Raw genomic sequence first — 118,979 nt, 5'->3', positions numbered from 1 at the left:
TAACTGCCAAGCAGTTGAGCCACATTCTAAACTGTGCTGGTGATTTTCAAACAAGCAATAAACTGGACTATACCAAGAACATCATCAAGTTTTCAAAGGATATAAACTCTTGATCAGACTCAAAATTAAATCAATTCAAAAGTAAAGCCCACTATTATCAGAAGCCGAATAAGGAAACTAAAATATCGGGTTAAGGTGAGCACAGTTCTATTTTAAACATTTCTTCTGAGTTTAAGCCTTTTAGCAATTGTGATGTTCACACAACACACATCGTTTTGAAGAGTCAGTAATGGCAGCATTTCAAATATCTACTTCAAAGAAGTATAAAAATCTTGAAGAATTTGGTAGCAAAGTAAGCCATCAAATGGAAAAGTTAATATTCAAGCAAAGCTTAATAACCAAAGTATAGAGGAAACCACATTAAACACCATTTATATTCCTTATCATAAAATACCAATATATTCCAAGTAAATGCGAGAGATGTTAAGGGTGGATGTTTCTTTGTTCCCTTTATGAGAATAGTCTTAGGGTAATATTAAATAAAAGACAAAAATAATTTAAACGCATAACACTCTATAGGAAAACAAGGACCGTGGCTCTACATGGCCAATACAAAAGTTAAAATGAAAATTAACAATAAAGTTTCACCTTCCAAGAGTATTAATTTTAGAATATCACTGGTGCTGCATGGATATGTGCAATGTGATAAAAGATGATGGAAATTTAAAATTAAAAAACCAAAAGGTTGGAACAAATAAAAGAGAATAAAATCAATGATTAAACTACTATTAGCTTTCCAAAAATCAAACTGTCCAATGTGTAACTCAAGCCATCATTCTTCAGAAATGTATATGTACATGTATATATAAAGCACTATTTATTGTACCATGCTGTATTAAGACAAAGTATCAAAAAAAACATTCGTGGTCTAAGGATAAAGTCTGTAGTTTATTTAGATTTTGAAATGCAACAAAAAAATTTCCGATCACTCATCTAGCTGAAAAAGAAATTGTAGTTACTAGAATTAGTAAACACTTTTGGTTTGTAAAATTGCATGAGCGGTGTTCATTAAAAAGTAACGCAAGATAAAATAAGCAATTAAAATGCCCGGTTCTTTAGTTTCTCTGGAGACTGTTTAATTATCCAATCTATCAATCATCTAAAAAGAGTATTAACCAAGTTTTACAGTTCCAAAGATATCCAATTTCCTTTTATTGCCAAAAATTAAATTTGTCAATTATGAGATGATTATGATACAACCATATCGAACCTAAAAAATCTAATTTTTTTTTATTTTGAGAAATCAAAAATACCAAACAGATTCTAAGTGCTCTATGTTAAACTGAAGTGTATATGTAAAGTAAAATACAATTAAGCTTTAAAATGTGGAATATACATTTGTGTAAGCATTATGTTCTTGGGAATGTAATCTACAGAATATTTCTTTTTACTAAAACTTCAAAACCTTGATACCGGCACATGAAAAAAAATCATAAAAAATATCTAGGTACAACTGTACAAAGAAACTGACACCAATATGCATCCTTTCATAGATAAAGAAGTGAATGTTTTAACAATTATTATTTTGGTAAAAGTTTTGAAAGTATGCATATTTTAAAAGTAATTAGGCTTTTAAATAGTGGAGTCTTAGACTATCAGATTTTTATTTTTTTCTCAAAAAAACATGTCAATATAACGCAAAATTAAAATCAAGGGTCTATGGCATATCATTATTTTTAAAGGTGGTTTCTTTTTCCCCCCTATAGGACATACTAAATTAGTTAAGCCATAATCTCTTGACATTTAAACTTTTAAGTTCACTCTGTAGACTGAGATTCCCTGCTTGAAGTGCAATGACTATGCTGAAAAACTTAGAAACAGTATGAGTAATTTTCACACAATTACTAATCTCCTAAGAATGTACAATGTTATCAAGTTAGGAAACAATTGTGCGAGTCTCTTTTCTCTCTCTACCTCTCTCTCCTTTTCAACTTGGTGTAGGTGGAATAGCAAGTTTCGGATCTAAAACAAGTGATGCATTGCTTCTAGAAAGTTGACAACATGTAAGGCAGTTCAAAGAATGCTGACTAACCAAACAAAATGCAGTTATTGGATTATCTTGCTATTCGTATCCGCTTAACTTGTGATAGATAACACATTGCTCTTTCTCTGTACAGCACTCCATTTTACACAGAGTAACCCCACTCTTGATTAATCTGTTCTAAAGTGCCAATATTATTTACACATTTTCGTTTTTAGCCAAATGTCTGGCCAGTTGTGGCATCGGGTGAAGATGTCATCCCAGCTCTATTATCGTTTACATTCACCAAGGGAAATTCGGGAAATTCAGCACTTGTCCCTGGTCCCCGAAGGTTCACCTGTCCATTGGCAGTGCTAAATTGGGTGGCTATTCCAGCTCTGGATCCGTGATACGGGGCACGGAAGGGCTGTTCAAAGGAGCTCATTTGGTAAGCTTGGTGGACAGGCTGAGCCTCAGCTTTCTTCTGAGAAGTCACTTGATCCAAAAAGTCCTGTGTGGATGTGGCAGAAGCATGGTTTGTCTCATCACCTGAAAAGGGAAACGAGTGCTGTGAATCACCAACTATTAGTCCAAAGTGGGACTTATCTGGAGTTGTTCTTAGTGGAGAATTCATTCCTGATCGAAAGCTATTGATGGGCAGGGCTGCATAGACTTGCTTGTCTATGGAAGAGAATGCTGGCTGATTTGGAAGGGTCTGGTTATCAGTCACAAAGTTAAGGCTCGGGCTATTCAAATAGGCATCATTTTGGCTAGTTCTGTCCAAAGCCTGCTGCAGAAATTTGGAGTATTCCTGCAACATGTTGGCTTTATCTGATGAGGATGCTTGAGAGCTTGATCCGACATTCTCTGACTGGGTAACCTCAGGTACTTCTGAAGAATTTATTGAGATGCTGGAAGTCACCTCAGTGTCCGCAACACTGAATGATATCTCGTGCTGTCCATTCGCTTTATGAGAATAATGATCCAACAGAGTCTGCAGTACCTCATCCGGGATAACGTTTTTGTCATGATTACTCTTACTAATCTCCACATTCAAAGCCTGTGAATCTAATATGGAGGCCGTGGTGCTTTCATCAATAACACTCGCCACAGCTGCTTGTGTTACAGAAGGCTGAGAAGCGATTGTACCCACATTGAGTGCATACTCCCTACTGTTATTACTTGCCGCTTGGAGGTAACGCTTCTTCTTCAAAAACTGCATGGCATCGTCATAATTAGTGCTGCTGTGCACAGGTTTACTGGGCCCCTCTTGCAAATTATCAACAGGATCGATATCAGCATTGCCTTCTGAGTCCAGTAAAGACTGTTTATCCACAAGTTCAAAAGCATACTTGGAAACTTTGCTCTCTTCATATGTGGATAAAGGTGAAATGGTTTGATTTTGCTCCAGTGGTTGTTTCAGACTTCTCTTACTATTTATTTTTTTGAGAACCAGCTTAGGTGGGTGTATTTCTCCCGACGCATCTTCTAAATGTGATCCCCCAACAGAAGAATGTGGCATCTCAACAGCATATTCTGCTACCATATACTCATCCTTGACTTTAGTACTTGAAGAATAAAGGGGCAAGTAATCGTTTTTGTCCTTCTTCAAGTCAGATTTGTCCAAAGCACTCTCTTTGTCCAACCCAGATAATTTTTTCTCCGTTTTCTGCCTTTTCTTTTTTGGCAGTGAGTTGTCTTTTGGTGAGGTGGAAAAGCCGGAATCTTCTTCAGATGTCAAAAGGCCACCTTTGATGGCACATCTGTTTAGTTTTTTGTCATGGTTTTCATGGCACATACGCTTATGTTTCAATACACGATCAGTTCTGGAAAAATACTACAAGGTTCAGAGTTCAGTAGCGTGTGTTTTTGTTTTAGTTTGTATTTTGGTCAACCAAGAAAAAGAAAAAAAAAAAAAGAGAAAAGAGCAATTAATATAAAGATAGATGTAAGCTTAATAATATAAGCAATTCCAAATGATAAATTTATGAGCCAGCTGCTCATAAATCTAAGTTATTCTACTAATAAGCAAAAAACATTTATTAAATTTTATATTTCAACGATAAATATGCTTTACTCAACTGGTTAAAATAAAAAATATATATATAAAAAAGAACCTCCTACCTGTAAACAGTATTCACACTGGTAAGGTTTTTCTCCACTGTGAGTTCTCTTATGCCTTTCCATATGATATTTTTGTATGAATCTCATACCACACTCATCACAGCGAAATGGTTTTTCACCTAGAGTATTATACAGAAAGTTTAAGAGAAAATAAATAATGTAAGACAATGAGTTATTTTACACCAATAATCCTAAAATAAATGCTTTAAAAGTTGCCAAACTTTATTCATATTAAATAACAATTCTCACCTGTATTAACTATATGTTTCAGTTTGATTCATCAAAAATATTTGGCAGAGGGACAGAGGTAAGTATAGCAGGTAGGATGTTTGCCTTGCATATGGCCAACCCTGGGTTTGATTCCCAGCATCCCATATGGTTCCCTGAGCCAGCCAGAGTAATTTTTTTTTTTGTTTGTTTTTTTTGTTTTTGGGTCACACCCGACAGCGCTCAGGGGTTACTCCTGGGAGATCATATAGGATGTTGGGGATCGAACTGCGTCCATCCAGGTTCACCCACATGCAAGGTGAGCACCCTACCACTGTGCTACCATTTCGGCCCCAACCACAGCCAGAAGTTGGGTATGGGAAAAATCAAAAATGAAAAAAACTGTTAGAAGAGGCTTCCAAGCAAAGGTCAGGTTAATTCAGATACTCAGCTTAATAGGCAAAGCAATACTGCTCAGACCCAGTGGTGCTATGGGATACTAGAGCTACACCCAGTGATCAAACCAGAGTCTCAGATGTTAAAAAGCATCTTCCCTATCTTTCTACTGTTTATACAAAACAAACTGTTTCCTAGGAGATGTAATTCCAGAAATTTAGACTACTAGAACATTATTTCTGTAGAGCAGCTAACATTTAAAAATATTTTGTCAATAATGCAAAATAACACTTTAGAGAACCTTTTGAAATAAGAAAAAGCTATCTTTATTCATTGTCATTTTTAGGTATCCTTTTTAAAAACTTTGTTGTTTTTGGTCAAATGCAGCAATATTTGGAACTTTCTCCTGGCTCTGCACTCAGGGGACCCATATGGGATGACAGGGATTAAACCTAGGTTGGTAGTGTGCAAGTTAAGCGACCTATCTACTGTATTTCACTCCAGTCCTTTAATTCATTTCTTTTTTTTAATTAAAGTTAAATGAAACCTTTTAGAAGAACATATACATAACATTATTCATTGCAGCACCTAATACAATAGTAAATAAATGGAATCAACCTAGGTATCCAAGGACAGAGAAATGGATTCTGAAGATGTGGTACATATATAAAATGGAATTCTATGCAGCTTTAAGGAATGATGAAATCATGTGATTTGCTGCAATCTGGATTGGACAGGAAGATAGCATGATAAATGAAGTAAGCCAGAGGAAGGATGAACACAGGATGATCTCACTTATCCATGTTTGCAGAATTGGATGAGGAAATGGATAAGGGGGGATATCTAGATCAACCTTGAACCCAAAGTACAGGGAGGAAAAGGACAAAGGAAAAAAGAAATCTAGGGGAATATAAGGTGAAAAAAGGAAGTAATGGGGGAACAGGGGTCAGTGTATTGGAAATGTAATAGAGTGCTATAGCTATATCCAAAGCAGACTCAATAACACTAGAAATGAGATATAAACTATAACTGCCAAACTTTAAAATATTTTTGTTGAGATGGTAGGCTGGGAAGGCAGTGGAAGTGAGAGGAAACATGGGGACATGGAGGAGGAAAGTGGACACTGATGGTGGGATAGGTGCTAGAACATTCTATCTCTAAAATTTAACTACCAATAACTTTGTAAATCAGTTTTTATATTAAAAAATTCTTTGTCAAAGATAAAAGTTAAATGAAATCTGAACCCAGGAAAGTATTTTAATATAAAATAAAATCCCTTAACATAGAGATTATCTCAAAAATAAACTTTTTATACTGAACCTCTTTTTCTCAATTCAAACCTAGAGAACCACTAGAGAACCCCAAACTCCTAGCCTCCCAATATTTTGTTTGTAATCCCTTTAGGACTTCTGGGCTACATAGGGAACCATTCCTTTAGAGACCTAAGAGGTTTTACAAATAAAACCATAGTCAAGGTTAACAGAAGGGTATGACATGAAGTTATCTAGAAAGCAACTGGTTAGTTCTACCTTATACTATATCTTTCCCCTTTATCCTCAGCCCTGCAGGGTAAAGTGGTTATAAGTATGACACACTACTCATAATAAAGTTATATATTGTCTCCAAAGAGTTTATAGTATAACTGGGAAAATAAGATACACACATTTTAAAAAGACAAATGAAATAATAATAATAATAATAATAATAATAATAATAATAATAATAATAATAAAAAAAAACCCCACAAAAACAGAAAGCCAGAGTGATAGCACAGCAGGCAGGGCATTAGCTTGCATGCAGTTGACCTGGGTTAGATCCATGATATCCCTTATGGTCCCCTGAGCCTGCCAGAAGTGATTTATGTGCCAGGAATAACCTGAGAGCTACCAGGTACGGCCCCAAAACAAAACAAACAAGCAAACCAAAACCAAATATGTCCATCCGTTTTATCCTTGCCATTTTATTATTTGTCAACACTTTACATCCTTTTATTTCCCTTGCTTTCACTTGCAATTTCCTGTGTGGGCCTCTTTAGTGGAACTCGGAACATGAAGGGTTTAGGATACCACTTGGTACCAAGGACTGAAGCATGTACATGCTCCAGCCCTTGGAGTATCTCCTGGACTCCCTCCTTCTCTTTTTAAAATTTTCCTCCACTTAAAATAAAAATATCTACCATGCTGTAGTTTTTTTACCTCTTGGTTCAAATTTCCTTTCAGTTTAAGATAGCTACCCACTGTGTTCAGGCATTAAGCACATTCCCTTCAAGGGCCTCTGACTTCCTCTCTAAGGGAAAATGTACTTTATCTTCTTTAAATTCCCACAGAACTTCATCTGTGCCTGTCCTGTAGCACTCACTATCTTCAAAACAATTAGTTGTTCTGTATATCTTTATAGATGAGCTATATTCCTAGTCCCTCTAGATTATTTATATCTAGTTTAAAATGTTTTACGTAATTAAAAATGTCAAATGGTTGGCTATGAGTAGAAATGACATATTACAAATGACGAATAATGGAAAGAATGTTACTGGGAGATTTTATGCTTTGGAAAATCTTGAAGGGGAGAGGAAGAGACTAAAGTCAAGGAAAGAAAATTTGAGATATAATAGCAATGAAGAGTTTTTATAAGATGAAATGCCCACAAGAAACAGTGCCTAAGATAAGAGTCTAATCTGCAACTAATATATTTGAAGCTTTTTGTGCATGCAACTTCTTTCAGTGCTAGTGAGTACCACATTTCAGGGACTTTGCAGTCACTTCCGACCAGTGCTCTGGAAGATTCAACAGAGAGCTCAAAGGCTGCTGGGGTGGCAAATGGCTCTAATCTAGTCAACCAAATTTAAGTCAGAAGAGCTCCAGTTCTTTATAGGAACAGGGGGTAAAGGATTCTGAAACTTCAGAGACTTGAATGAAAGCTTAGCATTTATTCATGGGTGTGGGTAGCTGGCACCCCCAGTGTTGTTCAGGGACTATTCCTGACACTGCTCAAATGAACATAAACAATGTTGGACTCAGCAACAGGTAGGGCAAACAATGTATCTCTACACTGTCTCTTCTAACTCCAAATCACTATGACTGACACAAATGATTATTAGTCGTTAAACTGTTACTGTGAACTGCTATGCTTTGAAAAATCACTAATTTTACACAAAAAAATATTGAAGTTTAGGGGCCGGAGAGATAGCATGGAGGTAGGCATTTGCCTTGCATGCAGAAGGATGATGGTTCGAATCCTGGCATCCCATATGATCCTTGAGCCTGCCAGAGGCGATTTCTGAATGTAGAGACAGGACTAACTCCTGAGTGTTTCCAGGTGTGACCCCCCCCCCAAAAAAAAAAGAACCAAAAAAAAAAAAATATTGAAGTTTGGACATTTGGCCAATGGTCCACAAATGACTTAGGAAGCAACAGAAATTGAGAAGAAAAAAATAGTTACTAAGGAAGTCTGAGACTAAAAAAAATAAGAAAAAAGGAGAAAAGAAGAGGTAATTCATTAGAGAACACTGTTAAGGACAGAAAGGAAGGCAGAGAACAAAGACCAAGTCAAAAAAATAAATAAATAAATGGGACATTTTGGTGCAGAGCCAAAAGAATGCTATTTGTAGAGGATCTTTGATAAAAAAAAAAAGGGGGGGGAAGGTGAGTATATTGGGTAAGAAGTAAAAGTACAGGCAAACTTTGACATGCAGATAATAGAGATTACTAAGGTCAAAAGTTAGTCATTTCTCAAAAGTGAGAAGTGATAAACGAGAAAATAAATTAACTGGCTAGAATTCAATTAATCTGCATGATATCCATGGATGAAAATATATTATTATTAAGATGGGAATATTTCCCCCAAACTATCTACAGATTCAATACCAAAATTGATCACCTTATCCTAAAGGTCATATGGAAATACAAGGGACTAAAGTAGCCAAAATACTTCTGAAAAAGAAAATTTAAGTACAAAGACATACATATCACAAATTATTACCAAGTTGGGGTGGGAGTGATAGCACAGTTGTAGAGCATTTTGCCTTGCATGTAACCGACCTAGGACAGACCTGGGTTCAATTCCTCTCATCCCATATGGTCCCCCGAGCCTGCCAGGAGAGATTTCTGAGCTCGGAGCCAGGAGTAACCCGAGTGCCACTGGGAGTGACCCACAAACCAAAAAAACAAAAACAAAAACAGAAACTAATTACTACAAACTTATAGTAGAAAGACAGTGTGACAGAGGCATAAAACTAGACCTATTTATCAAGAAATATATATATTGGTTTTTGGGTCACACCCAACAGTACTCAGGAGTTATTCCTGGCTCTACACTCAGAAATGGCTCCTGGCAGGCTCGGGGGACCATATGGGATGCCGGGATTCGAACCACCATCCTTCTGCATGCAAGGCAAACACCCTACCCCCATGCTATCTCTCCAGCCCCAAGAAATAAATCTTTACATTTAATGGACAGCTGATTTTTCTTGAAGAGTATGGAGAGGACAGTAGAGGTTTAAGCAATACCTAGCCATTTGTGTTCAGGGCTGACCCCTGGTTCTGGGCTCAGGGATCAGTCCTGGTAGTGCTCAGGGGACAATATGTGGTGCCAGGAACTGACTGGGGGTAGGGTGTCACTGGCGTCTTTTATTTCTAAACTTTTCTCTAGCCTCTTGGTCAATATAAATATGATTTCTCAACATACAAGGAAAAATTCACTCAACAGAGTAAGTCTTGTCAGCAGTAGTACTAGGACAATTCGATACCTATATGCTAAAAGATAAGATCTAAGAACACCCCACTTACATTAAAGATTTTTTTTAAATAAATCAGACTATGTGAGGAATGAAACATGAAACTCTTAGAATAAAAATATAAGAATAAATATTAATATATTCAGGAAGTGATTTATTTGATATGGCAGCAAAAGTACAAACATTCAACAAAAAATAGACCACCAAAATTTAAAATGTCAGTTCCTCGTCATAAAAGAGGACACAATGTTCTGTAGCTCCGTTCTTCAAAATATTAAACATAGGGGCCAGAGATAGCACAATGGTAGGGCATTTGCCTTGTATGCAGCCAACCCACAACAAAACCAGTTTGATTCCTGGCATCCCAGATGATCCGATCTCAAGCCTGCCAGAAAGGATTTCTGAGCACAGAGCCAGAATAATCTGAGCATCGCTGGGTATGGCCCCAAAACCAATTAATTAATTAATTAATTAATTAATTAATTAATTAATACACTGCTTAAAATGACAAACAAAATACTAAACATATAAGTGCAATGCTCTGAATTCAATTCTGTATGGCATTACTCTATATCCCCAGGTAGCAGGAGAGACACAGCCTGAGAGAAGTGTTGAGTGGCCACTACAGAAAAGTAATATAAATGAAATTCTCATTCAAGCTACAAAAATAGATGGTGAAATTATACTAAATGAAAAACGGCAGATACAAATACCAAGTGATTCTATTTATATGACATATAGAACACAGATTACCAGGATTTGAAAATGGAGAAAAGGTAAGGTAACCAACCTTCCTTCCTTCCTTCCTTCCTTCCTTCCTTCCTTCCTTCCTTCCTTCCTTCCTTCCTTCCTTCCTTCCTTCCTTCCTTCCTTCCTCCCTCCCTCCCTCCCTCCCTCCCTCCCTCCCTCCCATCCCTTTTCTCTTTCATTCCTTTCTTCCTTCCTTCTCCCCTTCCCCTTTTTTTGTTTGTCACTATAAACAAATGACCACCTTGCTACTAATCTTTGTCTACATTCTTAGAAAATTACATTCAAGAAAGCATCCTTACGATTTACAGCAGATCTGCCACAAGAAACCCTCAAGGCCAGAAGGCAGTGGTAAGATACATTGACAAAATTCAATGAAATGAATGCTTTGCCTAGAATACTGCACCCAGCCAGATTCACTTTCAGGTTTGAAGGAAGTATACATAGCTTCACAGATAAACAGCAGCTCAGAAACTTCACAGACTCAAAGCCAGCCTTAAAAGATAAACTGAAAGGTTTACTTTAAGACAAGGCAAACCAAAAGACACACCAAACTCCTATACAAAGATGACATTAGGGGCTGGAGAGATAGCATGGAGGTAAGGCGTTTGCCCTTCATGCAGAAGGTCATTGGTTCAAATCCTGGCATCCCATATGGTCCCCTGTGCCTGCCAGGAGCGATTTCTGAGCTTGGAGTCTAGAGTAACCCCTGAGCACTGCCAGGTGTGACCCAAAAATCAAAAAACAAAACAAACAAACAAAAAAGATGACATTAAATCCCATGACAATTATCTCTCTCAACATCAATGGACTAAATACACCAGTTAAGAAACACAGTGTGGCAAAATGGATCAAAAAGCTGAATCCACCATTCTGCTACCTTCAAGGAACACATCTGAATAGTTAGAACAAACATAGACTCAAAACCGAAGGTTGAAGGACAATCATCCAATCAAACAACTTGCCTAAAAAAGCTGGAGTGGCTCTATTATTATCAGATGACACAAACTTTACACTTAGAAAAGTTATAAGGAACAAAGATGGACATTTCGTAATAATCAAGAAATATGTACAACAGGAAGAAATCTCATTCCTAAACAACCAGCAAAATATTTAATACAGTTGTTGACAGACCTAAAAGAAGACATCAATACCAACACATAATAGTGGGAAACCTCAACACCACCCCTTTAAACCCTTGATAAGTCAACCAGACAGAAACCTAAGAAAAATAGACTAAATCTGAAAGGAGAAATAAAAAAAAAAAAAAGTGAACTACTAGATTTATTTAGGGCACTCCATCCCCAGAAAACCAGATACACATTCTTCTCCAATGCATATGGGTCATTCTCCAGGACAGACCACATGCTGGCCAATAAAACAAACCTCCATAAAAATAAGAGTATAGAAAATGTACAGACTTCCTTCTCAGATCACAATGCATTGAAATTAGAAGTCAACTACAAAGGGACACAGAAGGAAAAAAATCAAAAAGCTTACTACTGAACAACCAGTGGGTCAGAGATGAAATCAAAAAGGAAATAAAAAAATTCCATGAAGACACAAAATTCAGAATTTGTGGAACACAGCAAAAGTGGTACTGAGAGAAAAATTTATAGCCATGCAAGCACACATCAAGAAGGAACTAACTTAATGACACCACTTACAAAATTAGAAAAATCAAAAATGAACCCAAAATAGAAAGGCAGAGGAAATAACAAAGCTTAGAGCAGAAATCAATGAAGTGAAAATCCAGAAAATAATTCGAAAGATCAACAAAAGTAAAAGTTGGTTCTTTGAAAAAATAAATAAGATTGATAAACCACAAGCAAAACTCACAAAGGGAGAGAGAGAACTTAACAAACCAGATTATAAATGAAGGGGAAGATCACTAGAGATAATACAGAGATACAAAGGGTAACCAGAGACTACTTTGAAAAACTCTTGGACTTTTATAATCTACCATGATTGAACCAGGATGATCTAGCTGCACAGTGATGGCTAACCTTTTTGACCCCAAATGCCAAACTGCCACACAAAAGAATTTCCTCCAAAGAATTTCCTCAAAAGTGCCAGCACGTCAATTAAGCCTTAATAGCAAGATTTTAGTATCTAAGAATTGCAGCACGCACCGCATATCTTAATTGCCAACCTTCCCGAGTGCCAGCTGCAAGGCCTTCGAGTGTCATCGCTGGCACGCATGCCATGGGTTCGCCATTGCAGATCTAGCATATCTAAACAGACCCATCACTATTGAGGAAATTAAAATGGTAATCAAAAATCTTCCCAAAAACAAAAGCTTAGGCCCAGATGGATTCAAGATCAAATTCTTTCAAACCTTTCATGAAGAACTACTACCAATCCTTTTCAGGCTCTTCCAGGAAATTGAAGAAACAGAAACACTCCCAAATAGCTTTTCTAACATCACCCTGATACCAAAACCAGACAGAGATGCTGCAAAAACAGAAAATTACAGACCAATATCCCTGATGAACACAGATGCAAAGATCATCAAAAAAATCCTAGCAAATAGAATCCAACGCCTCATCAAGAAGATCATACACTATGAACAGAAGTAGGTTTCATTCCAGGAATGCAAGGATGGTTTCATATATGTAAATCAATCAACATAATATACCATATCAACAAAAGAAAAAAACAAAACATATGATCAAACCAAAAAAACATATAATCATATCAGATGCAGAGAAAGCAGTCGATAAGGTCCAACACCAGTGCATCAGAGCTCAGAGGACCCCTTTTTGTCCTTTACTACTTTCCCTGGGTTTTTCTTCATACCCATGTCTTCAGTGCTGGGAACATAGTTCAGGGTTCTTCCTAAGCTTTTTACTTTTCTCACTCATCTTCCAACGACTCAACATTCTCTACTTACACAACAATTAGGAATCCCAAATATATCCTGTCCCTCTCCAAAATGGACACCTCCAACTCACAGTTCAGTCCTTTCTCCATCACTCTAACTTTGTAAGACATTTCTTTATTCACCCTCAATTAACAGGATCTGCTCTTAACGAGCAACTCATTCAAAGCTGCTTGTTTCCATTCCCTGCTGTTATGAACCAAATCCATGAAGCTATTAGTTTCCTAGTGTGAGTTATAGTAGTAGCCTCTTTGGGATCCACTTTCACCTTCTTTCAAGTCCACACTACAGTCAGATTTTTTAATGTAAGTAAATCTGATTATGCTTAAAGAATCAAGGACCTTCTGCTATTCTTGGAAGAAATAAAAATGGAGTCCTGCCTTTATATCATGTTTGATGATTGCTCTACTTATTTTCTGAGCTCTATTCAAAGGACCTTTGGGGCTGGGGTGCCACATTTGGTGATGCTTAGGAGTTACTCTTGGATCATCACTTAAGAAGAGATAGCACAGCGGCGTTTGCCTTGCAAGCAGCCGATCCAGGACCTAAGGTGGTTGGTTCGAATCCCGGCGTCCCATATGGTCCCCCCATGCCTGCCAGGAGCTATTTCTGAGCAGACAGCCAGGAGTAATCCTGGCCCAAACACACACACACACACACACAAAGAATTACTCCTATTGGTGCTCAGGGTACCATATGGGATACTGAGGATCAAATCCTTATCTCTCAGATCCCCCTTTAAAGTGGCCTTCTTTCCCCCTCTTGTAGAAAAACTGTCTCTTAAGAACGATCATGCTTCTTCTCTCTTCTAGCCTGTCTCCTAAAATTCTTCTTTTAAACTAGTAACTTATTTAAGTTATATTATAATAAATTATATAAATACAAGATATAATAGAGCACTATTGCAAAGTACACTATAGTCTTTAAAATGGTAGCTGGAACTGCAGAGATGACTGGGACAGTGGGGTACAAGTGTTAGGGCACTTGCAGTACTCCCATTTTGATCTCCAGCTCCACATGGTCCCTGAGTACAGCCAGAAATGGCCCTCAGTACTGCTGGTATTTCTCCCATGAAGGAAAGAATGGTATCAACTGTTCTCATTAATTAGAGCGAACTAAACTTTTGTAATGACAAAGTATTCATTGTAAGCTCACTGTGACACCAGACAGAATCATTCATCTTTGGTAAGTAATAAAGAGGAGCAAATAAAACAAGTGGTCAGGGAAATGGCCAGATACTTTAATGGCAGAAACTCCAAGTCTAATCCCCAGCACCTACTCTACCCTACCACCTCCACGCACCACTGGGTGTGATCTCCAAATATGGAACTAGGAGTAGCTTTGAGCACCACTAGATGTGACATAAAACAAAGAATAGTTAGATGCTGGAGTCGAAGTGATCCCTGCATGCAAAACCCTAACTACAGCGGAGCGGAGCCCTCAAAACCAAACAAAAAGGTAGATGTAATAAAATTTAAAATAGTACATTAATTAAAAGATAGTACACTATTATGAGAAATTATTTAGGAATATAGCTCCTAAAGCTAGATTAACTGGAATTTAATGTTGGCCTCATCATTTCTTACTAGAAGAAATCAAGTATGCTATTAAAACTCCTAAAACTTGATATTATCTGTAAAATAGAAATAATAATAGAACTTATCTCTAAACCAATGTTAATCCACTCAAAGAACAAAGCCTAGCATGCTTTACCAACTCAATAAATTCTAACTAATTAAAATACAAATGAAGAGGCTGATGATTATCATTATATTTACATAATGATTATAGTTATGACTGGCCTATAATAGTTTTTCCAAATGAAAATACCCTGAAGCTAGGCACTACATCTGGGAAAAGGTAAATAAAAGAATTATTGAAACGCATACACTGAGTAGTAATCATACACCTAGCAATTTTAGCACTTTGAGGGAAAAATATGACAAAGTATCTGGCATAAAGTTCTTCTAGGAGGTTAGAAAAATCATTTATGAGGCTAGGAATTCAGAACTATCTTCTTTAGGAAATCATCTGAGACTAAAACATAAGCAGTGGAGTAAAAATTAGATTATTAAGTAAAAACTATGAAACTGCCACAGTAACATGTCAGTTAAACCAAACAGGCAAATAAAACTCATTAAAACCTGTGTTAATGAAAAAGTAACATAATTGGGTATTATTATTTTTAAATAAATAATGTGGTATTTCTTTGCTGTTACTGTAGTTTGGGGGTCATATCCAGCAGAGCGTGGGGACTGCTCCCTAATCTGTGTGGGGATGGGGGGGGGGTCTGGGAAGTGAACCACCTCCTACTGTAGAGCAAGCACTCCAGCATAATGATCTCCCCACCCTTGGATAGTGAATTTGTAGAAGCCCTCCTCTCTTCGTATAGAATGCTGCTCTTGCCCTCTCATGAAGACAAAAAGAATAATCCATATGCTCATCAAGCTCTGCATTTTAAATATTAGAAAGATTGGGAATGCTTGCCATTTATTTATTTATTTAGGTTTGGAAGTCCTACCTGGCAGTGCTCAGGAGTCACTCCCTGAGTTCTTTGCTCAGAAATCATTCCTAACACACTTGGGGACTACATGGGATGCCAGAGACAGAACTCAGGTGGGCTGTGTGCAAGGCAAATGCTCTAACCTCTGTGCTATGCCTCAGGCACCCATTTGCCATTTTAAAACAGTAGGAGTTACTTAAAGAAGCTGGGATTACCACAAAAGAAAATAGAGTTCTTCCTTTTTTCTGGTTTTTGGGTCACACCCAGTAGTACTAAGGAGTTACTCCTGGCTCTGCACTTAAGGGACATTCTTGTTGGTGCTTAGAGACTGTATGGGATACTAGGGATCAAACCTGGGTCAGCTGCATACAAGACAAATGTTCTACCATCATGCTATCACTCTGGTCCCAGTTTTTCCATTTCCTAATAGACTTCTCTTATTCATAAAGATGTGAAATTACAGCTGTCATTATAATTTTTTTTTTGAAGGGGAGAAGGAATGGATATCCAAAGCAGAGAGGCTAATGATTCACTTTGAGGGTTCAAGAATGCCATACTGGGGACCACCAGGCTGCACCAGACAATCTTGAAAGACCAAGTTGTGTGAGAGATTGAACCTAGGTAGGTCACATGGAAGGTACTACCCCTGTTATTTCCTTGTTAATATAATTTATTTGGGGGGGGGAGTGGGTTTTGATTCATACCTGCCTATGTTCCGGGCTTACTCTTAGCTCCGTGCCATACCCAGTGACACTAGGAGTTACTCCTGGCTACTTGCTCAGAAACTGCCCCTGGCTTTGGGGGACCATGTGAGATGCCGGAGATCAAAGAGAGGTCTATTCTAGGTCAGCTGTATGTGAGGCAAATGCCCTATCAACTAGGCTATCACTCTGGTCCCACCAAGGATAATTTCTGAGTGCAGAACAGGAGTAACCCAGGAGCTTCTGGGTATGGCCCCAAAAATATGAAAAAAAAAAAAAATGTAGTTAGGGCTACAGCACTGTGAGACAGTGAACAGGGCCTTTGTCTTGAATGCTGCATTCTGGGTCGATTCCCAGAATCCCCAATGTTCATCAAGACCCACCAGAAGTGATCCCTAAACATAGAGGCAGGAGTAAGCCCTGAACAACACATTAAAAAAAAAAAAAAAAAAGAAGAATGTGCACCAATATCAAAAATATTGAAAACAATCTGTGATGGCAGAGATGTAGTTTAAAAAAAAAAAAGAACTTTCATCCACTGCTGGTGGGAATGTTGAATAGTCCAGCTTTAGAAAAAAAAATATGGAAACTCCTCAAAAAACTACAAAGTGAACTTCCATTTAATCCTGCAATACTGCTCCTGGGAATATACCCTAGGGACTCAATGTATAAAACAATGCACAAAAGCCTCTCCACTCCTTTGTTCATTGGAGCACTTTTCATAAGAGCCACAGGTAATTAGATAAAGTAACTATGACACAATAAAATACTATGCAGCTGTTAGGAAAAATGAAGTCGAGAAATCTGCTTATACATGGATAGACATGGAGAGTATCATGCTGAATGAAATTAGTCAGAGGAAAAGGGAGTAAAGTGATATGAACAATAGCACAGTATTGCAAACTACAGGGAAAAAAGGGAGGGAGAAGAAGGAGCTGTAGGAAGAGAGGGGAAAGGAAAAGTGTTTGCTATAGAGGCAGGCTACATGAGGGACAGGGATGGGAAGGTAAGTAGGGAAATTGGTGGTGGGAAATGAACACTGTGAAGGGATGGGTGTTAAAATACTGTATAACAAACTCAACTATTAGCAACTCTGCATCTCATAGTGATTACAATGAAATAAAACGACTATCCTACCTAAGCTATTATAGAGATTCAATGCATTTCCCCATCTACATTCAGATGATATTGTTCAAGGACCTAGAAAAGTCAATAATAAAATCTGTTTGGAATCAGGAGCTATCATGAATAGCCAGAGATATATTGAAAAATAAGAAATGCAAAGGTGTCTTACTACCTAATTTGGAACTGTATTATAAAGGTCTGTGATTAAACCTGCCTGGTACTGGAATAAAGATAGACTCTGATCACTGGGTCAGAATCAAATATCCAATGAAAAACCCCAAGTATATGGACAAGTTATGGTTTTTGGTTTTTGGGCCACACCCAGTGACACTCAGGGGTCACTCCTGACTATGTGCTCAGAAATTGCTCCTGGCTTGGAGGACCATATGGGACGACAGGGGATCAAACCAAGGTCTGTCCAGTGTCAGCCATGTGCAAGGCAAGCACCCTATTGCTGCGCTACTGCTTGGGTCCCTGGACAGTTATTTTTTGATAAAGGAGATGAGAACATAAAATGGAGTACAGATAGCTTCTTCAGCAAGTGGTACTGGAAAAACTGGATAACTACATGTAAAAAATTAAGATTCAATTTATATCTCAAATCTTACACAAAAGTCAATGCAAAGTGGATTCAAAGAACAACAGATCCAACCAGAAACTATAAAGTACACAGAGGAAAACATAGAATGTTCCAAGACTTGGACCTCAAAAGTATCTTCAATTATTTGATATCACCAGCAAACGTAACAAAATAAAAAAAGATGCAAATGGAACTACATCAAATTAAAGAGTTTTCTGCATGGCAAAAGGAATATTGCTAAAACTAAAAGACTAAACTAAATAGGAAAAATAACTGCAATCCACAGTTCAGATAAGGGCTTACTGCACAGGATATATAAATACTAACAAGTTAAAAATCTTATTAAATAGTAGACAGAGAAAATGAACAGTACTTTTCAGAGGAAGACAGGTAAATCATGACTAGGCACATGAAAAAGTTCTCTGCATTACCATCACTAGGGTAAACAAAATCAAAACAATAATGAGAATGGTACATATTAAAAATAGTAGGAATAATCTGTGCTGTTGGGGATGTGGTGAAAAAAAAAATTCTCATTCACTGCTGGTGGGAATATTGGTTCAACCCCTGTGTGAAACAGTACAGAGTCCTCAGTAAACTTTGAATTGAGCTGCCATATGACCCAGCAATTCCACTTTCAGAAATCTATCTCCAGGACTTAAAAACATTCATTCAAAAGGATATGTGTACACGATTACTCATTGCTGCAATGAATACAATAACTAAGATACAGAATCAACCTACATGTCCAAGAAAGATAAATGGATTATGAAGATGTGGTACATAAACATAATGGAATATTATGCAGCTTCAAGGAATGAATGAAAGCATGCAATTTGCTGCGACCTGGGTAGAACTGAAAGATAGCATCTTGAGTGAAGTAATCCAGAAGAAAGTCAAAGGAAATAATCTCACTTATCTACGTTACGTAATATAATTGTATTAGGAAATGTAATGTAGTAGAGATGGGACTGCCCTTGACCCCAGAGCCTAGGGAAGAAAAGGACAGAAAAGAAATCAAGGTGGGAAGGAAGAAAAAACTTTAAGACCAGATCCGCAAGCACTTTTGCTCTTATCTAAATAAACAAAAAAACTCACTGTTTAATACCAAAAATTTCTGCCAGCTCCAATTCTGCTTGGTGCTTGATCTACCTTTTCCATATTGAAGTGGCTAAAGGTATGAAAGGTATGAAAGACCTAGACTAACAGCCAACTAGTCAAGTATAATAGGAGCAAGTTACTTCATTGTTTCTACCATGTTCTGTAACTTTGGAACAGGAGTAAGAGCATCCTCCTCACAGGAGTACTGTGTGATAGTTGGATGATTTATATGCTGAGTTCAATACAGTGCTTGGTGGGAAGTAAGTTATTATACATTACATAAATTATTACTGTTATAAGGTACATTCAATAGTTAGGTTTGTGACGACAATTTCCCAGGAATTTTTGTTACCCCTCCCAACTCCAGGGACCATCTGGGATGGCGGGGATTGAACATGGATGGCCACGTGCAAGGCAAATGCCCTACTGCTGTCCTATCCCTCCACCTGGCCCCAGGCTCTTTCTTTTTCTGGGGGTCCAATTCAGGGGCTCACATATACTAGGCATGTGCTCTGCTGCTGAACTGCATCTACTCCTTGGAATTTCTAGCTTTTTAAATTATCTTAACAAAACCTCCTTTCTTTTAAAATCAGCATATTTGGCATTTTTCTTCTCCCTCCCGTGTGAACTTTTTGTTTATTTGTTTGTTTTTAGATCACATCCAGCAATGCTTGGTGCCTGACTCTATCTCAGGAATTACTCCTGGTGGTATCCAGGGAATTTATCAAATGGGATGCTGGGGTTTGAACCACCAGCTGGCTGCATACAAGGCAAGCACCCTGGTTATTGTTCCAGACCACACCCTCAGTGTGAAGTTTTTAATTTGCTACCTTCGTATCTTTCTGAACAGATTACCTGTCTATCAGTTTACATAGAAAAAGTACCAACTTCAATAAATCTTGTCTTTTCTCTAGGTGTTAGCTTCCACCAATGCTTCTCCTCTGCCACCTACTGCCTCTGTGAGATGACTCACTCTCATAAGCACACAAAGTCTAAACAGAACTCACAGGTCCACTGAAGTCCTGCCTCTTTCACAAAGCCACCAAGCTGAATCCTCACTGATCTCTCTTACCTGATTTTCCAAAGCACAGTCATTGAGATTTATTAAACAGTGAACCGCATGATTCATTTGTTATTCCACCCAATGATTAGACATAAATAACAATGAGACTGCTTGAAGATACAATGTTACATCACTGACTTAGGTACTTTCTCTTCTTAGTCAAAGAACATGTTCAATGAATTTGAGGATAAACACACACAGCATCACTCTATATATACAAACACATATAACAGGAAACTGTCATGATAAGGCCCCTTGATTCCACTGTAAAGCATATACTAAAATAAGCCAGCTTTCTGAAAGAAGCCCTATACCAGTGCTTCTCAATTATTTTCTGTCATGCCCCCTAGGAAGAAAACATTTTTCGCGCCCCCCCCACACGACTGTAAATAGTATCTTTATTAAAAAAAAAACACATTAACCTGCAAAACAAAAATATATAAAATAATTTGAGCTGATTTTTTAATGAGGTGATGTCTGGATTCATGGCTCCAATGAGCGCGTTTTGCAATGCATAGCTTTTCAAAGTGGGGTTTGAAGCAGGACACAGCAACTCTCAGCTCCAGAAACATTCAGAGGCTTGGCTTGTTATGACAGTGTTTGCTGAGGTCAAACGCGGCCCCCTTTATGAAGCCTCACGCCCCCCTCTGGGGGGCGAGCTCCACTATTTGAGAACCACTCCTTACACTAGGATACCCTTCAAAAGCATGGCATAGGGCCAAAGGAAGCACTTGATGGACAGAGAATAGGTACTCAGGAAGCCTGGGCTCCATCTCCAGCACCACATTTCCCTAAGAATGAAGGGAATCAGTCTAAGCAGACTCAAATATGAAGCCAACCCTAAATAAAAATGGGGTGAGAGGAAAAGCATAGTTTAGTTTATACGTGTGTATATGTTTGATTTCCTTTCTATCCCACTCTGCTGTATACTACTAATTTAAATGTTGTGTGTGTGTGAGTGTGTGAGTGTGTGAGTGTGTGTGTGTGTGTGTGTGTGTGTGTGTGTGTGTGTGTGTGTGTGTGTGTGTGTAATTAAATCCTTTAGTGTGAATTTACAATTTTGCAGAGGAAAAGAAACCAGTTTGTGAAAGCTTTGCTAAACATCAGTTGAGCAAAGAATACCAGTCAGCGATCTGCATGCCCTGCTTCTCTTTCTGTCTGGTTCCAGCATCCACAATGCCAGGAGCACAGAGCAAAGGGAAGATTCTTAGTAGCACAGTAACAGTTCCTAAATCTTCATAAACAGGAGCTAAGTCCTGCCTGTCATATTTTTTTGGTTTTGTTTGTTTTTGGGGTCACACCCGGCATTGCTCAGGGGTTACTCCTGGCTGTCTGCTCAGAAATAGCTCCTGGCAGGCATGGGGGACCATATGGGACACTGGAGGACCATATGGGACACCAGGATTAGAACCACCTTTGGTCCTGGATCGGCTGCTTGCAAGGCAAACACTGCTGTGCTATCTCTCCGGGCCCGCCTGCCATATTTTCTTTTAATAAAATTATATCTTATAGCTAATAAAATGTAAAATAGGGATTAAAATGAAAAAACTGTGATGTTATTAATAACTATGCTAAAAAATTAAAAGTGTTGAAATTTTTTTTAAGTTTTGAAATTCTTTAGTCAAAGGTGAATCAACCTTCTCTGACTCCACCTCATTAGCACAACAGGTTTTTGTTTTGTTTTTTAAAAGGATAATGTTATTATTCAGCCATTTAACATGATCAGGAATAAAAGTCAGTCAAGTGAAAAAGAAGATCCAACCTACATTTTCAAGCATGAAGAATGCTCTCTTATAAATTGGGTTTCAGTGTTTCTCTTTACATTAACATCTGTAGAAAAGTATTTCAAGAACTGAAGTCTTAAATGGAAATTTAAGAAATAATTCTAATAAAAGTATAATTTGGAATGTTTGCTTTATTTCCCCAAAATTTATCAACAGGAAGTCTCATAAATTTTTTTACAAAAGAAATAAAAACTGTCACAACTATTTAAAAATATTGCTGTAACATTCAGAATATTAGGACTAATTTAGAAAATGATCATGCTTAAATTCTTTTCTTTCTTTCTTTTCTTTTTTTGGGGGGGCCACACCCGTTTGATACTCAGGGATTACTCCTGGCAAAGCGCTCAGAAATCGCACCTGGCTTGGGGGGATCATATGGGATGCTGGGGGATCGAACCACGGTCCTTCCTTGGCCAATGTTTGCAAGGCAGACACCTTACCTCTAGTGCCACCTCTCTGGCCCCTTAAATTCTTTTCTCATACATATCCTATCCTGCTCTGACCAGGCCCCTACCCCTACGGCAATAGGACAGGCATTTTCTTAGAGTTCAATGACCACAAAGTAATGACAAAAGAACACAACTGGGGGCTGGAGAGATAGCACAGTGGGTAAGGTGCTTGCCTTGCACTCAGTCAACCTGGGTTCGACCCCCGACATTTCATATGGTTTCCCCTGAGCCTGCCAGGAGTAACTTCTGAGTGCATAGCCAGGAGTAACCCCTAAGCACCACTGGGTATAGCCCCCAAACCAGGAAAAACAAAAACACCACCACCACCACCAACAACAACAACAAGCACCACCACCACCAAACAACAGAAAACACAAAATTGGACGTGTCATTTTATATTTATTCCACATATACATCACAAAATTAAAAAAAAAATAACCTGATTCGTAAAAAGTACTTGATTCAAACTAAATCTGACAGAAACAATGTCTTGGCTAAAGTATATACCCAAGAAATAATTCCGACCCTGAGCAAAATGATAAGGATTATGACCTTCAAATCCTTACCTTTTCTCCCATGACCCAAATCTTACCTTAAGAATTTGTCACACACTAACACACACACACACACACACACAAATGAATTTCCCACAACTGCCAAAAGCAGCAATCCCAAGGACTTTCATTCTGATATTCTTCGGGGCCTTTGGACAAAGGAATAAAGCTTTAGCCAAAATCCCCAGTTTCAAACCCTGGATGAAAAACGTATTTTCCCCTAAAACTGTATTTCACAGTCTAATCCAATTTACGAAAAAAAAAGAAAAAAGGAAAAAAGCCAAGTTTTAATTATTCCGTTTAGAAACCCGATCACCTAAGTTTTTACCTTTTAAAAGCAAAGAAATAGGGGTATGCATGTGTAGAAACGTGGGTGCCTAACATGTGCTATCACCACAGGTGCACAAGCACCACTACTGAACAGTGCACCCCATATGTGCCTTTTGGTGGCAAGTGTGTGTGCATGTACCATTACCAAAGCCGTGACCCCATCAAAGATTACAACCAAGTGTGAGCACAAGCCTGCTGTAGCAGTGACAGCAACAAGATGTAATGGAAGGCTTTTTTTTTTTTTTTTTTTTAAACACCATGGAAATTCCCTTATTGGAAACTTTAAACAGGCAGATATTTTAAACCATGTTGCAAATATTTCAGAAAATGGGCTTCAGTTGCAGGGATTTGGAAACTAGGAAGGGCAGTACAATGAAACCAAAGGTATGTGGGGGAGGAGGGACTCTCCCCAGTCTGTAAGAACTGGCATTCTTCTCACCCACAACCTGAGGTACAGTGATAGGTGACTCATTATCTTTTTGACAGCTTAAAAACGGATAGGCAGGTGTAAATTTTTAATCCTGTCATAATTCCTTCACTGCATACTTCTAAGAGGCCTACACAGAGAGAAAGCACAACAGGGCAGAATTGAAGACATATGGGGACCAGAGTGATAGCATAGCAGTAGGTCATTTGCCTCGCACGTGGCTGACCCAGGATGGATGCAGGTTCCATTCCCGGCTTCTCATATGGCCCACATGCCAGGAGCCATTTCTGATTGCAGAACAAGGAGTAACCCGAGTGCCACCAGATATTAACCCCCAAAACAAACAAACAAAAAAACCAAATTTAGGACATATGAACACCCTCCCCCCCCCCAAAAGGCTATTAAAATATGACAGATAAGACCAAATAGCAAATGATGAGTAACATATATGTGGTGCTTACATATTCTCAAGTGAATTTAACTTAAATGACTTTGATTACAACATATAAATATTCTACTATCCTCAGGTAAGTATAAACAGAATCAAGGAATTGATGCAAAGAAGGAAAATCTATTCACATCATACAAGTTCCATGTGAAAGGTAACAGGAGAGCACAAAGGGACAAATTGAGATTCACTTGAAAAAGTTAATACTTTTCTGCTTAGTGAATCATTTTCATCTAGTCTGTGCTAGTGTATCTCAGCCAGGGTCCATGGTCCAGGTGAAAAACATATAGGGGATGAGAGAAGGAAGAGAAGTAGCATGTTTGCACACAGCTTCAGACTAAGGGCTCAAGTGGTAAAAGGGGGAGTAGAGAAAGAAAACAGGTGATAAGAGAAAGATTGAGAAGCACAGGTCTAGTCAACCTGAGAACTGCAACAAACAGCACAGGAAGGCTGTGCTGAAGAGCAAGAAACCCTCAAAAAAGCCAAAAGAAGAAGGCACTTCAAGTTCCAGTATGCAGTGTTAGTGCTTCACAGGTGAACTCTAAGTCCAAATTGTTGACACTTGGACTTCAATTGTAGTCCCCCATCAGCCCCTCGTGTATCTGAAAGTTGCTTAAGCTCCTATGTCCTTCCTGCTACTCTACTACCTAAAAAAATAGGGAAAGTAATAAGAGCTTTTTTCTCTTTCAAAATCGAGAGGACAAAAATTACAAACAAACAAATAGAGTATCCAAGCCTTGGTTCGCAATAATTTAACTATCTATTAGATGCCCCAGACATACGTGTACTTATTTTTCCAATAGCTGGTTGGTGACTAGCATTTAGGGAGTGAGATCTCCTGGCTCAGGGATGGAAGGCTGCACCCTGAAGTGCTCAGGAGACCATAGAAGGTGTCAGAGATTAAATTAGGGTCAGTAGCATGCAAAGCAAGTGCCTTAATCCTTGCACTATGTCTCTGGCCCTATAATGGAAACCTTTTTAATTAAAGAAAAAAATTTTACGAAGGCTTTTAGAGTTAAGGAGCTTGCCTCGCACATAGCCAATCCTGGTTCAATCCTTGAAACTACATGTGGCCGCCCAACAGTAATAATGATAATAACAACAATAACACTGTTACCTATCACCTGGGACATAGCTTAAGTGATAAGAGCATAAACCTAACATGTTCAAGGCCTTCTGTTTAATCCCTGGGACTGTCCGGTATGGCCCTATTGGCCCCAGAGCACCCCAGGTACCACTGGGGCTAGTCCTTATGAAAGAAATAAAATGGAGTCAAAGAAGATAGACCAGAGGGGTATAAAATCATACCTATGCACCCAGCAATGCTCTATATGTGCTGAATTTCATCCTAGCAGTACTTTCACTGGGGATCCCAAAATCTTCCATGTATTATAACAAAGAATGTGCAAGAACTACAATTAAAAGTGTACTACCCCAGGTAAGCAAAGCAACTAAAAAGAGCTAGCACAGCAACTCCAATTGTGTGAGCTCTAGTCCACAACAAAGAAAAGGGGAATTACATATACATATGTAAAATAAAGAATTTGTAAAACAGTCTAGAAAAGAAAGTGCAACTGGGATCAGAGAGATAGCACAGCACAGCAGGGAGGGCATTTGCCTTGCATACAGCCAACCTGGGTTTGATCCCTGGCATCCCCCAAAAAACAAACAAACAAAAAGAATATATTTTGGGGGCCGGAGTGGTGACACAGTGGTAGGGCGTTTGCCTGAACACACTGGGCATGACCCAAAAAACAAACACCCACCCTCCCCCAAAAAGTGTGATAAAGTAAGAATTGTTTCTAAAGATTTTTTTTTCCGGATATACAAGATATCTTGGGCAAAGCACATTACATCTGGTGGTGGTCAACTTCTGAAGCAGTGCACTGAAGATCATGGCTTTTTGGGGTCACACCCAGCAGCGCTCAAGGGTTACCCCTGGTATATTCTTAAGCAAACTTTTTTTTTTTAATTTTTTTTTTATTTAAACACCTTGATTACATACATGATTGTGTTTGGGTTTCAGTCATAAAAGGAACACCACCCATCACCAGTGCAACATTCCCATCACCCCAGTCCCAAATCTCCCTCCTCCCCCCCCCCAACCCCCGCCTGTACCCTAAACAGGCTCTACATTTCCCTCATACATTCTCAATATTAGGACAGTTCAAAATGTAGTTATTTCTCTAACTAAACTCATCACTCTTTGTGGTGAGCTTCCTGAGGTGAGCTGGAACTTCCAGCTCTTTTCTCTTTTGTGTCTGAAAATTATTATTACAAGGGTGTCTTTCATTTTTCTTAAAACCCATAGATGAGTGAGACCATTCTGCGTTTTTCTCTCTCTCTCTGACTTATTTCACTCAGCATAATAGATTCCATGTACATCCATGTATAGGAAAATTTCATGACTTCATCTCTCCTGACAGCTGCATAATATTCCATTGTGTATATGTACCACAGTTTCTTTAGCCATTCGTCTGTTGAAGGGCATCTTGGTTGTTTCCAGAGTCTTGCTATGGTAAATAGAAACCATAAGATATATAGAACAGCACATAGGCAAAACACTCCAGGACATTACAGGCATCTTCAAGGAGGAAACTGCACTCTCCAAGCAAGTGAAAACAGAGATTAACAGATGGGAATATATTAAGTTGAGAAGCTTCTGCACCTCAAAGGAAATAGTGCCCAGGATACAAGAGCCACCCACTGAGTGGGAGAAACTATTCACCCAATACCCATCAGATAAGGGCTAATCTCCAAAATATACAAGGCACTGACAGAACTTTACAAGAAAAAAAACATCTAACCCCATCAAAAAATGGGGAGAAGAAATGAACAGACACTTTGACAAAGAAGAAATACGCATGGCCAAAAGACACAGGAAAAAATGTTCCACATCACTAATCATCAGGGAGATGCAAATCAAAACAACGATGAGATACCACCTCACACCCCAGAGAATGGCACACATCACAAAGAATGAGAATAAACAGTGTTGGCGGGGATGTGGAGAGAAAGGAACTCTTATCCACTGCTGGTGGGAATGCTGTCTAGTTCAACCTTTATGGAAAGCGATATGGAGATTCCTCCAAAAACTGGAAATCGAGCTCCCATACGATCCAGCTATACCACTCCTAGGAATATACCCTAGGAACACAAAAATACAATACAAAAACCCCTTCCTTACACCTATATTCATTCTTAAGCAAACTTACTGCAGTTTTTCTGTGCTTCCCTCCCCTTATAACCTTTAGCAGACAGCATAGCTGCCTCTTGTCTATCAGCACTTTTATACAACACTTATTATATTGGGCTGGTCTTTCCCACAAGAATATAAATTATAAGAAAACTGCCTTATAGTACCTCTGTTGTTTCTCTTGCATGAAGAACACTGAAAGGTCATTAACCTTTTGCTGAATGAGTAAGTCATAAAAGTTTAATAAAATTAGAAATAAAAATTTTTTTAACTATTTTCATCTTTCATGACATGACCTGTTAAGCATATTATTAAAATGAAATTTAAATTTAGCTATAAGTTGAAAAAATATCAAAGAAATGCTGAAGTTCTTCCATCTGAGGGTGACAAATGTCTGCTTTAATAACTGAAATTAGTAGAAAACAAATGATCTCTAAAAACTAGAACATAATACACAGGATATGATATAAAGGTATATTGCAGTCTTTTGTTGTTTGGGGTTTGGGGCCCACACCCAACAGTACTCAGGATTTATTCCTAGCTCTGGCTCAGGAATCACTCCTGACGGGATGTGGGAATTACATGAGGTTCTGGGAAGTGAACCCAGGTCAGCCACATGTGCTGCAGTCTTGCCGAAGACTTAGTCAATCAGGACACCAATGCTTCTTTTACTTGTTTGTTTATTTTAGGTGCAAAGAAAATGATTAAGATGAAAAGGTAATAAATGCACAGGCACTGGTGGTACATGAGAATACATCTACATAATACTGCTTGAGTATTATGTATTACCTGCTTGAGTTCTTCCACAGAAAAATAAGAAAAACTATAGCATGTCCAATATTCATTTATATCACCATCAGTCTTACTTCAATTGAAATATAAAATCAAAACTATACATATTCATCAACTGAGCTTATATTCTACCAAAAAGACAAAATATGGGAAATAAGTTCTAAAGAAGCTCTTTTCAAAATGTGTGCAGACATTAGAGGTCAAGTGCTAACAAAATGACTAAATCAAAGACACACAGAAGTTTTTATTTTATGTTTATACAAAAAAAAGATTAATAAATGTAAAAAAAAGTTTGCTCTAAAATGAGACTGTGTTTAAAGGTACGAATTCTTTATACTGATCTTCTGCAATATGTGTTTAAATCATAACAGAAAACTAGAAGTTTCCAACTTTTAAAAGTCACATCTCTCTTGAGACAGTAAGTCTCATGAAACTAGAAAGGGAAAATCATATCACTGTCTTAACAACTCAGGGCACTGTACTTCCTTCCTCAAGTCAGTCACTGTGAATGAAAACTTCATCTACACTAAATATCTACATAGTTAAAGAGTTATATCAAAAAATCTCCTTCCTTTTCTCACTTAAGTAATTGAAGGAAAATCTACTTCAAAGTAACTTATTGGGTTTGAACATTAAAGCTAGTCTTTTGAATTGACAATGACTTACAGAAGGGAAAAATAGCTTGGAGTTATAAAGAAATGAGACTAGTGAAAGTTCTTCAAGTTCTTGCAACAAGCCCTTGCTACTTAATCAAAACCTCTCAGTCAGGAAGTCAGGAAGCCCTCCACTTACCAGTGTGGATCTTCTCGTGCCTCTGGAGCAGGTACTTCTGTATGAAACGCATGTCACATTGACTACATTGAAATGGTTTTTCACCTTAAAATAATTTCACATTCATAAATTAGTTACTGGGTAAAACAAAGTACATAGATATTATTTCTGAGGAGAGAAATCTTAGAAAACCAAGTTAGAGAAAATGACAAATTACCCACATTTTTGTAGCTTATTAGCGTAACTGTTTCCTTTCATTTCTCACAAAACTTTAAAATTCATTTTCACAATCCCACCACAAAAATAAGATTAAATCTGATCTATATCCTTAAATGGGAAGAAAAATCAGTAAAGCAATGTAAAACTATAACAGAAAAAATTATACAGGTATAGGTTTCAAGCATGTCTTTTTATCTAGAAGAAGGTCCACTCACCTTGGCCTCCATAACTTAACAATTACTTTAGTTTCTTTTATTCCTTACTTCAAAACCATAGACTTTCTAAATATGCTACCACCCACCCAACAACAATAACAACAACAAAATAAACGAGTCTCTTGAAACAGTCCCTCTCTGCTGTGGTCTTTACATTTAAGGAAAGTATTGTTTTCTGAAAATTCTGACATATTCCTGTACCTCAGTATTCATGTCTCCCTCTTTGTACCACAGCAATAAGTGTACTCTATCTCTAAGTCTTAAATTCTGCAAATCTCAACTTTTGCTTTAATCCTTCTTTTCAATTTTCTTAAAAGCAACTTGTAATATCATCCTCTACATTCCACTGTTTTTTCGTCTTCTCAATTTTCTTTCCTTTTCTATTTTCTCTGAATATTTTTATTCTGCTGATGATATCTCCTTGGAATTCTCTCTTCTTCTGGGTTAAAGGACCATTTTCCTCATCAAACTCAAATTATTCTGTACCACCCTTAATTCAGTCTATAAATTACTCTTCAGTTCTGTTACCTCTCAGTCATTAAAAAAATATCATTATACTTGATTTCTAAATTCATAAATTCTACCTGCACATCTTACAAAGAAAAATTAATACTACAATCTTAACTACTCCTCTAGGATAAAAAAAACAATTACTCCAAATAAGTGTATTATTAATACGAATTAATTTTTGCACATCTATGATAATTGTTTTCTCATGTAAATATTTTCCTGATTTCCTCCCGATTTTCGGCCCTATAAAATTTGGCCTATACAATGCCAAGTTAGTAATGGTCTTAGATAGGAATAAATAACATTTATACAAAAATAGCAAATATATTTTTAGTGGCGATAAACCCTGTTTCAATTTAAAAATACCTGTATGAATGAAGACATGTCTCTGTAAGTGATAGTTCGTTCTAAAGGCAGCATTGCAGTGCTCACAAACATGAGATTTAGGGGTTTTCAAACCAAGTGATCCATCCTCATTTATTGTAAGAATCTAGTTTTAAAAAGCAAAAACAAAAGAAGTAAATTTAAAAAAATGAAGTATTAATTTACAAAAAATGATAATGCCTTTAATGCAAACAATGGTCACTGAAAATTATTCCCCCCTAAGTATTCTTGACAAGACTACTCGAATTTATTATTAATTATAAAAAATGAGCAGAATAAATCTCTAATAAAACCTTGGAAAATGATTAAATAAGACATCAGTACATTTGACTAATATGCTTACTTAGGGAAAGTATCCATAGCTTTATTTACTTTATTTTCAGTTCTCACATGTCCAAGATAAAAGTGGTTTGCTTTAGATATGATTTAAATCAATCAATAGACTTGGTTAAGAGTATCATTTAATATTTCTTGTTACAAAATAAAAAGAAAATTTATCTCTCTTTTTGGTGGTGCTCTGGGTGGGACTCACAACTTCACAAGGCAAGTGCTATACAAGAGAGAGACAATGTTGGTAGAAAGCCATCATTTTTATATGGGAAGAGATTCAGGATTATGAAAGACATGGTGTAGAGAGAAAGGGAAAAAAAGAAATTTAGAATTTAGTATATAATTTACTAAGTGTACAAAAAGCCTATAAGACTATATATTTGTTTATGACGACAAATAATATGAGAAGGATCTTTATAAATGTAAACGATGACTAGTGAATTTAACAGATGAGCAGAAAATAAGGCAGGAGCGACATTACATTGAACATACCTAAAACATGTTCTGAGACCACATTAATGACTACTTATCACACACATACAAACACCATATCCTTATTGTTTTTTTACAGAAGAGAAAATTAAGTTTTCAAGTCATCTTAGAATAGAACCCAGAGTCCAGATTAGTTTAGGATTCCTAAGGTTATCCAGGAGTACCAAGTATTATTAAAAATATTACTAAAATTACGGGGCCCGATCAGTGATGCAGGGCGTAAGGCATCTTGCCTTGCTGGCACTAGCCTAGGATGGACCGCAGTTAGATCCCCAGGTGCCCCATATGGTCTCCCCCAAGCCAGGAGTGATTTCTGAGCACACAGCCAGGAGTAACTCCTGAGCGTCAAAGGGTGTGGTCCGAAAAACAAAAGAAAAGAAAAAAACTAAAATTAGAGAAAGTTAAAAAAAATTATTACTGATTGTATAAAATAAGATAAAATTAGAGAAAGTATCAGGAAAGAAGATGGCTGACAAAAGAATCAACCTTATTTTGGGGGATTTCTTAAGGATTACTTTTACCACTATCCAGGAAAGAACGATGGTAGAAAATAATGAAGATAAGAAAAATAAGTAGGCGATAAGATCAAGAAGTACCTCATGTGAGAAATAAGCATTATTGGATGGTGGAGTATGAAGAATGCAAGCCAATAATCTATGAAACAGCTTAAGATATAAAAAATCCCATGTAAACTGATAAGAACCTGTGTAGATACATCTATCCAAGACAAAAGAAGGGGGAGAAAGAGGAAAGGGGGGGAAGAGAGAGAGAGAGAGAGCACATGCACATGAGAGAATAAATTTGTGTGTGAGCGCACGTGCGCGTTCACATGTGTGTTTTCTCAGCTTTGGAATTATAACCAGTAGCATTTTGAGGGTGCTCAGGAAACCACACAAGGTCAGGGATGGAACCCTAGGTTCCTATATGTAAAGCATGCACATCAGCCCTTTGAGAATTTCTTCAGCCCCCAAAAGGCTTTAATTTAAATAAAAGGAAAAAAGGGGGAAAATTAACTTCAACTTAGAGAAAATAGTTCAGCCTATACAGTATATAAACCAATAATTATTATGCGAATTATAAAGGTCATTTCCCATCTGGGTACACTGCCAATGTGACCATCAATGCCTTCACGTCCCTGTACCAAAGTCCTGGAGTGAAACAACTGGCAGGGGAAAGGAAGTAGGTGTCGCAGCTTCATGAGTAGATTCCAATGGAATGGAAAAGTTTCATTTTTGGTCAGTTAAAAAAAATTTCATCCACTTAACGTCACAAAGTAATAGGTACCTTAACACTTACCACAACAAAAGACATGAAATCTTTTAAATTATTACTTAAATATTTATAACAAAAAAAACAAACAAAATGTTATGAAGGTTTTATATAAAAGAGAACAGAAATAACAGTGCCAGGCCTCTTTTTTTTTTTTTTAATTTATTAGCAAAAATATCCAATATCGGGGCCGGCGAGGTAGAGGTAAGCACTAGCCAAGGAAGGACCATGGTTCGATCCCCTGGCATCCCATATGGTCCCCCCAAGCCAGGGGCGATTTCTAAGTGCTTAGCTAGGAGTAACCCCTGAGCATCAAATGGGTGTGACCCCCCAAAAAAACAAAAAAAACAACAACAAAAAAAGAATATCCAATATCAAACACAATTTTTTGTGACAAAGCAAGCTCAAAGAAACCTAGGCATTTAATATAAACTGGATTCACATTTTGTACAGTTAATTGTACAGACCCCTTTTTATGAAAAGCTAAGTTCTGGCTATTGTCTTCTGGCACTGAAAGAATTTCACTGTGGATTTAAGTCTTCCTATAAGGTGACGTTACGAATGAAATAGTCAAAAGATTGCCTTAGAAATGGCAGGCTAAAAATTCTAGCATACTTTTAAGTTCAAAGACAAAACATCAAATTCTTGCACATTTTAATATCTGTTTTGTCTTCCCCCACCCCTCCTTAATGTAGGGCTACACCCAGCTCAAGGGACAATGCAGTGCCAGGGATCAAACAGGGCCTCATGCAAACCATAAGCCCTTGGAGCTACTGCCCAGTCCCCATCATACCAAACATCTTTATTTTAAAAAATAGAATAAGTTAGGTTCCAGTACAGTCTGTGTATGAGGCCCTGGATTTGATCAATACAAGCAAGAGAAAACAAAGGTAGCTAATTTTGCAGGGGCCCTGGGTGCAAACAGGCAAATCTGCCGCTTTCCCCACCCCAATCATCCTGTCTCAGAAAAGCACAAATGGCTCTTCCATTTCACTTGCAATGCTTTAAAATAACTACCTGATTTCATCTACTTTATCCCTACTATACTCCTAGTCTCCAAAATAGTCTAGGACATAGATTAAATGATAAAAGCTTGCTGTTATGGCTGCCTGAACTTCTTTGCAGCTTATCACACCTCATTCTTCTAAAAAAATCATAGTTAATGTTCTACAAAGTCACTAAACATTGCTATATATAGGGAAGGGTTAAGTCTTTTAGTGGAACAGAAATATCTTATTAACACAAGCAATTTTTTCTTCTTTGGTATACAAACTTGGCTCCATTTCTACATAGCCTTTCATGATCTACTAGTTAAGTGTATTTGCTTTAGGGCTAAAACTATTAGCCCCTAAAACATTTTCTCTTTTCAATATAAGAGCAATTATTTCAATAAAATCTTAAACAATTTTTTTAAGTTTAGGAAATTACAACCATATCATAGCAGGTAGGGCATTTGCCTTGCAAAACAACCGACTCAGGCTTGATCCCCAGCATACCATATGTTTCCTGGACCTGCCAGGAGTGATTTCTGAGTGCAGAACCAGGAGTAACTCCTAAACACCACTGGGTGTAGCCCCAAAACAAAAACAATCAAAACATTTTACAGACCGAAGAGATAGATAGTACAGTGGGTAGGACATCTGCCTTTCACACAGCTAAGTATCCTATATGATTCCCCCTCAAGTAATACCAGGAGTAATTTCTGAGCAAAGAGTTAGGAATAACCCCTGAACATTGCTGGGTATGCTAAAAAACCCGCAAAAAGAAGAATCTTTAAATTTAAATCCTAAAATAGTGTCTGAAAATGCTTTATCTTGCCTTTTTTTGAGAAAGTTGGATGGCACATGATCAAAATGACACCAAATAAAATGGGAGAAATTAGCCCCAAAGCAGTGTTTCTCAACCATTTTCTGACTAGTTTTTTCCTGTATATTCTCCAACCCTGATCTACTATTGGTCCCCTAGTCTCATGTCATGCTCCTTCCACTCCTCTTTACTAAATTTTCAGTTGTGGCCCCTGGGAATTCCTGAGACTTAAAAAGGGGTAATATTAGACTCTGATTAAGAAATGCTGGTCTAACAGTATTCAATGTGTTTGCTTGTTGCCTTTTTTTTTAACTAGCTATTTAATTTTTTTTCCCACCACCCCTAGCTATTTAATTTTTACTTTGCTTTCTTTATTTCTGGACTACAACCAGCAGTATTTAGAGCTTCTTCCAGCTCAAAGCTCTCTGGTCACTTTCTGCAGTCAGGACTATGAGGTACCTTGGATTTAAGTCTGGCCCATGCCCGGGGCCTCCTGCACACAAAGCATGCATTCAGCTTAACCTCTTTTTAATAACTGATAGTATTAACTTTATATATGTTAAAACAACTGAGATAAAAGATCCTAGAATAAAACTGACATCAAATGATTTTCTGAGAATGAAAATGATACAATTCAAAATAAAGAGAATAGTTTAAAGAGTCCCCTGACTTATTTAATAATGAAGAAGTTTGTAAAGACCTATAGAATATTTCCATACTGCGGTTAGGTAATATTGTCCTATTTTATTTTACACGTTCTCTCCTTGTGAGATATTTGCCTTGCATGCAGCTGCAGAAGCCACGGCCTTGGTTCAAATCCCAGGCACCAGAGGAGCACTCATGTACACCAAGGTAGTAAAGAAAAATGAGGCAGAAAACAAGACAATTAAAAGGAGGGCCAGAGAGAGAAAGAAAGTGATAAGGGCTAGACACTTGCCTTGCATCCTGCTAGCCCTAGTTCTATTCCTTGGCATCACATAAGGTCCCTTAGCACAGGAGGGGATAGCCCCCAAGTACCCCCCAAGTACCACTCAGGGTGCCTCCCCAATAAAAAAAATGAGAAGTTCTCTCCCAACATACATTAAGGAACTTATTTTTTTTGGCTTTGGGAGGGGGGGAATCATACCTGGGAATGCACAGGACTTATTCCTAGATCCGCACTCAGTGGTTGTGTGTGTGGGGGGGTAAGATAAGGTGCCAGTACAGTGGTTAGGATGGCACATACAAGGCAAGCACCCTACCCACTATACAACTGTTCTGGCCCCTCATTTAGGAAATTCTAGTACAGAGTTTTCCAAACATATCTGGGCCTACTTATTGCCCGCTTCTCTGGGGAAAAGAGAAAAATCTAATTTCTGTTACATGAACAAACAGCCCTTGACCTGTACCCTAGGCTACTACGATCTCCCTATATCATTACATTGCTGCCTGGGGGTACAATATTACGCACTTTGGGAAACATAAGATTATAATTAAAATTTAAGACACATTTAAAAAATCTGTTATAATCTCCTGGACTCATCTCCTTTAAAGTAAAAATGGAAATCCCTGGAAGAGAATCTCCAAAAACAGTCTTTGTAATTGGAAAAGCCCTGTAGGGTAGGTTTATCGGAGCCAGGAGAACGACTTCTAACATGACTGCACTGAGTTGGTCTTGGCCTCAAGTCCACCTAAGACTCTTCATGCATTTCTAGTGACTTTAGTTCCCTTGTCCTGATCTACATGTAACAAGCAATTCAAAATGCCATAAAGTGGCTATACATGAACAGCTAAGAGAAAACTAAATCATTAAGCAAGAAATGGAAAAATTATAAGCAGTCAAAAAAGTTTAATGGTCAAGGGTTTGAGGTAAAATGGAATATTTCCATTTTCACAGAGGGTTTCATTACATATGTCTGATTCTTTAAAAATGTTTTTATAGGGGCCGGAGAGATAGCATGAAGGAAGGGCATTTGCCTTGCATGCAGAAGGACGGTGGTTCAAATCCCGGCATCCCATATGGTCCCCCGAGCCTACCAGGAGCGATTTCTGAGTGTAGAGCCAGGAGGAACCCTGAGAGCTGCCGGGTGTGACCTGTGGCAGGCACAGGGACCATATGGGATGCTAGGATTCGAACCACCGTGCTTCTGCATGCAAGGCAAACACCCTACCTCCATACTATCTCTCAGGCCCCTTAAATTACATTTTATGAAAGAAAAAATATATTTAAAAATTCCCCAAATGGTAAAAAAAAGAAAAATGAACAAGCTTTTTGTTGTAGAGAAAATGTATTGTATTTCATAAAATGTCTCCTTCCTTGATAGTATTAAACAACTTGACCAAGGTAACATTCCCTAGCTCGATTACACCCATTTTTTTTTTTTTTGATGTGTGTATCCTGGGCAACTCTGTCCACTTTGACAGGTCAAAGCAGTTTTGGCCCCTGGCATATTCATTCCTGTGGCAGACGAAAAAAGCACCCATGCTTGTGGATGCAGCAGGGTGCAGAGTGAGTCTGCAAGATTACACCCATCTTTATTTATTTATTTATTTATTTATTTATTTGGTTTTTGGGTCACACCCGGCAGTGCTCAGGGGTTACTCCTGGCTCTATGCTCAGAAATCGCTCCTGGCAGGCATGGAGAACCAAATGGGATGCTGGAATTCGAACCATTGTCCTTCTGCATGCAAGGCAAATGCCTTCCCTCATGCTATCTTTCCGGCCCCATCTTTATTTTTTTGGGGTGGGGGGTCACACCCAGCAGCACTCAGGGGCTACTCCTGGCTATGCGCTCAGAAGTCACTCCTGGCTGGCTTGGGGGACCATATGGGATGCTGGAATTCTAACCACCATCCTTCTGCATGAAAGGCAAACACCTTACCTCCATGATATCTCTCTGGCCCCATTACACCCATCTTTAGACATGAAGTATGCTAAGAATATTTTGGTAAATTTCAATAATTAAATCTACCTTAACATGACTCTGCTTTGCTATATAACAAAGGATTCAAAAGAAATTACTGCTTAAAATCCATGACAGCTAAAGATGACATAACAGTATAGCATTCCTCATTAAATAAAATTGGTCTTGAAGGGAACCAACCACATTTGCACTGAGGAATAAGATGTGATTTATTGTTTTACAATAAATTGTTTTACAATAAAGTCTATCACACTAATTGTACTTCCGGTATAGGTCCCAAATCTAATAATACAAGGGGGCACATACTCAAAATACTCAGAATAGCAAAATGCAAAAACTGGGAAAAGTACGTAACTAAAAAAGTGGAATACTCTATTTCTATTATAATTTTTTTGAGAAACAAATGCTTTAAATTTTAACACAATAGCATAATGATTTATAAATTGGCGATGAGCTTTTCTTTTTCTTTATAGAAAGGTAAAATTAATCTAATAAAAAAAAGCCTCAGAGAACATGTTTTTTCTTTTATTACTTCCAAAGTTCTGACTCTTGTCTCATAAACCATCATCTCTAGATGTACAAGGGAAGAAAGAAGAACCCCTACAGTTATTCTCTGTCCTATTACATAGTAGAAACAGTGAAAATGATTTTTAAAATATTACATCCTGCCTGACATATTATTTCTAATCATTTTGCCCCCTAACCAATTCTATTGTACAGTATTTCATATATATAACATCCTTAGAAGATACCAGTTCATGCTAGCAACTCCACAGACCTGCTATTATAGAAATAATAACCTTCCGAGAGGCAGGGGATATGACTCAATAGTCGCGTGCAGGCATCTCATAAAAGAGGCCCAGAATTCTATCCCTGGTACAACAAAATAAATAAAGGAAAGTAGGGTGTGTGTGTGTGTGTGTGTGTGTGTGTGTGTGTGTGTGTGTGTGTGTGTGTATGTTGTGTGTTAAAATAATATATTTTAAGTGAATCTAAGTATTTTAAAATAAAGGGTGTATGTGTTATAAAATAATATACTATAAATGAATCTTAACCATTTTAAAGTCAGAAAACAGAAAACAAAGAAAACCTGAATAAGATCTCTATTTAGAAACCTAGAACATATCACATCAATGTGAAAAATCTCACATATGGAATGGAGCAATAGTTACTGCAGGCAGAATATTTGTCTTGCATTGCATGGCTGACCTGGGTTCAATTCCTGGTGCCCCATGTGGTTTCTTTTTTTTTCTTTTTTTTTTTTTTTTTTTGGTTTTTTGGGCCACACCTGGCGGGCCTCAGGGGTTACTCCTGGCTGTCTGCTCAGAAATAGGTCCTGGCAGGCACGGGGGACCATATGGGACACCGGGATTCGAATCAACCACCTTTGGTCCTGGATCGGCTGCTTGCAAGGCAAATGCCGCTGTGCTATCTCTCCGGGCCCCCATGTGGTTTCTTAAGTCCACCAGAAATGACCCCTAAGCACAGACACAGGTACGAGTAAGCCCTGAGCACTACTGAATGTGCCTCTCCAACCATCCCCCCACCCCCCAAAAAATAACCTGAAGAAAGAGAAAAGAAAAATCTCACATTAAAAAAATAATAAAAGGGTAATACTTTGGGTCTTAGTCAGAATAGTACCAGAAATAAATGTATTAATAGCATATGCTTTTTATTATAGCTCTTACTGTATCATTTTTAAAGACCTAAATAGATTCCCCATATGTCAGTAGTAAACCCAAAGTAACAATCACTCTTACTGTTGCAGAGTAACATTGTTCTCAAAACCAAGGTGATGAGGTCAAGGAGACAGTTCAAAAGGCCTGAATTCAGTAAGCAGTCACAGTTGTTATTCTGGTGGCCCAGAGGAGCACAAGGCCTGAGCACTGAGCCAACCTCCAGTCTGATGAGAAACACTTGGAAGCAACTCTGTTCCCTTTATGTACCACTAAGAGGCCCCAAATACTGGAATACCATCTGTACATAAAAGTTTGATTTATTTATTAATGAAAAAAAAAACCATACAACCACCCAACAACAACAAAAATACAACATAAGTCACTGAAAAAACATGATCCATCTCCAAGAAAAAGAAAGGAGGAAAGAATGGTCAAGAATAGCAAAATGAAACATAAAGTCCATAATTATAAAGGAAAAATGCTTATTATGGCAATGAACTGAAGAAATTAACATTTAAATCATAACAAAATGTTATTCTTAAGTCTAAAAAATAGTCTGACACTCATTAAAACAATGAGATTGGAGAGGCACACTGCCTTGGTCTAGTTACTGCAGGTAGCTATGTAACATTTTTGGGAGTTGTATTACCACTATGAAGGAACCACTTGAGGGTTGGTTGGATCACATGCAGTGGTGCTTTGGGAGTAAGGTGCTCAGAGAACTTTGTAATGCTAGGGACCAAACTGGGACCAGCAAAATGCAAAACCCTATACTATGTTTTTAGTCCAAGAAACCTTTCAGCCTGCTCTCTCTTCATACCCTTTGATTCTGTAGTACACAAAAAAATTAAAAGAGAAAAAAAGTGGAGATGGGAGATTTAAAAGCAAAGAGAATGAAATTTTCCAAGAAAACAGTAAACACTGATTTACCAAAAAGTAAATTAATGGACTCAATATAAGCTTTTTAAAAACAATGAAGAATTAACTTTTGGGGCTGGTGAGGTGGCGCTAGAGGTAAGGTGTCTGCCTTGCAAGCGACCGTGGTTCGATCCCCCAGCGTCCCATATGGTCCCCCCAAGCCAGGGGCAATTTCTAAGCGCTTAGCCAGGAGTAACCCCTGAGCATCAAACGGGTGTGCCCCCCCCCAAAAAAATTAACTTTTAAATTTGTTTTATATTTAGTCACATCCAGCAGTGCCCATGGACACTGATTCAAAAAGCACTCTGACAATTATAGAGAACACTTGAGCTCCTATATAAACAGCAATTGCTCTAGTCCTTTTTTTTTTTTTTTTTAATACTTATCTTCTTTTTTTAGGGGGTCACACCCGGCAGTGCTCAGGGGTTACTCCTGGCTCTACACTCAGAAATCTTCTGCTCCTGGCAGGCTCAGGGTTAGAACCACCATCCTTCTGCATACAAGGCAAATGCCTTACCTCCAGGCTATCTAACCGGCCCCATTAAATACTTATCTTTTTAAGAACCAAGATTACAAATATGTCTGTAGTTGGGTTTCAGTTATATAAATAAAACAAGAACACCCCCTTTACCAGTACAACATTCCCACATCCCTTGCCTGCAATCAAGACAGGCATTCTATTTCTCTCACTCACTTCCATTGTCAGGGTAGTTGTTAGTGTAGTCATTTCTCCAACTGAATTCACCACTATTTGTGGCAAGCTTCATTTCATGGACCAGACCTTGCTCTAGTCCTTTGAACCATTTCCTGAGTACTTTTTTGAAAAAGGGAAGGGATAAAAGCCATACTTAACCATCAAGCCATATCCCTGGCCCCTTTATATACTTTTACGTACTGAAAATGAGGAATTTAGCCAGTGATGTGGGTTCAATGACAGAACACTACTTTTATGTGAAGCAGGCCCTGCATGAAATCCCTCACACAGCAAAATAAGAAAAAGGGAGGGGGAGGTAAGAGTTAAACAAATCTACACACAAATAAGTAACGGTAGAAAAGGTACATGGGCCAGGTAGGTCACTTGCCTTGCATTCAGGTGACCTGAAGTCATCCCATATGGGTCTTCAAGGTTTGACTTGGAGTATTCCTGAGTATAGAGCCAGGAATAAGCCCTTTGCATTGCCAGGTGTGGCCCCCAACTTAAAAAGGTAATAAAAAAAGTATATGCATATATATGTATATGTATATGTAATGTATCTCAGAGCCAGAAAAATGATAGAGCAGGTAAGTCATTGCCCTGTACATGGGTAATCCAGGTTCTATGTACTACATATGGTACTCCAGGCTCAGGAAGGATACCCTGAGGGCAGAGTCAGGAGTAAACCCTAAACATCTGTGTATGGTTCTCAATCCAAATCCAAAAATACCCCAGGCAACTCTATAAAATGTAACAATGAATTAGTACAGTCTCTATTTTTTTCTATTTTTCTATTGTAAGCATACTTACATAAGCAGTGGTGTGTTGTTTGTGGGTTTTTTGTTTTTAGGGGTTACGCTCAGTGGCTCTCAGGAGTTATTCCTGGTTCTGTGCTCAGAAATCGCTTCTGGCAAGCTTGGGGGAATCAAATATGGGTCCATCCCAGGTCAGCCATGTGTAAGGCAAATGCCCTATCGCTGTGCTATTGCTCCGACCCCAGTTGTATGTTGTTAAATGCTTACAACCAGTTAAGAAGTCAGGGAGGTTGAGGAGTGCAATAGATTTCAAGGTATAAAAATTCTCAACATAGCTACTCTTAAATTATCTAAGGAGTAAACAAATAGCCTGCTGAATCCCTAAAAAAATTAGCAATCAGCAGTGACAAGTCACTATAAGCTGGCTCTAGCTGGAGTCCAAAAGCACATAAAATATATAAATAATAGTGATTAAATGATAATGATTTACTGGGGGTGTGGTACTAAGAGAATCTTGCTCCCACATGCAAAACATGCACTCCAGTTCTTTAAGCCATCTTTCGGCCCTGATGATTATGATTTAAATCACAAATACCAAAGAAAGTAGTCATCAAAATAAGAAAAGGGCATGTTTATAATGTGACCTTTTAAAAAAGAAAGGCTTCTTCACTAGAGAGGGAAGAAATCAAAGATGGAAAATAACTGTCAAAACATAGATGCATGCAGTGTTCCTCCAACTCCTGGGACACCACAAAAAAGTAAGTGAGTCTAGTAAGATTTATTTTCTCAGACGCTGATGCTATCACATACTACCAGTAGTAGCTCACATATCACTGTGGCTTAATTAACACATGTTGTAGCAGTGTCAACATGTTTAAATAGGGGCCACCCCAGTAATATGCAGGGACCCAGGAGTCACTCCTGGCCATCTTGCTCAGATCTTGGCAGGCCTTCAGGTGCCAGTGCTCAGCAGTGTGGTACTCAGGTATCACTAGTGGTGCTGTGGGGAGAACCCTAGAAAGGGGACATGTGGTGCTAGGAACATGTAGTTCTAAGTAGTAGTAAAACTGCTTCAAAATCTGACAGTATTTTTCAAATTACTTGTATGTTAACTAATCTATTCATTTACCCAAAAAGCGTTTATTAAGATACTATTACAATTATATATAATTATATTATATATTATCATGTGTAATAATATATATTATATATTTATAAATATATATTTATGGCTGGTCTGATGGCAGTGGTTTATCAGAACTTATTAACATTAGTATCACAAAAGTTGATACATAACCCCCCCGCTCAATTTGGCTGCTTTAAAAAATATATTTATTATTTATATATTTATTATGTAAATTATTGTTTATATTTAGTATATATAAATAATATATTGCATATTATTATCATCATTATAATTATATACTATTTTAATTCCTTGGAATACAGCAATGAGTAAAGTGATGCCCCTGCCCTATAGAGCTTACATTCTTTTTTTTTTTTAAGGGTAATGTTACATTTATTTTTTTTTATTTTTATTTATTTATTTTTTGTGCATCACATTATTTTTTTTTATTTGGAATGAAAGTTTTAGGTCACTAACGGCAGTGTTTAGGAGGCACTATGGTAATACCCAAGAGATCATTTAGTTCTTATTTTTTTATTCTTAAGCTTTTTTTATTAAATATAATTTTTATTTTAATTATAGTGGCTTACATATCGTTCACAGTAATATTCCAGGTACATATTTACATTGAATCAGTGGAATTCCCACCACCGAATTGTCCTCCCACAACCGCTCCCATCCTGCCTCCCATATCCTCCACTCTCCCCCACAGTGGGTGCTAGAATGTGTGATCCCTTCTGTGTCTAGTTTATTACTTAGTGGTCTTATAACTGTTTGGTATTGGTGCCTCCATTACTGCCCCCTCTAATTGGGAGGTGGGACTAGAAAGTTCAAGTTATGTGGTTTTGTTTGAGGAAGAGAAAGGTAATATAATGGGGTGAAAATCGACTACGCCGACTATGAGCAGAGTCATTCTAGAGGCTCTCATCCTTGGTTTGAGGGACAAAGGGGAAAAGAAGAAGGTGAAACACCACAACAGTTCCAAAAGAGGAATCAAATAAGATAACCAGTGAGCACTACAGCAATAAAAATATGCACCACATAGTTGCCATGGTCTTGAGATAGGAAATATGACAAGACGCAAAGAGGAAGAAGAGAAAAGAAGAAAGAAAAAGTAAATATATAATTAAAAAAATGGACAACTACTTCAATATCTACCCCAAAACAAAGAAATCGACAAAAACTAGATGAAAAATAATAAATTAAAATTAAAATTAAAAGGATTATTTAGTGTTTTTTGTCTTACATTCTAATGCTTGTATTATCTTACAATCTTTTTCTATTAAACTGACATTGAATTTTCCTGGAGTCTATTCAATTAACTATAACTATCATGGGTGAAAAGAAACAGCACTGATCTTTTCTTAGGAGTGGGACACAAACGGCAGCCTTCAGGGTTTACTCCTGGCTCTTCAAATTTGGATCACTCCTGGTGGGGCTCAAGGAACCATGAGGTGCCAGGTATCAAACAGGTATTGTGTGAAAGGCAAGCTACTTAAACCCCTATGCTACCTCTTTGAAGGACTCTGTTGTTTTGTTTTGTTTTGTTTTGTTTTGTTTTAAAGAGACAATACATGGGAAAGAAAAGTGGATTTTGAAAAGAGACATGGTGAAAGAAGTGAAAGTCATGGCCACAACCTTCCTGTGGGCATTGGTCTTTTCCTTCCTCCTGACAGGGCTGGTATAAAACTCCAACCTCATTAAGTACAGGGAATAGATGTTTGTTTATGTCTGCCTCACAGTCCAGTCAGGTTCTTATCCATAAGATTAGCTAAGAGTTTGGAATTAAGCAGTTAGGAGCCACCACCTTAATATATTCTCTTACTTTTGCAGGAGAACGTTGTTTCCGTTTCTTCTTTTTCTGTAAGTCTACTGGCTCTCTGATTTGTTTTTTGTCTCTCATCAGTTGCTCAGATACATCAGTAAAAGTAATTTCCTGCTTTACACTTATCTGTTAAAAAAAAAAGCCAATTTTAGCAATAAACAAAAAGTCCGTGGTGATAAAAAGCCATTGCATATTTACTCCTTTGCTAAACCTACACATTGATGTTCCCGATGATTATATATATATGTGTTCAACGAAATAGTGTATTGAATGATTGATTAATAGGCAACTGGAAAGTAAGAAATAGGACTATGTAAACTGAAGAATAAATTATGATTTACCAAAATCTGGAAAAAAGAGTAAAGGTGTCCCAGAAAAGGATGAGAATATGGCCTGGCAGAATAAACTGATGCTGAAGATAAAAACAATAAAATTAAGTCAAATTTCAAATAAAAAAGAAAATTCTGGGGTATATATGGAAATTAGACATCACAATGGACTATTTAATTTATAAAATATGAAGAAACACAAAATTCTAAGAAGTAATCTCAACCAAAACCAAGAGTAAGACAACAATAAAAAATTTAATTATCCAACAGTTTTGACAATGTTGTAACTAGTATATCCTGGCATTTACAGGAAATCACCACCAAATATGTCCTCAAAGAATCACAAATGTGCTATATATAAAACAAAATGCTAATTATAAAACCAAAATGCTTCAAGAAATATTGAGATGTCATAATGTTGCCTCTAGAGCTTGGTTTTCAAAGATATGAAAAGTTACTTGTTCTAAAAGAAAAAGCTGCATCAAAGTTCTAAAAATCAATATATACTTGAAACTGACCAAAAGAATCAATTCAACTAGCTATGTAATACATGGAAAATTCTTGATGCCTCTACAACGTCAGGCACAATCTGTAAAATGGTATTCATCCAACACCTTCAGACACCTGATTTCAGATTTCTGGGTCTCTATTCTGGAGAAGTTTGTTATTTATATACTTAAAAAAAACAACATGCTGACAATGATCTGGGAAATGCACTAATAGTTATACTTAAAAAAAGTACACAAGAGCCAGAGTGAAGTACAGTGGGAAGGGCATTTGTCTTGCATGCAGCCAAACTGGGTCCAATCCCCAGCTTCCCAAACAACGTTCTCTGAACACAGTCAGGAGCAAGTGCTAAGAGCAGAGTCAGGAGTAAACCCTAAATATTGCCGATAAGGCCCAAAAAACAAAAACGGGCCAGAGTGATGACGCAGTGGTAGGGCGTTTGCCTTGCATAAGGCTGATCTAGGACAGACCAAGGTTCAAAACCCTGGCATCCCATATGCCCTCCCCCCCAAGCCAGGAGCGAGTTTTGAGTACAGAGCCAGGAATAACACCTGAGCATCACCGGGTGTGGCCCAAAAAACAAAACAAAACAAAAACTAAATAAATAAATAAATAAATAAATAAATAAATAAATAAATAAATAAATAGAACACACACAAAAAATTTTCCATTTCCTATAATGTAAAGTTGGTAAAGATGGTAGATGTGGGTATATCAAATGGGTTCTATTAGGAAAATGTAATGCAAACAAGGGATTTGGGATGAACAAAGGAGTTGAAAGTCTTCATAAATTCCTGGAGCATAGGCAGTGGGAAAATTCCAAATCACGGAGAATCTTGGCAGAAAAAATATATTACCTAATAATTCTATTAGACTGAAGAACAGCTCTAGTGACTATTTTTGTGTCCATGTATATACATGAAAGGAGTGCCAGGAATTGAAGCCTGATCTCAGGCATGCAAGGCATGGGCGTTATTACTGAGCATTTGGTTCTGATATGTTTTGGACTGGTTTTTGAGTTACACCCAGCAGTACTTGGGTGCTACTCTTGACTTAATGCTTGGCGAACACTCCCACAGGGAGGACCATGAAGTGCCATAAATTGAACCTGGAACTCTCACTTGCAAAGCATGTGCTCCAACTCCTTAATCCATCTCCTGGGACCATTACTTAAGGCTTTCTTATAGCTCCATTTGGTGTCATTATTTGAAATAGAACAGAGCAGTAAAACCAGCAAAAACAAGGCTCTGAGAATGACTTGTTACCAACTCTAAGTGACATTTATTGAGCTGCAATTACTTGAGGCTGGTGTAGGAGGAAAATGGAAATAGATTAAGCAGTGGTTGAACTACTCTGTCCTATATGAAGGGGCACTAAAGACATGTCAGCTTTTACTGCAAGAAATGAACATAAATGTAGCAAATAGAAATTAAAAACAGAAGATTGCAAATGGTTTTGAAGTAGTTGCTATTTACAAACCAAGGGAGATTCTATGTGTAAGCAGTAAAGACAATATTAATACATACATTTAAACATTACAGTTATTTCTACATTTGTAAATATAATAGCCTTTTCAAATACAAGTCACACTTTAAACATTATGAAACAGGCCCAAACCTAGAAACATTAGTCAATAAAATCATAATGAATAAACAGTCCTACAGAAAATTACATTTTTAGAATGTTCCAATAGGCTGATTATTCATAATGCATTAAAGGAATTTCTTCTATATACAATGTAATGCACACAATGGTGCATGTAGTCTAGTCTACCATAGCTATAATAGATATGACTAATGCAAAAACACATAAAGATAGGCAATAATGATCAGACAGCTAAAAAAGGAGTTTGGAAGTATGGGGAAACTTCAGTTAGTTTTCTTTTGATCCAAGGAAGGCAACAGGAAACAATAAAAAAAAAAAAAAAAAACATGAAAAAGTAAGCCTGACCAAATAAGAATCTACCCCAAAGTTGTCTATCCTTTTCCTGGAAAACTGCCTTTCGGAAACAATCTTCTTCAACTGAATCCTTCCACCTGGGATTCCGCTTCAAGATGGCTAGCCTCAGATGAAATGATTCTATATATTATTCATATGATATGGACATAAAATAATCCATATCATAACTAGCATCCTTCTGTACTCCTCTAATTTCTTCCCCAGTATTTTTACATGAAATGGAGTTCTACAAGGCCATGCTTCCCCAGCCCTTGCTGATTTTTCCTTGGTAATTCTAAATGTGAGTTTAATGACTCTCATTCTTTTTCCTTCTCTCTCTCTCTCTCTCTCTCTCTCTCTCTCTCTCTCTCTCTCTCTCTCTCTCTCTCTCTCTCTCTCTCTCTCTCTCTCTCTCTCTCTCTCTCTCTCTCTCTCTCTCTCTCTCTCATAAAGAGGTTTACTATAGTGAAAAAGCCAATACCATGGTTGTTTTCTGAGTACAGTAGATAGGGTAGTTGCTTTACATGCAGCTAACCTGAGTTTGATCTACAGCATCTGTTATGGTTGACCAAGTTCCCTAGAAGTAAACCCTGAGCACAGAACCAGGAGTAAACCCTAAGAACCATCATCATGTGTAGCCCACCCCTCCCAAATAAATAATATTCTAATAATTCTAATAAAAATATTCTAATCATTAACCATTCAAATCTAGAAATGAAAATACATTATCAAAACATTCACTATCTAGCTTTTATACTATAATATGTGCCTATACCTCCTCTTTATATATGAAATCAACGAGGTGCATCTCCCATTGTATTTTTTACTCATTTCCTCATGCAGTGGCTATTAAGTCCTGCCATGTGCTAAAGTCAGTCTAAAATAATAAAACTTTTATTTTAAAAATTGCTGAGACTCTGATATATGCAAAGCATAATTCTAGATCTTGAGAATACATTCTACAGTCTCTTTATCAAAGACTTTACAATGTAAATAACATTACCAGCACAAAAAGGGTGTGATCTAGTGCAAGCTACAATCAAGTGCATGTGAATACAACTAATGTGTATGATAGTCCCTTTGTGAGCATAACAAGTGTGCAAGCAATGTAACCGTGTGTGTGTGTGTGCGCGCACGCGTGCACAAGTGCACAGGAACACATGTTTCTTGGTTGCCACAGCAAGTAGCAAAGGAATCAGGGAAGACTTAAAATAAATATACATCCATACACAACACACACCGAAGACTAGGTCGGTGGGGACACATACTTCCCTTGCAAGAATAAGGTCTCAGAGTTAGATCTCAGGACAGCCACATGTACCAAGCACAATCCTGGCAACTCTGCTGTGCTCCCTGGTGGCACCAGCAATTTCCAGCTGCACAGCAGCAAGGCTGAGTTAGCAAGACAACCAATGGTTATGACCCTAGTAATCACTGCAATTAAAATAATGCATGAAGTGATATTTACAATAGCCAGAATCTGGAACCAAGCTAGATGCATGACAACAGATGAGTGGCTAAAGAAACTGTGGTATATATGCACAATAAAATACTATGTAACTGACAGAAAAAAAAATGAAGTCATGAAATTTTCCTATATATGGATGGACATGGAAACTATCATGCTCAGTGAAATAAGTCAAAGGGAGAGAGAAAGACACAGAATAGTCTCACTTATCTTTGGGGTTTAAGAAAAATAAAAGACAGTACGTTAATAATACCCAGAAACAATAGAGATGAGGGCCGGAAGGACAGGCCCACAGGATGAAGCTTACCGCAGAGTGGTGAGTGCAGTTAGAGAAATAACTACACTGACAACTATCATGACAATGATAGTGAGTGAGAGAAATAGAATGCCTGTCTTGAAGACCTTCGGGCGTAGGGGTGGCGGGAAGGTTGTACTGGTGAAGGGGGGTAATACTTTTTATGATGGAAACCTAACTACAAACATGTTTGTAACCATGGTGCTTAAATATATTATTAGAAATAACTATTTAAATAAATATTTTAATTTAAAAAAGAAAGAACTAGGAGTTTGAGTGGTGGCGCAAGCGGTAGGGTGTTTGCCTTGCACGTGCTAACCTAGGATGGACTGTGGTTCAATCCGCTGGCATCCTGTATGGTCCCTCAAGCCAGAAGTGATTTTTGAGCGCATAGCCAGGAGTAACTCTGGGTGTCACCAGGTGTGGTCCAAACCCCCCCCAATAAATAAATATGGAAACATTTAATATAAAGTTTTTATTTAAACACCATAATTACAAGAATGTTTGCAGTTGGAATTCAGTTATAAACAGAACACCCCCATCTCCACCAGTGCAACCTTCCCACCACCAATGCCCCCATTTTCTTTGCTCCCCAACCCCTACCTGTATTCACAACAGGCATTCTACTTTTCTCATTCTTTAACACTGTCATGTTAGTTGTTAGTGTAGTTATTTCCCTAACAGAGTTCACCACTCTTTGTGGTGAGGTTCAAATTGTGAGCCAGTCCTTCCAGCCCTTAACTCTATTGTCTCTGGGCCTTATTACAGTAATGTCTTTAATTTTTCTTAAAACTAAATATGGAAACTTTTTAATAAAGATAATGCATGAGCATCATAGCCAAGAAATGTCAGCCCTGGTGAGCACTGTGAGTTCTGCAACAACTACTAGAGGCGTCACAACCAGAATACGCATGCTCACAACTAACATGCGCCTTCCACAAATCATGTGTACAAGACCACAGTTAAACAGGTGCTTAACAAGCACCACAGCCTGACAGGCAATGTTGAACAAACCCCACAACAAAAATACGTGAGTACCAAAGCCTGAAACAATATGTACAAACCCTGGTCATAACAAAACCACAAAACAACAATAGATAGGGAAGATTGGTCGGGGGTCCTTTTAAAAAGCAAGTTATTATTTTAGAAAATATAATGGGGAGTAGAGACAGAATAGTGGGCAGGGTAGTTGCACATGGCAGGCTCAGGTTCAATCTCCAGCACTTCATATGGTTCCCCCTGCCTTAGCCAAGAGTGATCCCTGAATACAGAACCAGGAGTTAAGACCCGAGTCTCCAAACCCAAAAATTAAAATATAAGAAAAACATAATAGGTATAATGTTTTAAAAAACATGAAAGAGGACTGTAGGCAGAGAAGGAAGAGGTAGACTAGAAGTACCAAAAGAACATTTGTGATGGTCTAGTAATTTTGTACATATAATGTTTCAATATCAAGAATTTGATACTTTTAATAATAATTCATAAAAATTAACTTATGTAATTCAGCCCACAGCTGAATCGTACAGGGAATAAGGGAAGGAATCAAAAGGAGAAAATTATGAAATTTAAAATAGCTACAAAGTCTCAGGACTGGAGAAACAGTATAGCAAGTACTGTGCTTGCCTTTCACCAGGCCGGCATAGGTTCAATTTCTAGAATGGTTCAATTTCATAGGTTCAATTTCTAGAATGGTCTTCTGGGTTCTACCAGAATGATCCCTGAGCACAAACAGGAGTTATGTCTGAGCACTGCCAAGTATGGCCCCAAACCAAAAACAAACCTAGAAGTACTGCAGGTTTGGGTGTGTGTGTATTTTTTAAATTTTGTTTCGTTGGGGGGGGGGGTCCACACCCAGCAGTGCTCAGGGGTTACTCCTGGCTCTGGTTACTCCTGGTTACTCTGCACTCAAATTATTCCAGGATGTTTTGGAGGACCATATGGATGCCAGGGATAGAACCCAGGTCAGCTGCATACAAGAAAAACACCCTGCCTGTTGTACTCTGGCCCTAATACTGCAAAGTTTTGTGAAATAAATTAGAGAATCAGAATTTTAAGTTTATCACAGATTTCATTTCACTTTATATTTTATGTCTTTATTTAAAACACCGTGATTACAAACATGATTGTAGTTGGGTTTCCGTCAAAAAAGAACACCCCCTTCACCCGTGTCACATTCCCACCACCAATGTCCCCTTCTTCTCCCCCCCACCCAACTCTCCTGTATTCGATACAGGCTTTCTACATCCCCCACTCATTGATATTGTCAAGATACTTCTCAGCGTAGTTATTTCTCTAACTGCACTCACCACTCTGTGGTGAGCTTCATTCATATCTTGAGCTGGTCCTTCCAGCCCTCATCTCTGGGAATTATTTCAATGTCTTTTATTTTTCTTAAAACCCATAGATGAGTGAGACTTTCACTCTCTTTTTTAAAAATCTTCCTCCCAACTCAGCATGTCTTCCAGAACTAGTAACGAATGGAAGAACACAGCATATAATAATTATTTCATCTGGTTTGCAAATTTAGGCAACCCTTTCCCTCTCAAACTCCAAATAAGGTGGTGACTATTTAGAATCATTTTGATGGTGACCAGCATCCTACCTCCGTCTTCAGCAACTTCCATTTTTCTTAACTTCCTTTTATCTTCTCCAGTTAAGAATTAACAATAGGTCTTTGTTGTCAGTAGCATCAACTATACTCTCCCCAGCTCAATGAATTAAAGATTCTCTAAGAGCAACTTTACAGTAAAGACCTCATTCTTTACCATTATTCTTGGCCATGTCTGGTGCTGTGTGCTTCTTCCTTTTAATTACTGGAATTTTCATTCATCTTCTCATCCCTATCAGAGTCAAAAGAAGTAACTTTGTACTGTACTCTATTTTCTGTGCCACTATTGATTCCCATGCCAACCAGTCTCTAAAGGCTAATTCCACTGCCTAATTCAATCTCCTTTATTCTACCAACTAGTAATATTCCACCTAAAAGCGCCCTTAAATTTCTGCCATAAAATAACTTCTTATGGACCAAAGTGTTTTCAATGTGGTTCTTCTTTCAGTCATTTTTTAAAAATGAATCATAAATAAGCACAGATAGAAACATATTTAGAGAAATGCCCCCAAATGTAGAGAAAATGGCTAGTCAAAAGCTACAGTATCTGTAATAGTGCTTGGAATTTTTAAACAGTGCAACAATTCCAATTTTTCAATAGTCTTCCCCATAGGTTCACACCAATTTAGACATCAATGCTTATCTGAAGTCACCTAATGTTCAGAAACAAAACAATAACAATGCTCAACTAGCAACAAGAGCTTACTAAACCTTCTGACAATGACTTAATGACCTCACTGTGATATAGTAATTTTCACAAATTTTCTTGCTGCTGTATTTTTTGGAAAGATTTCACTCCCACATACCTGAAAACAAATATATTATGATCCACTATCAAACTCTATAGTACATGGTCTTTAAACAAATTCATATATTTTTTTAAAAGTACCCTACCTGAAATAATACTAACCATCCTTGCCAAACACTGAAAATTCTACTATTCCAACTTTTATAACATCCTGACTTAAAATTGTCTTCTGATTCTCATGTTAATTTTTTGGTCCTATCTTATAGTAATATATACCTTTAACTTTTAATAGTTTCAGTGACACATTATCAGCATTCTCAAAGTATGACCCACAGATTCCTAAAGGTCCTTGCCACCTTTTATTTGGGTCATGTTTTGTTGAGTCACAAATATTTCAACAGTAATTAACAGTAAGTGGAATTATTTTTTACTTTGTATTTATTTTAAACCATACTTCTCAGTATAAAGTAGCATTTTCCAGAAGCTAACATATACTGTTACCACAGGATGAATGTATTAATACACATACACATATTATTTATTTAATAACTAATAACTAATTAGATTAATTAAACGATTATTGATTCAATATATTAACATCTAATTTTCACAAAAGACACAAGATTTCTACAAATTCTAAATTTTTTGTTTTGAAAAAGGGTTAATGGACATTAAAAATAATAGGTAAGGGGGCTGGAATGGTGGCACTAGGAGTAAGGCTTGTAAGCGCTAGCCTAGGACGGACCGCAGTTCAAGCCCCCGGCGTCCCATATGATCCCGCCAGGCTAGGAGCATTTCTGAGCACACAGCCAGGAGTAACCCCTGAGTGTCAAATGGGTGTGGGGCCCCCTCCCCAAAATAGGTAAGGCCAATCCAGGTTCACTGTGGCACCTCATATCCTCCCCCTGAGCACCACCAGAATGATCCCTGAGAGAGCAAAAACAGGACTTAGCCTTGAGCAAACACAGCTGGGTTTGGCCCCCGAAACAAACAAAAAGCATGTAAAAGCAGAGAGAGAGAGAATACAGGGGTTACAGTGCTTTTCTTGCATCCCACAGATCTATCTGGTATCCCCAGCACCACACATGGTCCCCTGTACTCCTGAACACAGAGCCAGGAATAGCCCCTGCGCACCATGAGGTAGGTATATATAGCCTGAATCTCCCACTCAAAAAACAGCAGTGAGCTTTGTTATTTACAGACTAATATCTGCTTTAATTTCTAAAATCATAAATACTGATACTGTATATAATAACCAACCGTATTTGTTAAGAAAATGCCACGATCAGAAATTTTAAGAATGAGCTAGATACATCTTAAATATATTGTCATTCACTTCCTCTGCTCCCTTCAATCTTTAATAAAGATGCCTAGGTACCTTGCTAGGCACTATAGCAAGATTAGTATTGATGTGTAAGCATTTGAGGGTTAGGAGACATGAATCTATTTCTCAACTCCATCTGCTCAGATCTCTAAGGAATAATGAAATCAAACAAAACAAGTACTGAAAACTTACTTCCTAAAGATCATTACTATCTACACGGAAATAGGGACCCTTGGTTAAAAAAAAAAAAAAAAAAAACCTGGAAGAACTTGTGCCAGCAAAAGGATTGAAGCATGTCAAATACACAAGCCAAGCCTGAAAGACCGCCAGGTGGACATAGCAAAATTGATTTGAGCAACAAAATACAATATTGAAGTATGAGTCATTGAATAAAATGAATATCCACATACCATGAATCCAAATAACTAAGGAAAACTTAATGAAAATGAAGAAACAGCTACAATTAACATAAAGAAGGATTTCTTTTTCTTTAATAAAGTAAATTCACAGAGCAGGAAAGGTAGTGCAGTGGGCAAGACACTTATCTTGCAAATACCCAAACTGGATTCAATCCCAGGTATCCCATATGCTTCCTCAAGCACTGCCATGAGTAATTCCTGAGCAGAGCCCAGAGTAATGCCTGAGCATTGTTGAATGTGACTCAGAAACAAACAAGCAAAAAGTAAATTCAGAATTAGGTAAACATTACAAACATTAGGCTAAGGTTATGGAGAGAGAGCACAATAGATAGGGCACTTACCTTGCATGTGTCTGACCTGGTTCAATCTCCAGCACTCTATATGGTCCCCTAAATCCCACTAGGAATAATTCCAGAGTACAGAACCAGAAGTAAGCTATGAGCACACAGTGTATAAACTCAAAATAAATCAAGGACTGAGCTGGAGAGATAACACACAGGCCTTGTATGTATCTGATCTGGTTCAATCTGTGGCACTGAACATACCCCGTCCCCCTCCCCCGGCTCTATCGGAGTGATTCCTGAGTACAGAGCCAGGAGTAAAGCCTATGTACTGCCAGGTAAAGTCCCCCATCCTCTTCAAAGAAAGAAAGAAGGGCCGGAGAGACAGCATGTAGCTAAGGCATTTGCCATGCATGCAGAAGGACGGTGGTTCAAATCCCAGCATCCCTTTTGGTTCCCCGAGCCTGCCAGGAGCGATTTCTGAACGTAGAGCCGGGAGGAACCCCTGAGTGGTGCCAGGTGTGACCCAAAAACAAGAAAGGGAGGGAGGGAGGGAGGGAGGGAAGGAGGGAGGGAGGGAGGGAGGGAGGGAGGGAGGGAGGGAGGGAGGGAGGGAGGGAGGGAGGGAGGAAGGGAGGGAAGGGAGGGAGGGAGGGAGGGAGGGAGGGAAGGAAGGGAAGGAAGGAAGGAAGGAAGGGAGGGAGGGAGGGAGGGAGGGAGGGAGGGAGGGAGGGAGGGAGGGAGGGAGGGAGGGAGGGAGGGAGGGAGGGAGGGATAAAAAATAAAGGAAGACTAGGCAAACACCAAAGGAGGGAGAAGTTGATACAGCAGACACAGCAGGCAGGGTCTATCAATGGATGTTAAAAATCAGTAAAAATTTTAAGAAACACAGAGAGGGAACAATAGTATAGCGGGTAGGGTGTTTACTTTGCACACAGCTGACCCAAGTTCAATCCCCAGCATCCCATACGGTCCCCACAGAACTGCTAAGAATTAATTCCTGAGTGCAGAGATTCAGTTTCTCCTCCAACAATCAGAGTCAAATAGTGAGATTAACAGTAGAAAGAAAGTAGGAGTTATCTTATCAAAGGATGAGAGTTGATGTCAGCAGCAATTAAACATATTCATATTTTGTACTCCCTGATATCATATACTAAGAATGTACATAACTTTGGGGGTACTGGCAAAAAACGAGCTCCACTTTAATCATGAAACATTCAACTCAAACTGAGATAGCATGCTACAAGACGCTATCCAATTGAGTCTGTATTGTGGTCCTACAGGAGAAAATGAGTTAAATCACAGGATGGAAGATATGTAAGATAGTAAATATGAGATACAGGCATAGCAAATGGACATTAGGAAGTTAACTGGCAAACTCAACTATGGCAGAATAGTTCAAATTTGAAGATACGGATACTATGGCTATACACACTGACATAATAAGGTGGTAACAGTTTATGTAAACTCTATACCATGCCTGCAATTCTTTTATTTTGGACCGGGGTGGTGGTGGTGGTGGTGGTGGTTGTGTGAGCCACACCCGGTGACACTCAAGTGTTACTCCTTGCTATGCACTCAGAAATCGCTCCTGACTTGGGAGACCATCAGGGACGCCAAGCAATCGAACCACAGTTTGTCCTAGGCTAGCGCAGGCAAGGCAAGACGCCTTACCACTTGCGCCACCACTCCAGCCCCAATTCTTAATGATTTTAAAATAATTCAAAATTAGGAGCTAAAAATTATTTTAAGCTTTCATTTTTCTAACTATAGAATACCAAATGTACTAAGTATAGGCAACAATTATACTTCAATGTACCAATTTAAAAAGTAATTTTAAGGGGGCCTTAAAGCACAACAGGTAGGGCATTTGCCTTGCACACTGCCTACCTGGGTTCAATCCCAGCATCTGATATGGCCCCCTGAGCCTACAAGGAATAATTTCTGAGTGCAGGGCAACACCTAAAAGCCACCAGATATGATCCTCCCACCCCACAAAAAAAATTTTAGGGTACAGTTAAATGAACTGTTTGCATACTGTGCATGCAAAGAGACCATGGTTTGGTCTCTGAAAACACATGGTCCCTGAAACATGCTCAGTGGTCCCAAGCACCAAGCTGGGAGTAACCCAAGCACTGTTGGGTGCGGCCTTCAAAATAAAACAATTTAGCACTTAAGGGCCCAGGGAATTAGTGCCTAAATTGCAGATAGGAGGCCAGTACTCACAGTGGCGCTGTAACAGGACAACCTTAGGGCAGCATTGCCTTTATGTGTTAATCCCCAGCATACAGCAAATATGCATGTAATACTTAAGGTGTGCACCCCTTGGTAAGTAATACAACCAAAGAGTGTTCAAACACAACTAACGCCCAGCAAGCGCCATAACGTAAGTGTGTGGCCAGGTACCAACCAAGGGCATCATATGATTCCCTGGTCATCACAGCAGCAACAGCAGCAGCAGCAACAATAGAAGGGAAAGAAGAGAGAAAATATTTAGCATCCATATAATGCCATACCTATGACCTCTGTAGAGTCAAAGAAGAGCTCTCTAATATTTCTATGTGAGGCACCATCCTCTCGGTTCAAGTATACAAGCTTTAGAAGTATCCAGTCTATAGGTAGTGTGCTATATCTAATTCTACAGTAAAACAGCATAGTATTTTAAACCATTTAAACATTCACCAAGGTCAACTTATCTGTCTAAAATCCAACTGTCTAAAATAAAATTTGAACCCAAGCCTTCCAATTCAACAACTGAGCTGTTCTGATCTGTAAACATTTCCTTTGTATACTAAACACTGAGTAATTATCTACTTCTATACAAAGCACTGATATTTGGGGGAAGTTTAAAAAAATAAGACCTAGGTCTCTGACTAAAGGATCTAACATTCTGCTTCAGGAGATAAGAAACAAATAGTTGTCTCCAAGAGACAGGAAAATAGTTCAAGGGATAGACCATATGTCTAACATGTCTGAGGACCTAAACTTAATCCCCTGCACTGCCTGGTCTCCAAATACACTGGTCCCTAAGCAATAAACAGTTAGTGACAGCACTCCCTTAGGCCAAAGCTTCTTCTAAGTAAAGCCCTAACTCTTTTCCATTCCATTGAGAGAGATCAAGACAATGCAGAAGAAAAGTCTGAAAGTAGCTGAGTCTGAAGCTTAAGATATCTCTTCCAGAGCATGAAAGCACAATTTTTAAGTTCTTTGGCAAGATCTCCTACAGAAACTATAGCAAGTTATCCAGGAGATCTAGCTAAAGCCAATAATGAAGGTGGTTATACTATTCTAAAGGTTCTCAAAGTATATCAAACACCCTTCAACTAGAAGACACCATCTAGGACTTACATTATTGAAGGGAAGTCTATGTTTGGCTTCAAAATCTTAGAGGTTTATTTAGGACTTTGCAATTAATAAATAAAGGACTGGAAATCGATATACATATGACACTCAAAAAGACCTAAAGTCTTAAAATTATGCCATCTCTATTCTGCATGTACTCTGTAAGTGGAATAAACCAGAGTATATCTGTTCTACTAATCTGGTTTACTGAGCATTTTAAACTTGAATGGAGATGTGTGGAAGTCAAATATTGTTTAAATTATTAGCACAACATCCATTATGCAGCCCATGGATAAAGAATCATTTTAAGTGTCAGGATTAAGAAACATTTCGTAAGGTTAAAGGCGCCATAAGGTTAAAGGTGTCATAAAGTTAAAGCAAGTAACTTCTAGAAAGGATTCACCATTCCAGATGGCAATTAAAAACTTCATGGTTTGTTAGATAGGATCAAAATAAGAACATTTAACAAACATTTTGAAGAAGTAGATACTAGCCCTCATTTTAAGGCACTGGAATCTTTAGTAGAGGAAGTAACTTCACATGTGGTAGAAATGGAAGAGAACTAGAATTAAAAGTGGAGCCTGACAGTGTGGCTAAATTCTTGCAATCTCACTTTGATCCAACTTTTAACAGATTAATTTCTTCTTACGAATGAGCAAAGAAAGTAGCTTCCTAAGACGGATCTGTTCCTGGTATAAATGCTGTGAACATTGCTGAAATGACAACAAATCACTAAAAACTTAACTGATAAAACAGCAGCAGAATTTGAGAGGACTAACTCATATTTTGAAAGAAGTTCTATTATTGGCAAAATATTATCAAAAAGCATTGCAAAGAAAGAAACCTCTAATACAGAAGAGCATAGACCAACATTGGAAATTTCACTTTCTCATTTTCAAAAATCACAAGAGGGCCCTGCTCCCAATCTTGAGCAACAATGCTGACCAGTCAGTTGCCATCGTATTAATGCAAATACCCATCAGCAAAAAATATGACTCTCTGAGGCTCACAGGATGCTTAGTAATCTTTGGCAAGTCTTTTAATTAATATATGAACATTTAAGACATATTGCTACATAGACTCCATAAGACATAGACTACAATTGTAAAAATAAATGTCATAAGGTTCTGAGAAATAAAAATAATTATGAATCATGACTGACTGAAATATTTGTATTTTTGCACTGGCCTGAAAGCAAATTCACAAAATCTCCAAAGATTAACTCTATCACCCACAGATATGGGCAACTACAGTATTGAAAAATAATCTCATGACAATAATGTCTACATAAATCACAACATCCTTACCTGGCACAGGCCTCAGAAGAATGGGCATTCTCCATTCACCCCTGATCTAGAGAAGACATCTACAAAACATCCAAGGTTGTATATAACCTGGAGGCATTCCTCTACCAGGGAAGACCCTACAGCTGCTCTGAAATTGATCTACTCAAAAGAGACTTCCCTTAACACTGAAAAGACTTAACAAGAACAATGAACTGCTTACTGTACAGAGCTTGCTGTATTGCCCCTTAATGGTGAGGTTTGTCTATAACATCACCTGGAAGCAATCCTCTACTACGGAAGACCCTACCACTGCTCAGACATCAACCTGCTCAAAAGAGACTTCCCTTAACACTGAGAAGACAACAAGGACCTGCTTACAGGACAGGGCTTCCTTCATTGCCCTTTAATGGTGAGGTGAAACGAGAAGTCGCTCCACATCATGACTTCAATGTAAGATATGCAGATTCCAGGATCTTTAATACAGAAACATGATACCAACAACAGAGACTGTGTGAAAAGTGTGTTGGCACTACAGACAATGTCTTGGATTGGACGATAACTTGCCTGGAGCCTAGAGTTGGTCTTATGCCAGGAAACTTCAGGGGTAGGATCTCTTTGTATTTAGGCCAAGGTTATTCCTTTCCATGCCTCTGATATTTTGGTGGGCCTATGCAAACAACAATTGCCACTCTAACACCATTTTTATTGTGCTCCTTTAACTCTAATCCTTAAAAAAAAAAACCCACTTAAAATTTGAGGTTAACTTAAGCTAATATGCATGTACATGGAAATATAAAAAATACTATGCCTCTAATGTTTAAGAAGTTATGTAAGTTTTATGGCTTTAGGTTGCCTTGTGTGCTGTTAAGAATTATAATGTGTTACAATCTGGGGACTTGAGGGACAAAGTAATTGTACATGGATTCTGTTTTATTTATCTTAACGTTCTTTGGCTGAAAGTTCAAAGTTAAGATAGCAGCAAGGGGACTTCTTCTGAGAATTATATTATGGGTGATTGTCCTTCCACTGTAACTTTACCTTGTCCTCTTTCTTTGCATCTTTTGTTCTCATAATTCAAAAAAAAATCACAACATTCTTTCTGATTATAAAAGTGTAAACATTCTAATATCCAAAAATGAGATAAATCACAATATAGTTAAATGACATTTTACAGTTATTAGAAATCAGACAAGAAGTACTTATGGTTTAATATAAAGTGATATATAAATGGGGAAAAACATTTTTGTAATTTTATATAGTATATAAGTAGATTTTATACATAGAAAACAAAAAAGTAAACATTAAAATGCTAAACACAAAATGTTAATAGTAACTATCTTAAAGTAGTAACAATATATTGATTTTCATTAGCTTAATTAAAAGAATTATCTTCTAAACAAGTATAATTTTACAAGCATAAAGATAATAAGCCCCATCTTTAGAACAAATCTCTAATGTTAATAATAGAAAAATGTGTCATTACTGAAATACACTGTTGTTTTAAAAAGAGTAAGCCAGGGGCCTGAGAGATAGCATGGAGGTAAGGCATTTGCCTTTCATGCAGGAGGTCATCGGTTTGAATCCCGGCGTCCCATATGGTCCCCAGTGCCTGCCAGGAGCAATTTCTGAGCCCGGAGCCAGGAATTACCCCTGAGCACTGCCAGGTGTGACCCAAAAAAAAAAAAAAAAAAAAAAGAGTAAGCCAATGAAGTAAAAAGTCCACTAACTCAATCTTGGTCCCTATTCACATCATCAGGGGCAGTTCCATAGAGATTGTTATTCTAAATGAGAAGAAAAAACCAAAGTACCTGTAAATTATCAGAGTGTCTTCATGACTTAAGAAAAGGAATTCTGGGGCCAGGCGGTGGCGCTAAAGGTAAGGTGCCTGCCTTGCCTGCGCTAGCCTTGGACGGACTGCAGTTCAATCCCCCGGTGTCCCATATGGTCCCCCGAGCCAGGAGCAACTTCTGAGCACATAGCCAGGAGTAACCCCTGAGCATTACCGGGTGTGGCCCAAAAACCAAAAAAAAAAAAAAAAAAAAAAAAAAAAAAAAAAGAAAGAAAAGGAATTCTAGGGGCTGGAGAGATAGCATGGAGGTAAGGTGTTTGCCTTGCATGCAGAAGGTCGGTGGTTTAAACCCCGCATCCCAAATGCACCCCCCCCCCAATCCTGCCAGGAGTGATTTCTGAGCATAGAGCCAGGAGTAACTCCTGAGCTCTGCCGGGTGTGACCCAAAAACCAAAAAAAAGAAAAGTAATTCTTAAACCTAATACACAAAACACTACCCCAAAGGAAATGATTTACAAGTTGAACCTTATTAATCTAGCTGTTTATCAAAAAATAAAAGGCTAATCAGAGAAAAATAACCAAGATATATGAATATGTATATATATGGCAAAACAGATAAAACTATTATAATATCACAAAGAAAAAAACACCATAATGATTCCGTGGGCATAAGAGAAACAGACATCATAAAAAATAATATTCAGGGGCCGGAGAAATAGCATGGAGGTAAGGCGTTTGCCTTTCATGCAGGAGGTCATCGGTTCGAATCCCGGCGTCCCATATGGTCCCCCGTGCCTGCCAGGAGCAATTTCTGAGCCTGGAGCCAGGAATAACCCCTGAGCACTGCCGGGTGTGACCCAAAAACCACAAAAAAAAAAAAAAAAAAAAAATCAACTTGTGAATAAAACATTGATAAATACTGAATTTCATTAAGTATCCGTGAAATGCAACCTAAAATCACGTTCTAATACACTACAGAACAACAAAAATGGCTAAAATTTAAAGGGTTAACAGTAACATTAAAGATATGCAACAATTGGTATAAACTGGGAAATCACCTTGGAAAAACCTTCTGATAGTACCTACTAAAGTTGCCCATATACATATATATGTATATGTATATATACATTTATCCTAAGTTCATTCTATTTAGTTCATACAACTAAATAGAAGTCTGTGCATAAACCAAAAGATACATCCAACAATATTCATAGTGCTTTGTTTTAATTATCAACATTTAGAGATAATCTAAATGCTATGAGAAAATAATTTTTATATATTCACACTAAACTAATAATTATACAGAAATGAAAAGAAACTACTGCCACCCTAATCATTTATAAATAGTAAAACAAAGAAATGAGACACAGAAATAGACTGTGGTTTCTATGTAAACTGAATTCGAAATCAAAACAAACAACACAATAAAGAACCTAGGGAAGCAGTGATCTGTAGAAAGCAGAGAAGTTTGACTAACAGGTATGGAAGCCTCTGGAAAACAGATAGTTTTCCAGATCTGTGCATGAATATAGTTATGTTCACTTTATTTTTTGTTATGCCTTTTATTGAAGGGGGTCAACACCCAGTGATACTCAGGCAGAGATTACTCCTGGGACAGTACTCAGGAGTCGCTCCAGCCCTAAATAGCCTGTAAGAGCAAATGCAATGCAAGAAAATTAGCCCTCTCTGCTCACCTTCTCAGCAAGTAGGAACCTTGGGCTCTTCATACAAAGCATTCACTTTATTCCTTTGTTTTATCTCCCCAGTCCACAATAAATTTCTTTTTTTGGTTTAGTTTTGTAGGCACACCTGGTTGTGCTCAGGACTTAACTATGCCTTCAGGAATCATTTCTGGCAGATTCTGAGGAACTTGCCATTTAAGACGAGCTTTGAGGAAACTGATGACCTCTTACAATTGTGTACTTTTCTGTATGAATGCTATATTTTGATATAAAAACATACACCCAGGGGTCAGAGCAGTGACATGGAGCAGTAAGGTACCTGCCTTGCCAGTGCTAGCCTAGGACGGACCATGGTTTGATCTCCGGTGTCCCATATGGTCCCCCAAGCCAGGAGTGATTTCTGGGCGCATAACCAGGAATAACCCCTGAGCATCACTGGGTGTGCCCCCCCCCAAAAAAAAAGATACATACCTTGGAGCCAGAGATAGTACAGGAGGAAAACATGCTTGCTTTGCAGATAGCTGACCCTGGTTTGATCACCAATACCATAGTATCCCAAGCCCTGCCAACAGTGATCACTGAGCACAGAGCCAGGAATAACTGTGCCCCAAACCCAAAACAGGAGGGAAGAAACATATATACCCAAAAAATTAGCATCCCAAATGCAGAGTCAAGGATCATGCTTGTATATGTACATATACATCTATGTATTTACAGTGATTCACCATTCACCAATGTTTTAGCCAAACAAAATAAGAAAAATTCATCAGGATGGACATGCAATAACATGGAAAGTTCTACAAAATGCTATTAAGTGAGCAATACAAACTTCAGTGTCTACATAGCATTACCTGATCTAGGTTAAGCAAAATGTGTACCTTTTCTTTTTTTTTTTTTTTTTTTTTTTTTTTTTTTTTTTGGTTTTTGGGCCACACCCGGTAACGCTCAGGGGTTACTCCTGGCTATGCGCTCAGAAGTTGCTCCTGGCTTGGGGGACCATATGGGACACCGGGGGATCGAACCACGGTCCGTCCAAGCTAGCGCAGGCAAGGCAGGCACCTTACCTTTAGCGCCACCGCCCGGCCCAAAATGTGTACCTTTTCATAAAATGCTATATTCAAAAAGCCCAACATAGAAATAAGTAGACAAAAACTTTGCAGTAATTGCTTATAAATTAAAATTTTCGTGAAATAAGTGTTTTCCTGAAATACAAGTGTTTTAAACAATCTGTAGTTTTGCTTTCTTTTCTTCTATATTATTTTGATTACTAACAATGATTATAGTCATGTTATAATAAAGTACATTATATACTCACAATGTAAGTGTAAATACCAGCTACCCTGAGAGTAATCAGATTAAGCTAAACTTAATGTTGTTTTGGCCCAAGATTTATGCACTATTGGACTAATTAAAATCTTTTCATTTTTTTGGTTTTTCGGGCCATACCCGTTTGATGCTCAGGGGTTACTCCTGGTTAAGTGCTCAGAAATCGCCCCTGGCTTGGGGGGACTATATGGGACGCCGGGGGATCGAACCGTGATCCTTCCTTGGCTAGAGCTTGCCAGGCAGACATCTTACCTCTAGTGCCACCTCGCCGGACCCATAATTTTAATTCAGTACCATAATCTCACAATTCCACAACAATCAAACATTAAAGATTAAATAAACCTTTATTGGGGCTGGACTGATAGTACAAGAGGTAGGGTCTGCTTGTCTTAAGTGGCAAGGTCCCAGAACTTGTCAGGAAAAATTCCTGAAGGCAATTAGATCCTGAGCACAGCCAGGTGTGCCCCCAAAAACTGAACAAAAAGAAAAAAAAGAAAAATTTACTAGGGGCTGGGGAGACAACAGAAAGGAATAAAGCACATGCTTTGTATGAAGGAGTCTATGGTTCAATTTTTGGTACCTCACAGTCACCCTAAATACAGCTAAGTATGACCCCCTCCCCCCCCCCCAAAAAAAAGCTAAAACAGAAAAAATTAAGTAAAATTAAGAAGACTGGGTAAATAATTAAAATCTAAATAGAAATTATTAAGAACTGGACACACAGTATAGTAGGAAGGTGTTTGTCTTACATATGGCTAACCTAGGTTCAATTCCAGGCATCCCCTGAGGCCTACCAAAAGTGATTCCTGAGTGCAGAGCCAAGAGTAACCCAAGTATCACCAGATGTGGCCCCAAAACAAACAAAGAAGAAATTTATTAATTTACTTTTATATAAGAAAATAAATGATAAACTGAATCAAACAACTTTAGGAAGCATGTACGCATAACACTAGATCACTGAAGTAATTTTCCTAAAGCCTATTTGAAGAGATAATACATTGATTCATCAGAGCTGAAATCAGTGAGAATAAAAAATGAGGGGCCAGAGAGGTGTCGCTAGAGGTAAGGTGTCTGCCTTGCAAGCTCTAGCCAAGGAAGGATCACGGTTCAATCCCCCGGCGTCCCATATGGTCCCCCCAAGCCAGGGGCAATTTCTGAGCGCTTAGCCAGGAGTAACCCCTGAGCATCAAACAGGTGTGGCCAAAAAAAAAAAAAAAAAAAAGAATAAAAAATGTTATGATTCTCATCTGCAGTTAAGAATACTTACTCATTCTTCTGCTTAAATACTGAATACTGGTTAAAAGAACACTTCCCAGGGCCGGAAAGATAGCATGGAAGTAAGGCATTGCATACAGAAGGTCAGTGGTTTGAATCCCGGCATCCCATATGGTCCTCTAAGCCTGCCAGGAGCAATTTCTGAGCATAGAGCCAGGAGTAACCCCTGAGCACTACTGGGTGTGACCCAAAAACCAAAACCAAAAAACAAAAAAGAACAAACAGAACACAAAACCAGACAGCATCTAAATAAATTCATTTAAAAAATCTCTAAGACTGATATAAGTTACCATTTGATCTTAAGATGAATTCATTTAATAAATACAGCTAAAGAACATAATAAAACTGCATATGAATCTCTGAAATAATTTATGTTATGCTTTGTTTTTGCTTTGTTTTCTGTAGGGAGTTTAGACCCAGCAGTGTCTAGGGCTTACTCCTGGCTCTGTAGCTCAATAACTCCTAGCAGTGTTCAGAAGACCCATATGGAATACCAGAGTCAGAACCTGGGTCAAATGTGTTGAAGATAAAAGCCCTACCCACTGCTCTATAGATATAGATATTATCTTCTATGGCCACTCAAATGAATTTTAAGTAAATGAAATCAGTAAGAAATGGCCCCCAACAAGTGTGTGTGTGTATATATATATATGTGTGTGTATATATATATATATATATATATATATTGGTTTTGGGCTACACCTAGCAGTGCTCAAGGGTTACTCCTGGCTCTGCACTCAGAAATTGCTCCTGGTAGGCTCAGGAAACCAAATGGATGCTGGGAGTCAAACCAGGTCCATCCCGGGTCGGCCATGTGCAAGGCAAATGCACTACAGCTGTGCTAACTCTGAGGCCCTGAAATATATTTATTATAAAAGATAGTAAGTTGGATAAAAGACGCGAAGAAACACACTAACAATAACTATTTAAGCAAATAGAGGAAATATAATACTTGTCACTTTTCAAGATGATTTTGAAAAAATATTAACTGCTACCAAATATCATCCAACTCTATAATTAAGCCAGAGTATAAAATATGTGCCAAATATAAGTAGTTTAAAAGCACTAAAGTAAAACAATTCCATTTTAAAGAAAGAGGAAAATATATTCATTGCAAGGCATATATTCAAATTCCTAGTATCAGCAAAATAAATTTTTATTAACTGGAGAAAGAGATATTTGGGAAATATCTATAGAGCATTTCTTTAAATAATGACAGGATTAAGAAAATGTAAAAACAGAAAAGTAAAAGGTCTGTGTTAATGACCAAATAAATCGTCAAGTTTCCAAGATCATTAAATTCCTAAATATGAAATGCACAAAATTATACCTTCAATTTTATGTATACTGCTTTATAGTATAGAAATTTATGACTAATATAAATGCTATCTGAATGCTGGAATTTATTTTTCAGGAGTTATAAATATAAGTACTTTATATCATTATATTATTGGAATTTGAATTCTAGCTCCAACATTGCAAAATCCTTTTGTTCCGGTGATAAAAGTTTTATAGAAGACATATAATATCACTGCAAATTCTTTTTTCTTTTTTCTTTTTTTAAAGCCTACAGCACCCAGTATTCCCAGGTGGTCTCCCATCCAAGTACTAACCAGGCCAACCCTGCTTAGCCTCAGAGATCGAGATCGGGCGCGTTCAGGGTGGTATGGCCGTAGACTCACTGCAAATTCTGATTTTCTTCGTTTCTTTAAATACAGAAATGCTTTTTCTAAATCATGTCAAAATAAAGACCACAGAAAGATTTCCTAACTTTTTTACTTTTTTGAATAATAGAAAAAGAATCAAAATACTATTTTTCGGGGCCGGGGAGATAGCATGGAGGTAAAGCATTTGCCTTTCATGCAGGAGGTCATCGGTTCGAATCCTGGCGTCCCATATGGTCCCCCGTGCCTGCCAGGAGCAATTTCTGAGCCTGGAGCCAGGAATAACCCCTGAGCACTGCCGGGTGTGACCCAAAAACCACAAAAAAAAAAAAAAATACTACTTTTCAAGCTTTGAAAATAAATCAAGTTTCTGCACTGAGAAGCTTTTTTAATGAACAGTGTGGCAAAATGACTGTGCAATGATAGAGATGTTTTTTACACTACCCAATAAAAAACTCATTAACCATTTGACTGCTGAGCTCTTGAAAAGTCATTTAATGAGAAGGAAATATGGGAGCAGGAGAGATAGCACATCTGTAGGGCATTTGCCTTGCATACAGTTGACCCAGGAAGGACCCGGTTCGATTCCTAGCATCTCATAAGGTCCCCCAGCCTGGCAGGGGTGATTTCTGACTGCAGAGCCAGGAGTGACCCTTGAGTGCTGCCAGGTGTAGCCCAGAAATCAATCAATCAATAAATAATAAAGTTTAAAAATGAGAAGAAAATAAAATAATCTTATTTTATTTATTTTGGGGGGGGTCACACCCACTAACGCTCAGGGGTTACTCCTGGTTCTACGCTCAGAAGTTGCTCCTAGCAGGCTTGGGGGACAATATGAGATGCTGGAATTCGAACCACCGTCCTTCTGCATGCAAAGCAAACACCCTTCCTCCATGTTATCTCTCCGGTCCAATGATTATATTTTTAATTCAATTTTCTAATGAGAGAAAATTCTGATCAGTTAACTATTAAGAAAATTCAAAAATTGGTCTGACAGCTTTGTTAAAAATAAAGGGTGTTCTTTACATGACTGAACCCAACTAAAATCGTATTTGTAATCAAGGTGTTTAAATAAAGAAATTAATAAAAAAAATAAAGGATCACAAATTTTAGACAAATATGGTCAAAATAAATTCTGAAAGCCAGCAGTTTTCACAAATAAAAAAAACTATTATTTTAACTGCACCAAAAGGGCTGCAAAATTTAAATTCAGATACTTTAAGAAAAGTCAACCTATTTAATTGACATTAATTAATATATCAACTTTGTGACTTCCTAGTAAATAAACAAGCACACAAATAAAGGGAGCGCATCTCCAAGTGATGCTCAGGAATAATATGGGCCCTTCCTGGTGATTCCCTACCAAAGGGTTAGATGTGGCCCAAAGATGCTTAGAGTATCAAGGTTTGAGCCTGAGTTTAGCCATATGGTATCCCAAGCCCACCATGAGTGATCTTTGAAGGCAGAGCCAGGAGTAAACCATGTTGTCACCACCCCTCTCCCTCTGCACACAACCCCAAAATAATTGAGTGAATAAGACTACTAAGTCGGTACATATACAACTAAGTAAAATCGTAGGATGAGGTATCATAATATTATAGTAACAAAACTACCAAATATCATCTTAATTAGATTATCAAAACCAATAAACAATCATCAGAATGGAACAAATTAAAATCATATACAACCTGTTGGAAAGCAATGAGGAGAGAACAGCATTCCCTTAACGAGTCCCTGAGAAAGGTATTAAAATCCACCCAAGAAGAAAAAAACAGATAAATGCCAACAGAGACATTCTACAAAATAGATGATCCACATTTAAGTAATTTGAACATAGAATTTTAAAGATGAGGGACTTATCAAGAAATAAAGAAATCCACAGGCTGTAGCAAAAGTAACATTAGTAAGCAGGGCATTTGCCTTATACGTGGATGGCCCAAGCACCAGCAAAAGTAATTCCTGAATGCAGAACCAGAAATACTCTGAATATCCCGAATGTAGTTTAAAAAACAAAAAACGAAAAACTAAAAAAATCTAAAAAGAGACGTTAATGTAAACTATAATTCTGAAGTGGATTCGTTTACTGGTGGAAAGTAAGTACAAGTAATTCCTGATCAACACTGGCTTTGAACAGTCTGCTTATACGGATCATATGAACATATCAATGCATATAATACACAAAGGGCAGTACTAGATATTTTCTCTTCCTTATAATTTTCTTGGTAAAGATTTTTTTCTCTAAAAAAATTATTCTAAGAATACAATATATAATATTATATCTAACATAATGTTTTAGTCTACTCATTATAAGAAGGCTTCTTATTAATACTAAACTATTAGTAGGTACATTTCAGAGTAGGTACACATATTCATATTTTACTTTGCTGTGGTTAGTACTCTTAACATTCCCCCTCAACTATGTTGTTCAAATGATATACAAGGCAAGAATATTAAGAGTTGAAGAGCAAAACCAGTCAACTTGACCTACTTAACATCTACAAAATAGTCCAACCAATAAATCAGTATACTTCTCAAATGAAGAGAGACTATCAATCAACTAGTTGTATGTTGGGTTCTGAAATACAACTTTCAGTACATTGAAAAAAGAGCGCTATATTACAGTATATATTCGGTTTTTTGGGTTTTTGTTTGTTTCTTTCTGGTATTTGGGTCACACTGGTAATGCTCAGGGATAACTCCTGGCTATGTGCTAAAAAATCGCCCCTGGCTCGGGAGACTACATGGGATGCCAGAGATCAAACCCAGGTCCATCCTGGGTCAGTCGCATGCAAACAAACACACTACCTCTGTGCTATCACTCCAGTACCTATATTCTTGACTATAATTACTAAATCAATTACAAAAAGATACCTGGAAATTTTCTTAGAAAATTTCATAAATTGGGAGCCATAGTGATAGCACAGCGGTAGGGCATTTGACTTGCACATGATTGCCAGCATCCCATATGGTCCCCCGAGCTTGCCAGGAGAGACTTCTGAGCACAGAACTAGGAGTAACCTGAGTGTGGCCAGGTGTGGCGGAGGGAGGGAGGGAGGGAGGGAGGGAGGGAGGGAGGGAGGGAGGGAGGGAGGAAGGAAGGAAGGAAGGAAGGAAGGAAGGAAGGAAGGAAGGAAGGAAGGAAGGAAGGAAGGAAGGAAGGAAGGAAGGAAGGAAGGAAGGAAGGAAGGAAGGAAGGAAGGAAGGAAGGAAGGAAGGAAGGAAGGAAGGAAGATTTCAGAAATTAACACATAGTGTCTTAAAACGAAATCAGAAGAAAAGTAAAGGTAAGTTTAAAACTTCATATGCTTACATCAAAAATGAGGGGCAAGATATAGCACAGAAATTACAAGTACATAAGCCAGAGACAGGGTTTTTGCCTTGCATGCAGCTGATCCAGGATGGATGTTGGTTTGAATCCCAGCATCCCATATGATTCCCCGAGCCAGGAGTAACCCCTGAGCGACGCTGGGTGTGACCCCTCCCCCCATCAAAAAAAACATGGTCAGCCCTGGTTCAATGTTTAGCACTCTGTATGGTCTGCTTAAGAAAATCAATAGTGTTCGCTGAGCAGATCCCAGAGCACCGTGAGTGGAGAGAAGAGAATAAAAGAAGTAAGATGGGAAGGAGGGAGAAAAAAAAGACTGTTTTTTAAATATGAGTAAGCTGAAATCAGAGGGACGGTACAGAAGTTAAGGCACTTGCCTTGCACATGGCCAACAAGCACTGCCCAGAGTAAAGAGGAGTAAACTGGGACAGGGAAGGTGGCGCTAGAGGTAAGGTGTCTGCCTTGCAAGCGCTAGCATAGGAAGGACTACAGTTCGATCTGACAACCCATAAGGTCCCCCCAAGCCAGGGGCGATTTCTGAGCGAATAGCCAGGAGTAACCCCTGAGCATCAAACGGGTGTGGCCCAAAAACCAAAGGGAAAAAAAAAGACGAGTAAACTAATGTGATAAATTACACAACAAAATACTACCGTTATAGAAGATGAAGAAATCTTGTGTGGAGAGAAGTACTGTGGGCAAAGTATTTACTTTGCACATGAGCAACCAGGGTTTGATCCCTGATACCCTGAGTACTACTGGAAGTAATCACTAAGCTCAGAGCCAGAAGTAAGCCCTAAGTACTGTGGTACTTGTTGTGTTAAGTGAGGTAAATCAGGATAAACATCAAATACCAGATGATTTCATTCATGTGATATTTAAAGAAACAAGGCAAAGAAATGGACAATAATTAATAACAAACCTTTTACTAATCTACAGTAATCTAACTAATCTAACCTTTTACTAGTCTACAGAATTGAGGTGACCTGAGTGTCTATGAGGGAAGGAGAGGATGGACTATGGACGATGGAGGTGGGTCTTGGGTACTTGGGGGGAGGGAGTGCTGTGACAGTCAACACCTTTAACTTTTAACACTATTGTAATCATGGTAGTGCTCACTGGATATTTAATTTGATATTTCTTTCTGTATTGTTATGGTGTTTCAATTACCTTTTTCATGTCCTCTCTCAAACTGAGGTTGAAAGCCTGAAGGTCTCCGCCCATTTTCAAAGTATTTGACTTCTTTTTTATTTTTTCTTATTTTGTACCCCATTCTATTACTTTTCTTTCCTTCAAACAAAACCACATAACTCGATTTATCTAGCTCCGCCTCTTAAATAGAAGGGGAAACAAGGGAGGGTACCAAGACCAAACAGATATATGACCACTAATAGTAAGCTAGACAAAGAGGGGTTCACCTACTCTAGCAGCCTGGGGGGTGATGGTGGGGGATATGGGTTGCAGAAAGGGAACGGGGATAGGGGAGGACAAATTTGATGATGGGTATTCCCCTGATTCAATGTTAATATGTACCTAAAATACTACTGTGAAAGACATATAAGCTATTATGATCACAATAAAAATTTAAAAAAAAATTAGCAGGCCCAGTCCAATACTGTAAAAAAGAAATGGTACATAATGGTTAAGTGTCCTTGATTCAAGAAATGCAAAGTTGGTATAACATGGGGGGGAGAATATAATTGTAAATATGATTTACTGTACTAAGAAAAGGAGCCAGGGGAATAGTTCAAAGGGCTGGAGTGCAAACTTTGAATATTAGAAGCTCAGGCACAACTTGTCAGCAGTGCATGCTCCTATGCACATAGCAAGGAGAAATCTTTGAGCACTGTGTTAGTAACCAGAAAAAAAGTAAACAGATAATAAGGAATAAAAAATATGATTTCCAGGCCCGGAGAGATAGCACAGCGGTGTTTGCCTTGCAAGCAGCCGATCCAGGACCAAAGGTGGTTGGTTCGAATCCCAGTGTCCCATATGGTCCCCCGTGCCTGCCAGGAGCTATTTCTGAGCAGACAGCCAGGAGTAACCCCTGAGCACCGCCGGGTGTGGCCCAAAAACCAAAAAAAAAAAAAAAAATAAAAAAAAAAAAAAAAAAGAAATGTAAATTTCGTATACATAATTTACAACTATATCTGAAATAGAAAATACTTAGGGCAAATGTGACAAAATAGGTACAATAATTAGACTGTGCCAAAAGCCTACTATAAAAACTAGAGAAAAAACTTTAAGGACAGGCCCAGAGAGATAGCAGAGTGGTGTTTGCCTTGCAAGCAGCCGATCCAGGACCTAAGGTGGTTGGTTCAAATCCCAGCGTCCCATATGGTACCCCCGTGCCTCCTGCCAGGAGCTATTTCTGAGCAGAAAGCCAGGAGTAACCCACCCCTGAGCACCGCTGGGTGTGGCCCAAAAACAAACAAACAAACAAAAAAACCTTTAAGGAATTGGGAGAAATCTAAATATATATACACAAATGAAGAACTCTTCAGGATTGGAAGGCACTACTAGGAAGCTGGCTTTCATCAAATCAACATATAAAATTATTGAAATTCCAATCAACTCAATTGGTTTTTTTAAGGACTTAAGTCTGATTTCATAGTTATAAAACTACAAACGATCTGAGCATAGTTTTCTTCAACTTTACCTCAAAATAGATATTTTCTTGGCAGGATAGTACAAAGGGTAGGGTATTAACTTGCCTTGTATGAAGTGGACCTGGGTTCAATCTCCAGTATCCCATATGGTTTCAAGACCCACCAAGAATGACCACTGAGCAAAGAGCCAGAGTTAAGCCTAGGGGACACCAAGTATGCTTCCCCAAAAATGTATTTTCACTCAAAATAATTTAAATTGCCTACTATAGCCCAGCTATTGTGAAAATGAAGTTAAATGTCAGGATTCATGCCCTAATGAACTGTCACTATGTACCTTAAATATAACTGTGAAAGACTTGTGATTCACATTGGCCTCAATAAAAATTTTAAAGTAAGTCAGGATTCAGAAGAGAATTTATAATCTTGCAAAACAAACATAAGAAAAATCCCAAGACTTCTACTGATAAAAAAAAAAAAGACAGTAGCCGGGGCTGGAGTGATAGTAAACAGGTAAGGCATTTGCCTTGCATGAAACAGATTCAGGTTGGATTCCTGGCATTCATTCAGTCCCCTGAGCCTGCCAGGAGAAATTTCTGAATACAGAACCAGGAGTAAGCCCTGAGCACCACCAGGTGTGGCACCCAAACAAACATTGGGGGGGGGGGGAGGGAGAACTAGTAGGAGAATTAGTAGAAAGGTTTAGGAGATTGCCTTGCATACACCAACCCTGGCTCAATCTCTGGCACCTCATATGGACTTGCGGCAGAAAGCTTCAGGAATGAACCCTTAGCGCTGTCAGGAGTAAGTCAAGGAACCATTAGATGTGATCAAAAACAAAAAGAATAAAGGAATATTCTTTGAAAAGTACTCAAACTCACAATTTTGATAATTTAGACAAAAGGAGGGCAGAGGAAGGGAGGGGAGAGGACTAAACAAAAACTATACCAGTATCTCATGAATATACAGATGCAAAATCTCCAATGAAACATTAGTCAAGACTAAAGATAGTATAGTGGGTAGGACGTTTGCCTCACACAGAGCAGACATGGGTTTGATCTCCAGCAACATAGATGGACCCACAAGCCTGCCAGAGTGATCCCTAAGCGCAAAGCCAGGAATAAGCCCTGAGCACCAGAGTGTGTGCCCCTCCTCCAGCAACAAGAAAAGATAAAATTATGAGCACAGAGCCGAAGAGATAGTACAGGAGGAGGTAAGATACTTGTTTTGCATCAGCTGCAGGCCACGACCATGTTCAAATTCCCAGCACCACACGTGGTCTCCTAAGAATTAATCGTGATCATTTCTGAGCAAAGAGCCAGGAATACCCCGAGACCGCTGGATGTGGTCCACCCATCCCCACCCCCACCTTGTCCTCCTGTAATAAAAGAACAGTAAGTACATGTGCTCCAAAACACCAATTCTTTTTTTTTTTTCTGGTTTTTCGGGCCACACCCGTTTGATGCTCAGGGGCTACTCCTGGCTAAGCGCTCAGAAATTGCCCCTGGCTTGGGGGGACCATGTGGGACGCGGGGAGATCAAACCGCCATCCTTCCTTGGCTAGCGCTTGCAAGGCAGCCACCTTACCTCTAGCGCCACCTCGCCGACCCCGAAAACAACCAATTCTAAAGTAGCTTTATTTATTCACTGTATGAGCCAACAGCTGAAATGTAATGGAAAATAATTTTTAAAAGTTTAAATTGTCTTATAGCCTAAATTCAATGGGAAAGGAGATAGACACTGTACAACTAATCGCAAATTCCCATTATAGGAATTCAACTTAGACAGGAGGGGAAGGATGGTGTTGAAGAAGCACTACCAAGGTTAACGAACAAGAAGAGTATATGTGCTTGAAGACAATATCACAAATAGGGTAAATGATGGTCTGGTCTGGAAATAAAAGCAAAGTACATATACTAGAAGGAATCCAGAATGTGGGGGGAAAGGAGGAATAAGAGGAGGGAGAGAGAGAACATGATTGTTTATCAATTATCTGGTAAAAATTAAAATCCCATATAAAAATGCTAGATAGGAGCTAAAGCAATAGTACAGTAGTTATAGTGTTTGCCTTGCATGCAGTCAAACTAGGTTCAGCCTTCCCATCAATTGGGTCCCTTGGGCAGTACCAGAAATGGCCCAAGGGAAAAACCAAGAGTAACCCCTGGAGCAGACAGGGTGTGGCTCAAAAAATAAACAAACCAAAATGCCAGACCAAAAAGTAGAGAATACTTAAATTCCCAGTGAAAAAGGAAAGACTAAGGGCTGATATATTTTAAAGAAGGCAGATAGTGGTCAGAGCAATAGTACAGCAGATATGGTGCTTGCCTTGCACGCAGACAACCATATTCAATCCCTGGCATGATGACATATGGCCCCACCAGGAGTGATCCTTGAGTGTAAAGCCAGGAGTAAACCCAGAGCAATTCTGAACTGGGGGTGAGGGGGTGTGTGGGGTGGCTGTAGGAATTATAAAATTAAAAAAATAATCTTCAAATTATGCTCAAAACCCAATATTTCTATTCTTTTCTATCTAAGTAGAAACTCAGAAGTTAATGTTGGGGTAACCATATGTGGTACTGAGGATCAAAACTGTGTTGGCTACCTGCAAGGCAAATGCCCTAACTGCTATTTCCTTTAATATATAATATAATATATATATTATATTAACAATTAATTGTCAACTAATAGTTTAAACTAATTTAGTCATTAATTTGAAATTTAATAAAGGACAATACTTATTAGAAAAACAATGTTATCCTCAAAGTTTCTACAATTTAAGTAATGTAAAAACTCTATTTTTCTTTTCCAAATTTCTGTTAATATTCATTTTTCTAGTTAAGAACAATCTTGAGGGGCCGGAGAGATAGCATGGAGGTAAGGTGCTTGCCTTTCATGCAGAAGGCCAGTGATTCGAATCCCGGCATCTCATATGGTCCCCTGTGCCTGCCAGGGGCGATTTCTGAGCGTAGAGCCAGGAGTAACCCCTGAGCACTGCCGGTATGACCCAAAAAAAAGAAAAAGAAAAAGAAAAAAAGAACAACCTTGAAGGGGGGTGGGGTGGACTAGAAGTGACCTAAGGACATTGGTAAAAGAGAAGAAGATCATGGAAACTTTGGTGGCTGTGAGATACAAAACCTTAGTAGTGAGATACAATAACTGAACGCATCAAAACCTTAAACATAAGCACTAATTTAATTTTTAAAACACCCATTTGACTTCTTTAGCCCTTATATGTTTTTTAAAATGTCCTCAAGTATAATACAAGACTAATTCCACTTCTATAATACTTTTAAAGGAGTTACTTACAGGAACATTAAGTGCATATTGTAGTCCTTGAGGAAGTCTTTCATGTGTTTCCATCTGCTCTTCATCATTTTTCACTGTCTCCTCATGGACCATGAGTTCGTCATGTGGTATCATATCTTGCTGTCTCATTTCACTTTCTTGTAACACTTCATCTGCAGCGAGAATCTCCTGGTGGGGCAGACTCCGATCTTGAAGAACTGAATCCTGTAGCTCTCCAGACACAGTAGACTGGCCAGATACTCCACCCATTACAACCATTGCCCTGGAAGACTGCATTTCGTCTATGCCGCCACATTTAAGAAACAATCCTTCCAGTTTGTCGTCAATGTTCATGCTTAAGTATAACTGCCTAGAAAGACCAAGTTTGGCAACAAAGCATAATAAATTAGTTTACACGTCTATTTGATTTTTCTTACTTCAAATAACATGTTTCCAACTTTAAAATCAATTTACAAAGCCAGTATAATAAATACAGGTTTTCAATTTTGAGATTAATTATAAAACAATATAACCCATTATGAAAGGTAAATTTAGAGTCAAAGATTGGGCAGTGGGTAGGGTGCTTGCCTAGCTCGAGGCAGCCCAGCTTCAATCATCCTCACTATGTGGAACCTTAAGTTATCCTTGAGGAGTGCAGAGGCAAGAATAAGTCATGAACACTACTGTGTATGACCCAAACCCCCCCCCCCCAAAAAAAAAAAGAGTCTGAAATAAAGCAAATTAGGGGAAAATGTATGACATACATTCCTCACAGATATTAAAAATGTCTTAAAAATAAAACAGACAGAGGAAATAGCTCAAAAGACTTATCTGTGTGACATATCACAGGCCTGGATTCAATCTACTGCACCACATGGTTCATGGAGCATAGCTAGGAGGTAGGAGCAGCTAAGTACCAACTTAGGAGTACTCTCTGAACATCACCCAGTGTGGTCCCAAAACAAAATGATATATAAGTAAATAAATAAAGATGCATGCATGAAGAAATAAACTGACAAAACATCACACAAAAGAACAACAACAAAACAGATGCTAGAAAGATAGTACAGAGGAAAGAATTCTTGTGACTGTGGCTGAGCCTAGTTCAATCCCCAGCACCCCAGGTGGTCCCCCAAACCTGACCAGAAGTAATCCCTGAGCACAGTACCAGGAGCAAGTCCTGAATACTAGTGGGTGTGGCTTCAAAACAAAACAAACAAATAAAAAACATAGTACTTTAAAAATATCAACACAGACTTAATGAAGGAAATAAACATTGGAGCAAAGATACCATAAATCACCACCAAATTGTTTAAAAAGAAACGATAAGTATATATCCAACATTAAGATGGTTAAAATACAAAACAAGGGACCACAGATAGAGCACAGTAGGTCAGACACTTGCCTTGTATGTAGCCAACTCAGGTTCAATTCCCTGCATCCCATGTAGTCCCCCAAGCACCACCAGGAGAGATTCCTGAGTGCAGAGCCATGAGTAACATCTGATCATCACCAGGTGTGGCCCAGAACAAAACAATACAAAACAAAAGGACCAGGGAAGTGCAAGGACAAGGAGCTTGTTTTCCATGCGACCAACCCCAGTTCAAGCCCTTGCACTGCAATTTGGTCAAAAATAAATAAGCAGGGGCCAGCGAGGTGACGCTAGAGGTAAGGTGTCTGCCTTGCAAGCCCTAGCCAAGGAAGGACCGCGGTTCAATCCCCCCGTGTCCTATATGTTCCCCCCAAGCCAGGGGCAATTTCTGAGCGTTTAGCCAGGAGTAACCCCTGAGCATCAAACGGGTATGTCCGAAAAACAAAAATAAATAAATAAATAATAAATAAGCAATAACAACAAGAACCACGCTCAAGTGATTCAATCACATTAACATTTTTACTGAAGTCATATAATAAAATGTCACTTTTTGAATGTTTTAAAATTTATGAGTGATATTTTTTACTAATATATTCTTAAGTAATAAATTTAATAGAGGTATGCCGCATGATCTTTCTGATTCCTCTCAATGTCTAAAGACACCCAGCTTTCCTTTGATGCAGCCACAAACTATTTCCCTCATCTTATTACTGCAATAGATCTCTCCTTAGTTGATGAGATTGTGTTTATCTCCTGGTAAACTCACCCTATCCGAAATGGTCTGTCACTGTTGGCCTTCAACTCTCCCCACCACCTCCACTTTGAATAATGATGGCGCTAAATTATTCCCAAAGCTCACCCTGCTGACTATTTCTTCAGTACCTTGCAGAAAAACACCAAACAAAAATACACTTTAAAAAGGTGCATTTTTTTTTCCGTTTAGAGTGTAGGCTCCTCAAGGGCAGGGACATTGTTTTCTATATTTTCTTTTGTGCTACTACACTGTAAATGCTCAATAAATACTGATGATGGAAAAAAATTAATAGTTAAGATATTAACTAAACACAAATAACTACAGTTTTATTTTCTCCATGATTTCAAGAAAACATTTTTCAAATCTACCCTTCCAAACTTGATTGCTGTAAATTCACGTTTTATCCTAATAACTAATAAAATATGGTATCCTTTTTTTTTTCATATTTACCTCTATGGTATAAAATATGGTATCTAAAGAAAAAATCTTAAAGAATATAAATTTTGGTACATCTTGTAAAAGGAAGTTCTAGCAGACTATGAAATTAGCAAACATACTCCGGCACCAACCTCAAGAAGTCACAATTAGTCAATATTTCAATTTAGCATCCTCTGTCCCAAAGCCTTGATAATAGTTTTCAACTATTCAAACACACAACTGAAGTCTATATATTCTTTTATTTACAACAAGTATCATCAAAAGGAACATTTACTTAAAGTCAACTAAGACTACAAAGTAAAATTAAAAAAAAAATTCATATCTGCTATTTGTCTTCCATAGTACCCAGTGTTATGTCTGTAATATATAATGAATAAAGGATCAAGAATCTGATTTCACTGGCCAGAGCTAAAGTACAGCATTTGCCTTACATGCAGCTGACCCAGGTTCATTCTCCAGCATCCCATATGGTTTCCAGAGCCTACCAGGAGTTATTTCTGAGCAAAGAACCAGAAATATCCCCTGAGCGCCACTGAGCGTGGCCCTAAACAAACAAAAATTTAACAAAAACCATCAAAAATTTCTTTTCTTCAGATATTCTATTCAATGATACTTCTGGGTTATCTTACAACTAAGTGAAATTTAATCTTTCAGGGCTAAAATCTATGTATTCTATTTTTTTGACTGTTCTTTGGACACCTTAATTATTCTTCTAAACTATTTGCTATTTTCTTTTGAAAAACAAGTCCTTGTATGCATAAGATATGGATTCTCGCCTTTCTTGATCTGGAGGCTAGCTCTAGCCCGCATGGGGTTTGGGGAAACCCCATATGAAAGGCCTTCTCCCTAACTTGGGTGTGCTGGGAGCCTTGATAGGCCCCCAGCTGTCCCCTCTTCTGCCCCCAGCCTCCAGGCCTTCCTGGGGTGGCAGCCCAGGCGGCCAGACAAGGTGGGAGTCGAGTGGTCCCTCCTGGATGGGGTCCCAAGCTTTCCCCACCCTTCCCCCAGCACTAGGGTGGGAAGGGCACAGGATGGAGGGAGGGCAGATCCTGGCTTCCAGCTCTCTATAGATCCTTTCTTGATCTGGAGGCTAGCTCTAGCCGGCATGGGGTTTGGGGAGACCCCATGTTGAAGGCCTTCTCCCTAACTTGGGTGCTCTGGGAGCCTTGATAGGCCCCCAGCCTTCCCCTCTTCTGCCCCTGGCCTCCAGGCCTTCTCTGGGTTCCAGCCCAGGTGGCCAGAAATGGTAGGTCCTAACTTGGAGTGTGCTTGGAGTGTGCTGAGATTTGCTCGGTGGCACTAAGTTTGTCACTGTCAATTTCTGACCAGTCTACATGTGGAAAACCGCACGGGAGCGCACTGCATGTATTAAGAGTATTCCCTATCCTTATGTTATGTTTTGCGTATCCAGGATGTCCATTTTGTATTCTGCCCTTTCCCACACCCCTACAAAGCTCATTTTTACTCCTTAACTCTCTCACCCCCCCACCACAAACATCACTAACCCACATTACTCTTTTTAACTCCAGTACTGCACAATCCTAATCACAGACCAAAGCCAAGCATTGGACCTAACAAACCCCAACTATTTCAAAAGATATAAAATGGATACGTATTTCTTTTGAATATTTTATGTGTGTTTTCTCTGACAGCTATAAGTCATACTAAATATCCTTTTATACAGTGTCGATTCTAACCACTTTTTATCTTCTCTTTGTGAGCTGTTCAAAAAGGAATTTTGGTGAAAGAGCCCCCCAGTTTAATGCTGTTTATTGAGCCATGTCATGAGGATTGTTGGACTTGTTCTTATGGCCTCCATATGCACCAATAACACCTCGTGGCGTTGTTCCTTTTTTGCATAGGCACATTAAAATGGGAAAATACTAAACATACAAATAAGATCTTATCTAATAGAGACTGGAACACACAAATCTTGTAGTGCAAAGGGACCGTACACCCTGAACATTGACATAATGACCTGGCACAGGCCTCAGAAGAATGGGCATTTTCCATTCGCCCCTGAACCAGGGAAGCCATCCACGAAACATCCAAGTTTTTCTATAGCATCACCTGGAAGCAATCTTTTACCATGGAAGACCCTACCACTGCTCAGACATCAACCTGCTCAAAAGAGACTTCCCTTAACACTGAGAAGACTTAACAACAACAACGACCTGCTTACAGTACAGGGCTCTCTGCACTGCCCTTTAATTGTGAGGTGAAACTAGAGGACACTCCACATCCTGACTTCAATGTAGGATATGCAGATTCCAGGATCTTTAATACAGAAACATAATACCAACAACAGAGACTATGTGAAAAATGTGTGTTGGCACTACAATGTCTTGGATTGGACAAACTAGCTTGCCTGGAGCCTAGAGTTGGTCTTATGCCAGGAAACTTCAGGGGTCGAGTCTCTTTGTATTTCAGCCAATGTTATTCCTTTCCATGCCCCTCATATTTTGGTGGGCCTATGCAAACAACAACTGCCACTCTAACACCGTTTTTACTGTGCTCCTTTGACTCTAATCCTTAAAAAAAAAACCACTTAAACTTTTGAGGTTAACTTAAACTAATGTGCATGTATATGGAAATGTAAAAAAATACTATGCCTCTAATGTTTAAGGAGTTACATAAGTTTTATGGCTTTAGATTACCTTGTCTGCTGCTAAGAAATATTATAATGTATTACAATCTGGGGACTTGAGGGACAAAGTAATTGTACATGGATTCTGTTTTATTTATCTTAAGGTTCTTTGGCTGAAAGTTCAAAGTTAAGATATCAGCAAGGGGACTTCTTCTGAGAATTATGTTACGGGTGATTGTCCTTCCACTGTAACTTTACCTTGTCCTTTTTCTTTGCATCTTTGCTCTCATAATTAAAAATAAAAAATTAAAAACAAAATATGGATTCTCTTCGTCACACCATCCACAAAGGAAAACAAAAGTTGACACTATGGGCCGGGTGGTGGCGCTAAAGGTAAGGTGCCTGCCTTGCCTGCACTAGCCTTGGACGGACCGCGGTTCGATCCCCCGGTGTCCCGTGTCCCATATGGTCCCCCGAGCCAGGAGCAACTTCTGAGCACATAGCCAGGAGTAACCCCTGAGCGTTACCGGGTGTGGCCCAAAAAAAAAAAAAAAAAAAAAAAAAGTTGACACTAAATGTCGTCTTGTCCAGTGCATGATTTACATTTTCCTCAAACAGTGCTGGTCCTGGATCCCGTATTTTTGGTCATTTACCTCACTTTAAAAATATATTTTTGTTTGTATTAATAAGGTACATAGTAAAGCAAACATAAATATATATAAACATATACATAAATGTATATATATGTGTATATATAGATATATATATATAACTTTTTTACTAACTTTATCCCTAATATGTCTAAACAGTTATGTTGAGGAAACCAAAGTACTTTTTTGGGGGGTTTTGGGGCCACACCCGTTTGATGCTCAGGAGTTACTCCTGGCTAAGCGCTCAGAAACTGCCCCTGGCTTAGGGGGACCATATGGGACGCCGGGGGATCAAACCGCGGTCATTCCTTGGCTAGCACTTGCAAGGCAGACACCTTACCTCTACGCCACCTCATCGGCCCCCAAAGTACTTTTTTTTAAAACTTGATTGGTTGACTGATTGATTGGTTTCTGGGCCACACACAGCGGTGCTCAGGGTTACTCACAGTTCTGCACTCAAAAATCACCCCTGGCAGGCTGGGGGACCGTATGGGATGCTGAGTTCCTCCTGTGTCAAACCTGATCCCTCCTGGGTCAGCCGTATGGCAAGGCAAATGCCCTACTGCTGTGCCATCTCTTTGGCCCCTTCAGGGGGAAAAGCAGAGTTGCATAAAAGGCCATAAGAGGCACAGAAAATGAAATAAGAGCACAGCCACACATAGGTAGAGAGCAGAAAATGGAAATACTATTCAAAGACAGATATATAACCTTTCCCAGATTTTCCTGAAAGCAGGCCATTTGCACAGAAAACAAAAATCTCTTTTCCTTTTTCCATATGGGTTCTTATTCCTGTAACCCTAAGTCATCATACGTTTCAAGTTAAACTGGCAAACTTAGAAACTATTTCTGAGACGGTTTCCCTGAAATAACATTAAATACTTAAAGCATCAACCCTATTTTTGTCTTGAACTAGCACTGCTCTAACAAATGTTTAAATTTAGCCCTGGAAAAAATCTATCAAAAGAAAAAGTTCATGTATCTCGGATGCAACCTTACCACTTAGATTCACAATTCTATGATGTTGGGTTAGGGAGCTAGTGTAAGAGCCTGGAGTACAGATTGGCATTCATGAGGCCAGGGCCTCTTCCTTGGCACTTACTGCAAGGCCCTCAGAGCAGCACAGCACTAGCAGAAGGCCCAAATACTGTAACTGTCAGGCTCAGGGAGCCCCTCTCTAACACCACCACTACCACTACCACCACCACCCATCCCAAATATTTTGAGTTTATTCATAATAATTAACCAGGTATATACATGTACAAAGATGCTTTGTATAACCCTTTATCCACTGGCAGCTGATGTGTTAATTATGATCCAACCTATACAGTAGAATGCACTGTTAGTCATTATAAATAAAGGAATGGGGGCAGCTATTATGTGCTGGGTAAAATGTCATCCAAAATATATTAAGTGAAAAAAATTAACCAAGGATCAAGGAGAGAAGATAAAAACCAAATTCGTTCTATAGAATTTTTTTAAAAAAGATTAATAGCTCCAATTCAGTAGTTATTCCAGATTTTTGTTGTTGTTTTTCCTACAAAAAAATTTAAACAAAATCACTTAAACTTTTGATGTTAACTTAAACTAATATGCATGTGTATGAAAATGTAAAAAAAAAAATACTATGCCTTCAATGTTTAAGGAGTCACATAAATCTCATGGCTTTAGGTTGCTTTGTGTACTGCCAAGAAATGTTATAATTACTACAATCTGGGGACTTGTGGACAAAGTAATTGTACATGGGTTGTTTTATTTTTCTTGTAAGTTCTTGTAAGTTCAAGATTAGGTGTCAGCAAGGGGATTTCCTCTGAGAACTCTGTTTATGGGTGATTGTCCTTCCACTGTAATTTTATCTTGTCCTCTTTCTTTGCATCATTGTTCTCATAATTAAAAATTAAAAATTAAAAAAATACTCAAAATAAATTTTATAAATACAGCATGGTCATTAGCACAAAATAAAAAATAGCTAAATATTCATTTAAAAATTTTTAAACATAGACAGGCCAGAGTAACAGTAAGGCATTTGCCTTGCATACAGCTGACACAGGTTTGGCCAACGGGAGTGATCCCTGAACACAAAATAAGAAGAAAGCCCTGAACACTACTGGATATTCAATGAGGAAAAAAAAAAAAGTGGGGAGAGATTAAAAACCAGAACTTTGGTTTATTTTGCAAAGTAGTACAATAACTTACAGAAAGATTGATTCTTACTTTTAATTTATATATTTTTCTCATCATGTGCCAACAATGATTGAAGTGACTCTAGTTCCCAGGCAAAATATTATTTTAAAATGTCTTTTAAAGACAAAGTAAATTAAATCTATTATCACGAAACACTTCAACTAGCCATTGGGCAGAATAAGACTGCTCAAAAAGATACAAATTTCTCAGACAAAAATATTAATTTCACCAAGCCTACAGAAGAAGGAAAAAGAACTAAGCTCTGCAAAGATAAATGCTAAAATAAGGGACACATATTTTCTACTATCATTGAAGCTCTTTTATCTGCCCTGATCATCTATCTTCACCTTTCCTGCTCCTAACTTCCACAGTCTCAATCACTTACTTAGACAATAGAAATCCTGAATTCAAAAAAAAAAAAAAAACTTATGTTCAAAAGTAAACAAACTACTTCCCCAACTTCAATATTTTCAGGGATGATTATCCAAATGTAAAGAAAGGAAACGTGATATAATCAAATCATCAGTGAGATGTAAATAATTAACTGCCTCTTCATGTCAAACCCTTATAAAGTTAGCTTGCCTTTTGGGACAATGTCTATACAAAATCAGGAGTGATGCATGCTACACAAAAAAAGACAAAAGAAAAAAATACCTCCTTTAAATTATGTCACTTACATGAAAGACCTTCTGGAAGAAATAAGCTGAGTTCACAAGAGCCTTGTTCAATGGAAGAGAAGAGCCCCAGAGAGTAATAAGCTATTTTGAACTCCTTGCAAAGACCCACTACTTTCTAAACTAAGGGCCCATGGGCAGCTGACAAGGACTATAAAAGGGCAGTGGAGCTAGCCAACAGAGGATGAACAATTATGTCCAGCTAAAGGTGAGAGGGACTGCTCCTTTTACATTTCAAGCTGCCCAGAAAAGAGACTGCTAAAAAAACGAGGATGGAGTAGGAGAGGAAAAACAAATCCAGGATAGACCAATTTCTCCTCTATATCCTTTTGCATTCTTTCTTCTTTGCCTTTTCATTTTATTCTTCTCTCATTAGACTTCTCTTAGAAGAGCAGAAAGGCACAGCAACAGTGCTATGTTAGGGGCCACAATATAGCTTCTGTTCCATTCAATTCACTCTCTCCCTATATACTCCCACTACCACCCCTTTTCAGTTAAGAATGTTTCGTTCCGCTGAGTAAAAGTAAACCAAACTACAGCTGATTAAAAAACCAGTCACTTGTTAAAGAGAATATAAATGATTGGCCATCACTTTCTGAAGAGAGCAGATCCCTATTGTCACCTTCTAATTTAATGCTCCTAATCAACTGTGTGCAAGCAATTAGAAGCAAAACTTTATAGATCTGTAAAATGAAACAGGGTAAATAAGCTTTAAAAGTTTTTAAAAAGGATTGAAACCCCTGGACTTTTTTGGTTTGTTTGTTTTGATTCGAATCCAGCAATGCTTAGGAGGCTTATTCCTAGGTCTGTACTTGGGGCCACTCCTGGTAGTGCTGGGGTTGAACCCAGGTCAACCACATGAAAAGTAAGCAAGTCCAACCGGCTGTTCTATTGCTCTGATCCCAAAGCATATGGAGTTTAAATAGAAGTCTAGTAACAATTATTTTCTAAGCTAAGAGGGCTGTTTCTGCTCGTTTTCAGAGGACAAAGTTAAGCACCATAAGAACCATGGTGGGTAAGTTTGACATTGCCATTCAATTTTAATCCACTGTGTAAGGCACTTTAAGTACTTACTAAGGTTTTTATGAGAGACCTATACAATTGATTTTCTATTTTAAGGGTCAGAGATAATCATAAACTGGAAAGGACAAATAATATATGTTAACATTCTACTAGATGTGAGACTGTGCCAGGTATATTCATATATGTTTATTCACTCAATACTTACTTACAATAATCCTCACACATTAACAGAGTTATCTCCATTTAACAGATGAAAAAAACTGGGGGCTGGAGTGATGGCGCAAGCAGTAGGGCATTTGCCTTGTGTGCGGCTAACCTAGGACGGACCACAGTTTGACCCCCTGGCGTCCCATGTGATCCCCAAGCTAGGAGCAATTTCTGACCATAACCCCTGAGCATCACCAGGTGTGGCCCCCCACCCCAAAAATAAGGCCAAAAAAAAAACCAAAAAAAAAAACAGGTAAAAAAACTAGAGTTTATTCAAAGTTACAAAACTAAGAAGTAAAGTGGGATTTTGCAACAGACCTACTCAGCTAGATGGATGTACTTTTGACCCTGTTTACCATATTCCTAACTTGAAAGGGCTCTGGACATATTCAGAACTTAGTCTATCCTTATATGTCTAATCTAGGGTCACCCTGTCACTAGAGCTTAGCAAGTAAAACAATCCAATGCCTCTTGTCTAGATCCCCTCCTCTCTGAAGTGCCATGGGAAAACTGACACAAATCCCTTTCTCCTTCAGGAATACTTCCTATTCACCTACCTGTAGCTATCTCTTATACTTTATTAGTGAATTTTTCCTCAGTCACTCTTTTCGTTCACATTTAAACACATATAAATATAATATATAAATGTATATGTGTGTGTGTGTGTGTGTGTGTGTGTGTGTGTGTGTGTGTGTGTGTGTCCAGTGGCAGCATTCAGGGATCACTCCAGGCAGGCTCAGGGAACCATATGAGATGCTGGAAATCAAACCTGGGTCCGTCTCGGATCAGTCACATGTAAGGTAAATGTCCTACAGCTGTGCTATCACTCCAGCCCCATATCTATATGAGAGATTAAGAGGATATATCTATATATCTATATATATAGATATCTATATATCCCATTTTCACTTAAAAAAAGAAATTTTAGTTTTAAATGTGATTAAGTATAGAAGCAATATAAAAGTGTTATATCAATGAAAAGAATGAGCTCTAAGGTAAATAAAACTTTGAAATCTTGTGCTCTTATCCCCAAAATTTCTTGAAAGAAGCGAGTTCCCCACTTTAGAATGTATATGAATACTCATTCAATAGTTAATTTCTTATGTTTGATTACGTCTACACTCAAGCATTAAAAGAAGTGTTCCGTAGGAGAGACAGTAGTACAACAAGCAGGACTCTTGTCTTTAAACCAACCTAGGTTCAATCCCTGGCATCACATATAATCCCCCAAGTCCCTCCAGGAGTGAGCCCTAAGTATCACCAATTTGTCTATAATGTTCATTTTCATCAACTTTAGTCAAAAAACGTAAAATCAAAGTCTAGTGGCAACTGCAAAAAAGTCAAATCAAAATGAATTAAAGATGTTGATGTTGGGGCAGAGTAGGTGGCGCTGGAGGTAAGGTGTCTGCCTTGCAAGCACTAGCCAAGGAAGGACCGCGGTTCGATTCCCCCGGCGTCCCATATGGTCCCCCCCAAGCCAGGGGCGATTTCTGAGCACATAGCCAGGAGTGACCCCTGAGCGTCAAACGGGTGTGGCCCAAAAACCAAAAAAAAAAGATGTTGATGTTAAAACCATAAGCACATAGACTCGAAAACATAAGCACATGTTGACAGAACTCTCCATATTGAAGCTAAAGGCATCTTCAAGAATGAAACACCACTGCCCAAGAAAGTGGAAGCGAAGTTAAAAAAAATAGGACTACTTTAAATTAAGAAGCTTCAGCTTCTTAAAGGAACTGGTGGGCAGGACACAAAGACTACCCATGGATTGGAAGAAATTATTTGCCCAATACTCAAATGATAAGGGCCTAATATCTAGGATATATAAGGCACTTGTAGAGCTAAACAAGAAAAAAAATATCTCACCCCATAAAAAAATGCAAAGAGATGAAAAAAAAAATTTCCTCAAAAAATACAGAAAAAAAAGACCAAAAAAATGCTCCACTTGGAGTTCCAAGTGGAAATGCTTAAGATATTCAACAAGCTTAAACAATGGGAAGTATTGCCAATAAAAAACACAGTAGGAGATAAGAGCAGAAATGAGAAAAATACAAATAGAAATGTCAAAATTGAAAAACTTGGTAAGCAAAATGAAAATTAATTGGAAGGCCTCACCAGCAAACTATCAGATGCTTAAAACCAAATCAGTGATTTTTATTTATTTTTTGTTTGTTTGTTTGTGTTTTGGGGGGGGCTTCAAAGTTACTGCTTCCTGAGCCCAAAAATGACTCCTGGCAAACTTGGAGGACCACAAAAGATGCCAGATATTGAACCTAGTTGGCTGAACACAAAGTGTGCTACTACTCCAGCCCCAAAATCAGTGAATTCTAAGATAAAGTAAAGAAAACCTACAGATAAAAAGAAGGGGAAAGGCTTCAAACTAAACAGAAGATGAAAAAAATTCCTCAAAATAAATGAACGGATAACCATAGAACTTTGGGATAAATTCAACAGAAAAAAACCATAAGGATTTTATCAAAACAAATCAAAACAACAATGAGATACTTGACTCTGTGGATCATTTCTTCGCCGTCACCCTGATACCTACAGACTCACTAGGCTAAAAGGGACTGCAGGCACTGGCCAGGCCGAGAAAGGCCACATCCATTCACCATCTTCCACCATCCATCCATCCACACCATGCACCCCAAGGACTCTATAATTAATATTTAGTAAAACAATCACTCTGGACAAGAACTAGCTGCTGAAAGGAAATAAAATAATATGTATGAGATCCCCCCCTCAATAACAGCAAATTACAGTGCCTAAAGAGACAGGGAGGGGGAGGGGAGAGGGAGGGAGGGAGAGAGAGAGAGAGAGAGAGAGAGAGAGAGAGAGAGAGAGAGAGAGAGAGAGAGAGAGAGAGAGAGAGAGAGAGAGAGAGAGAGAACTGCCATAGAGGAAGGTGGGAGTGCAGGAGGGAAACAGATGACATAGGAGACAGAAAGTATGCATTGATGAAGGGATGGGTGTGGGACATAGTCTGACTGAAACTCAATCATGAACAACTTGTAACTATCTCACAGTGATTCAATTTAAAAATTATTTTTTAAAAAAATGTATAGTGGGGGCCGGAAAGATAGCATGGTCCTCGAGCCTGCCAGGAGCAATTTCTGGTGTAGAGCCAGGAGTATCCCCCAAGCTCTGCCAGGTGTGACCCAAAATCTAAACCCCCTCTCAAAAAAAAAGTATAGTGGCAAGCTAGAGAAATTCATTCTTCTGTAAAAAGAATCATTTCCAGGCTAGAAGAACTCACAGAGCTGGAGTGCATGTTTTAGTGCACTGGTACTTATGTTCAATCCCTTGTACCCCATGGTCTCAAGCAAGTTGAAGACAACTCAAAAGCAACATTCTTGGAAAAAGACTATCAGGTGTGGCCCCAAATCCAAACTCAACCACCCCCCAAAGAGCAACTTGTGGCATTTCAAATTAATCTCCTAAAACAACAATACCACTTCTACCATGACAAAACTTTTGACCTATTCAAACAAACAAACTAACTTGTAGGCAGGTGTATACTCAGGAATCTATTCTGAAACATATCAAAAATAAAAGCTACACCACAACTCACTTCCGAACAAAAAGCTCCTTGTTGGGGCCAGAGGGCACAGTGGTAGGGCTTTTGCCTTGCATTCGGCTTACCCATGATGGACGTGGGTTCGATTCTCAGCAGCCTATATGGTCCCCTGAGCCTACCAGGAGTGATTTCTAAGCGCAGAGCCTGGAGTAACCCCTGTCAATTCTAATATTTGCCACAAGGACCAATGAGAAACTACACCTAAAAAATATCTGCATTGGAAAACAAACACCATGGCTAAAGAGAACAACATGTTAGAGTGAATGCTCTGCATGCACAAGGCCAGAACTAATTGGTTCCTGAACTCTACCCAGAACAAACCCCAAGTACCAAGTCTTAATCTGGGAACAATCCCCAAGTCTTGATAAACCCCATACACCACCAATATCACCCCATAATAAAATAAAATTAAAATTAAATAAACATTTGCCTTGGGGGTGGATAGAGCTAAATGGATAGAGTAGAATGTACACTGCATACATTAGGTCTGGAAATAATCCCAAGCAACATATATAATCACACACACAGTGTCACAGGTACAGAAACACAACCATGCGTCACACACACAAATGCTCCAATTCCCTCAAGATTAAATGGTCAAACCAAGAATAAACAAATAAACCTATGATCAGTATAGATCAAACAGTCATTGCTAAATTTTATTCTCTAAACCTTCTAAAGTGCAACTCATATTTAAGCAAAAATTGTCTCCATCTCTATTTTATAATGAAATCTAGTTCCTACATATATGCCATGATCAGAGAGAGACCTCTTCAAATACACGTGTCTTTGTAAATTTCCACTTCATATTCAAGAAGCTCTTAAATCGTAAGCATTATTTATAAAAAGAGCAACTGAACAAAATACCTTTATGATTCGTGCTAGCAACAGTAAATGATATTTATTACTAAGAAGAAATTAAAATCATTTTATATAACATGACAACTAAAAACCTGTGATCATTTTAAGCACAGAAAAAATACTCATAAATATTTAAGCTAACTTAATATTTATAAGGTAGTACAAAATACTAAAACCTAACAATTATGGCTACTCAAACTGTCAGACCCAATAATAACTTATCTCAGTATGAAAGGTGGGGTAGGGAAAAGATTTTTTAAAACTGACTCAAGCAAAACAGAATTTTATATTCTGCTGAACTTAGTTATTTAATCTATAAAATTTTATACCAATACCAACAATGTAAACATTAATATTTAAAATATCTATTCTATTAAATCATTCCCCTATAGTACTATATAGTAAAAAGTATTATGAATCATTTATGTCATGAAAACTAATCACCTAAGTAACTTTTGTTTGTTTGTTTGTGTATTTTATGCCACACACAGCAGCTCCTGGCAGGCTCACAAGACCATATGGGATGGCGGGGATTGAACGAGGGTTGGCTGCTGGCAAGGCTCTGGCCCCACGCCTAAGACATTTTTAATATGTACCACACAGAAACTACACAACATTCCAGAAAAATAAAATGTTTGCTCTCAAATCAATGCATTTTATAAACATTAACAAATACTCTCACTGAGCATATTTATATTTGTATTCAACAGATAAAGAGAAGAGGGGGCTGGAGCAGGTAGTCTATTTGCCTTGAATGTGGCCAACCCAGATTCATTCACCAGCACCGCATATGGTCCCTAAATCCTAGAGAAGAAAAGGGAGGGGAAGAAGAAAAGAAGGAAGAAAGGGAGAGAGGTAGGGAAAGAGGAAAGGAGGGACAGACGAAGGAAGGGAAGAGGTTGGGAAGGAGTGAGAGATGAGGCTCACTACCTTGAATATCTAAAATACCTATATCAAATCATTAGCTAAATACTCTCAATGAACAAGTATTTAAAAACAATTTTGTAAAGAAATTTGTTAAAATTAATTGCTATCAAAGGCTCTTTGTAAGAAAAAGGCAGCAACAATGAACTGGAGTGGTAGTTCAAAACACAAAGCACAGGTGTACAGAAAGCCTTGATTCAATCCCTGACACCACATGGTCTCCCAGGCACCACTGGGAGCGACCCTCAGCACCTCTGAGTGTAGCACAGAAACAACAATAATAAAACTCAAACAGGTACCACAAAATAAGGAGGAAAGCTGACAAATTTTCAATCTTCTAATACATCAGGAAAGATGCTTGCCCTGCACATAGGCTATCAGGGTTTGATCCTGAGCATCCTGTGTGGTCCCCAGAGCATTGCAAGGTATGGCCCAAAAGCAAACAAAATAATATTAATAGAACAAGAAAGTATCTACAAAGAACTACTTAAAATACATCTTGAGAGGGGCCGAAGCAGTGGCACAAGCGGTAGGGCATTTGCCTTGCATGTGCTAACCTAGGACAAATAGTGGTTAGATCCTCCCACATCCATATGGTCCCCCAAGTCAGGAGCAATTTCTGAGCACATAGCCAGGAGTAACCCCTGGGCATCACGGGGTGTGGCCCAAACACCAAAAAAAAAAAAAAAAAAAAAAAAAATCTTGAGAAAAATACATCTTTACTAACATATCCAAAATTTCAGAGTAATGGACTTCTTGAAAACAGTTCCAAGTACCATGAATACCTAAAAAGATCCTCCTACCCAAGATTTTCTCCTTTGCTTTAGTCTAAAATAAAGTACAAATCTAATATACTTATTCTTTGATTTTCTTTTAAAGTCAGAAATAACATTACAGCCTAATGACAGTTAAAATAATCAACTACACTTTAATGTCTAAAACTTTACTGCAGGGCCTGGAGAGATAGCACAGCGGTGTTTGCCTTGCAAGCAGCCGATCCAGGACCTAAGGTGGTTGGTTCGAATCCCGGTGTCCCATATGGTCCCCCGTGCCTGCCAGGAGCTATTTCTGAGCAGATTGCCAGGAGTAACCCCTGAGTGCCTCCGGGTGTGGCCCCCCAAAAAAAAATTTACTGCAGACTAGAGATGTACTAAGGGTATAATTAGGGTATACTAAGGGTATACTTGCTTTGAATCATAATGACCTAGTTCAACCACATGTCATCTCTCAGGCATAGCCAGGTGCTGCCAGAACCCAAAATATTAAAAATTTAAAAGATAGATAAATAAGACCTAGTTACATCTTATACTATCAAACCTAGTGGTTTTTTTTTTTTTTTTCCACAAAAAGTTCCCCACCAGCATCTTGAAGTACCTTGAGTGGAATCCTTCTCTCCTTACTAATTTGCTCCTTGGTGAAGCCGCCTTTTGGAAAACCAGGAAGTCAACAGCAGCCCCCAGAAGATACCTAATCAGCTACACCCTTGATTTTGAACTTGCTTACATGCATAAATATAGCACATATTGCTTATGCTCTGCTGAGTGGGTTTTTTTCCTTAATAAATGGTTGAGTTGGTAACAGATTTTGTGAAAAAAAAAAAAAACTTAGTGGTTTTAATTAATAAACCATGATGACTAGCCACATAAAACAGAATTGTCTCACAATTTGGAGAGGAATAATTCCTAAATTATTGTCACATTCCAACAGACATTACATACTAAACAATAAGTGCAATATAGTAACTGGTATCTTTGAGGGGGACAGGGATTTGGGTCACACCCGGTGGCGTTCAGGTGTTAACTCCTGGCTCTGTGCTCAGAAACTGCTCCTGGCAGGCACGGGGACCATATGAGATGCCAGGATTTGAACCACTGTCTGTCCTGAATCGGCTGCATGCAAGGCAAACACCCTACCATTGTGCTATCTCTCTGGCCCTCACATGTTTTTCTTATATTTTAAAAATCATGTGTCACAACAAAAAGAAGAAAAAACAACTAGGGTTAGTGTGGATGAGGAGAAAATGGAACTTCAAGTGGGAATATCAAGTGGTTCAACCTTTTTAAAATATATAAGGGGGGAGGGAATGGCATAGGATGGACCGGGAATACTGGTATATTGGTGGAGGGCAGTTGACACTGATGGTAGGACTGGTCCTGAAATATTGTATGTCTAAACCCCACCTATGAATAACTTTGTAAATCACAATGGTTTAAATAAAAAATTAGGGGAAAAAAAACAATATGGACACTCTCAAAACAATAAGAACTGACTTTTCATATGGTAATAACATTGCATTACTTGGCCCAAAGTCATCCCAAAGACCCAAAACTATATTTATAAACACATTTGCACTCCTACATTGCAGCATTATAGTAAGAGTCAAAATATGAAAATAACTCAAGTGTCCAAGAACTGGTTAAAGAAACGATGGTATGGAGAGGTGGCGCAAGCTGTAAGTAGTTTACCTTGCACATGCTAACCTAAGAAATTACTGTGGTTTGATTCCCTGGCGTCCCATATGGTCCCCTAAGCCAGGAGCGATTTCTGAGCACATAGCCAGGAGTAACCCCTGAACATCATTTGGTGGCCCAAAAAGCAAACAACAAACAAAAAAAGGGCATATACTCAACAGACTACTGGGCTATAAAAAAAACATCATTAGCAGCTACTAATATAAAATAATTAGCTGCTATATTCACATGAATGAATCAAGAGAATCACAATGAATGAGTTAATCAGGAGAAGACAGACAGATACAGAATGATCTTACTCATAAGCAGGATATACAGAAACGTAGGAGAATAACAAAGGCCAGAGACCACAAAGCTTGAGAACTGGTCCTATCATCAAGTATTATAAAAACACGGTACCAGCTCTGTAGCTGAATCTTATCTACTGCCAAATCAGCTATGTTCCAGATCTATAAACCTTAGATCTATAGGTCATATGCAGCTGTACAACACCCCAATATTTCACAGTAGTGTCAGACCAGTAGGATCACAGCCAATTAGACAGAAAAGTTACATAGAAAACCACCAAGCTCAGTGAGTCTAAACAGTAACACCGAAGACTCAACTAGCACCAACCACAGCCTAGTAAATCCTTAGACACTGAATTTAGGAACACTATGGAGAGATATAGCAATTATGTCAAATTGACCCTTACTAATCTGAATCTAAAAACTCCATTTGCCTTTGTGCTGTAACAAACAAATATGAAGTAAATTATTTTGTGTCTGCAAGGAGGCAGGCTATCTGGTCAAAGCCACTGGGAACACTAGTAGAACAAAGATCACACTAACAGTGGAATTGGTGTTTGAGTATTTAATGCCCGAAACAACTACGTTAACAACTTGATAAGTCAAAGTGTAATAATAACAAATTAAAAAAAAAAAAAAAAAAAAACACTTTGAGGGCCGGAGCAGTGGCGAAGCGGTGGGGCATTTGCCTTGCACACAGCTGACCTAGGACGGACAGTGGTTCGATCCCCTGGCATCCCATATGTTCCCCCAAGCCAGGAGCGATTTCTGAGCGAATAGCCAGGAGTAACCCTTGAGGGTCACTGGGTGTGGCCCAAAAAGAAAAACAGACAAACAAAAAAAAAAACACTTTGAGATCATCATACTTGGCAGGCATGCAAAGAACTAGGATTTGACTCTAAGCTCCTTGGCCCCCAAACACGCCATAGTAACCCTGGTGGTACTAAGCAGTACCAGGTCCAAGCAGTATCAGGGCAAGTAGACCTGCAGTCATCCCCAGGCTCTCTGAGCATTGCCTAGGAACACACACACACACACACACACACACACACACACACACACACACACACACACACACCAACACCAATAACAACACCTTACAAAAGAAATTAAATGCCAAATACCATTCAGTTTGATTACAAGTATAGAAATATTTTATATGGGTATATGATTCAGGAGGGTAGGAACACAATTCACTACTGGTAAAGAGAATTAATGAAGAAACAACTTCCCACTTAAATTTCACTTGAGATTACATAAACTACACATTTTTTGGTATACTGAGCTAAACAAAAATATATAAACCAATCTGTTATTTAGCTATTTCCTTTTAAAAACGCATCCCGAGTTTATTTCATATATTAAAATAAAACATTACGATAGTATCGCATGCATATAGTTTATATATGCATAATATCCATCTTGTATTGTGACCTTGATACTGCCCTTACAAAGCTCATTTCTAATCTTTTACTGCCTCAGTCCCAACCCTTATTTCCCCCCCCATCTTCCCATGTAGGTGCAGCTCATGACATGAAGCTCACCACATAGAGTGATGAGTGCAGTTAGAGAAGTAACTACACTGAAAACTATCATAACAATGTGAATGAATGAGGGAAATAGAAAGCCTGTCTCGAGTACAGGTGTGGGTAGGGTGGGGAGGAGGGAGATCTGGGAAATTGGTGGTGGGAATCTTGCACTGGTGAAGGGGGGTGTTCTTTACATGACTGTTATCATACAACTACAATCATATTTGTAATCACTGTGTTTAAATAAAGATAATTAAAAAATAAAACGTTACAAAAAGTTTAAACATGAAGTTCTAACAGTCAAAAGATGGTTTTAAACTTAAAAACGTTTGTTTAAATAAATTATTTAAAAAAAACGTTTATTTATGATTTTGACAAAGAATTATTAAAATTACCTCAGACTAAATCAAAACTGAAGACTTCAAGGAAGGAAAGGCTCTAGAGTTGAAAAAGAAATCATGGTTGAGTTTCTACCTCTCATAGACTTCAGAGACCCTCAATATCACATTTATCATTTATGCCATCCAACTCCTATAAAAAAGAAATATAACAAACAAAACACATTACTCGAGGTAAAACATCCTGAAAAAACACAATATGATGAAAATGGCATACTGTTGTAAGTCCTTGTAAATAATAAGCTATGCTTGAATGACCAATGCAATTACTTGTTTAAGTCTGCAACGAATAAAACGCAACTGTGCCAAGAAGTAACCATGAAATAACCATGACCTTAGAGTAATTATAGATCTGGAAGTCTACAGCTTTAGATATAAGACATTTAGGACAGTCAAAAGAATATAAAGGAGATCTACAAGGTCAGGAAATAGAAAACAGAGATTTGAAAACATTTAATATTGTTATTATTTGTTTTGAAAATTCTACAAAGCGAAAAAAGTGACCATCATACCACTTTTTTCTTTTTTTACAAATAACGGGCCAAACAAGTCATATAAAAAATAAGATGAATAGATATGAAATCATACTTAGTAACCAGACACAGAAATAGTCACCAAGGTTTTGGGGTTTTTTTGTCTGTTAGTTTTTTGTTCTCTCTGATACCAGAAATGTTATTATTATTATTACAGAAAAAGTTGTTAAGATGGAAATAATAGAAACTATGTTCCATATCCCAAAATTGAAATTAAGGATATAAGCTACACACATTAGAGTATTTCTTGACAGTATTTCTGAGCATTAAAAAAAAAAAAAAAAAAAGCAAAACTGGGAGTTCATGGTACTTCCATCCAAGCTCAGAAGATAGTATAGGGATTAGTGCACCAGCCTTCCAAGCCATCAAACCCAATGCTAAACATGGTGCTCAAAGTATTGCCAGGAGCTACACCTGAGCAATGTAAGGTCTATGAGCACCTCCAAGAATGGCCCATTTCCCCTTTCTCTCGAGAGTACTATATTCCTGGGGCCGCAGCAATAGCACACAGCCAACATGGGACGAACCTGGGTTCGATCCCCAGCATTCCATATGGTCCCCCAAGCATGTCAGGAGTGGTTTCTGAGCTCAAAGCCAGACCAAAATACTCAAAAAAATTATATATATATTTACTGTAATACTGTCTATAAGAATAGCTTGTGGAGCTGGAATGATAGCACAGGAGGTAGGGCATTTGCCTTGCACATGGCTGACTCCGGTTTGATCCCCAGAATCCCATATGGTCCCAAAGCCTTCAAGGAATAATTTCTGAGTGTAGAGCCTGAAGTAACCCGAGTGCCACCAGATGTGCCCCCCCCCCAAAGAAAAAACAAAGCAAAAAAAGAATAGCTTGTATATACTCCTCCACTGGAAATCTAGGAAAGCAGATGACATATGTAACGTCCTACAATCCTGTTACTCTACTACATCTTTAATAATACAAAGGTAAAGGGTTTTTTTTTTGCTCACCTAGAATAAATGAGTAAAATTTTCACTTTTGAACTTAAAAATGCGTAACACTAAAAAAAATGTGTAACACTAATCCATTTTTAAAATTTATTTCAACATTGGGGGGCACACTTGACTGTGTTCAGGATTTACTCCTGGCTCCAACATTTTGTTTTTTTTTTTGTTTTTTTTTGGTTTTTGGGCCACACCCGGTGACGCTCAGGGGTTACTCCTGGCTATGCGCTCAGAAGTCGCTCCTGGCTTGGGGGACCATATGGGACACCAGGGGATCGAACCACGGTCCGTCCTAGGCTAGCGCAGGCAAGGCAGGCACCTTACCTCTAGCGCCACCACCCGGCCCCTGGCTCCAACATTTTGGGATTACTCAGAATCAAGGCACTATGGAGTGCAGGGAATTAAGCCCAGGTCTTCCAGGTGCAAAGCAGGCACCCTACCTACTGTGCTATCTCTCCAGCCCTGGTATCCATTTAAGTTTAAATTCTAATGGAGCGCGTCAGCCCCCAGAAACCTTACAATTAACAAATCAAATTTTTACAATTGTAAGAACATTACAATAGAAAATTTTCACATATATCCCTTTTTCCTGGTATAAATTTCTCCAAAATAATTAAATGATTTCATCATATACAAACAGTAGTAAAATAACAATGTTATAAAAGTCAGTAACCTGAGCAAGAGGGAGTAAAGAAGTCACAATCCAGCGCTGCTCAATATGTTATCCAAAATGCCAAGTTTTCAGTTTCAACAATAAATTATAAGATGTGTCTAAAAAAATGGAAACAAGGTCCATATTGATGGCAAACTATAGTCACTGCATATCCAGATACAGATTTTAATAAACAATCTTTCAATATATTATAGGAATATTAAAAGAGCCATATTTTTATATTTTTAATTAGGGACAAATATTATTCTTAATAAAACTACAAAAATTATGCAAAAGTGTACCACTATGTGAGGGTTTCTTTACATGACTGAAACCCAACTACAATCATATTTGTAATCAAGGTGTTTAAATAAAGTTATTAATTTAAAAAATAGAAATCTAAAAGAATAAAATAATTTAAAAAAAATTTTAAGTGTACCACTAAAATTCTGAACTTGAAGTACAGTTACATAAAAATTTGATTAAAATTTAAGAAATTGACAAGAAGGGTTGAACAGAAGATTCAAGGTAGCAGAAAAAAAAATCAATGAGCTTGAAGATAGGTATGACCCAATCTGAAGGACAAAAAAGAAAAGGTTGAAGAAAATTGATCACTGCCTCAGAGGACAACTTACCAGTATCTCTGGAGTCCCAGAAGAAGTGGAGAAAACGTGCAGAGGAAAAAGAAACTTTTAATAAAATTAACCCCCTCCCAATCTAATTTTGTAAAGTAAAATCTGCAGATCTTACAAGTTCAATGAATCTGAAGCATGGAAAATACAAAGACACCAACAACTATATACATCAAAAATAAATTGTGAAAAGTAAAAGCAGAGAAAAAAATCTGGCAAGGAAAAAAAAAAACCTAACATTTACTTTGCATGCACTGACATTTAACAATTAAGTTTTAGGGGTTGGAGAGATAGCATAGCAGTAGGGCGTTTGCCTTGCACACAGCCAATCCAGGACAGATGATGGTTTGAATCTCAGCATCCCATATGGGTGTACCTATTTAAGACCCTAGACCCACCCTTTTCTGGGAGGGGTCTTGGGAACCGGATAATAGGTGTAACTTTACCTGCGAGCCCCTCCCATTCCTGGGAGGGGTCTGGGAAATGTTAGATAAGGCGGAACCAAGGGGATTCGGGCCTTGGGCTCTTGGCCCTTGCTGCGCTGCTGGGTGCTCTGAGGAAAATGGCTGAAAGGAGTTTAGATGCAGGGCCAAGAATAACTAGTGCTTAAAAGGTTATGAAATAGGCCACACACATGTGGTGAATAGGGTATGAATAAAGTTAATGCTTCCTGAAGCCTGCCTGTGAGTGAGTGATTTCGCGTTTCACCTGGGCCTGGAACTCGCCGGCTGGATGGGGATGAAGCCACGTGGCTGGGGCCTAAGCACAAAGGCCTCCATCCATCGCCATCCAGCCCCATCGCTAATTATTTAATGCAACACCCCGTGCCTGCCAGAAGCGATTCCTGAGCATAGAACCAGGAGTAAACCCTGAGTGCCACTGGGTGTGACCCAAAAACCAAAATCAAAACCAAACCAAAAAAATTAAGTTTTAATCAGAAACACAGAGGTTAGGACATAGAAAAATTCTATCTTTAATATGCTGAAAGAAGGAAAAAATAAAAAAGGCAACAAAATTACCTTTTAAAAATGAAGTTATGGGGGGGCAGAGCAATGACATAGGCAAATGTCTTGCCTTGCACAAAGACAACCCAGGTTCAATCTGTGGCATCCCATATGATGCCCTGAACCTGCCTGGAGTGATTTCTAAGCGTAGAGCCAGGAGAAACACCTGAGCACCAGTGAGTGTGCCCCCCCCCACGCCCAAAAAAAAAAAAAAAAGGGAAGAAGAAGAAGATCTAGGCAGAGCTGTGGTTCAAGAAGGTAAAGCTTCCTATGGGTAAGGTCAAGTTCAATCCATGGGACCACATGCCCTGACCAAAACCACCAAATGCAAATTTCACAAAATAACTAAATAATGAGAGCATAATATATGTAGAAAATTAAATAGGACCTGGATGCAGTTGACCAAGTTCAGTCCCCAGCACTCCAGCCCCACCAGGAATAATCTCTGAGTACTGCCGGCTGTGACCCAAAAACAAAACAAACAAAAAGGAGTACAAAGCATAATAGAAAAACAGAGACTACTTTTTGCTAGCAAAAACACCGCACAAGAAACACTAATGAGGGCCCGAAGAGATAGCACAGCCGCATTTGCCTTGCAAGCAGCCGATCCAGGACCAAAGGTGGTTGGTTTGAATTCCGGTGTCCCATATGGTCCCCCATGCCTGCCAGGAGCTATTTCTGAGCAGACAGCCAGGAGTATCCCCTGAGCACCACCGGGTGTGACCCAAAAACAAAAACAAAAACAAAAAAAAAAAAAAAAGAAAAGAAATACTAATGAAAGCCCAATGAGCTGAGAGGAAAAAAAAAAACCTAACTCCCAGGGCCAATGAGATAGCTTAAAAGGCTGAAGTAAATACATGAAGGAGTCCTAGTTCAATCTCCAGAAACACATAGTGGCCAGAGACCACAGGAGCAACTCCGAAAAATCGAGCTGAGATTATATCCCCCACCCAAAGCACTACCAATATGCTCAAAACCCAAACCAACCAAAATAACCACAAAGATCAAAAAGTCTAAAAGAAGTCTTGTAAATTTTACTTGGTTTGTTTTTGTGGATTTTAGACCATGCCCAGAGGTGTTCAAGGGTTACTTCTGGCTCTGGATTTCAGGGATCACAACTGAACTGCCGTGCTTAAGGGGCCATATGGGATGCCAGCATTGAACCCGGGTCAGCCGCATGCAAGACAAGTGCCTTACCCGCTATACTATTGCTCCAGTCCCAGAAGTCTTGTAGATTTTTTTTTAAGGCTGCGTTATATTAAGCAAATTCTCTACCATAATAAAATTAAATTATTTATCAACTATATTGGAACTGGAAAATCCTCAGAAGTGAGAAAACTAAACTTCACAGTTCTAAATAATATCTGGGGTCAGGGAAGGTAAGGAAGCTTCAAGCAAGAAACCTAAGATTGATTCCTAGCACTGTGGGCTCCACAGCATTGCTGGGTATAGCTCTAGTAAGAGCATGACCCACAAGGTATACCCCTATAAAAATATCCTTTATGGACATGGAGATTATTATGCTGAGTGAAATGAGTCAGAGGGAGAGGGATAAACATAAAATAATCTCACTCATCTGGAATATAAGAAAAATAAAAGACAGTGTGGTGATGATATATAGAGATCATAGAGATGAGGATTAGAAATTCCAGTCTATGGCTGGAAGCTTGCCACAGAATAAAAAGTACAGTTAAAGGGGCCAGAGAGATAGCACGGAGGTAGGGCATTTGCCTTCATGCAGAAGGACGGTGGTTCAAATCCCAGCATCCCATATGGTCCCCCGAGCCTACCAGGAGCAATTTCTGAGCGTAGAGTCAGGAGTGACCTCTGAGCGCTGCCGGATGTGAACCAAAAAAAAAAAAAAAAAAAGAAAAAAGACGAAAGTACAGTTCAAGAAGAGAAGGGTCTACTATGAAAGTAGCAGTTGGGGGGCTGGCGAGGTGGCGCTAGAGGCAAGATGTCTGCCTTGCAAGCGCTAGCCAAGGAAGGACCGCGGTTCGATCTCCCAGTGTCCCCTATGGTCCCCCCCAAGCCAGGGGCAATTTCTGAGCGCTTAGCCAGGAGTAACCCCTGAGCATCTAATGGGTGTGGCCGAAAAACAAACAAACAAACAAACAAAAAAAGGAAATAACAGTTGGAACCGATCTGGACAAGAACTGGGTGCTAAAAGGGAATAAAGGAACATGCATGGCACTGCGTCATTAACAATAGTGAAAACCACAGTATCAAAAGAGCAAGAGAGAGAGAAAAGAAAAGGAAATAATAAAGAATATAGCAGATAATTTCACTGATTCTGAAATACAAATAAGAAAAAATAAAGAAAAACTTGATTATTTCTGAGAAATGTAACAGTCAATAAGCATTTAGGCTGAATGGTCAAGAAAAAAAAAGGGCCAGAGAGATAGCATGGAGGTAGGGCATTTGTCTTGCATGCAGAAGGACGGTGGTGTTTGAATCCCAGCATCCCATATCATCCCCCGAGCCTGCCAGGAGTAAGCCCTGAGCGCTGCCATGTGTAACCCAAAAATCAAAAAGAAAAATATACAAGTTACTAAAATCAGAACTGATACCATAAAAATTGAAAGCAAATTCATACTATTAAATTAGACCCCTTTTATGAAATGGACAAATTCCTAGGATGATTCCAATTATAAAACTGACTACAGAGAAAATAAATATAAACAAAATAGCTGAGTTAGTATTTTAAATCTTCCAATAAAAAAAAGAAAATGGCAAAAGAAAAAAAGAAAAAGAAAAAGAAAATGGCAGAGGCCAAAGTGATAACACAACGGGGAGAGCATCTACCTAACACGGCCAATCCCGGCATCCCACAAGGTTTCTCCAAGTACCACCAGGAGTGATTCCTGAGTGTAGAGAGGAGTAACACTTGAGAAAGAGGGAGTGTGAGGGGAAGGGAGGGAGGGAGGGAGAGGAGAGGAAGGAAGGAAGGAAGGAAGGAAGGAAGGAAGGAAGGAAGGAAGGAAGGAAGGAAGGAAGGAAGGAAGGAAGGAAGGAAGGAAGGAAGGAAGGAAGGAAGGAAGGAAGGAAGGAAGGAAGGAAGGAAGGAAGGAAGGAAGGAAGGAAGGAAGGAAGGAAGGAAGGAAGGAAGGAAGGAAGGAAGGAAGGGGACTTCCTTAATTAACTCAATTTTTTTTTGTTTTTTGGGGGGTCACACCTGCTGGTGTTGAAGGCTTACTCTTGAGTTCTATGCCCAAGGATCTCTCCTAGAGGAACTTAGAAGACCTATGGAGAGTCGGAGATTAAACTAGGTTGGCTGTATATGTAATAGCATCAGCATCACGCCAGCTCCTCCATCAAATATTTAAAGAATTATCATTCATTCACAATCTAGAGAAAGGGTATACATTTTGAAATTAAATTATACACCCAGATGCAACTTGATACCAAAGTCAAAATATTATAAATACTATATGCTCATATCTCTCATATTCAAAACTCCTTAACTAGAAAAATTAGCAACGGGCCAGTGATAGAGTGCCTTCCTGGTATTCATGAAATAAGGGTCGGTGTGTGTGTTCCATGAGAATACACATGGAAAGGCCAGAGTCAGAGTACAGTGTGTAAGGTACTTGTCTTGCACATAGTTGACCAGGGTTAGAACCCCAGCACCCCATGATTCCCTGACCCCACTAGAAGTGATCCCTGAGCACCAGGAGTAAGCCTGAGCACAGTTGGGTGTGCCCCCAAAAAATATATATACACAGATGACCACATAGGATTTTTCCCATAAATGAAAAGGGAAGTTATCTAATTAACAACTGCAAGTAAATAAAATACATTAAGAGAATAAAGGACAAAAATCACAATCATCTCAAAAGACACAGAAAATAGGCAGTTTCTATAATCAATATCCATTCATGATAAAAAAGTTAATAAACTGAGCCACCAGGGAGAGAGCTTAAAGGGCTGGAATGCATATTTTGCATGCAGAAGACCCAGGTTTGATCCACAATACTGCATGGTCCCCCAAGTACTGCCAGTAGCAATCCCCAAGCAACATGCTAACCCTTGAACACTATCAGGTGTAGCAAAAGGAAAAACATAGCAGTTTAAAAGAGATAATAGCCAGCTACAAAAACGACTATCTAGATTAATGAGTTATAGTACTGACTGCTTCCCTCCTAAAATTTCAATATCTGTTTTCTGGTCAATGCTTTGAAATGAAACAGGTGAAACAGATCAGAACAGGTTAGCAAAGTAGCAGCACATTAGAGCACAAGAAACAAAACTATTTTTATTCTCTAACACAAGGATTCTCAATGAATCCATAACACAGAAGTGACATAAGCATATCACACAATATTATACTGATAAGTCAAAATCAGTTTTACTTCTAGGATAAAATGACAGCTTTATTTTATATCTTTCCAAAAATTTGGGTTGGAGTAGAAGAGATAGTATAGGGAATAAGGGACTGAATTTGCACATGCAGCAACCAGGCTCCATCCCCTGCATTGCCAGGAATAAGCCCTGGTGTGGCTCCAAAACAAAACAAAATTAAAATTTTGAACTGACTCTCACATTTTCTATCATAATCCTCAGCAGTTTCAAATTTTTCATGAAAATTTATTCCCAGGCATTTTGACTTTTTCAATGTTATAGTAAAGGTATTATCTTTTCTTCCATTATTAATAAGTCCTGGTATCAGTCATTTGTATAAATTTTATATATCAGCCAGAGGGATACTACAGGGGGTAAAGCACATGTCTTCTTTTAGTCAAGCCCAATTTAATCCACAGCATCATTGGTGCCTCAGCTCTCACCAGGTGCAGGTGTGAAGGTTGTGGAGAACTCTACACACTGGTAGGGTCATCCAGGTGATTCCCCGCCCAAGCAGCATTAAATTCTCACAATGAACCAATCACTTATTGAGCTGAGTACTGCCAGTAGTAATCACAGGCCCCATGAACACCTCAAGAGAGCCCCACTACATCAAAAAATAATTACATGTACATTAATTTCATAAGCAATTCCTTTGCTAAATTCCCTTAATATACAGAGGTAGGCAGATGAACAAAACTAAAGTCAGAGGCTGGGCCCCCAAATCACATGAATTTAGTATATAATAAACAGCATTTTGCATATGTGTCAGAAAAGAAATGCATAATTCAATAATTTGGATAGGAACAAGTAGTTAGATAAAAATCTAAATTCTATATGTACTGCTTATGCAAATACATAAAATTTAAACCAAAAAAAAATTTTTGTTTTTGTTTTTGTTTTTGGGCCACACCCGGTGATGCTCAGGGGTTACTCCTGGCTGTCTGCTCAGAAATAGCTCCTGGCAGGCACAGGGGACCATATGGGACACCGGGATTCGAACCAACCACCTCTGGTCCTGGATCGGCTGCTTGCAAGGCAAATGCTGCTGTGCTATCTCTCCGGGCCCTAAACCAAAATTTTTAAACTTTTAAAAGATAGTAAACTTTGTAATGCTTTTAAGTATAACAGTTTCATTGGATCTAAAACTATCATAGAAGATAAACAAGTTTATGTCATTAAAAATAACATCACATGCAATTCAGCAATGTTATGAGGTAGAAGGTAAAAGTGAGTCGTACTATCAATATTGAAAACTACTTTTTATGTTGAGCGGTTGTGGAATTTGGGTTATACCCCATAGTGCTGGGTAGGCAGGGAAGGGCTTCTACTGGCTCAGTGCTGAGGGGTTACTCCTAGCAAAGCTCAGGGGACCATGCAATGCCAGGGATCAAACCCAAAACTTCTGCATGCAAAGCATACACTCCAGCATGTTGAGTTATTGCCCAAGGTCTGATGAAGATCTTTAAAACCATACACAAAATCGTATCTACTCCCAGCAAGAAAGGAAAAGACTACTAAATTCAACCACAAAAATAACTTTCAATTCTATAAGGCAAAAACAAAGTTCAAAAGTAAAAACTGACGGATAATAATTTGCCTAACAAATGAACAAATGAGATTAATATGTTCAACATGTTACCAAATAGTCACATAAGGTCAACAAAGGTGGAAATGCTCAACTTCACTCATAATGAAATCCTGAACACTAAACAAAAAGTTGGCAATAAATCTGACATCAGTTAGTGGTGTTCAAGAAATAAGAAACTATCGTTTTCCTAGACTCCTGACATGGTGTAATCATTTATATAATTCATCTACCAAAATATTAAATGTACCTAACATTATCAATTTTTTCCTTAGAATTTTGTATGCAGTTTTATTTTTAAATACGTGCAAAGACAAATGAAAAAATGTCACTAAACTGCCATTTATTAACAACAACAAAACTACCACATGCTTAAAATTTACTAGTTAAAATAATTATACTACATTCAAATACTTAATGTATACAACAGTAATAGGAGAAATGCTCAAATTCACTCACTGGCTATGATATACTATAAAAATTATGAGAATCAATCAAAGACAGAGAAATGAAGCAAAAAGACAGGATACTGAATAAATTGATGTGACCTCATTTGTATAAATGAGAAGTACACATATATGCAAAATAGAGGTATTGCGTATTATATATACAAAAGCTTGCACAGCACACACACACATGTACAATGTCTGGAATAAACATTCATACACTAATGTAAACAGCAAATGAGAATGTACAGAGCTCTTTTTAAGACTGAATAAAATTTTGTACATATTAAGGGTATATTCCTACCTCATAAAAATCTGATTAAGGAGAAATGCTAATCATGACAACTACTAGCTAATATACTTAAAAAAAGAAAATAGATTCTAATATTTCACCTCTTCATTTGAGAATTCTCAAATAAAATTAATAGGAACTTGTGGATATTTATATTCATTAACAATTAACTATAGACTATGTACTATTAACAGATAGGTAAATATTCTGAAAACTTGAACATTTAATTTTCTTTTGCTTTGTCTGAAGGGTTTAAACACAGATTTAAAATATATATCAATAAAAATTAAGAAAGAAGAGATTCATCTGTTTTCCTAAAATAAGGAAACTGAACAGAGAAATGACCATTGGTAAATGTCAAATACTACCCAAGAGTACCCAATAGATCATGCAAACACATAAGCCTAGAAGAGGTAAAAATTAAAGACTAATACAATGTTGAATTACCTCTATAAAATATGTCAGGCAAACGCCCATCCCGACAGTTTACTTGACTGAATTTCAAAGTAGCTGATTTCTTCTTGCACCCTACCAAAAAAAAAAAAAAAAAAGAAATACAAATTAAACTCCAATGATTCAAGATTAGACGTAAAATCAGATAAAAATAATTTTATTTAAATGTGCTAAATTAAACAAATACATGTAAGTATTTGGGAGGTTGGATTTTTTTATTGTTTTATTTATGTTTGTTTTTGAGCCACACCCTGCCATGCTCAGGGTGTGCTCTGCGGTCAGAAATCGCTCATGGGGGCCAGAGTGGTAGCACAGCAGCAGAGCGTTTGCCTTGCACACAACTCACCCAGGACAGACATGGGTTCGATCCCTGGCACCCCATATGGTCCCCCAAGCCAGAAACAATTTCTGAGTTCAGAGCCAAGAGTAACCCCTGGGCACCACTGAGTGTGCCCCCCACCCCCAAAATATCGCTCCTGGCACTCTTAGAGGACCATATGGAATGCCTGGGATCAAAGCCGGGTTGGCAGCATGCAAGACAAATGCCCTGGCCGCTGTGCTATAGCTCCAGACACTGGTGTTGTTGAATTAAGTAAAATTAACACTTAGTACAATTGTAGTAACCTATTAGTGCTAAATGATATCACAAAATAAGAAATGACCTAGACACTAATGGTTTCTACAAAGTTAACCTCTAGATTCAAGATTTCTTTAGAATCAGGGCAAGGGCCAGGGAAAGAGTTCAAAGGACTAGAAGTCACATCTTCATGCATGAGACACTTAATTCAATACCCTGTACGGCACGGGCTTCTTCTAACCCAGAGTATGGCCCTGGAGGCCCTCTAGCACCACTGGGTTCAGCCCTGGTGGCCCCCAGAATCACTACTCCTAAGTATTGAACCTTCTGCTCCAGCTAGTCAAATGCCACCGAGGTGGAACACAAGCCCTCTGAACACTGCTTGGGAGATAACCCTATCACCTGCTCTCTAATTCAGAGCAAAATCCTCGAATTACCTTTATTCCTTTCCTTTTGTGGTATTAGACTTCAACCAAGGCCTCACAAATGCAAAGCAAATGCTTTTTTAGAGCCACTAATAGAACCATATTTTAAAATTCCCCCAGTAACATTTCCCTCAAGCTTAAAAGTCAAAACATATATAAAGTATAAAGTTTTTTCAAATATAGAACTATAAAATGCTTAATTTTCAAAGCAAAGGTATTTTATAATGCCTCAAAATGTTTTCTTAATTCAAATTTTAATAATGCTAAAACAGCCAACAGATGTTTTTTAAATGCCACACTAATAAAAACAATGTATCAGCAAAAACTAATACAGAAAACAAATAACCTGTGTTGGTAATGCACTAATACTAAATATTTATGTATAATCTTCTTTATGTAAGTAGAATATTTTTCCTAGCATGTGAAATATAGGTGATGAAAATCAAAAGTGGAAGATATTAGAAACAAGAGGCCAAATATGTAACTGTTACTCAGAAATAAAATATTTTATATAATACCTCAACTCATTTTTTCATTTTAAATATCTTACAAATCAATAAAACCTATAGCTGCGATAGCTATATATAAGTTTTAATTAAATTTTATGTTATATAATATTTATATATAATATATAATATACTTATACAATATAAAATTTTATATAAATATGTTTAATTAAATTAAACAATTAATAGTTTTAATTTATAACAATTAAAGACATTTAAAATCTTCAGAAAAGGAAAAAAATCTTTAGAAAAGGGGCTTTGGAAAAAATAGCTCAATGAGCTGAGTGCATACTTGAATACAGCAGATATTAAGTGATTCCTGCCCTGGCACCACATGGTCCCTGAGCACTATGCCAAGAGTAGCTCAGAGCAAAGCCATCCAGGTATGGCCTAAAATAAAAGCAAACCGAAGAAAAATCAACTCACTGCTGAAAAATTGAGCATATTAACTCAAAGTTGCAGTCTTTCTAATAATTCAGTACTTTCTGTCCTTAAGTGAAAATCTATTTTAAAACAATTTACTTCTATTAAACTCTTAATAAACAACCTCAAAGTTTTGAATTCAAACATTCAAAAGCATATATGTATTTATATACATATACCATCCTTTACAAATTATGCCAAACTTATCTTTAAATATCCACTTCATAGCAATGATACATTTATGAACATATTAAAACATGTAAAACTGTCTATGTACTACACTACCATTCACTATTCTCTATTACTGCTTTCAAATTTAGAATTTCTGGTGTTACAGAAAACTGAAAAGATGGCAGAATTCACATATAAGAATTAAAAAGAATTTGATATAGATTTTACAATGAATCATCTTTAAAAGTCAATTGAGTATTTTGTAGTCAACAACCAAGACACTGTTGCATATGTATTCACATGTGGTAATACATACAAACTAGACCAATGTTTCTGAAAGGTAATTTTCTATTTCAGATATTTTCACCGTCACCTTGAATCAGTTTTTACTGAAACCCTAAGTTAAGGTTGTCACACAAATGTACCTAAAATGTCAAAAGTAGGAGATGGGGGGAATTAAACATGCAGGAAAAAGAACACCCCCCTTACTCCTGGCACTATAGGGCCTAATGCTACTACTTTTTTTCCTAGACTAGAACATTCTGTCCCTAGAGAACCTCACAACTAAAATCTCTTACCTGTCTTGTACCTTAGCTCAGGTTATCTTGCTACTGAGGATTTTTCTTACGTACTACTTAAAAATACAGCCTATACACACCCCCTTTTTAATCCCCTGTAATGTTCTGCATAATGCTTTAAAAAGTTTCCAATTTACAGTTCACATGTATTTAAATATATGTTTCTGTCTCTCAACATAAATACACTTCTCACACAAAGCAAAAATCTATTTTATTCACTGATATCTTAACTGCCCTGAGATACAACAGTGCCTTGCAGATAAGAGACGTGAACAGTTTTGAATGATTACATAAAGCTGAGGGACTGGAGAGACAGCACAGCAAAACAGTATTTGTCTTATACGCAGCCACCCGAATTCAATCCCCAGCCCCCACGTGGTCCCAAGTCCCATCAACAATGATCCTTGAACACAGAACCTGGAGTAAGCACTGCACAGCTATGTGGCCCACAAAAAAATAATAATAACAACAACAATAACAATAATAATAAATCTGAGGCAAAAAAGTTCCAAAAACTTAACCACAGAACAAACTCTACATATCAACTGCCTCTCCTTTACAAAACCATAAAAAATAAAATAATGCATCTAGAGAAGTGACATCACCTAATGGAAAGCAGAACCTGGCATTCTCATATTCCAGCGATTATTTTTGGGTCTCATCCACTGGTTCTTAGGGACTACTGCCAGCTTAGGAACTACTATTGGGGGCATCATGCAGCTCTAAGTACCAAATCCAGGCCTCTTGCATGCAGAGTATGTGTTTAGCATATTGAGCTATTTCAGCATGTCGTCCAACCACTAACATTTTAACAAAATTATCCCTCATCTTGAAATTTTCCCTAAAAATATTTGAAAGTTTAACAAGACATAAACTACCTGAGTCCACTATAAGCTTTATGAAAACTATAAAATAGAAAATTACTGTTAGCAATGTAAAGAACAGTAACCCCACTTGATATAACCTTCAGTCTTTATTTGAAAAAAAAATAGAAAATTTCATAAGCACTCTAACAGAATACTATATGCTAGGATATATAACTATATGCATATAAAAATTATATGCACTTTAAAACAGAACAGAACACTCCATTTTTTCTTCAAATATTTGGCTCTAGGTGCCTATATAATTTCTACCTCATAAAACAGTTCCATAGTACATTTTTATGCTGTTTGCTGGGTCTATTTTCAGTTTACCAAATTATGCTCACTATCATCTTTGTCTAGAAAAAAATGACGACAAAGTTTTCTGAATGCGTGAAAATAACAAAACCCAAAAAGAGCATTAAATCATTAGTTAAACAGCACAGGATAGAGGAAATACACCTGGGTGTAGCACTAAAAAGACAAAGAATCAGGGCCAGGATCATGACTTTGTAGTAGAGCTCAGACCTACATGTGTGAGGTTCAGGATTTGATCCCCTGTAAAAATAAAATCCAGGGGCCAGAGAGGTGTCACAAGTGGTAGGGCGTTTGACTTGCATAGAACAGACCACAGTTCAATTTCCGGGCATTCCATATGGTCCCCCAAGCCAGGAGCAATTTCTGAGGGCATAGCCAGTAGTAACCCCTGAGCGTCACCGATTGTGGCCCAAAAAAGTAAAAAAAAATTCAGATGAAAGTTTTTTGGTATTTGGGGGGGGGGGGTTCTTTGGGTTTTTTTTTTTTTTTTTTGGTTTTTGGGCCACATCCGGTGGTGCTCAGGGGTTACTCCTGGCTATCTGCTCAGAAATAGATAGCTCCTGGCATATGGGACCATATGGGACACCGGGATTCGAACCAACCACCTTTGGTCCTGGATTGGCTGCTTACAAGGCAAACGCCGCTGTACTATCTCTCCGGGCCCGAAAGTTATTTTTAAAAAATCCCAACATGGAAAAAAAACCAAAACCCCAACATGACCACCACCAAAATGTCAACAAACAAACTTCTAAAAGGTAGTAAATAGACATATAAAAAAATAAAAATTCGGGGCCAGCGAGGTAGGTAAGGAGTCTGCCTTGCAAAAGAATCAGGACCGCTGTTCGACCCCACCCCCACCCCCCGGCGACCCATATGGTTCCCCCTCAAGCCAGGGGCAATTTCTGAACGCTTAGCCAGGAGTAACCCCTGAGCATCAAACGAGTGTGGCTCAAAAAAAAAAAAATCTAATCAGGGGGTTGGAGAGATAGCATGGAGGTAGGGAATTTGTCTTGCATGCAGAAGGATGGTGGTTTGAATCCAGGCATCCCATATGGTCCCCCAAGCCTGCCCGGAGCAATTTCTGAGTGTAGAGTGTAGAGCCAGGAGTAACCTTTGAGCGATGCCAGGTGTGACCCAAAAACAAACAAACAAACAAAAAAAAGGCAAAAAAAAAAAAGAGAGAGAGAATCTAATCAAAATGCAAATTTTAGGGCCAAGAATTTAGTAGAGCACTGGATTTGATTACTCATACCAAATTCTTCTATAGAATTTCAATATATCATCAACTTCAAAATTTTTTACTTCCAATTACAATTCTAGAAAAAAAATATTCATTGATAAAAGAACACAGGTCTTGGTTCATCAACTCATCTCTTTCGGGAGAGCCTTTAAAGTGAACTTTCAAATCAATTGGTCCTGATATTCAATACTAGGGACCTGAAGATGTGGTACTGCTCAGGACCTGCCACTCTTAAGTATTACTTAGGCCATTCTGACAGTGCTCAGCTACATCTGGGACATGCTTGAGGGACCAGGATTAAACTGGAATAGAATATACTCATTTACACCTGTCCTATGTCTATTTCCATCAAGATTATATTTTATATGCATAAAAAACTCACACACACACGTTTTTGTTTTTATTTAATTTTACTGTATTTTTTATCTCTTATCTTTTAAATCAGGCCTCCAGCCTTTTTCATAGACCCTTGGAACACGAATTACTTTATTTAACCACATATTCTCACTTTTTTTTCTATAAAACTAAGAAGGAAAGAATAAAAGCTGGGGGCCAGAGGCCAAGTAGTCGCGGATACACTGGCAGGATAATAAATAAGGATAGAACTAAATATCCAAGCCAAAGTCAATGATAATAGAATCAAGGGACTTAAACTTTAACAATCTAAACTTAAAGAGACCTGTTATAGGATGTACTCTGGGTCCATTGGTGAAAGGAAGATAACACTGATGGTGGAAGGGCCCTGAGTCACTGTACATCTGATATTCAATTATGAAGGACTCCACATCACAATTATTTCAATAAAATAAAACTTAAAAAATATATTTTTTAATAAAACCCCATTTTTAAATATCACTGAAATATACTTACAAAAATTTAACTGTTTAATCCTCCCATAACCACTGTTCATAAAAATAGCCAATACTCTTTACTATAATCAAGAAGGACCCTGCAGATGCTTAACGGGCTGGAGCTCGTGCTTTGCAAGTGAGAGCTTCAGGCTCAATCCCTGGCACCACATGGTCCCCAGTACCAAACCGGACATGATTCCATAGTACCACCATTTGGTGCCCAAACTGCCATGCTTAAATAAAAAAGATACTTTAAACCTTTATCATCTTTCAGGGGGAAAGAGTGGAAGTAAGATACACACCCATCATGCAAACAATCCTTGTTCAATCCTCCACCCCACACAGTCTCCCAAGCACGGACAATGGCACTCCTAGGCACAGGGCCAGCAAAGGTCCAAATGTCTTAGCACTAACAAGTATGGCCAGGATTTTTTACTGGCAATCCTATCTCTCAGTATTGATGAGGGATTCTGACCATAAAAAAAAAAAAAAAATCAAAACAAAATTTTTACCTTCTTTTAACTAGATCAATAAGTAATTAGTAATGTGTTATTCACATTAGTAAAAGAAAAATTCTTGTTAAAGGAACAATATTCCATGAATATAGTTAGAATTTTTTGTTTGGGTTTTTTTGGTTTTTGGGTCACACCTGCAGTGCTCAGGAGTTTTTCTGGCATTGCATTCAGAAATTGCTCCTGCGGCACAGTGGTAAGGTGTTTGCCTTGCAAGCAGCTGACCCAGGACCAAAGGTGGTTCGAATCTTGGCACCCCATATGGTCCCCACGCCTGCCAGGAGCGATTTCTGAGCACAGAGCCTGGAATAACCCCTGAGCGCCGCCGGGTGTGGTCCCCCCAAAAAAACAATAACAAAACATAAAAGTGCTCCTGGCAGGCTCTGGGGACCACTGTCTGTCCTGGGTTGACCGTGTGCAACTTACCATAAATGTTTTAAAATAACAAAATTGAGTATTTTTTAATCTTGCTATGTTACATTTGAATAATCATCTTATGAGAATACCTTTCATGACCAAATATCTGCAATTAGAAGAGTTCAACCATCTAAGAAAAAAAGACCTATTCCAACTTTTAAAATCATTTTATACTTCTACTCTCACTAAAATCTTACAAATTCACAACTACTGTAGTAAATTTGTTATTCTTTCTTTATTTTTGTTCTTTTGTTTTTGGGCCACACCCGGTGACATGCTCAGGGGTTACTCCTTGCTATGCGCTTAGAAATCACTCCTGGCTTGGGGGACTATTGGGGACGCCGGGGATCAAACCGAGGTCTATCCTGGGTCAGCCAAAAACAAGGAAAATGCCCTATAACTGCGCTATCGCTCTGGCCCCTAAATCTGTTATTCTTATGTACAGTCCAGAACAGCACCTGTTCACAATGACAAACTAGGCACCATTCAATATAAAGCTGTATCTACACATAAATGATTTTTAACCATTTTAGTAATATAAGCTTTGTCATAAGTTCAGAGAAATATCAAAAAATAACTACAAAGAAATCCAAATGAGTTCTCCATAATGAGGAGCACTTAATTAACTGAAGAATAACTATTAAGCATGAATATTTCACGAACTGTTTTGTGAGATAATTTTTTTGTTTTTGAAATGGAAGTTTGATATTCAGCAAATTAACTCATTCCAAATTCTAGTTTCAATTAATTGAAAATGAACATCTTAACTGGAATCAACTTACTCAAAACCTACAAAATTGAATAGGACTGGTGGGATGGGAAGGGGATAGAGGCACCAGGTATGGTAAGGGATCCCCTGGAACCACTCCTATTGATACCGAGAGGTAGGCTTGCCAGTAAAGTGCCCAAGTCCAGTCCATAAATGCAGGGGACCACCAAAGTCATATCCCACTGTGATCAGGTGTTGGTTGAACCCAGCAGTGCACAGAAACGAGGTGATGTCAGAGATCCAACCCAGGCCTCAAGCATGCAGAACATGTACTCCAGTCCTCTGAGCAATTTTTCAACCTAGAACATTATCTTTTGCCTTTCTCTTTCAATCTACGTACACAGTCAACTAACTACATAACAAAAGAAAAGAAAAAGTAGGGCAGAGATAGTACAGCAAGTTAAGGGACTTGCTCTACACTCAGCTGACTGGTTCTATCCCTGACACCACATATGGTCCCCCCAATCCCACCAACCCCACATATGGTCCCTGAGTGCTGAAGGGTGTGGCGCACACACGCGCGTGCACGCGCACACACACACACACACACACACACACAAAGAGTTCAAATTACAGAAGCAAAAATCCCATACCCCGCCCTCTCCCCAACTCCCTACACACACAGTGAACCAATCTGGGAGCTCAGACTACAAAAACAAAAGTCCACACACATCCAAGAAAAGAAGTCCAGCCACACTAGAATTTCCAAACCACCATTTTGCCAGACAAGTCACATTTTTCCCCAAGTGATATGAAAAACCCTTTGCAATAATATCAATTGAGTCAGATCCACTGGAAGCCCAGTCAAGCACAAAAACAGTAGAGGAAATAGGTCTTCTCTCCTAATCTGGCTTGTGACTTTTATTTCCTCCTTAGAGATAGAGAAAGAAGCAAGTAGGCAAACTGGAGGCAACCAAAAGAGCCTCAGGTTGAGCCAAGACACCTCCCTCACCCTGAAATATAGAGACAGGGAAATTGGGGGTGAGGGAGGACCAATAAGAGACGCTGACCACAATCTTCTCACATCTACTGATAGCTAGAAGCCCAGCATGGGACATTCCTCCTGTTCCCTCAGGCAGCCCCAGCCAGGGCCAGTGGGAGTAGTAGCAGTATCAGATAAATCAAGCCACCCACAGAAGCCCTAAAAACAAAGCTGCCAACAGGAACCACAGCCCACAAAATTGGGCGGAGACCTGTAAACTCAATCTAAATAAGGTGATTGCCTACTAAAATAAAATATTTAAATAAGGTCCACTGCTACATAACAGAAAATGAGCTCAGAAAAAATAATCACAGCATGAATGAGACAAGGTAACAACAAAAGGCCAACATAGACATGAATCAAATGTTGAAATTATTTGAAACGAATATTAAAGCAAATATTCTTTTTCTTTCTTTCTTTTTTTTTTTTTTTTTTGATTTTTGGGCCACACCTGGCAGTGCTTAGGGGTTACTCCTGGCTGTCTGCTCAGAAATAGCTCCTGGCAGGCACGGGGGACCATATGGGACACCGGGATTCGAACCAACCACCTTTGGTCCTGGATCGGCTGCTTGCAAGGCAAACGCCACTGTGCTATCTCTCCGGGCCCTAAAGCAAATATTCTAAAAAATGTTTGGGGAGAACCAGAGAGATAGTACAGCAGGTAAGTCTTGCACATGACCAACCCAAGTTTGATCCCTGGCATGCCAGAGTGCAATCTTAGTGCAGACCAACAAATAAACCCTAAAGATGGCCTGATGTGCCCCTCATAAAAAAGTTTCAATTATAAATTCTACTAAAACAAATGAAAATAACAAAAAACTAAGTAAAGAAACAGAAGATATAAAAAGTAAATAAAGACATTCTAGAACTTAAAAAAAAATACATTATAAAAGTTTTAAGTTATTAGTTAAAAAAGCTCAATACAGGGGCCGGTGAGGTGGCGCTAGAGGTAAGGTGTCTGCCTTGCAAGTGCTAGTCAAGGATGAATCGCAGTTCGATCCCCCAGCATCCCATATGGTCCCCCCAAGCCAGAGGCAATTTCTGAGCGCTTAGCCAGGAGTAACCCCTGAGTATCAAATGAGTGTGGCCCAACCCCCCCCAAAGCTCAATACAAACATGAATATGATAGGGAGAATCAAAATTAGGGTAGAAACAAAGAATTCACCCAATCTATCCTACAGAAGAAAAGAGTTAGCAGCTTTGGAGCTAGGATTCAAAAGACTACAGAGAATGTTTTCCATGAGTAAGGCCCAAGCACTTCATGGTCTACCCAAGCATTATACAGGGAGCATCCCCTGAGCAACCCTGAGTAAGGCCTATATAAGAACAAAACACAAGAAAATGAGGGCCAGAGTGATAGCACAGCAGGTAGGGTTTTTGCCTTGCAGGCAAAAGCAGCAGATCCCGGATCAATCCCAGGCATACTATAAGGTCCTCTTAACCTGCCAGGAGTAATCCTTGAGTGCCACCAGGTGTGGCTCAAAAACGAGGGGGGGGTTTAAGGAAAAAATCCAGAGGCATCCCAGGGATGCAAGGATAGTTTAATATATGCAAGTCAATCAATATAGAATATCAATAAAGAAAAATAAAAGTCATATATATGATGCAAAGAAAGCACTTGACAAAATGCAACAATCATTCATGATAAACACTCTCAACAATTCAGAAATTAAAGGAAATTTCCTCAATATGCTAAAAGCTATTTACTAGAAACAAGCATTATACTTAACTGTGGTCCATTCTCACCATTCCTAACTGTGGTTCACTCTCACCATTCCCATTCAATGTTAGCACTAGAAGTACATGCCATAGCAATTAGGCAAGAAAAAAGATATCCGGAGTATCCACATAAGATAAGATGAAGTCAAGCTCTCACTATCTGTGGATGACATACTATATTAAGAAAATCCTGAAGACTACAAGAAAGCATCCAGAAACAACAGATTAGTAAAGTGAAAGAGTAAAACATTAACATATATCATGGCTAGTCTATGTACAATTAATGAAAGAGAAGAGATATTTAAAAAATAATTCCAGTCACAATTACACTTCAGAAAATCAAATATCCTGAAATCAACTTAATCAAAGAAGTGAAAGACCTATACAAAGAAAACTATGAAGCACTATTTCAAAAAATAAAAGAGGATACAAGGAAATGGAAACACACCCCTTGTACATGGGTTAGGAGGATTAACATTAAAAATGGCAACACTCCCCAAAGCAGTATACAGATTTAATGCAATCCCTATAAGGATATCAATGATGTACTTCAAAAAAATAAACAAATCATACATCATACACTTCTGAAGTTCAGATGGATAAATAAACCTCCACAAATAGCTTTCAGTGGTCCTCAAACTATGGCCCACGGGCCACATATTGTATTTGTATCTGTTTTGTTTCTTCATTGCAAAATAAGATATATGCAGTGTGCACAAGAATTCATTCATAAGTTTTGTTTTTACTATAGTCAGAACCTCCAATGGTCTGAGGGACAGTGAACTGGCCCCCTGTTTAAAAAGTTTGAGGACTCTTGGAAATGATCCTTAGGAAGAAGAAAATGGGAGCCATCACTTGCCCCAACTTCAAAATGTACTATATAGAGTGGTAGTTAAAAAAAAAAAAGAATGGTATTGGAATAAAGACAGACCTTCAGATCAAAGAAATAGTGAATATCCTGAGACAAATCTTTAAGTATATGATCAATTAATCTTTGATAAAAGAGCAAGAAATAAAGTGGAGCAAGGAAAGCCTCTTCAAGAAGTGTGTTGGGGAAACTTGTTACCTACATGCAAAGAAAAGAACTCTAACTTCTTTTTAACATGGTGCACAAAAGTCAAATCAAAATGGATTAAAGATTTGATATTAGACCTGAAACAATAAGATATATAGAGGAAAATGTAGGCAGAACTCTCCATGATGCTGAAGCTAAAGGTATCTTAAAGGATGAAATACCTCTGGCCAAGCAAGTGGAAACAAAGATAAAATAATAGAACTACATTAAACAAGGAAGCTTCTGCACCTCACAGGAATCAGTGACTAAGATACAAAGATACTAAGATACTGCTATGGGTTGGGAGAAACCATTCACCCAATACCCACCTGATAAGGAGTTAATATCTAAGATATATAAGGCACTGCTAGAGCTTAACCAAAAAAAAAAAAAAATCTAACGTCATCAAAAAAGTCAGAAGAAATAGAAACCACCTCAAAGATGAAATACAGATGGCCAAAAGGCACATAAAAAATTACTCCACATCACTAATCACTAGGGAGATGCAAATCAAAACAACAATGAGGTACCATCTCACACCACAGAGATTGGCATATATCATAAAGAATAAGAATAACTAGGGCTAACATAGATGCTGGGATAAAGGGACTTTCATTCACTACTGGTAGGAATGTAATCTGATTCATCCTTTTTTGGAAAACAATAAAGACATTACTCACTGGGCTTCCATATGACCCAGCCATATCACTCCTGGGAATATATCCTAAGGACTCAGAAACACAATATAGAAATGTATTCCTGTATTCACTGCAACACTATTCACAATGATCAGAATCTGGAAATAACCCAAGTGCCCCAGAATGAGTTAATGAGCTAACAGATGAGTTCATAAGAAAACTATGGTACATCTGTACAATGGAATACAATGCAGCTGTTAGGAAAAAATAAAGTCATGAAATGTGCTTATATATGGATGGATACGGACAGTATAATGGTGAACAAAGTAAGTCAGAGGGAGAAGGGAGGACAGAATGGTCGCACTCAGGACTGAGCAATAGTACAGTAGGTATGGTGCTTATCTTGAAGACAACCAACCCAGGTTCAATCCCAGGCACCATATATGATCCCCTGAGCCTGCTGGAAATAATTCCTGAGTGCAGAGCCAGGAGTAACCTCTGAGCACTGCCAAGTGTGACCCATAAACAACATCATCAACAACAAACACT

The 118,979-nt window shown here is 38.3% G+C and overlaps 1 protein-coding gene, 1 non-coding gene and 1 pseudogene across 3 annotated transcripts; all 3 read right to left on the bottom strand.

The window, feature by feature from the left end:
* Positions 1-1,645: 1,645 nt before the first annotated feature.
* On the bottom strand, positions 1,646-106,462 carry ZNF148 (zinc finger protein 148). 2 transcript variants are annotated; one of them, XM_049785883.1, is made up of 8 exons: positions 106,382-106,462; positions 95,481-95,616; positions 75,572-75,920; positions 44,057-44,182; positions 30,242-30,365; positions 28,953-29,036; positions 4,145-4,263; positions 1,646-3,857 (listed from the first exon to the last, which is right to left on the bottom strand). In XM_049785883.1, exons 3-8 carry the CDS (start codon positions 75,902-75,904, stop codon positions 2,256-2,258), a joined length of 2,388 nt encoding a protein of 795 aa, XP_049641840.1. In that variant the 5' UTR covers positions 75,905-75,920; positions 95,481-95,616; positions 106,382-106,462; the 3' UTR covers positions 1,646-2,255. The 2 variants fall into 2 exon arrangements, with proteins under 2 accessions (XP_049641840.1, XP_049641841.1); XM_049785884.1 differs by lacking the exon at positions 106,382-106,462 and adding an exon at positions 97,653-97,671.
* Positions 36,523-36,654, bottom strand: LOC126026443 (small nucleolar RNA SNORA77). Its single transcript, XR_007501714.1, has one exon. It is a non-coding gene; the product is annotated as a small nucleolar RNA SNORA77 (small nucleolar RNA).
* Positions 66,238-66,351, bottom strand: LOC126026939 (uncharacterized; annotated as a pseudogene).
* Positions 106,463-118,979: the final 12,517 nt, after the last annotated feature.

Source organism: Suncus etruscus, chromosome 13 (assembly GCF_024139225.1).
Source record: "Suncus etruscus isolate mSunEtr1 chromosome 13, mSunEtr1.pri.cur, whole genome shotgun sequence".
Lineage (NCBI taxonomy): Eukaryota > Metazoa > Chordata > Mammalia > Eulipotyphla > Soricidae > Suncus > Suncus etruscus.
Note: the sequence above shows the minus strand (reverse complement) of the source record. Positions and strands in the feature narration are given on the sequence as shown.

What these genes read in the sequence shown, in the direction of transcription:
- ZNF148 (XM_049785883.1), bottom strand. Translation starts at nt 75,904, where the DNA reads ATGAACATTGACGACAAACTGGAAGGATTGTTTCTTAAATGTGGCGGC. An exon ending in AATATGCACTTAATGTTCCT is followed by an intron (nt 44,183 to 75,571) that starts GTAAGTAACTCC and finishes TTTTTTTAACAG; the next exon opens with ATAAGTGTAAAGCAGGAAAT. An exon ending in AACAACGTTCTCCTGCAAAA is followed by an intron (nt 30,366 to 44,056) that starts GTAAGAGAATAT and finishes TTTTAAAACTAG; the next exon opens with ATTCTTACAATAAATGAGGA.